General features: G+C 30.1%; 8 protein-coding genes, 1 long non-coding RNA gene, 1 other non-coding gene and 5 pseudogenes across 68 annotated transcripts; 6 read left to right on the forward strand and 9 right to left on the reverse strand.

Annotated features, from left to right (window-relative positions):
• Positions 1-28896: 28896 nt before the first annotated feature.
• Positions 28897-32703, reverse strand: LOC111311084 (amino acid transporter AVT1D-like). Its single transcript, XM_022910460.2, has 11 exons — positions 32379-32703; positions 31396-31661; positions 31013-31227; positions 30874-30897; positions 30588-30768; positions 30271-30490; positions 29994-30129; positions 29686-29851; positions 29516-29559; positions 29354-29416; positions 28897-29245 (listed from the first exon to the last, which is right to left on the reverse strand). Exons 1-11 carry the CDS (start codon positions 32564-32566, stop codon positions 29150-29152), a joined length of 1599 nt encoding a protein of 532 aa, XP_022766195.2. The 5' UTR covers positions 32567-32703; the 3' UTR covers positions 28897-29149.
• A 12690-nt stretch (positions 32704-45393) lies between these two features.
• LOC111310624 (uncharacterized) lies at positions 45394-46846 on the reverse strand (annotated as a pseudogene). The gene is made up of 3 exons (XR_016326822.1): positions 46727-46846; positions 45772-46075; positions 45394-45664 (listed from the first exon to the last, which is right to left on the reverse strand). The product of XR_016326822.1 is annotated as an uncharacterized LOC111310624 (transcript).
• Positions 45394-50020, reverse strand: LOC111311961 (E3 ubiquitin-protein ligase RDUF2 pseudogene; annotated as a pseudogene). Of its 2 annotated transcripts, none has more exons than XR_016342628.1 (4): positions 48429-50020; positions 46727-47001; positions 45772-46535; positions 45394-45664 (listed from the first exon to the last, which is right to left on the reverse strand). The product of XR_016342628.1 is annotated as an E3 ubiquitin-protein ligase RDUF2 pseudogene, transcript variant X1 (transcript). The 2 variants fall into 2 exon arrangements; XR_016342629.1 differs by having other exon boundaries at positions 46727-46806; positions 48429-49997.
• Positions 50021-55299: 5279 nt separating this feature from the next.
• Positions 55300-57710, reverse strand: LOC111311962 (uncharacterized). 2 transcript variants are annotated; one of them, XR_016342685.1, is made up of 3 exons: positions 57179-57651; positions 55953-56091; positions 55300-55718 (listed from the first exon to the last, which is right to left on the reverse strand). It is a non-coding gene; the product is annotated as an uncharacterized LOC111311962 (long non-coding RNA). The 2 variants fall into 2 exon arrangements; XR_016342684.1 differs by having other exon boundaries at positions 55953-57710.
• A 94-nt stretch (positions 57711-57804) lies between these two features.
• Positions 57805-69363, forward strand: LOC111311963 (uncharacterized). Of its 50 annotated transcripts, XM_089761724.1 has the most exons (15): positions 57810-58275; positions 58364-58651; positions 58749-58867; positions 59714-59890; positions 60521-60746; positions 60859-60913; positions 61204-64346; positions 65874-65997; positions 66280-66331; positions 66454-66504; positions 66620-66710; positions 66773-66878; positions 67619-67823; positions 67955-68023; positions 69066-69363. In XM_089761724.1, the coding sequence occupies exons 7-13, from the start codon at positions 64306-64308 to the stop codon at positions 67721-67723; spliced, it is 570 nt and encodes a 189-aa protein (XP_089617850.1). In that variant the 5' UTR covers positions 57810-58275; positions 58364-58651; positions 58749-58867; positions 59714-59890; positions 60521-60746; positions 60859-60913; positions 61204-64305; the 3' UTR covers positions 67724-67823; positions 67955-68023; positions 69066-69363. The 50 variants fall into 50 exon arrangements, 47 of the variants coding, with proteins under 47 accessions (XP_089617925.1, XP_089617896.1, XP_089617900.1 ...); XM_089761770.1 differs by adding an exon at positions 66996-67301 and having other exon boundaries at positions 57807-58651; positions 60521-64346; positions 67619-67634; positions 67772-67823; XM_089761774.1 differs by adding an exon at positions 66996-67301 and having other exon boundaries at positions 57807-58651; positions 60521-64346; positions 67622-67634; positions 67772-67823.
• LOC149520315 (small nucleolar RNA snoR86) lies at positions 58068-58200 on the forward strand. Its single transcript, XR_016326572.1, has one exon. It is a non-coding gene; the product is annotated as a small nucleolar RNA snoR86 (small nucleolar RNA).
• A 4730-nt stretch (positions 69364-74093) lies between the features above and the next one.
• LOC149520316 (oxoglutarate-dependent flavonoid 7-O-demethylase 1-like) lies at positions 74094-75700 on the reverse strand (annotated as a pseudogene).
• A 465-nt stretch (positions 75701-76165) lies between these two features.
• On the reverse strand, positions 76166-77291 carry LOC111311085 (thaumatin-like protein). Its single transcript, XM_089760689.1, has 2 exons — positions 77165-77291; positions 76166-77076 (listed from the first exon to the last, which is right to left on the reverse strand). Exons 1-2 carry the CDS (start codon positions 77226-77228, stop codon positions 76403-76405), a joined length of 738 nt encoding a protein of 245 aa, XP_089616815.1. The 5' UTR covers positions 77229-77291; the 3' UTR covers positions 76166-76402.
• A 1013-nt stretch (positions 77292-78304) lies between these two features.
• LOC149520317 (uncharacterized) lies at positions 78305-81812 on the forward strand. The gene is made up of 5 exons (XM_089742445.1): positions 78305-78692; positions 78819-78898; positions 79179-79195; positions 79794-79848; positions 81256-81812. The coding sequence occupies exons 1-5, from the start codon at positions 78514-78516 to the stop codon at positions 81450-81452; spliced, it is 528 nt and encodes a 175-aa protein (XP_089598571.1). The 5' UTR covers positions 78305-78513; the 3' UTR covers positions 81453-81812.
• A 148-nt stretch (positions 81813-81960) lies between these two features.
• LOC111311086 (light-harvesting complex-like protein OHP1, chloroplastic) lies at positions 81961-82818 on the reverse strand. The gene is made up of 3 exons (XM_022910461.2): positions 82641-82818; positions 82406-82528; positions 81961-82202 (listed from the first exon to the last, which is right to left on the reverse strand). Exons 1-3 carry the CDS (start codon positions 82782-82784, stop codon positions 82134-82136), a joined length of 336 nt encoding a protein of 111 aa, XP_022766196.1. The 5' UTR covers positions 82785-82818; the 3' UTR covers positions 81961-82133.
• A 1099-nt stretch (positions 82819-83917) lies between these two features.
• Positions 83918-85671, reverse strand: LOC111311967 (putative cyclin-D7-1). The gene is made up of 6 exons (XM_089761836.1): positions 85420-85671; positions 85214-85300; positions 84980-85078; positions 84655-84872; positions 84434-84581; positions 83918-84334 (listed from the first exon to the last, which is right to left on the reverse strand). The coding sequence occupies exons 1-6, from the start codon at positions 85669-85671 to the stop codon at positions 84092-84094; spliced, it is 1047 nt and encodes a 348-aa protein (XP_089617962.1). The 3' UTR covers positions 83918-84091.
• Positions 85672-85706: 35 nt separating this feature from the next.
• On the reverse strand, positions 85707-89101 carry LOC111311965 (uncharacterized). 5 transcript variants are annotated; one of them, XM_089761813.1, is made up of 8 exons: positions 88914-89099; positions 88675-88730; positions 88329-88472; positions 87869-87942; positions 87665-87719; positions 87535-87597; positions 87307-87434; positions 85707-86186 (listed from the first exon to the last, which is right to left on the reverse strand). In XM_089761813.1, the coding sequence occupies exons 1-8, from the start codon at positions 88957-88959 to the stop codon at positions 86162-86164; spliced, it is 591 nt and encodes a 196-aa protein (XP_089617939.1). In that variant the 5' UTR covers positions 88960-89099; the 3' UTR covers positions 85707-86161. The 5 variants fall into 5 exon arrangements, with proteins under 5 accessions (XP_089617939.1, XP_089617942.1, XP_089617936.1 ...); XM_089761816.1 differs by having other exon boundaries at positions 85707-86191; XM_089761810.1 differs by having other exon boundaries at positions 86167-86284; positions 88914-89101.
• Positions 89102-90318: 1217 nt separating this feature from the next.
• LOC111310625 (L-type lectin-domain containing receptor kinase V.9 pseudogene) lies at positions 90319-92708 on the forward strand (annotated as a pseudogene).
• A 19024-nt stretch (positions 92709-111732) lies between these two features.
• Positions 111733-114130, forward strand: LOC111311087 (L-type lectin-domain containing receptor kinase V.9-like). The gene is made up of 2 exons (XM_089760747.1): positions 111733-112559; positions 112644-114130. Exons 1-2 carry the CDS (start codon positions 111923-111925, stop codon positions 113909-113911), a joined length of 1905 nt encoding a protein of 634 aa, XP_089616873.1. The 5' UTR covers positions 111733-111922; the 3' UTR covers positions 113912-114130.
• Positions 114131-139188: 25058 nt separating this feature from the next.
• On the forward strand, positions 139189-142071 carry LOC111311968 (L-type lectin-domain containing receptor kinase IV.1 pseudogene; annotated as a pseudogene). Its single transcript, XR_016342695.1, has one exon. The product of XR_016342695.1 is annotated as an L-type lectin-domain containing receptor kinase IV.1 pseudogene (transcript).
• Positions 142072-144179: the final 2108 nt, after the last annotated feature.

The raw sequence follows: 144179 nt of genomic DNA on the forward strand, positions 1-144179 counted from the left end.
TAGATATTCCTACTACATCAGCAAAATTGTCCAACAATGTTTGTCCACGTACCAACATGGTAATAGATTTGAGCATTTAGGTATCAATGTGGTAGAAAAATTCTTTAAATATCAATGTACCAAAATTATAAAGTTCAGGGGCCAAATATGCATTTAACCTTTTAATTTTTAGTTATTTTTATATATTTATAAAAATAATAATCAATTAAAGGTTTACATTGTCTACTTAATTATTTATGTTACAATGACATTTTCTTACGTTTATTCTAATCTTACATTGCATTTAGAATTGTTATAATTCTTTCTTACCAATTTAACATCAAATAATATAAATTTTATATTGTTCTTATTTGTTTATGTTACCTATTTATTTTTTAATTATTAGTTTTTTTCTTATATATTTATAAAAACAATAATAGATTATGTTACAATAATATAGTTTTTATAGTTGTTCTTATTTTTTATTTTGTTTATATTTGTTATAAAATTTTTTTAATGTGTTACGATATTTCTTACTCATTTTATTCCAAATGATACTAATTTTACGTTACGTCTAACTTTTTTATGTTGTCAATTAGTTTTTTAATTTTAACTATTTTTCTTATATATTTACAAGAATAATAATTAATTAAAACTTTATGTTGTCAACATAACTATTGCTTTACAATAATATCTTATTATGGTTATTTTAATATTTCATTATGTTTAGAATTGTCATAACTTCTTTTTAATGTGTCACAACATTTTTTTACCTATTTTAAGTCAAATGATACTAATTTTACATTTGCTTTCACCTATTTATGTTATCAATTTATTTTTTAATTTCTAGCTATTTTCCTTTGATATTTACAAAAAAATAATTAATTAAAATTTTACATAAATAATATAATTATTTACATTACAATAATATATTATTATGGTTGTTTTTAATTTACATTAAGTTATAATTATCATAACTCTTTTTTAGTGTATTACAACAATTCATTCTCAATTTACATCAAATGATACTAATTTTATGCCAAATGTACTACCAATATGTTTTTTAATTTTTAGCTATACACAAATCAATTGGTTTAATTAGGTTAGCTATATGTTATGTATTATCAATGATTTTCACAGAACGTGATAAAATAATGTCTTAAGCAGTTACATATGTAAAACCCTTGGCACAAATAAAGGCATTACAAGTTCCATACAAATTATTTCTTAATACAATTGCTTTTATATTCACTAAAATTTTATGTTCTAATTCTTCAATACATACTAATATAAAATATTCATGTGGTATTTCCTCAGATTTTGCATGTGTAATGCATGTTCCTTTTATTTTTCCAAGCAAAGCTCTTTATATCGCAATGCCTCTTGTGTTGGCTTGGCCTTTCATAAGTGAAGAAAAAAATAAAGTATCCATAATAAAGACATTTACTATCTGTTCTTAATTCAATACATTTCCATTACAATGTCCAAGTAGAGACTTTAACTTTCTCTCGAACCATAGTAATATTATTTTGTTTGATCAAATCATTGAATCATATATTTCTCTGAAAATCTCTTTAGTGTTTATTGTCATAACGTATAAATCCGTAGAACTATCGCTAGATCTAACTTTAAGGAGTCGTAATTAATCTTTTTATTTAGGTACAATTAGCCACCTAACGAATCGATCTCATTTTAAATAACAATCCCAAGCTTGAATTAGGTGTCTTTAAAATGTTAATTCATATCTACGAAACCAGATCTAGGTTTGAGAGTATAAATTACATGTGAGAAAAGTTATAGCACCCTTACAACGTTCATCGAATGATGATTTCAGTTTGATTTCTTGTTATCTAAGCCTTTGAACATGTTTATACTTTAACCAAGTAAATTTAATATTAGAAATTGGTATTAAAGTTATTACGATCATTTGGTAGTAATTTAATATAATTTTTTCACCTCAAAAATATTCATGAAAACTTGTATCTCACTTTAAAGAGGCTCTGTCATCGAATTCATTAATATATTTTTTAAGAAATTATTTTTTTGAAATCAATTAATAAAATCCTCTAATCATTTAGTAAGATTTTATATCAATACATATCCCCTAATCGTTTGGTGAGATTTTTTTGTTTGAAGACCTTTTTTAAAAATAAAGGTCATTAAATACTCTAATAGTTTAAAAAATTTAACAGAAATTTGAATCCATCGTTTGATAGGATTGAAAAGTTATTTTTTTAAAAAAATTTATTAAATATCCCAATCGTTTGGTAAAATTTAATTTAAAATTTTTAAACTCATGAAAATCCTTTAATAATTTGGTAGAAATCATGAATTTATTATAAAAATTTATTTTAAATACGCATAAAAAAAGAAAGAGAAACAATTAAGTAACATAAATTAATATACAAATAAAAAAAAATAAATTACCAAATAAATTAGGCTATAATTGATTCCAAAGCACGTGGGCCTATATAATTATGCTTGCCCATTTCAATTTGCTGGTTGTTAGAACCAATTACGATTTGGGCTTTTTATTAGATTGGATCTTCAAATTAGGCTAATATTTTTTTTTATTTTTCTTGCTTATTCACCCTTTTTGTCTTCTTTCTTGTTTCTTTGAAACCCTAAAAAATTTTGTTGTCAAAAATTTTTATTGAATTCCTCCGTTTTGTCTTTCTTTTTAACTCTTTTTTCCAACATAGAACTCAAAAAAAAAAAAAATCTTAATTATCTAAACTCAAAACACCATAAAAGATTATAAAAAAACTCTTAATTTTTTTATTTTTTTACTCTTTCTCTCTTGATTTTTATGATTGATTCTTGATTGTTTCTAATTCATCCTAATGAGATCTTTTTGTAGGCCTCTAATCCCAATTATAATAGAAAAATAAGTTTTTGTTGTTTGAATCTCCTAATCAACTTCAACCTTGTATTTTTAAACCAAATCCACCTCTCAAACCAATTCATTTTTATAGTCTTTTTTCAATTAAAACACTTTGAATTCAACAATCCAATTAGAATTAAACCCTCTTTAAGTTTAAGCAAAACAATTCTTCCCCCTCTTTTTTTAAATAATAATAATAATAAATATAAACTAAATACAACACCAAAAATTAAAAAAAAATTCAAAGCCTAATATTAAATTGTAAATTGACCCCGGACTAGATGAGGTATTTACAGCTGTCCGTCTTTAAGTATTTTCTGTAAAACAAGAATTGTGCAAAGATATAGGCACCCATTACGTCTAGATTTGATACAAAGAAAAAATCTAGAGATTCTCATCTACAATAAAGATTCGCAATTCGTAATTGAAATTCAAAAGTTCATAACTGAAAATTTAAACATTTGCAATTTGAAATTCAAGAATTCTTAACTTAAAGTTCAGAAGTTCGTAATTAAATTCAAAGATACTCAATTGAATTTAAAGGATTGCAAAACATTCAAGGTTCTCCCAAAAGTTCAAAGATTTAAAAATAAACTAAATTCAAATATTCACAAAAGTTCAAGGTTAGTAAAAAATTCAAGATTCGTAAAAGTTTAAAAATTCACAAGAGATTCTAGATTTACAAGTGATTCAAGACTTGTAAAAATTTTCAAAGGTTCATAAAAGTTCAATATTCACAAAGATTCAAATATTTACAACATATTCAAGATTTACAAGAGATTCAAAGATTCGCAAGAGATTCTAGAATCGTAAAAATTTCAAGATTCACAAAAATTCAAAGATTCACAAGTTTCAAGATTTGCAAGTGATTCAAGATTCACAAGAGATTCAAGATTCGTAAAATTTCAAAGATTCATAAGAGATTTAAAGATTCGTAAAAGATTCAAATATTCATAAGAATTCAAAGATTCGTAAAACTTTAAAAATTCACAAAAGTTTAAAGATTCACAAGTTTCAATATTTGCAAGTGATTCAAGATTCATAAAAATTTAAGATTCAAAGATTTGTAAAAGATTCAAGATTCAAAAAGATTTAAAGATTCATAAGAGATTCAAGATTTGCAAGAGATTCAAAGATTCACAAATGTTCAAAAATTTGAAAAAATTTAAAGATTCACAAAAATTCAAAGATTCATAAAAATTCAAAGATTCGCAAGTTTCAAGATTTACAAAAATTCAATATTTGCAAAAATTTAAGATTCAAACATTTACAAGTAATTCAAAAATTTGCAATTAAAACTCTTAAAGATTCAAATCTAAGATTAAAGTTCTTATTCAAAAATCTTAGAGATTCATATCTAAGATTCAAATGTTCGCATTCAAAATTTTTTTAAGATTTTCATCAAAGATTCACATTTAAAAAGATTTTCTTAATAGTTTTAAAATCTCATCCTAATAAAACCCGGTGGACAAAGGCTTAAAAACCTTGGAAAAAAAAAGGTCATCTTATCAGAGGTTTAACAGTTTTGAAAAAAATATAAAAAGCTCCTCTTAACTAAGGCTTAACAACTTTTAAAAATATAAAAGGCTCCTTTAAATGAGGGTTAACAACCTTTTTAAATATAAAAAGCTTCTCTTAGCAAATGCTTAATAACTTTTGAAAAATATAAAATGTTCATCTCAACAGAGACTCAACAACTCTTTAAAAATATAAAAAGCTCTTCTCAATAGAGGCTTAATAACTTTGAAAAATATTAAAAGTAATTTTTATTTGAAAGGGATCAATGGTTCATTCAAACATCCAAATCGAAGATTTAAGATTCTCATCGAAAGATTTTCAAGATTTACATAATTTTTTGAGATTCACATCAAAGATTCAAAGATTCACATTTGAAATTTTCAAATCTATAATTTAATGTCTCAAGAATTTACATAAGAGATTCTTATCTTATGATGAAAAAGCTTCTTTAAATAAAGGCTATGAAACTTTAAAACTGGAAAAGCTCCTTAACGAAGGTTTACAACAAATCTTTTTCAAATTGTCACATCAATGTGGATTGTGATTCTTGGTTAGGGTTTTTTAGAAAAAAAATCATAATAGACTCAAAAGGGTAACAATAGACAAATTTCATTTTCTTGAAAGGTAAAAGAAAGATGACCATTTCTCATATCAAATATGGATACTTTTTTTGAAGACCATTTATTAAACATAGACTTGCTTGTGGATAAATCGTCATAAAGAATAACATGCTTATGAGACATCTTTTTTTTACTTTTTAATGAATGGTCAAACAATCTTCACAACTTGCTTTTGAACTTTTTTTACACAACTTGCATAACTAATCTTCATAGATCAAGTTTATTAATATGAATAAATTTCCAAAATTGAATCCCATATTATAATCATTATTGTATGAACATTCACTAGTTGGATTATGAGAATAGGTATAGAAAAGATATGGGAAGATAAAAACATATAATGGTGATTTACCTGAAAAAAGGAAATGTCCAAAAAATGCATCATATCTACCATTTTTATTAAAATGATAAAAAATAAAATGAAATTCTAATATTATAACGTATAGATCCATAGACCTACTGCTAGACATGAGTAAGAGGAGTTGCCACTAATCTTTTTGTTTAAGTGTGATTGGCTACCTGAAGCATATTCTAATCCACGAAACCAGATGTTAGGTTCGAGAGTACGATTATGCATGATAAATGTTATAGTATCCCCACAACACCCATCTAAAAGATGGTATCAGTTTGACTTTCAATTATCCAAGCCTTAAAATTGCTTTGAATTTACCAATATTTCATATCGAAAATTGATCTTAAAATTATCCTAATAGTTTAGTAGTAGTTTAAGATAATTTTCTCACCTCAAGAGTATTCATGGGGATTAATGTTCCACTCTAAAAGGCTCCATTGTCGAATTTATTAAATTATTTTGTTTCAGAAAAAAAGTAAAGTCTCCAAATAGTTTGATAGAACTTACTTTGAAACAATCCTCAAATAATTTGAAGGATAAAATTATCCTTTATTTATATATATTTTTTTAAAACTAATTTATGAAAATTTCTAATATTTTGGTAGATTCCATTTTAAAAATTAAATTCATAAAAATTCTCTAATAGTTTGGTAGAATTCACGAATTTATTTTATAGCGATTTTTATTTGAAAAAAGATTTTCTTTATTGAAAGGACTTTTTTGTTTTTATAAATATATTTTTCTAAAACTTAAAAAGATTTTTTTGTTTTTTTTTTTATTATTTTGAAAACTTATTTGAAAAGATTTTTTTTTACTTATTTGAAAAGGTTTTTTTTATATAATTATTTTTTAAATCTATTTATTTTCAAAAATAAAATAACAAAAATATTTTTTACAAAATTTTTCAAAAATAAAACCATAAAAAAATAAAAATAAAATAAGCTAAAAAATAAAATATAAATAAAATTAAAAAATATAAATAAAATGAAAAAGGGAAACCTTGTGATCAGGTTGGGTTGAAGTGTGGGTCGGTGCGCTGATCACCGGGTCAGCATGCAGATCCTAGGTTGTCCAAAAAGACGTCGTTCTAGGACAGTATATAAGCTAAGTCATAACATTTTTCCTCAAAATCCCTTATGTTCTCTCTTTAAATTGAGAAGCTCTATTTTCTCTCTAGAATTCGCCAAGAACCCATCGATAAATTTAATTGAAAACTAGAAATCTCACCAATTTATGAGAAAGTCAAAAAAATTTAACTGAAATTTGAAAAATCCACCGGTTTCTAGAAAATTGGTTGGAATGTGGTTGACAATTTCAACCGATCGCCAAAAAATTCATGTTCATCCCAAAAAACCCAAAAATTAAAAAAAAAAACCCAGATTTCCCCTAAATTTTCCTAGATTTCTTCAAAAAATCTCTAGAATCCTAAACGAACTTCCAAAAACCCAAATCCTAACCCAAAAGCTTCAAATCTAACCCAGACAAAAAGCCAAAATCCCCAAAAATGTTTTTTGCCAAAAAAAATTCCAGAACACCCACTCTTCAAAAATCAATTGTTTTTCCCCTAAAATCCATCGTTTCCCCCAAATTCATTCCCTCTATCTATTTCTTTGATCTTTAGTTCAATTTATAGGCAACCTTAGCACAAATTTAAGAAACCGACAGAATCAATCCAAGTTTGAATCCCATAATTCAATTCTACCCAAGCCTTAGTTTAGGAATCTGACTTTTGGTCCCAATTGAATTTGGTCAGTTATTCAGGCTTGATCTATCATTAAAAATATGAGATTTTGATCTGGTTGATTTAGTTTTCATTTCCATAATTCTTGCCATAAATCACAAAAGAAAGAATGGAAGAAATAAATAAATATAATAAAAATAATGATGATAATAATAATATAATAAGAATAATAAAACTATAATAATAATAATAATAATAATATTATTATTATTATTATTATTATACAATATACTAATATGATAATAACAAAAATAATGAAACATAATCCAATTGACCCTGAACATGGTTCAATCGACCCTAGACATAAATGGATGTTTACAGTTGTCTCTTTTTACACGTTCCTATCAGATAAGGACGATGCAAAAATATAAACACTTGCTTTGTTCCAACCAAAGAGTTAAATCAGTGAGTAAAATTGATCGAGATTGAACCACAAGTCTGAAGATGAAATAATCAAGATCGAGTCAAGGTTAAAAATAAATGATCGGGATAAAATCACGAGTAAAAAAATGAAACGACCAAGATAGAGTCGAGGTCGAAAATAAATTACCAAGATAAAACCACGAGTCATAAAATTTAATCTGGACTAAACCAAAATCAAGTGATCAAAACGAAATCATAAGTAAAAAATGAAGCGACCAGAACCAAGTTGAAATAAAAAATAAAAGACCAATATGAAACCATGAGTCATAAGAAATGATCTGGACTAAGCCAAGATTGACATGAGTGATCAGGATTAAATCACAAGTCAAAAAAATAAAGCTAAAAAATTTTACTATAAATTTAAAGATTCACAATTTGGACTTTCAAAATTTTGTGAGGTTTCATAACAGAAGTTGAAAGATCCCAATATTTTGAGTTTAACAAAAATTTAAGATTTGCAAAGATTTTCAAATTCACAAAGGTCTCAGGTTCACAAAGACTTTTAGATTCGCTGGAAAGAAAGATTCATAAGATTTCAAGTTTCACAAAGGTGCAAGGTTCACAAGGACTTTCAGATTCACAAGAAAAAAAATATTCATAAGATTTCAAGTTTCATAAAGGTTTTAAGTTTGTAAAGATTTTAGGTTCGCAAAGACTTTAAGATTCGCAAGAAAGAAAGATTCATGAGATTCCAAGTTTTGCAAAGGAGCAAGGTTTGCAAGGACTTTCAAAGTCACAAGAAAGACAGATTTGTAAGATTTCAAGTTTCGTAAAGGTTCTAAATTTGCGCAAATTGTAGGTTCGTAAGGACTTTCAGATTCACAAAAAAGACATATTCATAAGATTTCAAGTTTCGTAAAAGTTTTAGATTTAGAAAGATTTTCAAATTCATAAAAATGAAAGATTTGCAAGATTTTAAGATTCACAGAGGTTCTAGATTTGCAAAGATTTTAGGTTCATAGAGACTTTCAATTTCATAAGAAAGATAGATTTGCAAGATTTCAAACTTCACAAAAGGTTAAAAAAATGATCTAGATCGAGTCAAGATTGAAATGAGTGATTAGGATTAAACCACAGGTCAAGAAATAAGACAATCAGAACTAAGTCGAGGTTAAAAAAAAATGACCGAGATGAAACCATGAGTCAAGAAATGAAGCGATCAAGATAGAGTCGATGTCGAAAATGAATGATTGAGACGATGTCGTGAGTTAGGAAAATGATCTGAATTGAGCCAAGATCGAATGCGTAATAGGTGATAATGTGACGATGCAAATGCATGTCCTATTTAGGATTCAAATATAAATACAATGTCTGTAATGCTATGTCATGAAATTTTAATTATGGTGACAGAGTTTTCAAGACTCTACTAGTTTTTCTTGGCTTTTCAATATTAATAGTCTCAGAGCAGATTTTGTTAGCTGATTCATGTCATTCTTCTCACTTAGTCATAACTCATAAGTTGTGTTAACCAATTTATCAATGAATTCATCATTGGGTCACCTTATTTGCCCCATTGTAAATCATTTGTTTATGCTTCTTTCATTTATCTCATCTTGAATTTCTTTCAAAAATGGAAAACTTTTTATGAAAAATGTCATTCATTTATTTGTCATCATTTAAATCAGTGACAGATAAATACATTTTCTTGGTTCATTCAGGGAATGTCCGTTTGATGAAGGGTAAAAAAAATAGATCTTTATTATTAAAAGAACATAAGGTAAGGTTAAGAATAACTCAAAGGTGAACAAAGGCATACTGCTATGATTTATTCAAATAGGAAATTAACATATAAAATAATGGTTGTTCAGATAATTTTGAACTTAAATTTAAAATTATCCTTTAAAAAGACATTCCATTAATATCTTCAATCTTTGAGCTAATCATCATTTTCATTATGAAAACCTTCATATGAAGTTATTTTTTTTCATTTTTCATCTTTACTTAAACTGCCCTTTTGGGTTTTTAGTCCAAGTCTCCCTTTTTTCCTCTTTTTTCTTTTATAATTTTTTTAATCTTTTTTCACCTTTTTTTTTGCACATTTTTTTTTATTTTTTCCATTTCTCTTTCTTCTTTTTTTTTTTTTTTTTTATCAATGACACTTTGATCATAGCTACAAACAATCCACTAGCAAATCCGCCCTAATTCAATTCATGATTCTCCAAATCAAGTGTTCACATTCGATCAAAATAAACTTTTAAGGGACGTAATGTAGGCTAGGGTAAAGGGGGCAAAAAAAAGATAAAATAAGCTCAAATTGTATTTGAAAGGTAATTAAACTAAGGATCATTTTATCATGTGGAGTATTTTGACAGTTTGGCCCGTCATTTTTTTTTGCTCTTTTTTTTAGTGGAGCACATTGGCATTTTGGCTCATCAATTTTTTTTTCATTTTTTTTATTTTTTTATTTGTAAAAAAAACTTGATCACAAAAGGGCTTTGCCTCTAAAAATGAACAAATCCCTTAAACTTTGCCCCCCAATGTAAAGGTGATCATTGGTTAAGGTTTCTCAAAAAAAAATTTCAACAGGTTCAAATGGGGTAGCAAGGGATAATTTTTTTTTTATGAAAGGATAAAAAAAAGATGACCATTTATCATTTCGAGCATGAATACTTTCAACGAAAAATATTATTGACTGGGAGCAGACTTGTGAATAATTATAAAGATCATATATTACATCACGTTCACATTTCAATAAGCAAAACTTTCACCAGAGTTATAATTTTTTTAGCAATCCCAGTGAACCAATAATCTCAAATTTTTCAATCAAATCATCATGAATGGTATCGAATCCTGAATTGCCATCATAATTGTTTGAACCTTCATTATTTGAAATTAAAAAAAAAAGTATAGAAAAAGATATGAAAAGGCAAAAGTAAATAATAAGTATTCACACAAAAGAAGAATATCATGAAAATGCATCACCTCTATCACTTTTATTAAAATGATGAAAAATAAAATGAAATCTAAGCACATGAAAGAGATCTATATTTTGAAAAAATCTTAAAATGATAATTAGTTTCAATCAACCTTCCCAAAATCATGCCCTTGGATAATTGAGCAAAAAGTCTTAATGGATATTCAGCTCTCCTGATTCATTGAAGCTTATCAAGCCTGCTCGAAAAAAACTTTGTACCTTATGGTTAAAAGCAAAGTAGGTTTCTATAGAATGACCCACATTACCATTATGGTAATTACATGTGGCATTAATATTATACCATTTGGGATAAGGTAACTTCAATGGCTTTAGAAAGTTGAGGATACTAGGTCATTCTTGACTAATTTTAAAAATAACTTAGTATAGGTTACAAGGATATGATCAATATGAGCTCTCTCTTGATTGTCCCTGGATCTTCTAAAATTATTTGCTTGATTGTTAAACCTTGGAACTAGTGTAGTAATAGGATGAGGCCCATATGTAGCTACTTGAAAAGTTGATTAATGAGAACTTAGAGAATATTGTTTACAATTGGGAGATAAGGCTATAAAAAACTTGCACAATATTATTGGTTATTAGATAGTAAATAGGATGAACATATGGTGGATATGGAGCATAACTTTTGGATTACTGCTCTTCAAAACTCACCGCTTAGGCTTCATCTTCTTTTTTCTTAGGTATCTAACTTTCTTTAGCACTGTCGATCTTTCCTTCATTAAGCTTACCACTCTTGATGGCATTATTAATAATATCTCTTGAAATCACCGAATCAACAAAGTTTTTAGTCTTGTTTCCTATCATTTTTCATAGTATGATGACTTTAGAGTGCTTACAAACAACATTGTCATCTTTTTATTTGTTAAAAAAATTATACTTGAATAGCAACATACCGCCACCTTTGGGCATACTTCTTGAAAGACATATATGCTTTTTTCTCTATCCCTTATAATGAGAGACGACTAGGAGCCATATCTATAATGTGATGATATTGGTTAATGAAAGATCAAGTTAGATCCTTTCATGACTTAATACGACTCTTATCCAACTGGACATACTATCTTGCAGTAGATTCGATCAAGTTATCTTAAAACACATGCATGAACAACTTTTTATTGTTGGCATGAGTTATCATCTTAGATAATATATTGTGATATACGTGATAGGGTACTTGGTATCGTCATACTTCTCAAATTTTGATACTTTGAATTTTAAAAGAATCACAACATCTGGAACCAGATAAAGGTTGGTAACATCTATGGATCCTTAGAAATCAATGCCTTCTATAGCTTGTAATCTTTTCTCAATCATGCTTATAGCTTGATTGATCTTAAAGTTTTTAGGGGATACAACCATTTATAGCTTTTCTTTTTCTTTTATCTCATCTAGAGTAGATAGTTAAATGGGTTCGGCTACCTTTTCAGTGAAATTGAGATTAGTATAACTTTGGACATTCTCATGACTGGGTACATAAGTCATTCTTGAGTAGTTGTAATTTAGAAACACAACCTATTATGGTTGAAAGCTTGGGGTGGTCTGAATCTGATGTGGGCTAAAACCCTGAGAATATGCTGATTTAGTAGCTTCTTGTGAGGTATCTTTTTCTATCAATTTTTCTCTATTTACTTTTTTCAGGGCTTTTAAAATTTTGCTCAATTTTTCTTCAAGTATCTTTTGAGCCTTTTCTAACCTTTTAAGATAATTTGTACTGTTCTGCTTCATTTTTCTAGCTCTAGCTCGAGTGTAGTACTAGTGTTGTGCTATCCTTGAACCTTGATTTTTCATAATTATGATGCAAATTTAGAATGATATTTGTGGACCTATCAAATTATGCATGAGAATGAATGCAGGGATGTATGAATGCATGCATACATAATAAAAAAAGGTTAGTAAGCATAATATGCAATCTGCATGTATGTTTATAAATATGCACAAGAAGGAAAGAAATAAAAAAAAGTAAAAAAATCGATTAGTCATATCAAAAATAAAGAATAAACACTATAAAACAAGTAAAATAACAACATGATCTTAGATTTTTGGTTAACTATGAAAGGTAGAAGGATAATACTATATCTATGGCTGGACTTTTAAAGTTGACTATATGCAATTTGGGTCAATTCTAAAAGGTTCCTAAATTGTTCCTTACATCATAGTCTATCATAGACTAGTAAGGTACCAAAATCCTTACCCATCATAGGCTATAAGTAAAAAAGGTTCAATTTAAGTGAGAATATTTTGTAGGCCCATACAGAGACATGAAATCTCACGAGGGCATAGGTAATCACTCTCTCCTAAGGGTAGAGCTCAGGTGAAAAGCTTTATATTATGTACATATAAATGAATGACAAATATATACAGGTGAATAACTAACAAAATATAAATAATAAGAAAGAAAATAATCTCAAATTTATTTAAGTAAGGCTTAGATAATAAAAAATTATTTACTAGTCTGACTCTTGATGTCTAAAGTGGAGTTGTCAAACTATTATAACGTATAGATCCGTAGACCTACCGCTAGACATGGGTAAAAGGAGTCGTCACCAATTTTTTTGTTTAGGTGTGATTGGCCACCTGAAGCATACTTTAATCCACGAAACTAGATGTTAGGTTTGAGAGTCCAATTACACATAAGAAATGTTTTAACACCCCTACGACGCCCATCCAAATGATGGTATTAGTTTCACTTCCAATTATCTAACCTTTAACATTGTTTTGAATTTACCAAATATTTAATATTAAAAATTGATCTTAAAATTATCCCAATAGTTTAGTAGCAATTTAAGATAATTTTCTCACCTTAAGAGTATTCATAGAGATTAGTGTCTCACTCTAAAAGGGCTTCATTGTCAAATTTATTAAATTATTTTATTTCAAAAAAAAAAAGTAAAGTCTCCCAATAGTTTGGTAGGATTTACTTTGAAATAATCATCCAATAGTTTGGAGGATAAAATTATCTTTTATTTTTTTATTTTTTTAAACTGAATTATAGAATTTTTTAATAGTTTGGTGGATTCCATTTTAAAAATTAAATTCATGAAAATTTTCCAATAGTTTGATAGAATTCACGAATTTATTTTATAGGGATTTTTATTTGAAAATTATTTTTTTTATTGAAAGTTTTTTTTTTATAAATATATTTTTTAAAAACTTAAAAAGATTTTTTTTTAATATTTTGAAAACTTATTTGAAAAGATTTTTTTGTTTTTTTGTTTTACTTATTTGATAAGGTTTTTTTTATATAATTATTTTTCTTAAAAAAACTTATTTATTTTCAAAAATAAAATAACAAAAATAATTTTTACGAAATTTCTCAAAAATAAAACCATAAAAAAATAAAAATAAAATGAGCTAAAAAATAAAATCAAAAAATAAAAAAAAAAGGGAAACCTTGCGATTGGGTCTGATTGGAGTGCAAGTCGACACCCGAGTCATTCGATCAACGTACGGATCTTGGGTTGTCCAAAACGACGTCGTTCTGAGACAATATATAAGCCAAGTCCTAGCATTTTTTTTTAGAATCCATTATGCTCTCTCTTTAGACCGAGAAGCTTTATTTTCTCTATAGAATTCCCCAAGAACCTACTAGTAAATTCAATCAAAAACTAAAAATCTCACCAATTTCTAAGAAAAATCACATGGAAATTTAATCAAAAATTGAAAAACCCACTGATTTCTGAAAAATTGGTTGAAATGTGACTAAAAAATTCAACCAATCATCGAAAAATTCATCAAAAAATTAATGTTCATCTTAAAAAACCAAAAATTTCTTAGAAAAACCCATATTTCTCCCAAATTTTCTCAGATTTCTTCAAAAAATCTCTAGAATCATAAACGAACTTTCAGAAACCCAAAATCCTAACCTAAAAGCTTCAGATCTAACCCAAACAAAAATCCAAAATCCCAAAAAAAAAATTTTGCCAAAAAAATTCCAAAACACCCACTCTTAAAAAATCAACTGCTTTTTTCCCTAAAATCCATTGTTTTCCCCAAATTCATTTCCTCTATCTGTTTCTTTGATCTTTAGTTTAATTTATAGGAAACCTTAGTACAAATTTAGAAAACGAACAGAATCGAAAACAGAATCAATCTAGGCTTGAATCATGGAATTCGATTATGCTTGAGCCTCAGTTTAATAATCTGACTTTTAGTCCTAACTAAATTTGGTCAGTTATTCAGGCTTGATGCATCATTAAAAATATGAAAATTTGATATGGCTGATTCAGTTTTCATTTTCATAATTCTCACTAGAAATCAAAAAAAGAAAGAAAGAAGAAAGAAATAAAAATAATAAAAATAATGATGATAATAATATTATAAGAATAATAATAATAATAATAATAATAATATTAATAATAATAATAATAATAATAATAATATACGAATATGATAATAACAAAAATAATGAAACATAGTCTAATTGACCTCGAACATGGTCTGATCAACCCCGGACACAAATGGGTGTCTATACTAACATATAAAAGAAATCTTAGCATTATTCTACAAGAAATTCTAAAATAACAAGAGCTCTAAATAGCTTCAATTATGCTTATCATTGTTAAAATTATGCCCCTTGTGTGGTTAGGTAAAAGGGTTTTACCAATATTCAACCCATTTGGCTCATTAAAACTCACCAAGCCTACTCTGATCAAACTTTGCACCTTGTGCTTGAAAGTAGAGCAAGTTTTTATAGAATGTCTCACATTCCCATTGTGATAATCACAAGTGGCATTAACATCATATCATTTTGGATAGGATGGCTTCAATGGTTATAAAATAACTAAAAATATCAAGTCATTATTGATCAGTTTTGGAAATAATTTAGTGTACGTTATAGGGATAGGATTAATACGAGCTTTCTCTTAATTATTCATAGATCTTCTCAAACTACTTGCTTGGTTATTAAGTCTTGAATCTAGTGTAGTGATAAGACTAGACTCATATGTAGGTGTTTGAAAGATTAATTGGTAAGTGGGTAGGCAAACTAGATGTGACATAGGTTGGTAAGGGGCTTACAAAATTCTATTAACTGCGGGTAGTAAGCATGATAAACCAATGGTGGATATGGAGCATAGCTTTTGAACTGTTGCCCCTTAAAATTCTAGTTTGAGCTTTAACTTTCTGTTTATGCATCATTCTTTTTTTGTATTAGTGGTCTCTTTTTTCTTAAGCTTGCTACTCTTGATATCATTTTTAATAATCTTTTTTGAAATCACCATACCAATGAAGTTTTTCGTTACATTTTTTATCATCTTTTTATAATAAGATGCCTTTAGAATGCTCATAAATAGTACTATAGTTTTTTTTTAGTCAAATGTGATTGAACTTGGATAGCTATATCCCTTCACCTTTAGGCATATTTTTTGAATAATTCAGTTTTTTTTCCATGATCTACAAAAAGAGACATTTTGTAGCTAAGTTTATGATGTGTCAATACAAGGTAATGAACATCTTCACCAATTCTTTTCATAAAGTAATATAAGTCCTATCTAGTTGACATACCATCTAACAACAAAACTAGTAAAATTGTGTTAGAACACATGCATTAATAGCTTTTCATCACTAGTATAAGTAATTATCTTTTGACAGTACATAGTGACATAAGTCACTGGACATTTAGTACCATTATATTTCTCAAACTCTAGGACTTTGAACTTTGGTGGGATAATTACATTAGGAACTAAACAGAGTTTGGCCACATCCGTGGAACCATAAAAATCAATTGCCTCCATTGCTTGTAACTTTTTTTTTAGCATATTCATCTTCTTATCAATTTTTGAGTCCTCTAGAAACTCAACCATCTTCAGCTTTAATTTTTTTTCTTTGGGATCATTTAAGTTAGGGACTTAGATTGGCTCTACTACTTTTTTCAGTAAAGATGAGGTTAACAAAACTTTGGTAATGCCTCTGATTTGGTGTAGATAATATTCTCAGGTAAGTATACCATGTAAGGAATGTAAACTGCTATGGCGAAATGTCCTATGTAGATTGAGCTTGATACAGGCCATAATTAAGAAGATCAACAACATCCTATGATGTATGATCTTACGGGCTAGCGTCTTCTTCTATGGCATTCCTTTTGTTTAACTTGTTTAGAGCTTATAAAATTTTACTCAACTCCCCATCAAGTTTTTTTTGGGTATTTTCTATTTTTTTCCAAATAATTTGCATTTTTGTTGTTCCATTTGTCTAGCTTGAGCTCTAGTGTTGTATTGATGGTGGGTTGTTTAAGAAGGGTTCTTGGACAATCAAGCTATCTTTGAATCGTATGTACCATAATTAGCATGCTTATATTATTAAGTTTTTAAAAATTTTCAAAACCTAACTTATTTAAGGATCCTATATGCATGCATGAATGAATGCATTGAATGCTTGACATAACAAATTATGATGCATAAACACATTAATGTATGTAAAATAATGTATGAATGGGTAAATAAATGCATGTACTGATGTTTGTCATATTATGATGCAATGATGAATACATATATTAGTGATGCTAAATTAAAATGCAATGTTAGTGATGCTAGATTAAAATACAATACAATAAATAAAAGATAAAATAAAGCTAAAAAAGTTCACTTATATGTCCTAACTAAGGTTATATTCTAATTATTTGTAGATATGGCTCTAACTTAAGTTTAGCTTCTTATGTTTTACTACATATGATTTGAGTTAAATCTAAAGATTCACAAATTGTTCTCACATCATTGTCCATCATAGTCTAGTAAGGCACTCTAATCCTCGCCCATTATGGGTTACAAATGAAAATGGTTCAATTTGAGTGAGAATATTTTGCTAACTCATGTAAAGACAAGAAATCTCATGAAAGCATAGGTACATTACTTCCTTCTAGGGGATGGAGTCTGAGTATAAAGCTCATGTTATGCACATGCAAATGGATGACAGAATATTAAAAGCTTGAAAAATAAATCACGAAGAGAAAAAAACCTTTTTAGGGAAATTAATAGGCTTGGATAACACAAATTCATTTATTGGCTTGACTCTTGACTATCCCTAATAGAGTCACCAAACTGTCATAACATATAGATTCGTAGAGCTATCATTAGATCTGACTTTAATGAGTTGTCACCAATCTTTTTTATTTAGGTATAATTGGCTACCTAACCGAACCTATCCCATTTTAAAGAATAATCGTAAGCTTGACTTAAGTGTCTTTAAAAAGTAAATTCATCTCTATGAAATCAGACTAGGTTCGGGAGTATAGTTTTATGTGAGAAAGGTTATAACACTTTTACAATGCCTATCGAAGGATGATACCAATTTGATTCGTGTTATCTAAGCCTTTGAACATGTTTATATTTTTGTCAAATAAATTTAGTATTAGAAATTGGTTTTAAATTACTCCAATCATTTGGTAGTAATTTAAGATAATTTCTTCACCTTAGAAGTATTCATGAAGACTCATGTCTCATTTTGAAGAGGCTCCATCGTCGGATTCACTAACATATTTTTTAAGAAATCATTTTTTTGAAATCAATCAATAAAATCATCCAATCGTTTAGTAAGATTTTATATCAATACATATCCCCCAATCGTTTGGTGGGATTTTTTTCTTTGAAAACCTTTTTTAAAAATAAAAGTAATTAAATCCTCCAATAGTTTGATAAGATTTAACAGAAATATGAATCCTCCAATCATTTGGTAGGATTGAAAATTTATTTTTTTGAAAATTTATTAAGTGCTCCAATCGTTTGGTAGAACTTAATTTAAAAATTTTAAATTTATGAAAATCTTCTAATAGTTTGGTAGGAATCATGAATTTATTATAAAAATTTATTTTAAATATGCATAAAAGAATAAAGAGAAACAACTAAGTAACACAACTAGATATACAAATAAAAAAGAAAAAAATAAAAATTACTAAATAAATTAGGCTACAATCGATTCCAAAGCGTGTAAGCCTTTGTAATTGCATTTACTCACTTCGATTTGCTGGTTGTTGGAACTAATTATGATTTGGGCTTATTGTTGTATTAGATCCTCAAACTTGGTTAGTCTTCTTTTTCTTTTCTTGCTTCTTCACCCATTTTGTCTTCTTTCTTGTTTCTCTAAAACCTTAAAATATTTTACCTTCAAAACTCTTTGTTGAATGTCTTCTTTTTATGTTTCTTCTCAACCTTTTTTTCAACACAGAACTCTTAAAAGAAAATCATAATTATCTAAATTGAAAACACCAAAAAAGACTATAAAAAAAACTCTTAATTTTTCTGTTTCTTTTTTTTTTTTACTTTTTCTCTTTTGATTTTTTTATTGATTCTTAATTATTTTTAATTGATCCTAATGGGGTCTTTTTATAGGCCTCTAATCCCAATTACAATAGAAAAATGAGTTTTCTCGTTTTGAATCTTCTAATCAACTTTAACCTTAGATTTTTAATTCAAATCCACCTCTCAAACCAGTTCCCTTTTACAGTCCTTTTTTAATTAGAGCAATTTCAATTCAACAATCCAATTAGAATTAAACTCTATTTAAGTTTCAACAAAATAGTTCTTTCGCCTTTTTTTTAAAATAATTATAATAACTTTAAACTAAATACAATACCAGAAATAAAAAAATTCAAAGGCTAATTTTAAAATATAAATTGATCATGGACTAAATATAGTGTCTATATTTATTTCGACACATATTTTTTTAGGGGATTTACAGCCATTATATGGCATAGGGATTACATCCCGTACGAAACTTAATAGTATACCATGTTTAAGAATAACTAGTAATGTTGCATCTCTAACAAAACCATGACTTTTTATCATAACTTCTGCTTAAGAAAAAATTAACTAATTAAAATTTTACATTAGCAACTTAATTATTTACATTACAGTAGTTTATTTTATGATTGTTTCTACCTCTAATTATGTTTAGAATTGTTATAACTTTTTCTTAGTGTATTACAACACTTTTTACCCATTTAAAGCCAAATTATACTAATTTTACATTTTTCTCACTTTTTAACATTGCCTATTTATTTTTTAATTTTTAACTATTTCTTTTATATATTTAAAAAATAATAATTAGTTAAAATTTTATGTTGCCAACATAATTATTTATGTCATAATAATATCTTATTATGGTTGTTCTTACGTTCTATTATGTTTAGAATTGTCATAACTTTTTCTTAGTGTATTATGAAATTCTTAATCATTTTATGCTAAATGATATTGATTATATGTTTCTTCTCACTTGTTCATGTTTTCAATTTATTTTTTAATTTATAGCTATTTTTCTTATATATACAAAAACAATAATTAGTTAAAATTTTATATTGCCATCATAATTATTTATATTATAATAATATATTTTACAATTGTTCTTACTTTCCATTACGTTTAGAAATGTTATAATTCTTTCTTGGTGTATTATGACACACATTACCCATTTTACACCAAATGATACTAATTTTACATTTCTCACTTGTTTACATTAACAATCTGTTATTTTAATTTTTAGCTATTTTTCTTATATATTTACAGGAACAATAATTAATTAAAATTTTACGATGTCAACATAATTATTTGCTTTACTATAATATTTTTTTATGGTTATTTTTACTTTTCGTTATGTTTAGAATTATTATTATTATTAGAATATATTGTCAATAGTTGTATATTTAGTTATGTATAAATATACTTGTACTCTCTCATGATATAAATATATATGCTATAACCCTAAATGGGATAGGGTAGAACATTTGTTCTTTACAAATTCATTTCATGGTATTAGAATGGCCCCTTCCCTCTTTCCTCATCTTTAATTTTAATCCAAATATTTATCTTCACCTTAGATCTAAAAACAATTACTTTCTATTATTCTACTCCAACAACTTTCTTTATAATATATTATTTTTTAAACGTTCTAATGGCTTTCAACAACCAATTCTTTTTTATACCATCTTTTTCCTTCCTCAATATTTCTAACCTTATCTCCATTAAGTTGAACTCAAAAAATTTTTTGCTTTGGCGTAATCAAATAACACATTTTTTGTTATGCAATGATTTAATGGGACATGTTGATGGCACTATTGCACATCCTCCTAAAATAATAATCAAAGATAATGAAATCACATCTAATCCTGCATATATAGAGTGGGTAAAGAATGATCAATTTGTTCTCTCTTATCTGAAAGCAACATTGTTGCCAAGTGCACAAGCACAGGTCTTGGGTTTGTCATCTTTTCACTAAGTTTGGATAACTTTAGAAACTATTTTTCATCAATAATGTCAAGCAAAATTAGATATGTTGCGTGATGAGTTACAATGTTTGAGTAAAGGAATTATGTTTATTGAAGAATATCTTGCCAAGATCAAATTTATTTTTGATAATTTAGCAACCATAAGTTATCCTATCTTTGATTTAGAATTGGTCCCTCGTACTTTGAATAGACTGTCAAATACCATTGAATATCAACCACTTGCCTTTGCTATTGAAAATAGAGAGAAACATATTTTTTTTTTAATGATTTGAAAGCACCGTTATTAGTTCATGAGCAATGCTTGAAAAGAATAAAAGTATTGTCATCATAACTTATGAATGCCATTGTTAGTTCTCATGAGACAGTTATGGTAACTCACTTAAATAGTCGAGGTCAGTACTTTAATAATCCTCATTGTGATTTTAGGCATACTGGACAAATTAATCAAATGTATGATCATCGTGATTCTTAGTTTTATACTTGCATAATGTCTTAATGAGATTTTCAATCAAATAATTGAGATAACAGGATTCTCAACATGCAAACTGTGCTATAAAAGGTCAGATTTGTCATTAATTCAACCATATTACTGTAACATGTCAATACCGTTATAATAAATTTAATCACATTTTGAGCAATTTTTTTGCTGGTCTTCATTTTCTATTGCTACTTCAAATGATACTCTATTTAATGCTCAAATGGATAATGATAATGATGACTACTGGCTGGTAAATTTATGTGCTACTAGTTAAATAACTTCCAATCCATCATTGGTACATCAGTCCACTTCTTATACTAGCAATAAAGGTATTTTTATTAGTGATGGTAATTCTCTAAACATCATTCGTATTAGTGATTCTGCTATATGTCTTGGTTCTACAAAATTAGCATTGAAAAATATTCTATTGTCTCTAGAATTAAAGGAAAATTTATTGTTTATTGCTAAACTAGCTAGAGACAATGACTGTGGTTTCTATTATTTTCCTTGGAGTTTTGTTATTAAAGATCTTTGCATGAGAAAGGTACTTTTAGATAGACCAGTTAAAGGCAAGCTTTATATGATTCCTACAAGAGATGTGAAGTGATTCATTGGTGTGAGGCAATGCAACCAACAAGCTTTGTTTAGTAACAATTTTTCTTCAGTTTCTAGAATAATTTGGCATTGATGACTTGAACATCCAGCTAGCAAGATTACAACATAGTTAAAATCTAATAAGTTTATCTGTCCTAAGGATTATTTCTTTTGTAACTTAACTTATGCAACTTGTCAAATAGGAAAAAGTAAACATTTGCTTTTTGGTTTATCTACTAGGATAACTTCTAATGTTTTTGAATTAATTCATTCTGATCTTTGGCGACCATTGCTCATTGTTACTGTTACTGGTTTTTGCTATTATATTATTTTTATAGATGATTTCAATCATTATACTTGGTTTTATCCATTGAAGTGTCGTTCTAATAGTGTTATTTGTTTTGAAAATTTTAAGACTATGGTTGAAAATTAATTTGGCAACAAGATCAAATTTTTTAGTCTGATGGAGCTAATGAGCTTGTTAAGGGTGATTTTAAAAATCTTTTTTATCATTATGGTATTTCTTTTCAAATTTTTATTCACATATCCACAAATAGAATGGTTTAATAGAATGAAAACATAGACATGTTAAGGAAATGGGCCTAACTCTGTTGTTTCAAGCTTTTTTACCATGATTTCTTTAGCTTAAGGCATTTTCTACAGCTATTTATCTTATCAATCGACTTTTTATATCAGTTTTGAGTAATCATTCTCCTTTTAAGGTATTATTTAACTCTTTGCCAGACTACAATCATTTAAGAGTTTTTAGATGTGCTTGTTATCTTCATTTAGTTTCTTATTGAAAAGATAAGCTTTTTCTAAAATCTACTCATTGTGTCTTTTTAGAGTATAGTTCAGTCTATAAAGGATATCATTATTTAGACCCCTCTAATGGTCAGGTTTATATCTCATAGCATGTTGTCTTTGATGAATATTACTTTTCTTTTGCAGAACATTTTGGTTCTATAACTCCTGAGATTTTTTCTCATCCTATTGACTCTTTTACATCTTCTGAGGTTAGTTTTGAGGTATCTCTGCCAATACTTCATACTACAATTGTGTCAGAACCATTACCAAATGCTTCAATCCCAAATACAACTACTTCTAAACTTGATACAATTGTGTTGGCACCCAATGCTCAACCCTCATCTGAACCTTTCACTTCTTCTGGTTTTAGAACCATACATCCTATGGTTACACAAAGTTAATACAGTACTCAAAGGCCTAAAGTACCGTAATTGTTACATGCTACAAATTATCCATTTCTTGAGCCAAGATCTTTAAAAAAAAATGTCAAGATGAAAAATGAATTTCAACTATGAATGATGAATATTCTACTTTCATGAAAAATAATACTTGATTTTTAGTGCCTCGTAATTCATTCATGAATGGTTGTCGTTGGATCTATAAAATCAAAGAATGAGCTGATGGTACCATTGAGTGATATAAAATAAGATTAGTGGTCAAAGGCTTCATACAACTAGAAGGTATTGACTTTTACTCCACCTTTTGCCTTGTTGTTAAGGCAACCACTATTCAAATTGTTCTCTCTATTACTGTTAGTAAAGGATGGTCCATCAAGTAATTAAATGTCAAAAATGCATTTTTATATAGCGAGTTGCATTAAAAAATTTATATGGCACAAACACCAGGGTTTGTGGACCCTAATTATCCTCATCATGTTTATAAATTACATCGCTCTTTTTATGGTCTTTGCCAAGTTCCACGAGCTTGGTTTCAGAGATTTAGTTTTGCTTTTCATACCTTTGGTTTCAAAAGCAGTCAAGCAAATCTTTCTATGTTTATGTGGCATTCCTCATCTTGTATGATGATATTTTTACTTTATGTGGATGATATCATTCTCACTGACTTTTCATTAAGTGTTATTTATTCATTCATTTTACAGTTTTTTTTATAATTTTCAGTAAAAGATCTCAGTAGTCTTCATTATTTTCTTGGAATAAAGGCACATCGTACACGTAAATATTTGTTGTTGACACAAACAAAATATGTGTTGTCTCTACTTTCACATTTGGGTATGAAAAACTGCAAACCTACTTTTACTCCAATAACAGCTAGTTAGAAGCTTTCTCTATATGATAGAACTTTACTTTCAAAGCCATCACAATATTGCACCATTATTGGAGCTTTGTAATATCTTACCTTTACTAGACCTGACATTACCTATACTGTGCAACAAGTCTATCAATTTATGCATGCACCTCGTGATAATCACTTTTAGGCTATAAAACGAATCTTGAGATATCTTAAAGGAACTATCAATTGTGGTATTCAATTACTTCCTTGCATTACACCGAATTTAGTATACTATGTTGATGCTGATTGGGCTTGTTGTCTAGACACTAGACATTCTACAATAGGTTATTAAATTTTCTTAGGTTCTAATCCTGTTTTTTGGTATACTAAAAAGCAAGTTTCTATTGCTTAGTCTAGTACTAAAGTAGAGTATATGGCTCTTTCTATAACTTTTTGATATATACTTTGGATTTCTTATATATTGAATGAGTTTGGATTTCCTATTGCACTACCTTGTTTTGTATATTCTGATAATAGGTGTTACTTAACTGGTTGCCAATCTAATATCTCATGCTTGCACAAAACATATAAAAACCTCTTATCACTTTGTTCGAAACCTTGTTTGCAAGCATTTTCTTTGAGTCATTTTTGTCCATTCTCAGTCACAACTAGCTAATATATTTACCAAGGGACTTTCTTCCTCAAATTTTCATCCATTTTAAAACAAGTTCTTGTGAAAATCTCCCTAATCATTTAAGGGGGCATATTAGAATCTGTTATCAATAGTTATACATTTAGTTATATATTAATGTGCTATACTCTTTCATGATATAAATATACATGTCATAACTGTAAATGGGATAGGGCAAAACATTTATTCTTTACAGATTCATTTCAGTTATAACTCTTTCTTAATGTGTTACGACATTTGTTACCCAATTTACGCCAAATGATATTAATTTTATAATGTGCTTACTTGTTTACATTGCCAATTTATTTTTTAATTTCTAGTTATTTTCCTTAGTTATTTACAAAAAATATTAATTAAAATTTTATGTTGCTGATATAATTATTTACATTACAATAATATTTTATTATGATTGTTCTTACTTTCCATTACATTTAGAATTGTCATAATTCTTTTTAATGTATTATGTTTACATCTCTTCTAACTTGTTTACATTACCAATATATATTTTTTAATTTTTAGCTATTTTTTTATATATTTAAAAAATAATTAATTAAAATTTTAACTTGGTAACTTAATTATTTATGTTACAAGAATTTTTTTATGGTTATTCTTACATTTAATTACATTTAAAATTGTAATAGCTATTTCTTAGTGTGTTACAACATTTTTTATCTATTTTACATCAAATAATATTCATTTTCTATTTTTCTCACTTTTTTTTCGTTACCTATTTATTTTTCAATTTTTACTTACTTTCCTTATATATTTAAAAGATAATAATTAGTTAAAATTTTACATAAACAACATAATTATTTATGTTACAATAATATCTTCTTATGATTATTCTTAGCTTCTGTTATATTTAAAATTGTCATAATTTTTTCTTAATGTATTACAATATTTTTCTACCTATTTTATGTCAAATTACACTAATTTTACATTTCTTTCCACTTGTTTATGATGCCAATTTATTTTTAATTTATAGCTATTTTATTTATATATATACACACAAAAAAAAATAATAATTAATTAAAATTTAATAGTTATCATAATTATTTATGTTATAATAATATATTTTTACATTTGTTTTTAATTTTTAATACGTTTAGAATTATCATAATTCTTTCTTTTCCACTTGCTTATGATGCCAATTTATTTTTAATTTATAGCTATTTTATTTATATATATACACACACACAAAAAAATAATAATTAATTAAAATTTAATAGTTATCATAATTATTTATGTTATAATAATATATTTTTACATTTGTTCTTACTTTTTAATACGTTTAGAATTATCATAATTCTTTCTTAATGTGTTACGATACTTTTTATCTATTTTAAGTCAAATGATACGAATGTTATGTTTCCTTTTACCTATTTACGTTATCTTTTTTTTTTTTTGTTTATTAGGATTTTTTTATACATTTATAGTAATAATAATTAATTAAAATTTTATATTGTCAACTTAATTATTTATATTTTAATAATATTTTTTTATGATTATTTTTATATTTTATTATGTTTAAAATTATCGTAACTCTTTTTTTGGTGTTACGATATTTCTAACATATTCTACAATAAATGATACAAATTTTATAATTCATTTCACTAGCTTATGTTAATAAATTTTTTATTAATTTTTATTCTAAACTATCATTTCTTTTACGTTACTTTTTATCTTTAAAAGTATTTTTTAAACTATTTTCTTATATATTTATAATAAAAATAATTAATTTAAATTTTACATTATTAACTTAATTATTTATATTAAATAATTATTTTAACTCTTTTCTTACATCCAATTATATTTAAATTTTTCATAATTTGTTTTTTAACATGTTGCAATAATTCTATTTCATTTTGCATAAATAGATATAAATTTTATTATTTCTCTCATCTCTTATGTTAATAATTTTTTTATTTTAGTTTAAAATATAAATTCTTTTAAGTTAATTTTTTCTTTGAAAGAATTATGTTAATATTTTTAATTTCTTTAGAATTATTTTTTATTTTGTAATACCTTTTAATTATTTTAGAAAATACCAATTGCATTAAAATTTTTTAAAAAAAGAATACTTTTAATTATTATTTTTTATTTTTAAGTAATTTCATAAATATATAATAAAGTGAAAAATAAAAAACTATTGCATAAAGTAAAAATTATTTAAATTTTTTATATAAATTTTGTTCTAGAATCTTCAGACAATATTTTTACTCGTCTTTACTCTAAAATTTAATCAATAATTAATATTTAATTATATAAATTTAATACTTATTATTTACTAACTTATTTATAAAGTTAAAAAACTTAAACTTTTTATAAAAGTTCCCCTTAATGTGCCAACCCAGAAATAAAACCTTCGGAAAAAAAAAAAAAAAGGAAAAAAAAGTTGCCATCAATTAATTCCCAAGCTAGTTAGTTTTTTTGGTTATTGTTGTTTTTTTTTTTTTTTTTTTTTTTTTTACAGTGATCTTTTTCCAATATTTGATCAAGACTCACCATCTACTCACTAGTTCAGATATTTTTAAGGAAAAGTAACAAAAAAAGATTCTTTTTTAAGAAAATTTTGTATATTTAAACTTATACTTTGTCTGTTACTTGTTCTGATTCAGTCATTTGATTCTTGCAACTCTTAAATCATAAGGTAAATTTCCCTTTTATGAATCGTGCATTTTGGTTAAAGAACCTGATTTTCTTGTCTTGTTTGCTTATCTTTACGTCACTCATTCCTTTCTTTTCTTATTCTTGAATTGATGCTTTTATCAGATTATCTTTGGAAGGAAATGTAAACCGCATAAGTTGCTATGATTTTATCTCTATTTCCCCACCAAACTTACTCTGTTGACAGTAGTGCTATTTCTTTTATATAGAAAATATTTGAGTAAAATTTTTAATTTTTCTGATAAAAATTCAAGTGGATGTTGATTATATAAATCGAAAAGAAACTGCAGTTTGTACCGTGGTCCATGAAATTGGGACCTACTTTCTATCAATAAATTAGATCGTATTGCAGTGTTTTTGTGGCTTGTGCCTCACTGCAGGGTTGGTGGGTTCTCTTTTAAATAATAGAATACTACCGATACAAATGTACTGTACATCTAAGTAAAAGGGTAGGTGTGAATTTTTTTCTATATTTACATACAATTGCTGATGACTAAGAGAAGAAGTGATAATGAATTGATTTTAATGAAGATATGATGTTTGGGTTTTAAGGGTTCAATTTAAAAGGAGACCTCTCAATGTGATATGTCTGACATCGGAATTCATGGTGCTAAGGTCACTGTCCAATTTCTTACCATAATCAGAAACCAATTCGTGGAATGTGTAAGATACGAAAAAATTCATTAAAACACTGACTGGGACATGTAACCAAAAACGAACTTCTTGACAATCAGAACATGAATCCTGTTGGGAAGTTGTTGAAAGATATCTTTTCTACTTTCTACTAAACCTGTAAGAAAAATCAACGAGTGGACATGCTCACAGCGTGGATGAAGTTAATGCACTGATATCTAATGGATTGCAGTTCAAACCGGAAAAGGTGGATAAATTATTTGACATTCACATGCGCTAGTGTCCTAGATTCTTGAATCCAATTCCCTGCACTCAGTTAAAGACATAGCTGTCAGGAGGTAGCACATGCTGTGCTGAATTGTTTAGAAACACAGGATCGTTGGGTCAGGCTCTGGTTATGGTAACCCATTTTCCCATGTTGGATTTGGTGCTCAAAGTTCCACTTTATCTCAGTGACAATGTTTCTGTGACGCAAAAAAAGACTCGTGTTTCATTGACTGGATATCAAAATTTGGACAGGTACTACATGGTAGGTTGTCCAGGATTTCAGTACTCATGGTCTTGTCGACATAAAGAAAATGGAAAATGTACCCCCACCATTAAGCAAGAAAAAGATCTGAAAGGCAGCCTTGTCCTTTTGAATCCTCTCTCCCTCTAAGGAACTATCAAAATGAAAAAACGGCTGTTGAGGAATTTGGTGAGTATATTGTAGAATTTTGAACAATTTAGCTACTTTAATGTTCTCATGCATTTGATAATGCTTTAATAGATTCCTATGTGGCTGAATTAGATGATTTAAATCCCTATTTTGTCTTACTTCTATTTTTTTTTTTCGAACTTCAGGAAATAAACTTCCAAGTCATCTCTTCGATCAGTCTTCGAGAAATAACTATTTCTTCATGTAACATGGTGTTCTGAATAATGAGCCATCAGTTTCTGATTTAACAAATACAACATGCTGTAACACAATAGACAGGATATTTGTTGATATCAACTTCTTGAGGAAAGAATTTTATGACGCATATGCATGCTCCATTGACAAAGACCTGGCAAGTTCTCAATTAGCAAATACAAGGGCTCCCAAAAGGAAGTTGGAACTTGGAAGACCTGGCAAGCAGTGGCATGGACCCAAATATTCAAGCAGCTGCTACTTATGAGCTGACACATGAATGATTAATTAAAGATGCCCAACAATACATAAGAAATTGTATACAATTTTTGTCTTAAAGACTGTGGAACATGTATAAAAGACTCTTCACCCTGGTCATGTCTGATGCTATAAGCTAATGGAAATGTAGGTGCTAGTCACTATGGAGGGAAGTTACTCATGATTTATCTCGATCATCTAAATAAAGGCGGAAGGCAAAGGATCTCAATGGAAACCCTTTGATCAATCAAGTTGGCCAGCTATTTTTATAATTGAAGAATATGTGCCAACACAAGCAATCACCAATCCTAGAATAGCAATGCAAATGCAGACTGCTATCTGAATAGAGAACAAAAATGAAAATATTCACATTAAGGGCTGGTTACAATAAAAACAAAAATAGATTGCAAAGATATAAACTAATCTTGGAAAACAAAGAATTCTTACTTGTAACTTAGTTAATCTATCGTGAAGTATGCTGAGATAACAGGCACATGGGAAGATAATAGCCTGTCATAAAACATTAAACAGAGAAATTGGTTCAAAATACTCTTGTTATTAACTGCCTCTAAAGAGTAAATATCAGACCGATCCGAAGAGGGAACTTACAATTAGCATTGCAAGCAAAGATCCTGCCAATGCCATCAGAAAAGCTGCAGTAGAGTTAACCAATGAGCATGAAGGCAATATGTTAATCTATTTTAGACCTTATAAAGCATATTCTAAACCAAACAACAAATAATTAGAGTCATAAGTCTAAATGTTAATTCTATTTTTACCGAAGTAGGGAAATGTCATGGCAACAACTAAAGTTGAAATCACTAGAGCTGTTCTGATGAGTATTGAAACACCATAGGATCTGAACCATGTCGAAGGTGCAAGTTCTTCTAGACTCAATGCGATGGGAGTGAGCGTCAAGGCATACTTTGATATTGTTATAATAACCTGAAGCCAATAGACATATAGGCTTGAGATATTAATCCGAAATTCTATAAGCAATATTAATTGTTTGAATCAGGAGTATAATAGTGATCCAGGACTGTGCAAAAGGATGCATAGGAAACTGAATGGTGGTGTCTCAACGTACCACTGTCCAGACTGCGATTTTAGAAGCAGCAAATTTTATGGGCATGTTTAAAGTAAACTGTGCTTCAACTGAGTCACCAAATATCATAAAACCGGAGATTGCTGCCCCTGTGCACACGAACCAACAAAATATAAAGCTGGAAGAGAGGAAACAGAAGTTAAAAAAGCTTATTATTCCCAGAGACTTTGTATCAAAAGCATCAACGATTTTGATTATCTAGAGTTTGTAAATTTTTGAATAATTATAGGCATAAGCAGACAGTGAAATTTTGTGTTACCTGGCTATAAGAACAAGTGGAAAAAGTGACGGTTCTTTCATGGAAGAATATATATTTGGAAAAACTGAATGGCCAGCGTAGCAAAAACTATATATGCCAACTGAAATGGGTAGGTTTGCAAGACCCAGAACAGTTCCGCCTTTATGAAACCCGACTTGATCAAATGCCCCAACCCATAACAAGCAAAGCACCACTAAAAGTGATGCTCCAACTCCACCAACTGAACATTTAAACGGTTAAGATCATCAGTTTTAGCTTAGAACGTGGAATTATAAATGAAACAAGATATTGGGGGAAGTGGTAGGCGGACGAGAAACCTGAAAGGTATGAGAGCAAACTGAGGTCTCGGAGCCAAACAGTTGGGAGAACAATGAGAGTTCCTATGATAGCAAATATTTGATGAGCATCAAGATACATTCCAGCAAAATGGAGGCTGGTGTTTGGGAAAATAATCGACAGGTTATCGCTCATCATTATTACGTACTCCACACACGCAGCCTACAGATCAGAGGCGCTGTTCAATTTTTAGTGCAGAACATGAGATGGAACCATAATAAATAGGAAACCGTGATAGACCAACCATAAAGAAATCGTAGCACTTACATATAGTTCTGCATACAAAAGCACCTGCATTTCACAAATTAAAACCAAGTGTTAGTGTCACCATTTTAACAATTGTGATTTCCAACTAGATTGCAGCATAGGAGAACATTGGACAAATTTTTACTTATAATCAACTTACAGCTATCATTAGGCGACCAGCGACCCCAAAAGCAGCCTGTCCAATATCAGGATAAGTTTGTAAACCAGGAGAGCTTTCTAAACATCTCTTTAATAAAATCCCAGTATAACAGGCAATGAAACCAAATATCATGAGTAGTGTGAGGCTCAACCACCCTCCTTCTTTGACCGCATAAGGAGTTGTAAGGAGTCCTATGCCGGACAGAACATTGATTCCTACATAAAGAAAAACAAAGATATAAAATTGGTGGTATGCGATATAGTAACCCTCCATTTAAAAAGATTCAATTACTATAAAATTGACAAGATGGTTTTTCTCTCGTGGAGCATATACTAAAATTAAAGGTGATTGACTTAAAAATGGAAGATTACATGGTTTCTTACCATTAACAAGTGCTTGGGTAAATGAACACTGCTTCTGTGATGCTGTTGATCCATTGACAGATATTCTTTCCTGCGAAGCAGGGAGAGTAGAGGTAGGCACTTCATCTAAATTTCTTTCAGAAATGAGTGAATTACCGAGGGAAGACTCATCATCGTTGCTTTGATATATGCAAAATGATGAACTGCCTATTAATCCTGTTGCACTAGTTCCCTTTAGGAAACTAATGGATGGAGGCATAACACCTTTGAGCATATCCATTGATTCCCTGCATGAATTCAACGAATGCATGGCTATGTTTTAATAAATAGTTTTGTTGTTTCATGCAAAATCTTGACAATGTTTAACTACTGCAACCATGTTTGCTCAACTATCATATATCTGAATCTTGATTAATTAGTAGAAAGCTTAAAGAGAAACATTAAAGAATGTCTAAATATGTAAATAATTATACCAAAATTTCCCTCATTTACATCTAATAAGGATGAAAAAGCACATAAAAAATCTAAATTCAAACTGATGAGGAATAATTTGGACTTTTTTTTAACAGTCTTATATTCATTATTTGAGTAATAAATGAAATCTAAATTCACTTTCAGAATACTGTTTCCAAATAGGACACTTAACGGCTAAATGTTTGTATATATGCAGTGAATTCCATTTCAATTAACAAAGGATAATGTTGAAGTTTGACAGTACTTTTCACAAGAGTGCCTATTCAATCAAACATGTCAAATGTTATTTTTGCAAGATTTTAATCAGTATTTTCCCATGCATAACAATCCAAAATCTTATTTTCCTAATAATTTAGACCTCAAAATGCCAAAAAACTGGGTAGACATGCACCAAATGCCACCAAAAAGATGTGAAGATTATTTATATCTAAATAGTCCAATAACTAAGCACTAGCTCCAAGCATGCCAAGTTGTGAGAGGAAAAAGAGAGAAAAACGAAATCCAAAAGGCAATGAAAAAGAAAAGAAAACCTGTAACTTTGTGGCCATGATGAATGGTTTACTTCAAGGCAATTACTGGAGGAATTTCGTGATGGGAAGGTGAAATCAGATTCTGTGTCATCCTCAACGTTACTACATACCCTTTCAGCTTGATTTTCTTCATCGTCTGTTTGGAATGCATCTTCTCGATCTAAACCAAGATCCTCATCTATCTTCATATCTTCCCCTTTTCTGCTTGAATTTCTTGATTCAGAAATACCACAAAATTAACACTATATATTCAAGGCAGAACAACCCAAGAACCTCGGAGACAGAAACAGATGTTCTTCATGTCCTGGATGCCTGGAGGAGTTCTCTAAACAGGAGGTGAAACAATATATTAAACGACAAAGAAAAAGAAATAAAGAATAAAAAATAGAGTCAAACAGCAGAAGAAGGAGATATTGCTTTGGTTTCTTCTACTTTATTTATGATGAAACCCGAAGCAAACGGAGATGACAGCATGCAACCCCTGGTTTCCTTAATGCTGTAAATCTCTCTTCATACATGGGTTTGGTGTCTTGCCTGAGTGAACACGTGGCAGTTGCTTAGCTGCTTTCAAAGTTAATGACCGACTATTAATAGCAACCATGTAAGGAGATTCGAGTAGATCCGAAGTTGTGGGTATTGATATTTGTCATTTCCATAACACAATTACTTGTTCCCTCAGGTTTTGTTGTTTGCCTCTCGAGTTTTCAGAACTTGGTTTTTCCCTCTTCGATTTTTGGTTGTTTTGCTTGGGACCTAGGGAAGATTTATAAGGTGTATTTTTTGAACATTTAACCCTCATCAGATATACTAATCTGAGGCTATAATTTTTTTTTTTTATGCAATCCGTCCCAAGAAACCATGACGATCAATTCCAATTCTCCTTATTCTTAAAAAGGTTGCAAGGCTCCAAGCTGAAGTTTTCCATGCCTGGAAGATTTGATCCCGGAATTCCCTCTCCAAATTATATAGCTAGGCCTTATATTCAGCATTATCTTCTCATCTCGGAGAGCTTTATGTCAAAGTACCTTGATCAAATGCTCCTTTTTTTTGTTTTGGTGCAAACAAGTGTTTTTTATTTGAAATTAAAATGTGGATTACTTTAAATTTAAGACTCTTGTCGTAAAGGTTTTGTGTTCGTCCGACGAATTTGAAAACGAAAATAAAAGAACGAAAAATGGAGTCACCACTAATCTTTTTTTACTAGGTGCGATTGGACACCTATTAAAATTTATCATTCTAATAAGATTTTAAAATTAATTAAAATTTATTAAAAAGATAATTTCACGGTCTGTGAAACAGTCTAAGTTCAGGAGTCGATTAAGCATGAAAAAGGATTAGCATCCCTACGACGCTCGTTTAAAAATAATATCACTTAACTACGTGTTATCTTTTGATTTTGATTAAAAATAGTCTCATTCTCGGTGTTTGGAAAAAAATTTTCTTGATTTTTTTTTTTTTGGAAATTGGTTTGTTTGGTTTTATTTTAAAAAATTTATTATTCAAATTTTATTCGAGAAAAATAAATTAGAACATTTTTTATTGAAATAATTCTCAAAATACTCCAATGCGTTGGTAATATTAGAAGAACTCTTTCTTTTCTAGAGATTTCTTAGACATCCCTTTTCGGAATAGCTAAGAATCTCATTATCAGAGATCCGAATTTACTTTTTGTAAAAATTATATCATGAATGCAATGTAAATAATAACATGATGCACACATTTTATTTTTTATTTTTACAAATTTTATTAATTTTTATTATTATTCTTATTTAAAAGAAATGAAGAATAGAGGACTTTTTATTGTATTGAAGATTTTTTATAAATATTTCAATACACTGGTAATATTTAAGAAAAAATCTTCTCACCTAAGGATTTTTTAAAGCATCTCTATTCGGAATACTTTTGGAATCCCATCATCGGATAAAATTTCTTTTTTTTTCTCATTTTTTATTACCTATTTTTAATTTATTAGTTAATTATTATTATTATTATTATTATTATTATTATTATTATTATAACAAAAAAATTTATTTTATTGAAAAAAATTTTTATAAATACTCCAATACACTAGTAGTATTTTTAAAAAAATCTTCTCACCTAGAGATTTCGTAGATATCATTACTCAGAGTACCTTTAAATCTCATCGTCGGATAAAAAATTTCTTTTCTTGCATTTTTATTAATTTTTTTATTATCATTAAGTTTATTTTTTTATTTTTTAAAGTTTATTTTAAAAATTAATAGAATTAAAAAAAATTTAACTAGATATTTCATTATTTAATCTAACAAATATAAATATTTTAATATGCATAAATATTAATAAAATAATATATAAAAAAATTCAAAAAAAAATTTTTTTACCTGAATCAGACCAATCAACGATCCAATCAACACACGGTTCGATCTGGCATCAGCGATTCGATCACGTTTAGCAGTTTAGTTCCGATCCAGGTCGGGTTCAACGGTTCAGTTCCAATTCAGTCGGACCGGTCAAAAGCTGATGAAGGAAGCGGGTCACAGGTCGGGTGCACGGACCCCGGGTCGGGTCGCAGGTTGACGCGCGGATCCTGAGTGCTTAAAACGACGTCATTTTGGACGATTATTGAAACGACATTGTTTTGGCTATTGATAACTTATATAAAAGCCCAAATTCTTTTTTCGATCATTTTCTTCCCTCTCCAAAGAAAAACCCTTTCTTTTTTTTCTCTTCAGCCAAACACAGGTGGCCGGCCGGTCGCCATCACTGCCGCCGTCGTCGGCCATCGATCGCCATCATCGGTGATCGAAAAAAATTAAAATTACCTAAAATGTTCTCTTCAACCCCCTAAACACAGATTCAGCCTCATTTTCATCAAAAATAGTCTCAAATTCCTCAGATCTGCTCTTAAAGTTTCGGTCAAACCCCTCTTTTTTTTTATTCTCTCTTTTATTTTTTTGAAATTGACTCTTTTTTTTTTCTTTGTGTAAGAAGCTTCTCGGCCCTAGGTTTCTCCTTACGGGGAGGACTGTATTGAATTTTTTTTTTAGGCAAAAAGCTCCCCTTTTTTTTATAGCTTTTTTGCAGTTTCTTTCGTTCTTGTTTAGCCAGGAGCTCTATTTATAGACCTTCGATCGTACATGTGCTTGAGGGAAGGGCACAGGGCTCAGCATGGGGTGTAAGCACAAACTCCATGCCTTATTATTTTTTTGTTTTATCCAACTGAGCGGGGTAGTGGTATGGGTGGTAGGGTAAGGTGATCAGAGGGGTAGGGGGTAAGGAATGGTGAGGGATGGGTGGTAGGATATGGTAGTAGTGGTGCCAAGGAAGGCACCACTACCATCCCCCATTTTTTTCTGTTCTGTTTATTTTTTTTTTTTTTTGGTATTTTGTATTTTGGTTTTTTTTTATTTTTTATTTTTGTTTAATTTTTATTATCGTATTTAATATTTTTTTTGCTGGATAAATTTGATGTCCACTACTGCCCCTCTTTGCACATTACTGATAATCAGTAATAGGGCAAAGACAAAGACAATAATTTTATCCAGAATCTAAATGGATTTTTCTTTTCTTTTCTTTTTTTTCTCTTTTTTTTGAACATAGACTACTCAAAAAGTTTTTTTTTTTTCAAATCGAAAATGCTCCTCTCACTTGAGGCTCGATAACTTTTGAAAATTTAAAATCTGAAAAAGACTCCTCTCAGCAGATGCTCAATAACTTTAAAAATTTCATCTTGAAAAGGGTTCCTCTTAGCAGAGGCTCAACAACTTTAAAATCTCATCTGAAAAAACTCCTCTCAACAGAGGTTTAACAACTTTAAAATTTAAAATCTGAAATAGACTCCTCTCAGCAAAGGCTCAACAACTTTAAAATCTCATTTTAAAAAGGGCTCCTATCAATAAAGGCTTATCTCAGCAAAAGCTCAACAACTTTAAAAATATCATCTTGAAAAGGGCTCATCTCAGCAGAAGCTCAACGACTTTAAATATCTCATCTTGAAAATGACTTATCTCAGTAGAGGCTCAATAACTTTAAAATCTCATTTGAAAAAGCTCATATCAGTAAAGGCTCAACAACTTTAAAATCTCATCTTGAAAAGAGCTCCTCTCAACAGAGGCTCAACAACTTAAAATTTTCATCTTAAAAAAGCTCCTCTCAGTAAAGGCTCAACAACTTTAAAAATCCCATCTTAAAAAAGCTCATATCAACAGAGGCTCAACAACTTTAAAAATCTCATCTTGAAAAGCTCCTCTCAGCAGAGGCTCAACAACTTTAAAAATCTCATATGTTATTCAAATCGAGTTCTCATCTTTGAACAAGTAAATTTTTCTCTTTTGAAATCTTTTGTTTGATTAAGAAATGGAAAGTCTCTGTCCTCATTATTCATGGATGCATGTACTGAGTGCTCTAAATGCAATGCATGTAATGTAATCAGAATTATTCATTGAGGTAAAAAGGTTCTTGAAATCTCTCACTTTTTGTTTTTTTTATCAGAATTCTTAACATCTGACCATTGAATTCTTCCCTACCAATACTTTTCTTCAAAAGTCTACAACATCAATGTCTTGTCATGCTTTTCTCTTCCTTTTTCATTTGCTTTTGTCAACTTTTAAAAAATAATGCTAAGATCTTTCATGTTTGTTTTTTTTTTCATTATTTTAAGTCCAAGACTAATAAAATACGATCACACATTTCTCCTATTCGTATGGTGGTCAACAAATGAGAATAAAAAAATGGATAGGTGTTATTTTTAAAAGAAAGATAGCATATTTTATTAGACTGGTAACAAGTGCATGGTAAAGTATTTGAGTTGAAACAAAGGTACCCAAATAATGATCATAAGATAATCATGAACAAAATATTCTCAGATTTTTTTTCTAAAACTAAATTAGATGACTTCCTTGATCCTTCAGAGTTCATCAAACTACATTTGTCCCTGTATTATGGAATGATGCTTATTCTTCGAATCCAAGCCTCCTTTTTCAAGTTTTCAGCTTAGATGAGCCATTATTTTTTATTTTTTACGTTTTTTTTCTTTTTTTTTCAAGCAAAATATTTTTCACAACATCTAAGTTTATCAGAGTAGGTAAATCATTTTTGTCCATCTCTGCCAAAATTAATGCTTCACCAGAAAAGGCATTTTTCACCATATACGGGCCTTTTCAATTTGGTGTCTATTTTTTTCAATTATCATGTTGATTTGGAAGGATCTTTTTCAGTACTAAATCTCTTTCTCTAAAGCAATAGGGATAGATTTTCTTATCATGTGCTCTCATTATCTTCTTTTGATACAATTGACTATGATAAAGTGCTGTAAGTCTTTTCTCTTCAATGAGGTTCAACGGCTCGTAGCGATTTTGAACCCATTCTATTTTTTCTAACTCTACCTCCATCAGGATTCTCAGCGAGGAAATTTCCACTTTGACTGCTAGCACAGCTTCCATTCCATATAACAAAGAGAGCGGGTGACCCTAGTAGATTTTCGGACAACATTCTATAAGCATGTAAAGCAAAAAGTAACTTTTCATTTTTTTCAAGATTCTTTTGATATTCTTGTTTACAGCCTCCACTGCCCCATTCATCTTTGGATGATATGGTGTCAAATTACGGTGATGAAATTTAAACTGAGTGCAAACTTCATTTATCATTTTGCTATTCAAATTTTTGGTATTATCAAAAATAATTATCTCTGAAAGCCCATATCTGCATATTATCTCTCTTTTTATGAATTTGCATACCATAGATTGGGTCACACTAGCATATAATGCGACTTCTACCCATTTTGTGAAGTAATTAATCATCATAAAAATGAATCTATGTCCATTTAAAGCTTTTGGAGTGATGGGACCGATGACATCCATACCTCACATAGAGAATGGCCATAGAGAAGCTAAAACATGTAATGCTGTTGAATGAGTGTGGATCTTGTTAGCATAGATCTGACACTTATGGTATTTTTTGGCATAATCAATACAGTTATTCTTCATTGTCAACCAATAGTATCCAACCATCATAATTTTTCTAGCCATCATATGACCATTTATATGTGCCCCACAAACTCCATCATGCACTTCTTCAATAATCATCTTCGTTTCAGCTGCATTCACACACTTTAAGAGTACTTGATCTTGATCCCTTTTATAGAGGACGTCTCCATCAAGAAAGAAACTCAAAGCCAACCTTCTAATAGTTCTCTTATCATTTTTTGTTACATGTTCTGAGTATTGCTAGCTTTTAATGTATTGCATGATGTCATGATACCATGACTTCCCATCAACTTCTTCTTCAACACCTAAACAATGTGCTGGTTCATCCTTCACATCCAGCTTAATAGGTTGGATTTCAGTATTGTATCTATTTTAATCATTGCAACTAGAGTAGCCAGTGCATCAGTTTGGTTTTCTTCTCTAGGTAAATGCTCAAATTGAATTTCTTCGAATTGTTTAACCAACTAAGATATGTACTTATGGTACCATATTAACTTGAAATCTCTGATTTCCCATTCTCCTCATAACTGATAGATGACTAGAGCTAAATCTCCAAACACATCTAATACTTTGATTTTTTTTTAATTGCTGCTTGCAGACCCATAACACAGGCCTTATACTTAGCAACATTATTTGTGCAATTAAAATTCAATCTGGCTATGATAGGATAATAGTGTTCATCGAGGGATATTAAAATTACCCCAATATCATGACCCAAAGCATTAGCAGCTCCATCAAAATACATCCTTCAAGACCTCCTAACAGGTTCATTTCCTTCAATGGCCATGATATCTTCATAAAAAAAATCTAGTTTCATTGGCTCGTAATCTTCAACTACACGATCGATTAGAAACTCGGCTATTACACTTCCTTTAATAGCCTTTTGAGTCACATAAATAATATCATATTCTGAAAGTATAACTTGCCATCGCGCTATCTTTTCTATCAATGAAGGCTTCTTAAAGATATACTTAATAGAATCTAACTTTACTATGAGCCAAATGATATGATAAAGCATGTATTATCGGAGCCTTCAAGCTATCTAAGCCAATGCACAACACATCTTCTTTAATGGTGAATACTTAGACTTGTAATCAATGAATTTCTTGCTCAAATAGTAAATTACTCGTTCTTTCTTATCAGTTTCATCTTTTTACCCCAACACACATCCCATTGAATTTTCATGCACTGTTAAATACAAGATTAAAGGTTTTCTCGGGATTGGCAGCACCAACACAGGTGAATTTGATAAGTATTCTTTAATTTTATCAAAAGCTTCTTGGCATTCATCATTCCATTCTCCTTGATCATATTTTCTGAGAAGTTTGAAAATAGGATCGTACTTGTAGGTGAATTGAGATATGAAACGAGCAATATAGTTCAATCTCCTTAGGAAATCTCGTACTTCTTTTGGGGTACGAGAAGAAAATAAGTTTTAGATGGCTTGTATCTTATCCGGATCCATTTCGATTCCTTTTTTACTGATCACAAAGCTCAATATTTTTCTTAATTTGGCACCAAATGTACATTTAGTATGATTCAACTTCAACTGAAATCTTTTTAACCTGTCAAATAGCTTTTTGAGGTTGACTACATGATCTTCTCCTTCACGAGATTTCACAATCATATTATCCACATATACCTCTATTTTTTTATGCATCATGTCATGAAAGAGAGTCACCATTACTCTTTGATAAGTGGCACCAGTATTTTTTAACCCAAAAAGTATGACTCTGTAATAGAATATTCCTTACATTATCACAAATGTAATTTTTTTCATATCATCTTGAGTCATCTTGATCTGATTGTAGCCTGAAAAGTCATCTATAAAGGAAAATATGGAATGCCTAGTAGTATTATCCTCTAAAGTATCGATGTGAGGCAAAAAAAATTATCTTTAGGGCTTGTCCTATTCATATCTCGATAATCAACACACATTCTCAATTTTTCATCCTTCTTAAGAACTAGTATTATGTTGACTACCCATTCAAGATATTTTACCACCTTCAAAAATTCAGCATCAAATTACTTCTTCACTTTCTCTTTAATTTTCAGTAGCATCTTTGGTTTTATGCGCCTTAGCTTTTGCTGCATCGACTTACATCCTAGTTTTAAAGGCAACTTTACAATATCAGTGCTGAGTCCTGACATATCTTAGTAAGTCCACGCGAACATATCTACATATTCTCAGAGCAGCTCTTCTAGCTTCTGTCTTTCAGCTGGTAAAAAAGATATACCAACTTTAACCTATTTTTTGTTTTCACCATCTCTCAAATTCACTAATTCAATAATTTCTTGATGGGGTTCAATTAGCTTATCTTCATATTTTATTAATTTTAACAAATCAAGAGGTAGTGTGTAGTTATCTGAATCTTCCTCATTATCAAGTTCATCAACATAAATTAAGTTTTCGAAATCAAATCTGAGATTATTGCTATGATTATCTTTGTGTTCATTGTTTGGGACCCTACAAAGGGTAAGATGAAGAGAATATTAGCACACAAAAATGGAATGACAAGAAAATGATGAAAAGAGAAGAATGAAAAACAAAATGAAGATGAAAACAATAGAAAAAATACGAACGCATCTTTTAAGTCTTTTATTAAAATGACAAACATAAACACACCATAAAAGATCTCTTAATACTCGTAGAAAGTAATTAGGGATTTAAAGTTTCACAGTACATTACTCTTTCAAAGTTTTAAAGACAATAGGCAGTTCTATAACTTTTCAATTATCTAGCTCAAAATCTAGAGGATAAAGGTACATGAACAGTTTAACCCTTATAAGCTTGGCTAACTTTTTACAATAACCTGATTTTGGCTTTCGGATAAATACTTTATCTGGACATTGTAGTTTTATTCCAAGCAAAATTGAATACTCTTCAATAATTGGCACCAAATCTTCCTGATTAAAAGTGAAGCATCTATAGGATGGATCCCAAAACTGTATAGCTGTCTTGACCAGTTGTTCATCGATCACTACCGAAATGAGAGATGTAATCTACCCATACTTCTTGTAAAAACTTTTTCTTCTTTTTTTATTTAATTGACCCTAGATGGTGACTAAGTTTTTTAAATTTTTCTGTGTGAGATCTAAATGCACTTTTTCGGGTAATTCAGACATGTAACCAGTAGGCAAATAATCTTCACTCTTTTGTTGGGCTTCTTTTGACCAAACATGTACTTCATTATATAGCTCACATGGGACACTAACTAAGGATGAGTAAATTTGTAGCTCTATGGGATCCATGAAAACTTCTTAGGAGAAATATGTCCTAAAGCAAATATCTCGATGTAAAACTGTATGATATGATTAATACAAAAAAAAAAAAAAACAAAATTGAGTTAGTGTGAGGTTTGAGAAAAAAACATTTTTTTTGTTTTTTTTTTTAAGATTTTTTTGTTTGTTTTGTTTTGTTTTGTATTATACACAACTTTTATTCTTAGGTATTTTTTATAAGAAGGTGGATGAGGCTCTACCTAAGACTGGTTTCCTAAGCTTGTTACATGCTGGGTTTGGATTGACACGTGTCTAAAGGTTCTCAAATTATTCTTCACTGTAGTCCATGTTAGACTAGTAAGGTACCCCGATCCTCTCCCATTACAGGCTACGAACGAAAATCGTTCAATTCGAGTGAAAGTATTTTGCTTGCCATGACGAAGGTTATCACCTTACGAGAGCATAGGTATTTTACTTCCTCCTATAAAGGATAGAGCCCGAATATAGAGCTCATGCATGAGATGCATCGTGCCATTGTGTGCAAATATATCCTAATTTATTGAGAGTAATATATACAGAAAAATAAAACACAAGAGGCACAATAAAAGAAATTTGTGTGAATTTTTTACTTTTTATTTTCGATTTATTTTTTTTTTACCTTTTTTTTATTGAGAATGAAAAATAAAAATCTAAGAAATTGATTAAGACTGTTTAAATCAAAATTTGAGGATAACAAATAGTTAATTTTGGCCTGACTTTGAAAAATAAAAGGCAGTCCCCAGCAGAGTCGCCAAGTTGTTGTAACGATTTTGTGTCCACCCGACGAATTTGAAAACGAAAATAAAAGAACAAAAAATGGAGTCACCACTAATTTTTTTTTACTAGGACGATTGGTCACCTATTAAAATTTATCCCTTTAATAAGATTTTAAAACTAATTAAAATTTATTAAAAAAATAATTTCACGGTATGCAAAACAGTCTGAGTTCGGGAGTCGGCTACGCGTGAAAAATGATTAACACCTCCACTACGCCCGTTTAAAAACGGTACCACTTAACTACATGTTATCCTTTGATTTTGATTAAAAATATTCTCATTCTCGGTGTTTGAAAAAATAATTTTCTTGATTTTTTTTTTTTTTGGAAATTGGTTTGTTTGGTTTTATTTTAAAAAATTTATTATTCAAATTTTATTTGAGAAAAATAAATTAGAACCTTTTTTATTGAAATAATTCTCAAAATACTCCAGTACGTTAGTAATATTAGAAGAACTCTTTCTCACCTAAAGATTTCTTAGGCATCGCTTCTCGAAATACCTAAGAATCTCATCCTTAGATGTCCGAATTTACTTTTCATAAAAATTATATCATGCATGCAATGCAAATAATAACATGATGCACACATTTTATTTTTTATTTTTAGAAATTTTATTAATTATTATTATTATTCTTATTTAAAAGAAATGAAGAATAGATGAATTTTTATTGTATTGAAGATTTTTTATAAATATTCTAATACACTGGTAATATTTAAGAAAAAATCTTCTCACTTAAGGATTTCTTAAAGCATCTTTACTCATAATACTTTTGGAATCCCATCATCGAACAAAATTTCCTTTTTTCTCATTTTTTATTACCTATTTTTAATTTATTAGTTAATTTTATTATTATTATTATTATAACAAAAAAAAGGAAAATTTTTATTTTATTGAAATTTTTTTTTATAAATACTCTAATACACTAATAGTATTTTAAAAGAAATCTTTTTACCTAGAGATTTCGTAGATATAACTACTCGGAATACCTTTGAATCTCATCGTCGGATAAAAATTTTTTTTCTTGTATTTTTATTAATTTTTGTATTATCATTAAGTTTATTTTTGTATTTTTTAAAGTTTATTTTAAAAATTAATAGAATTAAAAAAAATTAACCACATATTTCATTATTTAATCTAACAAATATAAATATTTTAATATGTATAAATATTAATAAAATAATATATATAAAAAATTTTAAAAATTCAAAAAAAAAATTTTTTTACTTGAACGGACTGGTCAACGCGCAATTCGGTCCAACGGTTCAGTCACGTTCAGCGATTCAGCTTCGATCCGTGTCGGGTTCAATGGTTCGATTTCGATTCAGTCGGACCGATTAGAGGCTGATGAAAGAAATGGGTCACGGGTCGGGTGTGCGGACCCCAGGTCGAGTCGCGGGTTAACACACGGATCTTCGATGCTTAAAATGACGTCGTTTTGGGCATTTATTGAAACAACGTCGTTTTGGCTATTGATAGTTTACATAAAAGCGTAAAAATTTTTTTCGATCATTTTCTTCCTTTTCTAGAAAAAAAAAAACTCTTTCTTTTTTTTTTCTTCAGCCAAACGCAGCTGGTAGGCCGATCGCCACCTCCAGTCGTCGGTTGTCGTCGCCGGTGACTTGAAAAAATCAAAATCACCTAAAATATTTTACTCAACCCCCTAAACACAAATTTAACCTCATTTGCACCAAAAATAGTCTCAAATTCCTCAGATCTGCTCTTGAAGTTTTGGTCAAACCCCTCTTTTTTTTTTATTCTCTCTTTTGTTTTTTTGAAACTGACTCTTTTTTTTCTTTATGCAGGAAGCTTCTCGGTGCTAGGTTCCTTCCTACGGGGAGGACTGTGTTGAATTTTTTTTTCTTTTTTTAGGCAGAAAGCTTCCTTTTTTTTTTTACAACCTCCTTCCTTCTTGTTCGGCCAGAAACTCTATTTATAGAGCTCTGACCTTACATATGCTTAAAGAAATGGCACAGGGCTCGGCATGTGGTGTAAGCACGAGCCCCATGCCCTATTATTTTTTCTATTTTATCCAACTGAGCGAGGGTAATGATATGGGTGGTAAAATAAGGTGATCAGAGGGGTAAGGGGTAAGGGGTAAGGGGTAAGGTATGGTGAGGGATGGGTGGTAGGGTATGGTGGCAGTGGTGCCGGGGAAGGCACCACTGCCATCCCCCATTTTTTTTTCTGTTTTGTTTGTTTTTTTTTTTTTTTTTTTTGGTATTTTGTATTTTAATTTTTGTTTTGTATTTTATATTTTTGTTTAATTTTTATTATTTATTTAAATTTTTTTTTTGCCGGACAAATTTGATGTCCACAACTCTAATTTAGATACCATGTAATTACTTCCTCGATAATATCAAGGTTTTCTTGAGGATATAGGCTGTTCATGTTTATGGACCATTTATAAAGTTATTTGACGGGTTGCTCGAGTGTCATCTTAATTCTAAGGTTCATTTGGCAACTTATCCTACGAATAAAAGCGGCGTTACGCGCATCCGAAATCTCGGAGCATGGATTGGAAGAACTAAGAAGAGTGCCTTAAAAATGAAGATTAACAGTTGGTATTTCCCATTTTGACTTCTTACAAATATTCAATCCCAGAAAGATTTTATTTGGTTATTTGACAAGCAAGGAAGATCAAAACGTCTTTATCTACAATTGCAAGTTGTGAGTTCTATATATCAAGCCTTTCTCACAATCACAAGGAATGTTCGCTGCCAATTGGAAGCTTCTTTATTTCTTTTTTTTTTTCCTTTTTATCCTTGCAGAGCTACTTGCCCATGCTGCCAAGCATGTGAAGCATCTGGAACAATTTAAAATGACGAAAGGGTTTATTTGTGCATTTTGTATATTTTCTCTATCGAAAACAATAAAGAATTTGATCAGTTGGATGCTGCAACAAAACGGCAAAATTTCTCCCGCATTTCTCTGCCAACGTGAAACTTTCATTTCCTCGCTATAAGCTGAAATTGTTTATGAACTATAAAATTTGAAAGAAAAACAAACAAAAAATGATTAACATCAAAGGTGCTTCTATTATTATATGTATTGAGGAGATTCAAGGGCTCAAAACTTAAGTAGTAAGATAGGGGGTCTTTGGAATTTATCACTTTACAGCAGAAATTAGGATTAAAATCACAGAAGACATTCATTTGTCTATTTGATCAGTTTGCCAAGGCCATTGCAACGTGCACAGACGATTTGAGCCTGGTCCTTCCGTGCAGCATTTGCCCTCAATGCCGCTCCAGATTCACGAACAAATCCCGCACCATCACATTCAGGACAGCTGAGATAAACGCACAACATAAACATTGAATGCCATAAAACAATGATAAAAGGGCTCAAATTTAAGGCAGACACAATTAAAACAGAGGATAAAAAAAGGGTAATTACGTGTCCTTGCGGAAGAAGAAGATTGGAAAGGCAGTTCCAACCAGAGCAACAACGGCTGCACTGGCAATTAGATAGGTCGTAACATCAGCTGATACATCTCCAACTGCTGCAACTACTGTCAGGGATCTCTTTTGGTTTTTCTGGGTCTTGGTCCAGGACAAAACTGTTGACCTCTGGGGTAATGCTGCCACAACATAAGGGGAAGAGAAAGAGATTGGCTACCTAACACTGGCTACTGTTTCAGACATTCTGCATATAAAGTCCGCAAAGATGCAACAGATGCCGTCGCTGACAGATTCAATTGCTACAGTAACTTGGGAAGTAAGGGGAGAAGTGGGAGCAGATATTATACGGTGTTCTTATATCGACTGGAAAAATAAGTACGAGGTTTTAGATTGTGGATGTTAGAAGTGACACATAGCAGGTTCTGTACCAGGTTGTTGCATCCAGCATGTGTCTATGGATTTGGTTGCTACTACTGGATAAGGCCATGTCAGGACTCAAGATTCTTGTGGTTTCCTGGATAGGGATGGTCCCGACCAAAGATTTATTCATATGTGATGTCCAATTTTACCACCTTCTACCAGGCAAGAAATCCAGAAACCAGAATCAAGAGCAATCAGGCATATTACTGAACTACTTGGCATTTTCCTGTGAGAAAAAATGAACAATGCTGTACGAATCAAACGCTTGAAATGATTTGCTTCCACTCATATCTTTGGCGTTCCACCAGTAGGTGAGCCTTGTTCGCCATCCAACAGATGCTGATCAAGAAAGAAAGCAGCTTATAAAAATGGGAAGTTGGCTGAAGAGCAATTTATCATGCATCAAGTTCCTTCTCAGTTACATGATGCTTGGTAACAACAAAAGACAGGAACAGGATAGCGTCAATGTAGTAAAGATGCCTGAATAATGCATAAATGCTCCTTGATTATATGCAAATATGAAAACCAACCTCCTCAAGAGATCTATCATCTCCGCAATGGGTAAAAACCCAAATTGGCTCTTCAGTCCCCAAAACCTCTATACTACCTTCTGCAGAGACACAGCAAAGGTTAACTTTAGATATAGCCATGTCGCAAGTGTGATGCTATTCTCGAGAGAAATCCAAACAATTTAGAAGCTCAAATTGGCCTTCACATCACAGGCCTCATTTCCATAAGAAACCTCGGTAACAATTATCACAGCAGCATACCAGAGTGTCACCAACAGTAGCTGTTAGCATGTGATCTACACATTATTTAACACAGTTGAAAACAAGTTGAAATGGATTAGGTTCTGAGCACGGGTTCAGCTGTCAAATATTTCAACCTAACATGAACAAATTAAGTAAGCAACATCATTTCATCACACACATGATGTTCAAGAAATGTTGACAACATTGACACCCAGCCAGACCATAAGTTACAGTGAAGAACTGTTCATAAAAGGATTTTTCATATAGATATTAGATGGTTAAACTTTCAATCAGATTTTCGAAAATTTTACCCCAACACAATTTTTCTGGACAGAAGAACCCGGTAGATAAACAATGAGAAAGAGAACGGTGACAATAAAAATGTAATCATGAAGGCACTTCAATTGGCCTACTTGCTCGAGAATAGTAAGAAGATCATAGAAAAAACATTGTATTCATAACATGCAATGCATATAAAAGGAATGAATATGTAATTGATACATAAACATTGGAACAACTGTAATTGAAAAGTATTGGTAATGCAATAGTAATGGTAATGCAGTAGTAAAGTATATAAGCTCCACAAAACGTTCTACCATGTTCTATTTTGAAATTTAGTATGTCTGCTTTCTAAAATTTTATACAATGCTGAAGTTCCTGATTGCAGCTTTTGGTTGCCTTTCTCCAAGATAATCTCTGAGACAAAATATCAAGCATCATAAGACTACTAATTCTTACCCTTTCAAACTCTCATCTGCAGAAGAAATCAATGTCTGTTTGGAAGAAGAAAATAAATCTTGCATAAACAAGAATGTGTCTTATAAGGAAAAAGAAATGCATACTATCAGATAAAGCATCACTCTCTATTAAATATATATATATATATATATATATATATATATATATATATAAAACCCTTCTAAGGCAGAGTGTTCTTCAAGATATCAATTATTTCCACTAATTAAAGACTTCTTGTCGAAAGAAGGAAATAGGAAATAAAGGAAAACAAAGGACAGTAGGACACTTACCCACTATATCATTGTGACTGATAACAATTTAATAAAGGTATTATCTAAGCTGTCCAACCAACAAATCCATTGGACTTGTACATATGTTTCTATCCAAACCTACGTTAATGATGATGGCCCCATTGGTGCAATATCACATTTATGCAAAATAACGGGTAATTGAATGGAAAATTAAAATTTACAGATTACATCACATGGTTAAGTAATTCAAACGAAAACCAAAAATCAGTTAAGTAGACCAGTTATTGCAAGTAGAGTGGCTTCCAGTCAAGTAAATCCGAAAGTAACAACATGAACAACTCAATAATTTGTATTAAGAACAGCAAATAAACAACGAAATTCCTGATGACAAATTACATGTAAGAAAGAAGCAAGAGCATAAATTATCATGACAAAACTTACTAATTGAACATTTTTAGGCCTAACATCAATTTATATGCTAGGATTAGTACCTCAGCACCACCACTAAAGGATTATACTAATCACAATACTTTCTCCTTCTTCCACTTCTGCCTCATTGGTGCACATATCAGCTCATCAAAGCCTCTTTCTCTTTGGACAGAAGCTAAACTCGAAAAATTCTTCATTCCTTCACCGAAGTGTTGTTATTTACATCAAAGTAAAATCATACAATCTACAGACATTTCCTTCCTTGAGGAAAAGTGCAACATTTTAGTATCAGATTAAAAAAGAAAAAAAAAAGGCTAACCTAAATGAACAAAAAAAGTTCACCCATCATTCAATCCTCGAAATCCCAGTCGATATCCCTCCTAGACGACCTACCAAACACTGAACTTGATCTACTTCTCCTCGTAAACCCAGAATCTGAACGAGATGAACTCCTAAACCTTCCAAAAAACGAAACAAAACTCCGAAAAACCCGCCCTAATCCTCTACTCTCTTGTGACCTTCTCCCACTAGGAACCCATGAAATCCTTCTAGGAGCACCCGCGTTATTAAACCCACCATCCATCTCCGTGAACACAACCGGAAACTCCCTCTCCGTTGCTCTCCTCCCTCCTGTAAACCTCCCCACTGCAAACCCACCTCCTGGTAACCTCCATATGGTTAATCCCACAGCTTCTCCGTCTCTAACAGACTCGTTTTCCCCTAAGGTATTTCCGTTATTTTCCGTTGGCATTTCATGGCGGCAAACTGGACAAGAGTTTCGAATCGAAAGCCAAGGTAAAATACAATCCGAATGGTAAATATGCTCACAAGGCATTTCCCGTGCTTCAGAATCGAGCTCGAAAGGCTCTTTACAAACTGCACAGTGAGATTCCGTGCTTAAGTGGCTTCCAACGATCTTTATCACCGGCATTGATTCAATCGCCGCTTTTGAAGCCGGCGGTTGCTCGAAACGGCCAACTCCATTTACTTCTAATTGAGATAACTGATCAAGAAGCCGATCAAAACCCGAACCCATTAAAAACTCCGACATACTAGCAGGTAAGGGACGAAGTCCCGACCCGGACCCATCATCGTAATAAAGCTCGAAATTGCTGTTCCCTCTTTCGGGAACTACCGCGTCGGTTTCGGAGGTGGGACCGCGGAGGACGACGACGGGATTGAAAGGGGACCGATCGCCAGCGTTTCGTCGAGCTCGGCGAAAACGAGGAGTGGCGGTGGGGCTGGGGCTGAGAGCTGGGCTTGGTGTGTCGGAGTACATGGAGGCGACAGAAAAACGGTGGTGGATGGGAGATCGAGATGGCGTGTCGATTTCTTCGATGAATCCGCCACCGCAGTCGGGGCAGTGGATCGAATATTGGGATGATCGGACCCGGATCCGGACAAACCCGTTGCATCTGTAGCACCAATAGGCCGATCTAGGGGATTCCATCGCAAAGAAACCCTAGAAGATTTAAAGAAATTAAAACTTGAAAATTTGGATATCAGAAAAAATTTAAAACCCTAGAATTTGAGAGAGAAAGAGAGATAGAGAGGTTAAAAGGTCAAGATGGGGAGAGTAAGAGAAATAATAGAAGGGAAGGAAGGTGAGGAAGACTTAACGGTGTAAGCGCCTGGTGTTTAATTACGCGTGGGTTTCACGCTTTTAATCACTTTTTAAGTGAAACTAATTAACGAAATTTTGTTGCTTAATGGGTTGCTCAGTTAACGGCGTTAGTGAAAATTAAAAGGGAAGCGGCAGCGGAAGGCGTTAGAATTGGATGGGGGCCAGCCGGCAAGGGGACCAGGGTCCACCGATTCAGGAATTTTTAGCCGAATAATGTGGACCGGACAATGGATTTGAGCTGCCTAGAGCCTAGTAGCCCAACTTGCTAGTCATTGGCCTTTGAGAGTGTCAAATCACATTGTCCTTTTTTTTAATTCATTTTTATCATTTTCATAGCAAATAAAAAGACAGTTTAAAATTTGATTTTAGTAGAATTAATAGATTAAATTGGTTTAATTTTATTAATAGATTAATTATTAAATTAATTTTAATCGATTAAAAAATAATTTTGAAAAAAATTAATTTTTGATTAATTTAATTAAAAATAAAATTAATTAAATTAACTAAAATTTTAACCAAAATATAATAAAACTCAAATATAAAACTAAAAATACATAAAATAAATTATTCTATTTTAGAAATTAGTAAAGTTTTTAACTTAATACTTTAATATTTAATTATTTTATTAGATGATTTTATTCAATTTATTTTAAAATTTTAAATTTTAATTTAATTTAAATATATTTATTATTCAATTAGTTAAACCAATTGAACTTGATTCGAATGATTAATTTTTAAAATTAACACATTTAATTTGATTAATAAAAATGAAATAATATAGTTTGATTAATTTAATTTTAAATAATTCAATTCAAAATTAATTGAATTGATTGAATAAATATCTCATAAATAAATTATAATTCTTAAAACTAAAAAAAAAAATAAAACACTCAAAAAATACTGTAAATGCTATATTTTACATGCAAATTTCATTTAAAATTTGCACATAACACTATGAATCAACAATATTTCTTAAAGAGCATTCAATTTTTGTGAAAATTACTTTGAAAATAAAATTATATTGTGCAAATCGTTAAAAAAAAAAAAATTTGTCATCTCATACAATTTTAAAACAAAAAATTGAAAATAAAGTTATCTCGTACAAAAAATAAATTCAAATAAAATTTTAAACACTTTTAATCATACTATCAAATATAATATATATATATAGAGAGAGAGAGAGAGAGAAAGAGAATTAGATCATCAGTTACAAGGTTGAATGTGCTTAAGGCATGAGCAATTCAAGAGCATTATCAACTTTGTTTTGCCATTGGATGATGGGATTGGGATGGATACATTATTAGACATAACTATAGTTTTTGTCATTGGATTAGATGATAAGGTCAAGAAATTATTAGACATTATTATATGACTAACTAATAAAGTGTTTTCATGTCGCATTGCCCATTTTTATTGTCAATTTCTAATAATTCAATTATGGTTTAGGAAAAATAATTCGTCCAATATTTACTTAGTACATCTTTTTTATTTGGTTAACATGCACAAAACTTTTATGGAGAATCCAAGAAGGGAAAAAAGGAGCAAAGATTTTAACCCCAAGCAAAAAGACCTAGCGTTATTACAATAATAGTTCAAGCCTTTAAATCCAAATAAAAAAAATATTCAATTTAAAATTTAATGTTTTCCTATTTTTCAATTAAAGTTATCATGTTTAATTTAATTCAACTAAAAATTAAAAATTTTTAGGTTAGCTAAAAATAGAATTCCATTACGACAATGAATTGCACGTGCAATTAAATCCAATAACGGTATTAAAATTTTATTTTATTAGAAAAAAATGTTATCATTTTTTTCTTTCTCTCTCTAACACCAAACAAAACAATAAACTTAATTTTTTTCTTCTCATCTTTTTTTTTAGAAACAAAATAAAAATTAAATTTTAAGCAATTCCAATTTTCTATTCTTGTTTTTTTTTTTTTTCCTCTTTGAAAATTAAAATAAACAATAATAACAAGGAGACCACTATCATTCTTAACATGAAAATCTTAGATTGTTGAAATTATTCTTTTAAAAAAATAACAAATTTTTGTTTAAACATGCTTAACATGTTTTTTTTTTTTTTTAGGTCCATAAGATAAGAGATGTAAACGAAGAAGGTGGGTTTCGAATTCACGCCTTAAATATCTTCTTAAACCTTATTAGTTACTAGGCCAAAAAGTTAAAGACTAACAAGTTTTATTCATTTTCCCTTTAAAATGAAAATAGCCATAAATACCACTATAAAAGAAAAAAAAATCTCCTGTGATAACAATTACAGTTTTAGTTCTTTCAGTCTTTGTCGTCATAATCTTTTTGTTCTTTCTTTTATCTTCCCTTTCTTTTTCTTTTTTTTTCTTCTTCTTGCATTTATCTTCTATTGACTCTTAATCCCACCATCACTATCATCATTGTTGTCGTATCTAATGGTTCAAAGGAAGAAAAAATTGGGAATTAGAGATTTTAACGAGCAAAATGAGTGAATAAAAGATTAATTTGTTCATAATTGTTTGCTTTGGTTTATTTTTTTTCCTAATTTTTGTCCCCCTACTTCTTTCTTTTACAAATGATTTTTCTAAACCTTAGAATCCTTTTATTTCAAAAAATTGGTTTATTTTATTTTATTTTAACTAAAATACCATTTTACCCTTATCTATATCAACTTTCAATGACACATAAGTTATGAAACATCAACAATTTTGACAAGTCAAAATAAATTAATATATCTCACTCTTTTATGTAACATTTCTTTAATTTTTTTTATTTAATATGAGAACAATTGATCTCTAATTGAATCAAATTAAAGATGATAACTTCAATTGAGAAACTACTAAATGTTACATTTTAAATTGAGCATTTAGCCAAATCAAAATAACTTATTTAAGGCAATAGTAGATAGATTCAATCTAATATACGCAATATCACCTTCCACCGTCTTCTAATGAACTATCCTTCTAAAAAAAAAGAGAGCTTTTATTTGCACTAGGGTTTTTGCTTTCATACCTTTTTTTTAATCCCAAAATTATCTTTTAAGTAAAATTATTTAATTATCCTTTTCACTTTTAAAACTTTTCGAATATCTATATTTGATAAGTTATATAACTTATTAATTTTCATATTCGGTTAGTTATTAAATTATTGTAGAAAAATCCCCCTAACATTATGTTTGGATAAATATTAGTAAAAGAAAAAAAAGAAAGTTAAGGAAAGGAAAGTTTTTTAGAAGAAGGGAAAAGATAGATATATTATTGTTTAGATAACTAAAATTAATAAAGGAAAAGAAATAAAATGAATCATAACAACCATTGTTTGTTAAAAGAGTGAAAAGGAAATGAAAGGATTAATTATAACATTTTTTTTAATTATAACATTCTTTTTATAAAATAACATAAAACGATAATGTGCATTAAATAATTTTTGTTTTTATTTTTTGTTAGGGTTTTACTTTATAATAAGGTAATATCTTATTTTTTAAATATATATTTTTAGACTATGAGTTCATTAAGGGTTGTTAGAAAATTTGATATTAACTAGATTTGAAAATTAATAAAAGTTTTATTTGGAATATAAAAAATAATAAAGGTATAATAATTATTTCAAGTTTTTAAATTTTTATTTTTTCCTTTTCCTTCATTTTCTCCAATTTGAGGTAGTTAATAAAAGGGAATGTAAGGAAAAGTAAGGCAATTAATCATCCCATCCCTTCCTTTTCTGTATTTTAATTTACTTGAAATCCAAACAAAGAAAGGTAAAGAAAAGCTTTTTCATTTTCTTTCATTTCCCTTCATTTACCCTAATTCAAACACAAGTTAAATCTAAAATTTATTTGAGAGAAAAAATCTTATATATTTGAAGAATTTTCATGATATTATAAAGAAAAAAATATGATTTGTTACAAATAATTATAATTTTATTTACAAATTGATAGATAAAAGCTATAACTTCAATAAAAAGAACATCTAATTATAATAATGTAAGTCTTTGAATTTTTTTTTTTTATTTTAACAATTTAAGAGAAAAGAATCGATCGATGTTTCTAATGAAATTCTTAATGACTAAATGCTCAATTTAGAAATAAACATTTGCTTGGTTGCTCATTTCAAGACCAAACTTTTTACTTTATACAAATAAGGATTAAATGTTATCGACTTGTAACAATGTAAGATTTGTTTAAATAGAAATGTGGCTATGAAAGACACATACCGTTAGGTTTGAAAAAAAAAACAAATGAAAATGATGTGGAATTTCCTCAAATTTAAAAATTTTTTAACAATTTTTTTTTATTTTCTAATTTCTTACTTGAAAAAAATACCGAAATGATATAATTTGTCTGTAGATTTAATTAAGGTTATGTCCAAAAATTAATTTTAAAGGTAGTAGGGCAAAGCAAGAAAGAAACAATCCCAACACGAAATCTTTTTGAATTTCTTTTTTCTTTTCTCCTTTTCACTCTCTTTTTCTTTTCAATTTTCTAGCACTTATATATCATCTTAATTATTAAAAAAAAATCACAGAAATAAAGGAGTTAGGGTTTTGAAATTTTTTCAAGACTGATTAAGGCACCGTTAACTTTACCACCAAGAAGCCTAACTAGGACATCCTCAAGCATGATTGTAAACATCAGATCAAGCTCAAGCTTGTGATTTTAGAATATAAACTTACTAAACAGGGCTAAATTGATTTTGAAATCGTTAATAAGTAAAAAGTCTAATATCCAAAGCCAAAAACCTTTTCCTTAAATTTTTTATTCCTAAGGTTTTGATTAAGAAAAAAGCAAATTTACCTTGAATTATAATAACCCTAACTCTACAATAGATGAAGATGAAAAGAATCTTTGGTTGATTCAAAGTTTTGTAACTATACTTCAAGGTTGAACCCTTTTGGTTTTCAAATCTAATTGCTAGGAATGAGATTGTAGTGATTGAGTTGTTGAGTTTTTGTTAATTTGAAACTTAAAGAAATAAAAAAAATTGGAAAATGATTGAGATTTTTTTACAAAAATGAGCAAGGCAAAGGAAAGAAATTTTTTATACGAGAAATAAGTAAGGTAAAGAAAAATTTATGGATAAAGTAATTTGAGGAAAAGATTGAGATATGTTAATTTTTTTTCAAAATTATCATTTAAACTTATATTATTGTGAATATATGGACAACAATATTGCCACATCAACAAAAAATACACCATTGACTTGCCACATCAGCAAAAATGACATGTGTGCTGAATAATTTTAAAAAAAGTTATGTATTTAGTTTTAGTTTTACAAAAATCCGAGAGGCACCTAGACACCACAACATTGGAACAGAATAAGAGATGCGCAAATAAACTTCCATTTATCTTATTTTTGAGAAAGTACATAAATGAATGCTTAAATGCTCTAAAAAGATTATCCAAGAAAAAAAATGATATACAAGAAAATCAATTTGATATGAAAGACAAGATCCAAAATATTTTAATGTCATAAAGTACAACTACCCACTAGTTTGTTCACTTATCAGTGTGAGAATAATACCTAGCCATACTTATTCCATCCCCAGTAGAATACTTTCCCATCCTCTTCAAGAAATAAAAGCACAGAATCAAGTGACTAGCACAAAATGAAACATGAAGATTTTTAGAATCACATAGCAGTGGCCAAAAGATGCTGCACCAGGTAGGCATACACATAGATGGTGAGCCTGTAGTCTCTTGTACATCAGGAAGCTTGTCGGTATAAACAAACAAGAGCATTGGCTAGAAGAAAAAGAAGAACAGACAACGGTTAATTAATTAGCCAATGAATGAAAATAGCAGCACATTTACAGAACTACAATCTATAGTAGGATCTTGCATCTAGGCAAATATAAGAACCGAGATTTTTTGGATCCTATTTCTAATTAAATGAATTAAGAAGAATCATATATTCATTTCAGGGGTTTGCTTATGCAACATATTCAAAATCCAAGAGAAGGTCAAAGGAAGCATCACCTTGAAGATAGAGGGCTCAAAATCTTTCACTACTACTTTATCCATGTTAGGGTCCCCAACAAGCCCAAAAGTGTGCTCTAAAAACAGGTAAGTGGGCAGCAAGGATCAACTTATGTGCTTTAAATGTGTCATCACCAACCTGAAAATTTATATCACAACCAACTTCAGACTCTAACAAAGCTTTAAGATTCTGACCCATGTCTGATGGTGGTACAGGAACAGAACACTGTTTCAGTCCCACTCGAGGCGAGTTCTGACTACACCAACTATGCATTTCATGGTTAGGCAATCATCCTTTATATAGTCAGAAGTTTCTAAAGTTGTTCTTCTAAAGAAACACTTGTAACCCCGGAATGCACAAAAGAAGAGGTAAGGTAAATCAATACCCTATCAAAATAAGACCTAGGCATTGATCCGTATATTATTGAAATATTTACAACGGATCTGTGTGCATATATAATTTTAACATCTTATAGGACGAATACATTAGTTAATATAGAGAAACTTTGATGCTCATAAAAATAATATGCACATTTCAACAATAGTATAGATGGACATATAACATTTAAAAAAAAAAGAATAGACATTTAAAGAGAAATCAAAAGGAAATGAATGACATATCATTTCTTCTAAAAGAGCTATGTTACAGGTCACTGCTTCTAGAACCACTCTCCATTTTCATTACCTTGATTTAATATTTGGGTCTAATCCTGGGTTCTCTTTAAATTAGACTAGCAGCTTTTGTACGGTTTTTAACTTATATAAGTTGATACTTCTTGTGGCACTTTAAATATATTTCAGTGTCATGCTTAGATCCACAAAATTAAATGTAAAAACATGCCAAAAAATGTAACCTAACAGTCCTACCCATGTCCTAAAACCGCACCTGTCTACCAATTCATCAAACAAAGGCATATAGACAGTTTCATATACCCTAAACCTCAACCCTTCATTTCCGATCACAATTCACCAACATACACCCATTTAATAGCTTTAATTCCTTGTGTCTTGACGGTTAAATGCGTGCATGTTAGCTATTGAGATTTAGGAATCAAACGCTATCAGAGGCAGAGAACATAAACCCATTTAATAATTATAATATAATACAAACAACAATTACCTTATAAACTATCATATTCATTCTCTAAATACTCAAATAAAAATATTTTTAAAAAATAAAACAAAATTATGAACCAAACCCTAAATTCCAAAACTCAAATTGTTACCACATGCTCCCTCTGTACTTCAACGTATAAAGCCCACTCTCCAACGCCCGATCAAACTAACTATAAACCTTATGCTCCCCTTTCCCACTCGGGTCCACGGGGTGAGCTTGATAAGTGCTCGAACACCGGTACCTTCATTGGCCAGATCAATGAAAACCGAAACATACATCGCACTATCCTCCGGATTTTTACCATCGGGGTAAAAGTAAATCGCCCAATCGTAACCACCGACGTTAAAAACATCGCTGGCTATACATTTCCCAGGTCCCATCCCTTTCGCCAACGAGTAATCTTGGTCGTGAACTGGTGTGATCCGTTCACGTCTTGCTCACCGATCTCGGTATCGAGTCCTTGAAATCGTCCATGGTTTTCTTTTTTTTTCATCGAGTTCCTCAAAACCCTAATCCTAGAAATTTCATTTCTTAGGTGATTTTGGAGAAATTGCGAGGGTAAAATGAGAAATTTAAGAGGTTAGGGTTACTTTCTTCCATAAAATGGAGAGAGACCGTCAACAGTAAGATTAAAGGACACATCATCAATAAATAGATCTAAGGACGAAATTATGCCACGTCATTATAAATTTCAGAACTGCATAGGACAAATTTATCCTACAAAGAGTTGCTTTTGCATTTTTATTCATAAAGGAATTCACCATCAACTGATAGGTAGCATCCGTTATTTTCTATTCTCTCAACTCAGATAATCATTCCAAAGACAAAGGTTTAGATGCATCCTCCATTCCTCTGCACGTTTCAGTCTCAACCCAATTTTTACTTCAATATTTAGCAATCTCACGGGGTTCCTCCACTCCTTTTGTTTTCTACAATTTTTTTTTTTTTTTGCTCTCTGAGATACATTTTTTCATTTACATAGAAGAAGCCAATTTGCATAGCAAAAGCGTCAAAATTTTAGTGAAAAATGACGTAATTTGCATTGAAGGTTGGCAATAACATTAAGCGATTCTCCGTGCGCATCAAATATGTTTTTCGTTTTGATTGTGGCCTCGAACAAGTCGTTACATTTTTTTTGAATCAATAATTTCTTTTTAAGTAAAACAATTTTTAATTCAAATTGTAATCGTCGGTTAAGCTTCAAAGGTCAGATTTTTTTTCCTTTTTATATTTAAAAAGCCTCTATTTTCAGCCTTTCTTCTCACTATTTCAATTTTCATTCTTTGAAGTTTAGGTTATTCTTTTTTAGATTCCTTCTCGGCCTTAGGGCTTGGAATGTAGATTATTGTTGATAATATCGAGATCGGAGAAAATACTGAGGGGATGCAGCTTCCCTTGAGATTGGGTATCGAAATTAAGTTGGGAAATTAGGGTTTTGGATTTAACTAGAGAGAAACTTAATTCCTTTGAGGCTTGGAATTTTTCTCGGCCGGTGTTCAATCCAAACAAAGAAGAAGGTTTCGGAGAATTGGTTGGCGGAAGACAAATTGGAATGCGTAAAGAACTTGGAGACCTTCTGAAGGTTTGATTTCTACCACTTCTATGAATTTTATTTTAATTTTTTTGCTTCAACAATTATGCCTGATTTGGAATTTTTTTTTTTTTTTTACTTTTTCTAGTGGTAAACTGTATTCTCGTTATAGACTATGGATAACGATCTTGCATGGAAGCATATATTAAAGTTGTTGCAGCTTTTGTAAAAAATAGGAAGTTTGAATTCTTGATTTAATTAAAGTAGGTACGTGCAACGGTTTTTTTTTTTTTTTTATTTGTACTGGCATTTTCTATGTTATTAATGTTAAATTATTCTTAAATTTTCCCTCATTTTACCTAAAGAAGAGAGTAGAAAGTTTGAGAATAGAAAAGAAAAATGCAAAAGTTATGTTATAGTGTTCTTGAATTTTCCTCCACTTTACCGTAATGCTTTATATGTAAGTCATTGACTGATGTAATCAAAGAAAGTGGAGAAATTTCAATGCATCCACCATTTTCCACTCTCACTTTCGTCTCCAAATTAATTCTGTTTCTTTGGAAAATTCAATATATATTGCCTTCATTAGTTGTTCACGATTCAAATCCAATCTCACCTCCCGGAAATTAAAAAAAAATAGCCTCTTAAAATTTTTGAATCTCTGGCCCATTCATATCCCAAACCAAGTGCACCCAAAGAGCTTCTGTAGTTAATTTTTAATTATAGGATAGAAGATTTGATGTTGCAACTTAATCTAAAAAACCTTAATTCTGTCTTGCCTCAAAGAATAAAATAGACTAAAACCTTACTTCTTAGGGACCAAACGAGGACAGGACATTACCCTAGCAGAAAGACGGATGATTTTTGGTAGTGGAATATACAAAATAAATGCAATGTGTTAAAGTGCAAAATATCTTTGAAAAAGGCTGTTTTCTGTAGGCATATATGACAGATCGGGCCACTTTAATTCAGTGGATGTAATACTGATAACCAATATGCAAGTGAAACCAAACTCCATATTTACTTTCTTTCGTCTGTCTACTCTAAAAGTAGACTAAACCCTTTCAATAAGTTGTCTATATAATTATTAGTGGATCTTTACTATGGATGAAGGGTTGAGGAAGGCAGCTCAAATGGTAAAATTGATGCCTTGTAAAGCCTATCACATTTGGGGAAATTATTTTCTCCTCTGCATCAGCATATCAAAGTTTCATGGTTAAATGGCATCCTCAGTTGGTTACGCCTAACAATGTTTTCCTTCTGCAAACAATTCATTGTAGAAATTTACAGGTTAGTTTATGTTTTCTGATGAGTTGTGGAAGCTTGTGGATTCATAGGTACAACCAATAAATGAGTTAAAACGTGTTAAATCTTTTCATTAAAGCCTTTTAAGTCAATTTTATAGATATTCTTATTAAACTAAAATCTCTTTTAGCATGTTCCAAGTTCCAACCAATGGATGTTAATATTTTGAATTTTTTGATGGGATAGGATTTTTTTTAGTTATTATGGAGAAATTATTTTTTCTCTGTGGAAAATTAGTTATCATTTAATGTTTTGCTCATAGAGAGCTATTAATTTTGCATTGATGATGTCTTAAATGGAGGGCAGTTATCCAAGTGAGTACAATACCATTATACATCTTTTCTTCATGTTTAGTTTTGTCATTGGCTGTAAAAGTAGTGGGATATACACTGAACAATGTAAATTGTTTTGGTAGATTTTTTTTTTTTTCTGTTTTCAAAGGAACTTATCCAGGAGGCTACTGCATTGCTGTATGCTTTAAAACCAAAATTTTCAGAGCCTGATTTTCCACAAAAAAAGGTTTTTTTATCATTGAGTAACTAGTTTAGCTATCAAATTTTTTATTTTTTATTTTAAAATTTACTCACTTACTGCATTACATGCTTTCCTATGCAGGTTTTGGAAATCGGTCTAGTTACTTTTCTGGATCTGGCTGATGTCATTTTGGCAGACAGAATTTTCAACCTCTATGATGAAGCTCAAATTGCTTGACTTGTTTGAGTAAATTTAGAAGCATTTGCATTGTTGAAGAAAGACAACCTTTAGAAAGATGCAATGTAAATCTCCAGTGGCTGGTGATCATGAACTTGTTCGCAAGTCGCTTGTTTGCTTTATTGAAAAGGTAATCACTCATTCCAAATATGTAGAAAAGTTATATGCTGATTGATAATGGTTTATAATATGGAATTTTTCTCGCCTGTTGATCAATCCAAACTATGAAGAATCTTTTGTAGAATTGATTGGCAGAAGGCAAATGGGAATGTGTGAGGAACTTAAAGACCTTATGAGGTTTTATTTCCACCACCTTAATGAATTTTATCTAAAATTTTTTTACTTAAACAAATTGTGCATTATTTGACTTTTTTTTTTTTTACTTTTTCTAATGGTAAACTGTGTTCAGTTTATATAATATGGACGATGATCTTGCATGAAAGTGTCTATTAAAGTTGTTGTAGCTTTTGTAGAAAATGAGTTGTTTGACAAAATCTTGATTAATCAAAATAGGTAATTGCAACTTTTTTTTTTGAATTTGTGCTGGTATTTTCTATGCTATTAATGTGAGCTTTCTCCTTTAAAAGCCTATCAGATTCAGGGAGATTATTGTCTCCTCTAGATCAGCATCAAAGATTCATTATTAGATGGCATCCTCAAATTGGTTACAATGTCTTCCTTCTGCAAAAAATTACTTGTAGAAATCTGCAGGTTAGTTACTGTTTTCTGCAGCCTTTATTATTTGAGGTTTGGAAGTTTGTGGAATCATAAATACAACTGATAAACAAGTTAAAATTTGTTAAATATTTAAATTAAAGCCTTTTAAGTCAATTTTATAAATATTCTTATTAAGTTAAAATTTATTTTTAGCATTTTCCAACCAATAGATGTTAGTATTTTGAATTCTTTTGAAGGGATAGGATTTTTGTATGAAGAAACTATGTTTCTTAGAAAGATCAGTTGTCATTTAATGTTTTACTCATAGAGATCTATTAATTTTGCATTGATGATAGGGTTGTTTTCTTGTTCCTCTATTTCATGCTTTATTACTTGATACTTACACATTGAGGACAATGTGTTGTTTAAATTTAGAGGTATAGGAAAATTACTCAAAATTTGAAAATTTTTTTTGAATTTTCCTTGATTTTTGCCCTGAAATTAAGCTTAATATGTAGTAGCTTGAATTAGTGCTATGCTTTCTTTGATTAGTTCTCCATGAAGCCAATGATATGTAGTGATTGAGAATGAATATAACTTTAGGAAAAGATTGAATATGTGTGAAATATGAGATGGTACTTATGTCTAGTGAATTCTTGAATATGGTATTCATTTGTGAGTGATGCTTTTGAACATTGGATTGCATTTTTTATCTAGTGTTGATTATGTGAGCATGAGATTGTTTTTGCATTGGTTTTTAGAGTTGTGTTTCATGATTCTATAATTTGTTTTGATCATTTCTCGAGGTGAAATCCTAGAGGACATATGATTAGGGAAATGATATAGGTTATTCTTGGATCGTTTGAGCCTTTCAAGCAAACCTTGACATATTATTTCCATAATCACCCCATTGGAGCCTTATGATGTCTTTTCTTTGTTTTAAAACCACATTACAAGCCCATAGCCTTATTTTGTATATTTCGTGTCTTTTTGGTCCCTTACCTTATATATGCATTAGGACATTCATCCTCTATTTATGAGCTATGCATTATTAGGGAGGAAGGGTGGAGTTTGGACAAAGAATGGGAAAATAAAAAGAAAAAAAAAACAAAAACAAAAACAAAAGAAAAAGAAAAAGTCAATCTTACAAAAGAAAAAAAAAGAAAAAGAAAGAAAAATAAAAAGTTGTGAAAAAGAAAAGTAATAAAGTGGTGAAAAAGCAAAGAAAATAATAAAAGAAAGAAAATTTGGTACAATCAAAGTTTGGGGGGATTCTTTAACAAGCTTACCTTTCTTACCTGGGAAGCTAAACCATGGATGATCCTAGACATGTGATGCATTGTTAGGGTACTTGAGCTTAAATGACTTTTATCATATTTTGACCCGAGCCTTACACTACAAGCTTAATAAAGTCCTAAATGATCCTTGGTCCTGTGTTTATCTACATTAGTGGAGAGAGATGTGATAAGCAAACTTGTGGAGTATGAGCATGCTTTATTGATCCTTGTTATTAAAGTTTCATGTTTTGCATAACATTACTAGATTTCATGCAAGGATATGTGAGAGGTGTTGCTTGCTTGTGGAACCATAGTTAGGAATGATCTTAGCCTAGGTAGATTCTTGTATACTAGCACTTGTTCATGATTTTACTTTGGTTATATCCATTGATTAGTCTATGAGGCATTGAGAGTATAGTATGATTCTTGCTCAATCTTGTTTTGCTTGAGGACAAGCAAAAGCTTAAGTTTGGGGGTTTGATTGCACTATAATTTTAACTTTTTCATGCTTGTTTTTATGCAGTTTTCCTTACATTTTGGCTTGTTGCTTAGGATTTTTGGAAAAACATTTGTTTGTTGAATTTGTACTGGCATTTTCTATGCTATTAGTGTGAGATTTCTCTTATAAAAGCCTATCAGATTTGGAGTGATTATTTTCTCCTCTAGATCAGCATCAAAGATTCATAGTTAAATGGCATCATCAGGTTTGTTACAATGTCTTCCTTCTGCAAAAAATTCCTTGTAGAAATCTGTAGGTTAGTTACTGTTTTCTGCAGCTTTTAGTATTTGAGATTTGGAAGCTTGTGGAACCATAAGTACTACCAATAGCCAAGTTAAAATGTGTTAAATATTTAAATTAAAGCCTTTTAAGTCAATTTTATAAATATTCTTATTAAATTGAATTATGTTTTTAGCATTTTCAAACCAATAGATGTTAGTATTTTGAATTTTTTTTATGGAATAAGATTTTTGTAGTTAACATGGAGAAACCCTTTTTTATAGGAAGATCAATTATTATTTAATTGTTTACTTAGAGATCTGCTAATTTTGCATTGATGATATCTCATAAGGAGGGAGGTTGTCCAGGTGAGTACAATACCATTATACATTTTTCTTCAAGTTTAGTTATGTACATGGTCATAAAATTAGTGGGATAGACATAGAACATATGTAATTTTTTAATGGATTTTTCTTTTGTTTTCAAAAGAACTTATCAAGGAGGCTATTGCTTTGCTATAACATATCTTGAACAATACGCCACTTCAATAGAAAGATTAGCTCTTTCAGATTATATTCTCTAGAACTTTAAATATCCATCTTCTTTAGTATTTTCATTAGATGTTTGTTCTCATTGAGTTTTTCTTATATTGTTTTATGATTATTCTTGTTTGATTTACTCCCTTTTGCATATCTTTAGGTTCCTGAGGCCTTCTATTTGAGAAAGTAATTGGTAATTGTCTTAGGGTTAATTGGGGTTTAATTTTTTTGAAGATATATTTGAGGTTTTGAGTTTAAGATAAGGTTATAATGCTTGATCTGTGAGCTTGGGTTTGTTCAATCAGTAAAATGAGTTGAGAAAGTAATGGAAATTGGTCTAGTTACTTTTCTGGATCTGGCTGATGTCATTTTGGCAAATGGAATGTTCAGCCTCTATAATCAAGCTCAAATTGCTTGAGTAGATTGAGAAACATTTGCATTGTTGAAGAAAGATAACCTTTAGAAAGATGCACTGGGAATCTCTGGTGGCTGGTGATCATGAACTTGCCAGCAAGTCACTTTTTTACTTTATTGAAAAGGTAATCCCTCATTCCAAATACATAGAAAAGTTATATGCTGATTGATAATGGTTTATGATATGGAATTTTTCTCACCCGGTGATCAATCCAAACAATAAAGAATCTTTTGTAGAATTGATTGGTGGAAGGCAAATGGGAATGTGTGAGAAACTTAAAGACCTTCTGAAGGTTTTATTTCCTCCCCCTTAATGAATTTTATCTGAAATTTTTTTACTTCAACAAATTGTGCTTGATTTGACTTTTTTTTCTTTTTCTAATGGTAAACTGTGCTCTGTTTATAGAATATGGACAACAATCTCGCATGAAAGCATATACTAAAGTTGTTGTAGCTTTTGTAGAAAATGGGGAGTTTGACAAAATCTTGATTTAATCAAAATAGGTGATTGCAGCTTTTGTTTTCTTGAATTTGTCCTGATATTTTCTATGCTATTAATGTGAGCTTTCCCTTTTAAAAGCCTATCAGATTTGGGGAGATTATTTTCTCCTCTAGATCATTATCAAAGATTCATTATTAAATGGCATCCTTGAGTTGGTTACAATGTCTTCCTTCTATAAAAAATTCCTTGTAGAAATCTGTAGGTTAGTTACTGTTTTCTGGAGCTTTTAGTATTTGAGATTTGGAAGTTTGTGGAATCATAAGCACAACTGATAAGCATGTTAAAATGTGTTAAATATTTAAATCAAAGCCTTTTAAGTCAATTTTATAAATATTCTTATTAAATTAAAGTCTCTTTTTAGCATTTTCCAACCCATAAAAGTTAGTATTATGAATTTTTTCGATGATATAGGATTTCTGTATGGAGAAACTATTTTTCTTAGAAATATCAGTTGTCATTTAATGTTTTACTCATAGAGATCTATTAATTTTGCATTGATGATGTCTCAAAAGGATAGAGGTTATCCAGGTGAGTACAATGCCATTATACATCTTTTCTTCAAGTTTTGTTATGTCAATTGGTTGTAAAAGTAGTGAGATATATACAGAACAAATGTAAATTTTTAATGGATTTTTCTTTTTGTTTTCAAAGAAACTTATCGAGGAGGCTACTGCTTTGCTATACCTAATGTTGAAAGATTTGCCACTTTAAAAGAAAGATTAGCCACTTTAAAAGAAAGATTAGCTCTTTCCAGATTATATTCTCTAAAACTTTAAATATCCATCTTCTGTAGTATTTCATTAGATGGATGTTCTCATTACGTTTTTCTTATGTTGTGTTATGATTATTCTTGTTTGATTTTTTTCCCTTTTGCATATCTTTAGGTTCCTAAGGCCTTTTATTTGAGAAAGTAATGGATAATTGTCCTAGGGTTGCATTGGGGTTCAATTTATTTAGGATATATTTGAGGTTTTGAGTTTAAGTTAAGGTTATAATAGTTTAAGTGTATATTAAAGTTGTTGCAGCTTTTGTAGAAAGTAGGGAGTTTGACAAAATCTTGATTTAATCAAAATAGGTGATTGCAAGATTTTTTTTTTGAATTTGTACTGGCATTTTCTATGTTATTAATGTGAGATTTCCCTTATAAAAGCCTATCAGATTTCGAGAGATATTTTTCTCCTCTAGATCAGCATCAAAGTTTCATGGTTAAATGGCGTTCTCAGGTTGGTTACAATGTCTTCCTTCTGCAAAAATTTCATTGTAGAAATCTACAGGTTAGTTGCTGTTTTCTACAGCTTTTAGTATTTGAGATTTGGAAGCTTTGTGGAATCATAAGTACAACCAATAAACAAGTTAAAATGTGTTAAATATTTAAATTAAAGCCTTTGAAGTCAATTTTATAAATATTCTTATTCAATTAAAATATCTTTTTAGCATTTTCCAACCAATAGATATTAATATTTTGAATTTTTTTGATGGAATAGGATTTTTGTAGTTGTCATTGGAGAAACTATTTTTTTAGGAAGATAAGTTATCATTTAATTATTTTCTCATAGAGATCTACTAATTTTGCATTGATGATATCTCATAAGGAGGGAGGTTATCCAGGTGAGTACAATACCATTATTCATCCTTTCTTCAAGTTTAGTTATGTCAATGGTTGTAAAAGTAGTGGGATATACATAGAACATATTTAATTTTTTAATGGATTTTTCTTTTGTTTTCAAAAGAACTTATTGAGGAGGCTACTGCTTTGAACAATACGCCACTTCAAAAGAAACGTTAGCTCTTTTCAGATTATATTCTCTAAAACTTTAAATATCCATCTTCTTAAGTATTTCATTAGACGTTTGTTCTCTTTGAGTTTCTTATTGAGAAACATTTGCATTGTTGAAGAAAGACAACCTTTACAAAGATGGAATGGAAATATGCAGTGGCTGGTGATCGTGAACTTGCCAGCAAGTCGCTTATTTACTTTATTGAAAAGGTAATCGCTCATTCCAAATATGCAGAAAAGTTATATGCTGACTGATAATGGTTTATAATTAGGAATTTTTCTCGCCTGGTGATCAATCTAAACAAAGAAGAATCTTTTGTAGAATTGGTTGGAAGAAGGCAAATTGGAATGTGTGAGGAACTTGGAGGCCTTTACAAGGTTTGATTTCCACCACCATAATGAATTTTTTCTAAATTTTTTTTACTTCAACAAATTGTACATGATTTGACCTTTTTTTTTAATTTTTTCTAATGGTAAACTGTGTTCTCATTATAGACTATGGACAATGATCTTGCATGAAAGCGTATATTAAAGTTGTTGCAGCTTTTGTAGAAAATAAGGAGTTTGACAAAATCTTGATTTAATCAAAATAGGTGATTGCAACCATTTTTTTTTTTTTGGAATTTGTACTGGCATTTTCTATGCTATTAATGTGAGATTTCTCTTATAAAAGTCTATCAGATTTGGAGAGATTAGTTTCTCCTTTAGATCAGCATCAAAGATTCATAGTTAAATCGCGTTTATTATGGTGTCTGTTACAATGTCTTCCTTCCGCAAAAAATTCCTTGTAGAAATTTGCAGGTTAGTTACTGTTTTCTGCAGCTTTTAGTATTTGAGATTTGGAAGCTTGTGGTATCATAAGCACAACCGATAAAACAAGTTAAAATGTGTTAAATATTCAAATTAAAGCCTTTTAAGTCAAATTTATAAGTATTCTTATTGAATTAAAATCTCTTTTTAGCATTTTCCATCCAATAGATGTTAATATTTTGAATTTTTTTTATGGAATCGGATTTTTGTAGTTATCATCGAGAAACTATTTTTTTAGGAAGATCAATTATCATTTAATTATTTACTCATTGAGATTTACTAATTTTGCATTGATAATGTGTCAAAAGAAGGGAGGTTATCCAGGTGAGTACAATACCATTATACATCTTTTCTTCAAGTTTAGTTACGTCAGTGGTTGTAAAAGTAGTGGGATATACACAGAAGGTATGTAATTTTTTAATGGATTTTTCTTTTTGTTTTCAAAACATCTTATCGAGGAGGCTACTGCTTTGCTATACCATATGTTGAACAATATGCCACTTCAAAAGGAAGGTTAGCTCTTTTCAAATTATATTCTTTAAAACTTTTAAATATCCATCTTCTTTAGTATTTCATTAGATGTCTATTCTCATTGAGTTTTTCTTATATTGTGTTTTGATTTTTTCCCTTTTTCATATCTTTAGGTTCCTAAGGCCTTCCATTTGAGAAAGTAATGGATAATTGTCTTATTGCATTGGGGTTTAATTTATATGGTATATATTTTTGCTTTTGAGTTTAAGTTTAAGTTATAATATTTGATTTGTGAGCTTAGGTTTGTTAAGTATTCAAAATTTGTGTAGCTGTGTGTGTATGGGAGTTTTCTTATTGTTTTTATCTTTGTGCCATGACATATAGGTTTCTTAGGTTTCATTGGCTTGGGTTTTTTAGTGATTGATGATGTTGCTGTCAAATTTTTAATTGTGGTTGCATCTAATTTGATGAAGTTTAAGTTCAAGAATATAACTGGTAATGAAGTTTATGTTACTGATGATGTTACTGCAAGAGAAATATTTGGGTTGTGGTTTCTTCATTCTTGAGTGTGATTGGTTGTCATCTGTTTGCCACTTTGAAGTTTACCTTGCAGAATAGGAGGTATTAAAGTTTCAAATTTTCTAAGCTTGTGTGTTTGTACGGAATTTCTATGTTTGTGTGTTTGTTGGGAACTTTTGTTTTGCTGGTTTTGTTCTGCTTTTCGGTTTCTAGGTTTCATTCCCATGGCTTCTAACTCTTAATGGTTAATGTGTAATTTTTTGTTTTAGTGCTTTTGACTTGATGAAGTTTGATCTGAACTTCAATTAATATTTGATCTCTTATGCTTTAACATTCCATTTAAATTCTAGTTTAGCTTGCATTTTTTATCTTCTGTGTATAGAGTTTAGTTTTGTAAAATTTTCTTTTGAATAATCCTTGGTTTGTGGTTTTTTAATTGTGTTTGTCATTTGATAGTCTATACGGAGCTTAGTGCGAGCTTAGTTGGCTGTGTACCAAGCATGATTTGCTAGAGAAATGAATTAGAAATTATATTGTGGTATGGTCCAAATTTGTATGGCTACACTTTTGTATGCGTTGGGATTTTCTTCTTGGTTTGCTGGTCCAACTTTGTTGCATGACAAATTTTAATCGTAGGTTTAATTTCAAAAATTTAATCTAGACGAACAATGAGGTTGAGTACTTACCCTGTAACAGAGCCTCTTTCTTCTTGATTCTTGATCATGCATTTTGTTTTCTTGCGTCTTGATTATTTATGTTTTGCAGGTTTCACTCTATTTGTTGCATGATGGATTGTTTTCTTAGGATTAACTTCAGAAACTTAAATCTGGACAAGCACTGAGATGGAAGATTGTCTCTTTTTTATTGGATTCTTTCAAAATCCATGATCTTCCTTAGCAATTTTGTTGTAATGTCATGGTAACTCTAAATATCCTTCATGTTTGGCCATTCATTAGAGGTCCTAGAGCTTGTGGTGGTTCAATTGGTAAAATTAATTGGTAATACATGACTAGCTGTTGCTTCATCATATTTGGAAATGATACTTGCCTTGAATCTTCTTGTATTTGTATAAATTTTTTATGATTAGTGCACCTATTCTATTACATTGCAAATAATGAAGAGTTTGATCAATTTGCTAAATCGTAAGCATGTTTCTAATTATAACATTGTTATGCTTATTGGAAGCATTCTAACTATATGATGTGGTGGTTGTTGTTTTCTAACTCTGATACGCAATTGTTGTACATGACTTCAGAGGCAAAACTACCTCTTATCATTGGCTTTTCATTCTAGTATTTTCTTGTCAAGTTTTTGTTGCTTTGTTTTAATTTCTCTTGCTTTTTTTATCCTTCCATTTTGTGAATCTTAAGGTTCCTCACTTGCATTTATCTTTGGGGTTTTGAGTTTAAGTTGAACCATTATAATGTTTTATTTGTGAGCTTGGCTCAATTGCGTGATGGTTTATTTTGTAGCAATCCTTGAATCTTTTTGCTTTAGGATTAGTATATTATATCATGAAGATAGCTTACCGTCTTTATTTCTAAAGTAGTTGTTTTCTATATTTGACTGCATGATGGTCATGTTTAATTTAGAAAATGGATGACAATATTATTAAACATTCGTTGAATGATACATGACTTCAATAAAAGCTCTTATGTGATTAAGATTACCTCGTATTTTATCTTGGAATTAGTTTTTATTTATTATTTTTACTATTATTTTAGAATATTTAGTTATTTTTTTATCATCTTTTATTTAATATTATTTGTTAAGAGGTGATAATTTATATTTGTTTATGAGATAATAATTATGTATCTTTGTTATTTTCATTTAGAATTTTATCGAAATTGTCAGTACATTTCATATTTATTTATTTTTTATTTCATGTTGATTTTTTTTACATTGTCCATATTTTATTGGCTCTTTTTGTAATATTAGTTTTATCTTATTTATCTTGTATGTTTTATCTTGGTTCTTATTGTATTTTATCTTATTTTTTTAATCAAATCATCTTTACTTTTTATTTTATGTATTATTTTGGATTATATCAGGATATATCTGTTATCTCTTATTTAATATAATTTGTTAAGAGATAAATAATTATTTATCTTTGTTATTTTCATTAGGAACTATTATATCTATCACTATTTATTGCATTTCTTAATTTTGTTAATCATGTGGCATGGGAGGATAAGATTATATGTTTAGTTTGTTATCTTTTTTTTTTTTTTTATATGATAACTTTGTTTACTTAAAATACTTTTTCTCTTTGACTAAAATTTAAAATATTTTGTTAGGGTAATTTTTTTTTTATATAACAAGTTCGGTAATGATTTCAAAGAATTTATTTTGAATTTGGATAAAACTTATAATAAATTTTAACAAATTTTCAGGTTTCAAATTCAACTAAATATATAATTTCAAATTAGAATCAATTTTATATTGTAAATCAAAATATATTAAATAAAATAATTTTAAAATTTAAATTGGAGTTTTAATCAAAATATATTAAATAAAATAATTTTAAATTCCAAATTCAAGTTTTAAAACATAACAACGTTAAAAATTTAAACCTTTAAAAGTTTATTACAAGTTTTATTATTCAAAAATAATATATGAAATCATTTGTTATTAAAAAAGTGATTAATGTAGATTTACGATTTGTTTTAATTAATTTTAGTTTGAAATTATATATTTTGGTGAAAAACTTTGATAGAAGTAATAATTAAATTTAAATTTATTGCAAGTTTTATCCAAATTCAAAATTAATATATGAAATCATTACCAAACTATAGCTTGAACCAAAAAAAGTATTTTAAGTAAATAAAGTTATTTTAAAAAAAATAATATGACAAAAAATAAAATAAATAATGATAGATATAACAATTAATGATAAATACGTTAAAGAAAAAGAAAAATATAACAAATAAAAGAAAGAAAAAGAATATATTCGTGGAAGCTTCACGGGATTTGGAGGGAGGGCATTGGTCATCAGCCTCTCCTGTGGGCTTTTTTGCTTGAGCTTTCAAAGCTCGATAGGACTCTTACCACTGACTTGGCACTAAGGATGTGGTGGATTAATTATTTTAATTTTACTCGAGGGCACTAAGTTGAGGAAGAGCCTTGCCTTTTATTCTCTCTGAAAGGTTGAAGAAAATAGGACATGTTGAAAGACTCACCTCAATCTGTCATATTTGCAAAACAAAATCTAATTGAAAATTAGAATAAAATCGACAGATAAACACAGGGTGGATAATAAACTAGTATTTTAGTACTTAACAGTTTGTATGCATGAATTATCAACTTTCAATCATTAAGGAAGTCTATTATTGTATCTCAAGCCTCTAGCTTGTTTGTGATTAAGGGTCGATTTTAGCTTCTTAAAAAATGCCAAGGCCATTATTTATTTTTCAAACTTTTTACCTTTTTTATAGAAGAAAATAACCTTTTAACTTTTTTTTGGGCTCAATTGGCAAAAATTCTTTAGAAGGATGAGTCGTCGCATAAAACTAGTTTTTATTATGGGAGTGTTTTTTTACTGAAAAGAATTTTTTAAATAAAAAAATATATACCTAATTCTTTATAAAGAATAATAAAATCTATTATGAAAAAAATTCGGGATGAATTGAGTTATAGTTAAATTATAAGATAAAAGAAATTTTACAGCAACAAATGCAAAAAAAATCTAAGGTCAAGCACTATGAATTCCTAGTACACCCAAATCTTGTCGGAGCATAGGGGTTTGGTAATTCGATCATTGGAGGTCGGCACGACTATATGGTACCCTTTAACGAGAAAATCAAATTTGATTTTTATGGAACTGAATACAGATTGGGGCAGTCGTCAGGATTTACCTTACCCCTTAAACTCTTTATCACTTCTTTTTAGGTTATACCTAAATCATAAAAGGTGTTAAAAAGAGTGAGGTCTTCATTATCCTCGTCGTCAGTAAGCTCCGCTTTCCCTTTACCTTTCTTTCTTTGGCCCGGTGGACCTCTCAACTTGCTCAGAACTTTGAGCTTGCTCAGCACTAGAAGCGTCATTACCTGACTATTCAACTTCTGAAGTACGAACAAACTTTTAAACAAGAGCTAGGACTTTTATTATGTCAGAGGAAGAAAAAGATAAAGATGAGCTAAAAGACTCTTTGAACTTAGAAGAGCCAGAGTTAAATTTTGAGCTTGAATTATTGGATTGTTGGGAAAAAAAATGGAAATGATAATTTGGCTAGGGAGTAGTATAAGAATGGTAAGGATGGTTTGGCTAGAAGGCAAAACAAAAAAAAAAAAAAAAAAAAAGAAGGTCAAATAGAGGAGTTGAACTGACCACAGCTAATGGGACCAGTGGGTTTTGGAAGTTGAAATCAATAGCAGCCAAAAGCTGGTCTATCCCATGATTAACCCATTTCCCTTTGCTCGAGCATTGTCTTCGATCTGAGCATTGTCTTCGATCTGTTTTTGGCCCTTAACAGATATTGGATTTAATTAGTAAGCAACTTAGATGTAGTCCTTCCCGTAATGACAGAAGGGATTTGATCATCCAAATAGAAAGTCGTGTGGCTATGTTGACCTCTTTTTACATTTACTTTAAAGTTATTAAAGATGTTAAAATCAAAAGACATAACAAAAAGGAAAAGAAAAAGAAACGAACCAAAGAGTTTGAAAAGAAAATGTCATACGGGTTAATAAAGTTAGAGGTTGGTTAGATCTAGTTAGCTTGAGAGCTAAAAGATTATTTGGTGAGAATTTGGGTCCCTAAAAGACCTTATATATAGGCAAAGTACGAGATCATATGAATGCGTCAAATTGAGCCATGTCTCGTAACAGTCACCGAAGATAACCCTTATAATCTCAACTTTAATACGTTTAATCGTCATAATTTTTCTTTCACCAATAAATGTAAATTCACACGAGAGGCATATTAGACATTTTTCACTATTATGCCACATCAGCTATACACTTAATTGTACATCAAATTATATGTGATTCACTGTAAAGGAAAATTTGCAAAATGTCACATCGATCACCAATACTAGGAAATGACTCACATTGGACACTAGTACTAGGAAACAATGAATCAATTGTGAATACTTTAAGTACAACGTTGGCTATACCAATGTACATCAGTTATATCATCATAAATCGAAGTAAATATTAATATTGAGTTTAAATCGGTATTCATCACTCATCACCTAAGCCATGCGAGGTCGATACAACTGTTCAAAGAGAATTTTCAGAATCCATACCAATCAATAGCTCGATCATATCAAAGATATATTAGGTCAGTCTATTTGATAATTATCAATTTGACACCTTAAACTGCTTTGTGGGAGAATATAATGTTAGGAATATTTTTAGATACAAATAGCATTATAAACTTTTTCCTTATTAGTGTAAGTTAGCAGATAACAAAGGATAATTTGATCATTTTAGTCAAGCTGACGTGTCAGGTTAACTTAAATTTATGAGTTCACATCAGCTCAATTACCTGAACAATTTACATATAAAATTGTTAAGATTCTGACTTGTCATGTCACGAATAGATAATCAAATCACTAGCTCAACTTGAGCTTACTAAGTCATCTATAGCTTTTAAGGCTGACCTCCGATAATTTAGATCGTGTAAAAACTCTCATTTCATAAGTATAAATAATATCATTTAATATCATTCAAGTATCCTTTAAACATCAAGCTTTTATCAATTTATTTCTCTCTCCTTCCTATTTCTTTCTTAAACTAACCATTGACTTGAGTATAAGAGTATAAACGTCGGGATTACCCCCCCCCCCCCCCCAACTTTTATTGTTAATAGCTTTCTTACTTTTTCACTTATGATTTTAGGGTTTTATCCCTCGTATATAACTTGGCACCAACAAATATTTTTCTTCTTTATTGTGATATGGATACTCGGAACAATAAGAGCAGGGAAACAAACTATTGGTGAAGAATTGATCAAATCTTCGCTCGTCACAACCAGAAATAAACAGAGAGAAAACGAGATGAAAAGAAACTGAGCCACAAACTTCCAGGTTCATACTCTTGTACTTGCCGTTACGCCACATCTGACATCAAAGTACAGGTTCAAAAGTCAGCTTAAGTTTCATTTTTGCTACACACCATCCAAAGCATACTAAACAAAAGATATGTTTTATTTACCTCCATGACAACATCAAAATTCACTACTAGAGCATTTGGGATTGGATTAACCAGCAACCACTGTTTTTTATGCTGAATTTGTAATCCACACACATCATCTTCCTGCATAAGTATAGATATAGTGCTAGTGTCTGAATGTGGACTCACAACTAGTACTTGGTCTGGTTTGGAGTAAGCAGGGTAGTAGTTCACACGCTAAGCTTGCACCAATTGTTTGTGCAGTCCAAGCAAAGCATCCTTGTCCATTCCCATGATCAGAAAAATGATTGCAACAGCTCAATTGCAACTTTTCGTATTGCATTTGAATATTCTTCAATGATTTCCCTAAATGAAAGAATATTTCACTTAAGATGGAGCAAACTAGCAAGTATAGGAAAATGCCTAAAGAACACATAAAAAACAAAATGCAAGTGTTATAGTTGGTCAGATCAGCTGAATACGTACTGGAATCCTTTTGTTAACTTTGGCCAAAACTTGAGCTTCCTATGATGTGAAGGTTGAACCACAAGAATCAATGCATCTGACCAGTCCAATACCTGCTCTTCAGAAACGACATATGCATGACCGTACCCTTATTTGTCATTTCAGGGCATTGCATACTTATTCTTTTTCTTCTAGTGGAAACTCATAAAACTCAGCTGCTTCGTTCCTCATTTTCTGCAACACTTCCTTTGCCACTCCATGATTTACCACCACAAGAGATCTATTGTTACTCTATCACTACATCAGTGCTTATAGATAAATTTATTTCGTAGTTGTCCCAAAATATTTTCATTGTTGACCCTCTTTTTAAAGGGGTTTAATATTTTTCTTTAATGATAGCTGAAAGAAACCCCATTGTTGGCAAGCCAGATCCAGTTTGTTTAGTTCCTCCTCATTCCCTATTAATAATAATGACAAATCAATGACAGGAATAAGGGAAGAAAGATGTGGCGTATCAGTATCTTTTGGTCTGTCTTGTAGGTCCCTAACATATCTTTGTGGAGCCTGCAAAGGATCCTTCCTCACCAACTCTTGAACATTAGGCACTGGAATAGATGGCGCAAAAATCGGTGCCTCTTCATTCTCGGTAAATGTTTCATTTGAATCCATGTTTCGTGTGTTTAAACTGTCTTAAAAAACCATGTCACATTTTCTTCCTATATATAGCCCAGTGCTTAAGTTATCCCTTGCAAAATTTTTAACAGTTTGTTGCAGCGGATATTGCTCCTCCCTGAAAGAAAGATTCCTAATCAGGCAGAGGATAACTGAAAATTTCGTCTCATTATAATGGTTCTTAGATGGGATATTGGTTTTGTAGGGTTGTCTGTTCTATACATTTGGATCCTTTGATAAAATGAAAGCTTTCACCTTGTTATATCTGGACATTTGATAAAATTTTACTACTATTTTAGCAGTTTATTTAAGTTATCATATGGAATTTGAATTCTCTGCAACAACTCTTTTTGGGACGGCAGTGGAAAACATTCATTGCGACTAGTTGATCAGCAGAAAAGCATTGTGCCAAAATTTGTTTTTACTTATTGTCCTTTCTGTGTGCTTAATGCATGGTTACAATATGATATAGAATTCTTTTCCTAGAATATGATATATATATCTTATCATTTTCATGCTAGTTACTTGGTTATTGGAAGTTGTGGAACAGATTTTTCCCTTTGTCAGTCATTGTAGTTGTGACAATAACTGAATCATCACTTGACAAATGAGATATTCTAAAGCAAAAAATATAATACACCATGCTTAACTTTCCATCCATTTCTTTACTGACAGATCTTCATATGTAAACCTAGCAGATAATTTGTAAAGAGGAAAGCGAGAAATTAGCTGATACACATGTTTTTCAACTATTAAGTACTGGTAAAAATCATAAAAACAACCTATTGTGGTGGCATTGCTTTCTAACACTGTCATGGCACCAACCTTGGTTGTTTCATTTTTTGCCATTGCTCATTTAGGAGGGCAGAAAGTGATAACATAACGTGAAGCCCTGCATTTGTTAAGGCTGCTAGAGTCATCAAAAGCATAGCTGTAGGCCTTTGGGCAGATAGCCTTGAAGAGATGTGCAAAAAGCGTTGGCTTGCAAGTCGTTGGATTTGAATACTGCCCTGTGCAACAATATTTAGCTGATTGCATGGCCAAGCAGGCACTCTTACATCCCACTACCTTGGCTCCTTTCTTCACTTCCAATGCTGATGGACAGCAAACATTCAAATCAACTTCACATGATGCAACTCCACAGCCAATTCCACCCCCAACGGGTTTCATTGAAACTGGCAAATTAAAGCCATCAACCAAACTAACATCATAGAAATGCAATGGTGAAGAAGATGTGCCAAGAGTCATTTCTATCACGGTTGCAGGGGGTGCACCTCCTGTTCCTTCGCACTGAAGCTTTCCAGAGCAGTCACCAGTATCACAAGAACCATTCCCATCACTGTCAAAATTACAACCTTGCCTGCCCCATATCCTCCCTGACCACTTCTGTGGCACGTCAAGAACTACTTCTTCGCCACTACCAAGATGGAAGCCACCATTTTTAGGAGTGGACTGACCTGCACTGCCAAGTATCCCAGGCCAAATGCTTTCCTTGCAGTTGTTCACAAGTATGACTTGTTCCCCATCTGCAAGAAGGAAAGAAAAAAAACAAATCCTTAACATAAAGAATTAAATTTACGTACAAGAGCAAGTAAATAATATTGTACCATGTACCTGCAATGGAGGAAAATGATAACAGATAAACGAAGAGAGAAAAGAAGACCGAAGAAGTTGGCATTGTCACAAGTTTTTGAATTGGATTAAGGAGAATTTGCTCTTTGTAATGAGCTGCCAGAGAGTGAGCTTTGTGCCACAAGGATCGAATTGGACAACCACCAGCTTTTAACTTGAACGATTAGCAAGAAAAGAAAATCTCAACAGTTGCATCACTAGGCCTCTTTTGCTTTCTTTTTCAACTCTCTTTTCACTTTTTACTTTGATGATACATGGCATATATCCGTTGCTTCAAATTAGGGTTTTCTTTTTCTCTTCCTAAAACATATATTACTTCAAGATTAGACCACCGGTAGACTGAACACTTAACATTCATAAAGTTGTCTGTTAAGAATCTAATGCCATGTGATTTGAAACTAAAACAACTGAGACTTGAGACTATTCCAATATCCAAATATTGCTAAAAAAATACTTGCAAATTGCAATAATATACCCAGAAAAAACAATATGATAGCTAAAATAAAAGAGAAACGTGCAAGGGAATTATTCAGGAGATATGATTATGCCTGGCACTTTCTTAATCGTGTATTATAAGATCTTTTTTTCACTTTTGTGTCAAAAGATGGCATATTAAACCAAAATAGACAAGCTTGCTACAGTGTTTGTGATTGATAAAGCTTGTTTCAGTGTTTCTGCTTCAGATAAACAGAAAAGATAACAGGTTGTGTTGTATGGACAGAGAGAGGAACTTTTATTACTTTCTATAGGAATAGTTTCCATAGCTAGAGCAGCCATTCTTGGGATTTTGATTCTCCTTGATGGAAATTGGGAAGAATCAGATATGCTGGGATGCACAATCAATGCTAAAGTCTAAACCCATCATCCTTTTGCTCATTAATAATGATTAATCAGCTGATGAAAGATTAATTATTGCTGATCTTTGTGAATGACTGAATCTCAGTTGTAGCTTGAGAGTGAAGGTTTTCCTTTGAATTAAGCCAAGGTATCTTATCTGACAAACACCATTAAGATTTTACAAGGATATTAAGGCAACAACTAAGAAGGGATTTTAAACATAGGACCAATATGAATTTTCGTATCTGCTAAGCTTCAGTTCTAAGCCTCCAACCCACAAATTTTTTTTTTTTCATTTCCAATAACATGAAAAAACATATCATAAAAAGGGATAACTACAAAAAATACACTTTCTCTCAATTTGATACTTAAAAAAATAATATTTATAATTTTGCTGGCATTTCCAGTTCGTTAGATTTCAAGCAACTCTTAAAACCCTGCGGATTTTTTCTCTTAATTTGGGTTTTAGCAACAAAGAATAATAATCAGCAGCGATGATTCAAGCCGCATTTAAGCTATCAAGATCGGACATTGTCTTCTATCGAACCTCGCGAGTGGTACCCATCCCCAGTACTTCATCACAGCCGTTGAGATTCCTCCACGATGGAATCAACGGTCCCAGCGCCAACCCAGTTTCTGTTCAGATGATCAATTACGCTCTTTCACATGCCAGGTCCTAGAAATCAGGTTTTACAATCACCCCATTAAGCTAAAGTGCCATTTTTTTTTGAATCAACTAAACCTTCTACTTTTTTAATTGTTCTTTGGTCAAATTTTGAACTTTATTTTTAAATTTGAGTGATTGGGTTTTTGTAGATGAATCATATGCTCAAGGCATGCAGATATTGGAGAAGTGTCTTTCTACTCAGTCAACTGAAAGTGAGGATCAATTTGCTTAAAATGCTTCTTTCAATGTCTACTTTATTATATGAAAGGTATTTCTTTCTTTCTTTTTTTATTTCTTTAATTTTCTTTCCTTTTCTTTTTTTTTTTTTTTAATTTTGTTTTGATTGGGAACTGATAATGATTATGATTTTAGAGGAAGTTTTTGTTGGTGCGTAACTTTTTATTTATTTTAATGTACACAAATCTAGTGTTCTTCTGGTTCCACTTTCTAACGACTTTATTATTTACCCTGTGATTTATTGACGTCATGCAGGCTCTAATCACCCCAAGGTTGGTGTTTGTCTTAACCTGCATAGCGCTCAAGTTCTCTTCTAATTCAAGGGGTCAGAACTTCCACCTTGTATATTTAATTCTGGATCTGCTGCATCAGCATTTATTTATCTGGTTTTTGAAGTCTTGCATGATTTGGTCAATTGTAAGACACACATCTCCTTACCTTCCTTTTTATTTTAACTTTTAGGAAAGAGGTAGCATGAGGGACTGAATCTGTGGATTCTGCGTAATCCAGTGAGAAAAGAAGAAAAATTTTAAATGGATTCTGATTAGATAGGTCTGAATGGTAAAAGAGGATAATATGTAAATCTAATGCACCCTATTTACTGAAAGATTATCTCTTTTTTGTCACCTGCCCTCTGATGTATGCATGTTGTGAGTTTGCATGTATATTATGTTTGCATCTTAGCTAGAAGGTGGCCATAGACCAAGTGACATAGAGGAAGGTCACATAGCTAATCCTAGGTTGTTTAGGATTAAAATTTGGGTTGAAATGAGATAGTGATGCACTTTTGCAGGAGTTATAGTAGCCCATTCTTTTAATCTATTTAAGGGCTTAAGTGGTGTTATGTTTTTAATAATTTATGACTAGCAGGGGTTTTATAGAAGGGTAATAGAGTTTCTGAAAGCTCCACCATTGGACTCTAAAGGTTTGGAATATTAAAACATTTTTCTTGCCAGATGTTTAAGCAATTGAATAACTATTTAACCTTTTAATTGCTTAGGTGCAGAGACAAAAACTTGATATAAGGGATATTCCAGCCCTTGCAAGAGGTATGGTCAACTGTTTCACATCTTTTCGTGCATTCTTAATATTTAGCCTCGTATTCCATGTGGAGATAATAATATGAGGGTGAAATTACAAAAAACCCCCTATCGTTATCTTAGAAGGACACTAACCGCCTTGTAGTTTTAAAATACCAACATTCCCCCTTGGACCATTCACCTTGTTAGTCAAACCGTTACCCAATTTGAACCCACCACATCAGTTGATTTTTTTTCAGATAAAATTGCCATGCTCTTCTTTTTCCCATTTTCTTCATTCTCTGTATTTCATTTTTGTTTCTTCAAATCTTTGGAGTCTCTTGCTTCTTTTCCCTTCATTTTTCTTTCCTCTTCTTTTTTTAATCTATGGCTTTCTTCTCCACCCTCATGTTTCTCTCTCTTCTGTCCACACTCTCACTCTAAGCTTTTTCTTCCTAGTTCTTTTAATGGAAAATTTTAAGGCTAGTAAACTAGATGCCTTTCTTTTTTCATATAAACTTCCATTGATGCCAAGTTCTTCCAAATTTGAAGAAAATAGTTCAAGGAACTCTTGTTTTTTAATTAGATCTTGCGATCATTTCATTATTAAATTGATTTAAGTTTTTCTTCTTTAAATTAATGCCATTTAGAAACTGGACAGGTTGCCCTATGGTGCTGGGGATGGGAATTCTTGTTTTGTTGCTTGAAAATGCTTGAGAATGGAGTTGGTGATTGGGATTTTTTGGCTTTTTATATTCGTTTTGATAATTTGGATCATGTGATTGCAGATTTTGCAAATAAATATATTTTTTCTTCGTTAGTTCTAAAACAAATTAATAGTTCTTTTCTTTCTAATAATTTATGGGTTATAATTATTTTTTCTGGATTTGTATACACTGTTATATTGATAATTGACGTTGGTTTTGAGCATACACGGATGAAAATGACAAAGAAAGGGGAAAAAGAAATGAAAGAAAAAAACATAATGGCTAACGGTTTGACTATGAAAGTGGGGTTTAAGTAGGTAACAGTATGACTAACAGGGTGGATAGCCAAAGGTGGAAAGTTGGTATTTTGAAACTACAAGGGGTTTAGTATCTTTTTCAGATAATCATAGGGGGGTTTTGTATTTCACCCAATAATATGAGCATGATATGCCCTGCTTAACTTTGGCATGATGTGGCTAGCATCCAACACAAATACAGCAGCAGCATATGATATAAGTTGGGCATTCTGCGATGGCAACAAGACGTGTGTATTCGATTTCAAGGGGGTTTGAGCATGTATCTTTCCATAGTGCACTGCAGTAATCTGATTGGTTGTTTATGCAGGTGGGTATGCAGATGTACTTTGTGTTCAGCAGAACAGGAAGACTGAAGGAGAGAAAAAGAAAACATGGGCAGAAGCTGCATGTAGTAACCGTCGTATAGTACTAGCTGATGTGTTGGACATCTCAGAGCGTTCTAGTAAAGTGCCGGTTATAGATGCTAGAATTAGCCAAGTGCTGTAAACCATCCTTTGCTTGTTCTAATATGGCAGTTGAATATGCTTTGTTTATGGATCCAAAATGAAATATGAGGATTTTATCTGAGCCTCGAAACAACAATTCACCTCCTTTACATGCTGTGAGAGGAAAGTTGGATTATTCTGTAGTTTCTTCGTCTGGTTGGGTTTGTCAGGAAATCTTTCCTTGGCAATAAGTACCATTCAGCAGATCGTAGATGATGCAGTATGCAAGATATAAACGGCCGTACCTAATGCGAGACAGACCATGTGTTGTAGGATATTAAACCTCGTTGATAGTTTTATAATTTTAAAAAATAAATTGCAGTAAAAAATGATCTTCGTTCGTCTCACCGAGCAGTTTAGCCTCATTGATCATGCCTGAACTGAAATGAAATCAGTTTATAGTTTAATGTTATTTGGGGTCATTCTGCAAATTCCATGTTGTTTGAGATTGGCAGAGTAATTCATATTGCAAGCCAATCCATAACTGAGAACATTTTGAAGCTTGAACAGGAGAAAAATGACATACCCTACATATGATGGTCAAAGTGTTGCAATGTTGTTATATAGAGTATAAAGAAGTCTAGTTTCATGTTTTAAAACAAAGAGAAGGGCGCTTTTCCTGTTCCAAAACAAAGCGCCATTTTAGATTGATCTAACGTTCTTGTCTTCCTGGACTGAATCTTTACAGAGGAATATCAAGACCTTTCCCAACATCTACCCCAATAGTCTGAAGTATTCCCTTGTTTAGTATCTGCAAAACCCAAAAGCCCACAGAATTAAGCAACAACACCGTAATTCAAAAACCTCAAACTACCCTTAACTTAGCCGTAAAATCGTCAGTGACTGTAAAATTGTACCATGGGAAGTTGGTCAAAGGAAGAGAAGAGTTATAACTTATACGTGTAGCCCTCTACTCTATTGCCAATAAGTATCTGAAAATTGTAGAAACCTTACCAGTTCTACAATGAAAACCCCAATTATGCCAATCATGCAGGCCCTGGAATTCCATATCTCAGCTGTCCTCGTAAATCCAAGAAAAGGTGCATTGAATTTCGGCTCTACTTTTGGCACTTCAACCTGAAACATTGATTTTTCCCAGAAACAAATTTTCTTATGAACAAAAACCCAGCATTATTTGGCGATAAAAGATAAAGATGAAATAGCCGTGAAAGGAAAAGAAAAAACGTACACCAGCAGGAAGCTTGGCTGCTACGACCTTCAAGGAAGCTCGGTTCCTGAAGCTTGTCGAGTTATGATGATCGTTTTGGCGTTGAATTGTTAAAGGCTTGGTGGGAGGAAGAAATGATGAGGAAATGAGTGAAGAAGCAGCCATTGTTTTGAGTCTGCAACCAAAGCCAAAGTTTTCGCGTGGTAGCTGTACTTTATCTACCTCCACCTAAAAAGCAGGTGGGTCCCCCACAAAGAAGAGCTTGTGGTCGTGGTTGTCGGGCTCGGGCCTCGTTTACATACGGTTTCCAAGCAGACAGTTCATTGCGGTTCAGATAACTTATTCGTCGATGCTGTACAACATCAAATGCTACCCCAAAAATATAATTTCCGACTTTTTTTTGGGGTAAATTCGCCTTAATTCTTTTAATTTTGAGTATAATTTAAAATAAATTCATTAATTTAAAAAATGAACAACTCTTGCGTCACAATCCTTTTAATTTTACAAGACAGGTAAGTCCTTCTGATCATTTTTATAGTTATTCCATTAAAAATCTCTTGTAAATATTATTTTATTTTTAAAAAATTAATATCTTCGAATAATATTTCAAACACATGAAATAATATTGTATAATAATAATAATTATATTTATTTTTCTCAAAATATATCATATCTATTAATAATAAAAAAAAATTAGATGCAATATATAATACTTTTAGAGGGAAACTTAAGCTTATGAGTTATATAACAGATTAGTTAGGTCAACCTAATATCATATTGTAAGCAGATGAAATGTTCATAACCATGAACTTTATTACCGAGGTGACTGTCATCGGTTTCGTTTTCAAAGAGAAACGATAATGATATGACCGAGTTGATGTGACATTATATGTCAAGTCGACCTGATATATTAAGTCGACACAAATGTTTAAATTATCCTTAACTATTTGTTAAAACTCTTAATAAAAAAAAAGATCAGTATACTTTTTTGACCATTAAATATCCTCAACAACAACTTTAATAAGTCCTCATTACATGTAGATAGAAATAAAAAGAAGCCTATCACATGACATGACAAACATAAAAAGGGGATAAAAACAATGAAGCAAAACCTAAATTTTAATATTATATTAAACATTCAACTTAAAAGTAATTAATGATATATGAAAAAATTCACCTTAAATATAAAATAACTAGAAACATAATACTTTATACGTGATATCACCACTTTAATGGTGAGAGAAATTTTCAACATCATGTTGCTTTTGCATGATTTAATAGCTATATTAATTATAAATTAATGATATCAATAAATATAAATAAACTTATTATTTTCATTTATTCAATCATATATAATTAGCCATCACATAAAATTTACGTGATATTGAGAGTTGGAACGCGATTTAATAGATGAACTAAGTATAACATTATTCTATGACCAAATCATGGCTCCTCTATGGTAAAAACCATGTCTAGGATCTACTCTTGTTCTCTCTTTCATTTAGTCCACTTGATTCAGGAATATTGACATTTGAAACTGGCTTCCTGAAGAGTGAGAGATCGACTTGGCAATCATTGATTTCTATCCGCTCCATCAATAAGACCGTCAAAGGACTTAAAGGGTAGTAGTGGGACTGCTCAGAAACTTTGAAGCAGTAGAATGGATCAACCAACCATGCTTTCATTATCCTACGACACTCCATAATTTCCTCCTGCTGACTTGGAATATTTTTGTTATATCAATGGAACAGTAAACTAGAATATATAAATATATATATATATTAATAAAAACTGGTATTTTAATGTTTTTATGCCTGCTGATCTTGGTTGATGTGCTTCATAATATTGGTGAGATAGACATCATATGATGACGGAATTAAGTCTTCTAGACTACACCAAAGAGCAGATATTGCAACAACGCTGGGTGGATAATGCAGCAACTTCAAATCTGCACCATGTTTACTTTAATTTTCAATACTTCAATCTACTGTTGTAAAAAACAAAGAAAAGAAGGAATGCCTTTACCCAATATAACTCTGAGAAGGGTCTATTAACTTGGTTGATTAACTCCTGAAGGTTACATTTGAGAAAGACAATATTTGATGTAATCAGCTCTATATAGGAATAGGTTGTTGTAGAACCGAGGCGCCATTTTAAAGCTTGTAACAGCATTAGTTCCATCTGCTGGATTGTGCTTGATTGAAAAGAGTGCTCCAAGTCGTCCATATTTGACCAAAACAATAACGCTGTCAACTTGTTAATATCAACAATTTTCATATATAAACACACTGATACACAATAATTACCGTCATCCTTATCCTGAATGGCTGAATCGTTGTCAAATAATATTAACTGTTCACCTGTAGTTCATCCAAGGAAAGAAGGGAGGTCTCATTGAATTTGGTGGCAATGGATAGACATGCTATGGATAGTAACTCAACCATCCAATGTTTCCATCCCTAGAACGTTACATGTAAAAAGTAGATAATTTAATGTTTAAACTACAAAATGTTGCTGCAAAGTTGGGAGATAAAAAGACGAGTTAACAGAAGGCCACAAAAAAAAAAAAAACCAATAATTTATATGTTCCTTACATGGCACTGACTCATGGATAGGAAACGATCTAGGTAATTTGCAGCATTGAAAACGGTTCCAGTAGATAGATTTAACCAAGTACAAGTCTGAAAAAACAGAAAATGAGAGAAAACAGATAGGGATTATCATAAAACCATTTCAAATCAACAGCTAGCCAGCTTGAAGAAAACGTGAGAATTTTCTTAGGGAAATTAAGAAAAATAACCTTGATAAGCCACTGAGCCGCTCTACACCTAGCAAACACCAAATTATTAGCTTGGAGATAATCTAGATATCCAGGTTCTGGCATGTAACTGAACTCTTTCTCCAGGCATATTACAAGAGCCCGCTCAGAGTCTTTCCTTGTCGTGTAAAATGAATCATCACAGCCCTTCAAAATGCAATGTTCACGTTCATGGCTAAGGTCAGGAGTTCTAGGACTCGATAGCCATACCTCATCACAAAGCAAATTCTCCATTTTGGTACGTAAGTTTATGATTCTTCAATGATAAGGCCGCCAGGGAGATGGTTGGATAGAGAAATGGGGAGAGAGGGGAAGACATAAAAGGGAGACGTCCCTCATGAAGAGGGGTACATGCTTGTGGGATTTTTTTTTGACTCTGCAGTAACCAATTGCGTGAGCGCACGAGGATGGTTGAGCTCGTTTCATAATCGTGCAACTTAGACATTGGGAAAGAAACACTAGTTCTTTTTAATCAAGTAGTTTAGTTTTGGCACTGAGTGAGAGAAACTGCTAGAGAGAGCTCCAGGAATCACTTCACGTTTGGTTTGCCAGTTGGTCGTGGGGCCACGTTTCAACATTCAACTCAATTCGCGGTAACTGCACAGCCAGCTAATCAGAGCACGCAGCTGACTGATTTTTCCTTAAATCAACAAAAACATCTGCCGAACTGAAAATTAGCGCACCCTTCTCTTATCCAACCTGGCTTGTCTTTTCCCTTTTCCCTTTACTCCTTTACTCTTTTTCTCTTCCTGGGCTAGGCAATTTTCAAGGGGGTTATTGGGAACGTACAAAACCAATTAACCATCAAGGCCAAGCCTCGTACCATTTCAGGATGCCTAAGAGAAATCTATGATTTTGATAACAAAGTCAGATGGTATTAACTTTGTTTTTATATACACCCTATAACCACCTGCAACTTGCAAGCATTCATCAACTCATAGAACTTCATTAATTCTAGTAAAAGAACATATTCATATAGCATCACTTTTATACAAGTCAATGAACATCTCATATATAATGTTAGCTGAATTAAATTTAGCCCAAGAGAAAAATTTTTTTTTTAAAAGGTCTCTGTTTCACATTCCAAGCAATCACTACATTAAAGTTACCTTTTTTCTTGATTCCTGCCAAAAAAAAATATGAAGTAGAGGGCTGTTCTTTTTTTTTTTTTTTTTTTTATGGAATGAGTCAGCTTTTATATACGTTATTTCATACCGTACACTTGTTTTGTTAGTGAGATCATCTTTTTTTTCGCATGAATGGGTAATAAAAGAATTATAGAATGGATTGCTACCTATGCCTATATCGCAGAGAAATGAAAATTTTATTGATAAAACCTTTTCAATAGTAGCCAAATAGCCAAATATCTTATTATGAATAATTCGGATAACTTCAAGAGAAAAAGAGGCATTCCTGTTGCAACATGGCAAACTAGTGAATAAAAATGTAGTCAATCACAAAGATCACACACCTATCTGAGAAATTCAGTTTACCCTGATATATATTAAATCAACAGCCTATGTTCTTATTTACTGCAATTCATATGATGAAAAACTGAATCCTGATCTTCCTTCATTGGTGGATTTCAGCTCAAGCTTCTGAAAAGGACTGCAAGTTTATCGAGGACAATTCTGTCTATGAATTGAACAAAAAAGAGGAAGGAGAAGAACAAAAGAGAGTTGAACCTAATGCTCACAAGGCTAATTCATATAGTAAAATCTAGTTCATTGAGTATTTGAGTCTTCAACCAAAAGAGATGAAGCATTTGTCATGGTTGAAGGTTGCAGTGTTATTTGGAGAATGGGAAGAGAGTTAAGAGTAATTAAATAATTAACAAAAACATGGAACACAATGAAGAAATAAAGATACCTGCTATTAGGATCATAATAGAAGCCATTGATAGAACCATCACTACAAGAGAAGCAAACGTAGTAAAACCCAGCTATGGTTAGCCCACAGTCTGTTCCAACATTTACAAAGTATTGCTCTTTCCATCTCTGAACCAGATAAACAAAAGAAACAGAAAGTTAATACTTATTATTAGTTAACATACACGGAAATCTTAGAAATTAATGAAAATAAATAAGATCAAATTACCATAAATATGTATGGACAATTACTCAGGTCCAAAGATTTCCCACCATCAATCTCGACTTGGCTCTGAAAAGAAAAGGGCCAGATAAGTAAGCACAGTTCTGCATATGAGGCACAAGTTCTAACTCTTTACCAGGAGTGGTAAAAAAGATGGAAACTTTGTCCAATGCCTTTTATCATCCTCTGGCCTGTTAAAAGATTTATAAAACTCGTTAAAAGGGGAAATGAATAACTGTTCCCAACTTTCCACGGAAAAAAATTCTTATCATCAATTTTATGCAAAGAGGCTCCATTGTTCAAAAAATAAAATAAAAAAAGTGGGAAGAAAGAAACATACGATGCATCCCACTTGCCAGTGAAGAAAGTATAATTCTTTGTATCAACAATCTCCCCTTCCCAAAAGGTTACAACCTGAGAAACATCAAAAAGTAAAACACGAGAAGTAAGATTAAAATATACGCACTTCGTCTGGATTTCCCATATTTGTCTGGAGTCAAAAATTGCAGAAGTGATAACAACCGCTTACAATCTGAAAAGAAAAATGTATAACATCTCTTTATTACCACATGTCATATCTTGTAGGCTTTATTTAAAGTAAAACCAAATGCGCTAATGTCCCTTGTCTACATCATAATGTCTACTGATACATGAGTTTAAGAAAAAGCAAGTTTTGGCAGGTAACGTCAATTAAGAATTACAAAAGAATATGGATGAAAGAATGTATCATCAGCCAATTAGACGACAAATCCCAGACAAACATTTCAAAACTTATCCAGATGGTAAAGCATTCAACTTACTGGTGTATCGGCCATAGGAACATTTAGAGCTTCCATAGTACCGCAAAGATACCCATGTTCGAGATCGCATCCCTGTATTCGGACATTAACTCTCCAAGCTTCCTCCTTTTGTATACTAGAAACGTTTTGAGTACCAGAAAATGCCTGCAACTCAAACCATGCTGTCATATACTCGAGCACTAAAACATAGTCTATAATCTAAAACCAACTACACCAAACCAACAAAAAAAGTAAAGAAACTAAATCAAACACCACTAAAACAAAGAATTTTAAATTAATTTGTAAGAGCATTAAGAAATACAACTAAAATTTCAAAATCCCAAGAAAGGAGGAAATTTTCATTGACCTGTCCAACACTCAAAAGCGTACACGCTGGGGGTGAGGTATGTCTGGAAGTTGTACCTTCATAGTTAAACAAATATATCAAAAATAAACGCAAAAAAATAGAAACTTTACGGACCCAAATCAGAATCAAATTATAAAAAGAAAAAATTTTAAAAATTTTCAGACTTTACCAAAACCCTAATGCAATTAAGCGAAAAGGAGGGAAAAGAAAAGACGGGATTTTAAGAGAAAGCGGAAAACCTGAAACCTGAGAAGGTGCAGAGATCTCTGCGACTCTCACTGGCATTTTTTCTTAATATTCAGAAAAAATATTGATCGTCAGCTTGAAAGTTGAAACTTTGCAAGCTTATCAATGACCCGACTAGAAAATGGGTTTTGGTTTATAATTCGAGTAAAACCGACCCGTACAACATAAATTTTATTGAAACTTGATTTTTTTTTTTTTTTTTGGTTCTAGTTTAGATTTTGCTTTGAATAAAACTTCAACTTTCCATTTTAAAGGAATGAACGTCGATAATTTTAAAATTGATACTATAATGTAATAAAAAATAATTAAAAAAATACAAAATTATGTGAATTAAAATTTTAATAAAAATTTATATATAAAAGTATAAAAACTAAAAAATATGTTTTATATTTAGTCTGTGAATATAAATTATAATATTATTATTTTTTTATTTTATATATATTTGATATAAATTAAATTAGATAAAAGAATTCAAATTTTAATAGAAATATAATTTTCAATAAAAAAGGTTGTAAAGTATAAAGAAAAAAGATCAGTCAAGTATGTAATTATTTACAAATAGCTTAACACCATATTTAAATTGAAGTAAGAGGAAAGAAAAAAAAAATGAAAAGGAAACCAGAGGAAATGAAGAATCATTTTTCTTGTTTAGATATGACATAAAAAAAAAAAAAGAAAATATATGCTTAGCTTCTCTTGATTTCTCTTAATTTTTTTTATTTTTTAATTACCCCAAAATGAAGAAAATGGTAAGAAAAGAAAAAGAATAAAATTTTTAAAATATAAAATGATTATTATATCTTTATTAATTTATCTAAATTAAAAGTATGTGATTTTAAATTTTAAAATTAGATTGATAATATAAAATTTCATTTATTAATAAATTTATTGTCTTTAATTTTTTCTTTTTTTATAAATTCTATAAATTTTATTGATAATTATTTTTATATAAAAATAAAAATAAAATAAAAACATAAAATATGTTAACATAAACGTATAAATATTATAATAAAAACAAAAATTATCAAAAATTAAAAAATTAATATAATAAATCATTTCTTTTCTTTTATATTATTTAATCAAATAATAATTATTAAAATTACTTTCTTTTCATTTATTTATTTTAACTATTCAAAAACAAATAGCATATATATTATTTTCTTCCCTTTACTTTAATTTTTTTACTAATATTTATCCAAACTTAACATCAATGAACAGTAACTTTTTTGAGTCACTCCTCCTCTGCTGGGAGAATGGTATGTTTGGACTTGCTGTGCCAATTAATACTAGACACCAGGCATGGTGGAAAGGTTCGGTTGAATTTTATCAAATCAGCCAGTCAGCGAAGAATCCAATCAGTACCTGCTAACTTCGTTTATCCTGCTAGATACATTGGTCATGCCGGAGTACGTGTTAGTTCCTGATGCTGAGAAGAGGTTAAACTTATCAATTCAACAAAGAAGGCAATCAGACAGTTCCAATCATGTACCTGAGGGATTTTTTGTGTTGGTTTTTTTTTAAGTCAAAGTGGCAGCCTCAAGCAGTGAAAGTTTCATCGTCGATGGATTCAATTTAGGACTGGTGTCTGGCCCAAATAAGAGCTTAGAATTGGCTGGCTTAGCAGAAGTGAATACTGATGGTCTTTGCAGACTTACAAACAGAGCATCTTTTGAGTTTGGCCATGCTTTCTATTCTGACCAGTTTAGGTTCAAGAATTCATCAAATGCTAACGCCTCCTGTTTCTCTACCACTTTGGTGTTTGCTATGGTCGCCGAGAACTCTCGAGGCCATGGTGTGGCCTTTGTGCTCGCTCCTTCCAAGGAGTTCATATCGGGCCAAGGGGTTTCAGTTGCCCAGCATCTGGGTCTATTCAACCTTACAAATAATGGAAATCCATCCAACCATATTGTTGCCATCGAGCTTGATACGTTTGAAAACCTTGATTTTGATGATCCCAATGATAACCACGTTGGGATTGATATCAATGGCTTAACGTCAGCAAATTCTGCTTCTGCACATTTTGTTAGTGCAAGCGGTGGATTGGTTTCTGTTGATCTGGCGAACGGAAAAGAGAGACAACTTCGGGTGGAATATGATGGTACAAAGCATCAACTTAATGTTATCATATCTCAGTTTAAACGAGTAAGCCTAAACCGCTGTTGTCGATGGATATTGATTTATCACCAATCATTTTGGATCAACTGTATGTAGGTTTCTCTTCCGCCAATGGTATACAAGTAGCATCTAATTATGTTTTAGGTTGGGGCTTCCAGATAGATGGGAAAGCGGAAGATCTTGATCTCGCCAGACTTCCATCTATGTCAAGCGCAAACGTGAAGTCTAGAAAAGAAATAGCACTTGCCGTCGGATTGTCATTAGCTGTTATATTATTGGTGTCAGTTTTATTCTCTGCCATTTTTATTTTGGCGAGAAAGAAAACCACATTTACTGAATTACTTGAAGATTGGGAGGTTCAATTTGGATATAGGTTTGCTTACAAGGATTTATTCATAGCAACTAGAGGTTTCAACGAAAAGGAGGTTCTTGGACAAGGCGGTTTTGGTCAGGTTTTTAGAGGGGAATTACCTGGATCAAAAGTCCAAATTGCAGTGAAGAGAATCTTCCACAAATCTCAACAAGGAATGAAAGAATTTATTGCAGAGATTGGCACAATTGGAAGGCTGCGACATCCCAATTTAGTACGACTCCTTGGCTATCGTCGGAGTAAAGATGAGCTCCTTTTGGTCTATGATTTTATGCCAAGTGGCAGCCTTGATAAGTTCCTCTACAACAATCCAGAGGTCACTCTTAATTGGAATCAAAGATTTAACATCGTCAAACATGCAGCCTCAGCACTTGCCTACCTGCATGAAGGATGGGCAGAAGTCATCATTCACAGATATATAAAGGCCAGCAACGTGTTATTAGATGGTGACTTCAATGGAAAACTAGGTGATTTTGGGCTTGCAAGATGTAGTAATCATGCACAGGATCCTCAAACTACTCATGTAGCTGGCACCTTTGGCTACATGGCACCAGAGCTTGCTAAAACTGGAAAGGCAAGTACAAGCACCAACGTTTATGCATTTGGGGCTTTCTGCCTCGAGGCTGCTTGTGATAGGAGGCCAGTTAAGCAAAGAGCATCAGCTGAAGAAGTGCATATGGTGGATTGGGTGTTCAAATGTTAGAAGGAAGGGAATATCCTGAAGACAGTAGACCCCAAACTTGAGAATGATTACAATGTCGGGGAAATCTACGTAGTATTGAAACTTGGACTACTTTGCTCACACAAAGCGGCTATACTTAGGCCAAGAATGTCACAAATTATCTTGTACCTGAGTGGCCTAGCTTCACTCCCTGAAAATTCGGATGCAATTCTTCAGACATTAGAGTTTGTGGAAGAGTCCAGTAACTACTCTGAACCATGGACAAAAGATTCTACTACAGCATCAATTACTATCACTGAATCGTTCCTATCTAAAGGTCGTTGATTGTATTTCTATAACTGATATATGCAGAAGTAACATATTATTGCAAGCTCTACATATCAGAACTACTGAATTGATTTCATTAGACTGATTTATATGTTTTCTTTTAAAGATTATTTACAAGTTATACAAACACTATGCTTTTTTCTTTCTTCTGCTATTGTTTTTCTGCATTACAGAACTTGGTCCAACTTTTGGGGGCAAAAATATATGCTCTGACTTTGTAATTTGTTATCTTGTAATCTGACTATTGATATCAAGCCTTTCCATGCAATAAATAAGAAAAGAAAGACAGAAAGTACAAATACCTGATAATTGACAATCAAGAGGCATGCACATTCAACCTTTTCTGTTGAACTTAGTGAATTCACTCTTCAATCAGAAGTTCAATTAGCTTAGAAAGTAGAGAACACCGTTACAAAGTATACCAAATTGTTAGGGGTATTTTTTGTCCAAAGCGTAAAATAATTTTTTTTTCATATTAAAGATTGCCAGCAAATAGCAAGGGATATTTATGACTTCTGGGTTGACCTAATATGTAAGGTCGATCTGACATGTATGGTGCCACATCAACCCGGCCACCTTATCAACTTGTTGAACAGATCCCTTTTTATACTGACTTGTTACTCCTTGAGTAAACAATCTGCGTCTAAGATAGATTGACTCGCTGGGTCATCCTAACCACAAAATTGACCGTGCGCAGCCTATGCTGCCCTACAATCCCTCACCTACAGCTATAAATAGATTCATTTAGGTATTATCTAGACATCACACATACCTTTACCTTAATACTTTCTCCTTTCTATTTTCCTCTTAGTCCAACCTCTGACTTTAGCATCAAAGTGTAAACATTGGGAAAACTCTCCGCTTTTGCCTTTAGTAGTTATTTCTTCCCTTTACATTTTCAAGGTTTTACCTTACAACTCGTAGCTCGACACCAACATTTGACATGTCAAGTAAGGGCATTTAACCATTTAGCCAAGCTAAACATCATGCCACCTAGAAAAAGAGTACCTGAAGAAAGAGAACCAATTGCCAAAGCTAGAATCGAAATCCATACCAACTAACCCACTGACTGACCTGTCAATCGACCTGTGCCTATGCGAGCAGGCAATAAAGCAATTCCAAGCCTTAACTCAGCAGTCATAGTCCTTCAAGGAAATGATTCAAAGTCTCACAACCCCACAAACCTCTAATGCAACTAACTTGGTCACCTTTGGAAGACTACAGGCTGAAAGGCAACTAAACTTTGAAGATATGGAAGCCTTGTTGGCTTCATGAGAAGAAAACCCACTACCAATAGCCAGCCATTATCAAAATCACACCACGACACAAGCCACCATCCAAAAATCTAAACAAATTAACCTAGAACCCTAGCCAAACAAAGATCTAGAAGCTAGGATACAAGGCATGAAGAAGGAGTTAAAAGGAAAGGCTGTAGCATTCAAAGATGAGCTCAAGTTTTTAGAGACCTTGCCATTAACTAAGGAAATTGACAGAACAATGCCCCCAAAAGAATTCAAAATGCCGACTGTGGAAACTTATGACTATACTTATGACCTTTTTTTATCATTTAGAGCTTTATCGAACTAACATGATGATGCAAAAGGCAAATGAAGCTCTTATGTGTAAAAAACTAGCTACCATACTCAAAGGGGCAACTCAATCCTAGTACTACAGTTTAAAATTGAGGTCCATCTCGAGAAAAGCTCAGTCATGGTTTTTTGTCTTGATTTGTGATTAGCAAAAGAATAAAAAAAATTACCCTAAGCTTAATGTCGATCTACCAAAGATAGAAATGAGTTTTTAAAAGACTACGTAATGCATTTTCACATGGAAGTCCTCCAAGTGAAAGATTTAGAACAGACTACCATAGTTGCCACCCTGACTAGTAGACTGAGTATAGAAAATACCACTTAAAGCTTACATTTTTCCTAGAATTGCTGAAAACATTGGCTAATGTGTTATTTGTTGTAAAAAAAATTATATAAACTCTAAAGCTAAAATAAAAAATCTAGGTCAAAGAGGCTCATCCCCCTTCTTCCCTTGAAAAAAAAGAAAGAGAAATCTACGATCTTCCCCTAAGAGGGACATGATTAGGGTATTTTAGGGCCAACAGCCCGAGCAGGCAAAGTAACTATATAGCACTGAACACCTTTAAATAAAGGATCCTGATGCATATAAAAAGGGACCTCGAGCTTAAATGGCCAAAGCCGCTAAGGCAAAATATAAAAAAAGATCCAACAAGAAAGTTCACCTTTCACCGAGACATCAACTATAATATAGAGGATTGTGTCGATTGAAAAATGAAATAAAGAGCCTAATTAGAAAAAGTCGACAAGGCAGGTTTGTGGACCAAGCAAAGCAGGGTTAGAGCAAGTCAGATTATGAAAGGGACAATCGAAGAGAAGGGTCTGGAAAAGATCGAAAAAATAGATAAAAAGGGAACCAAGGTGAAAAAAACCAGAGAAATAAATAAGAGAAAGACAAAGGTTGAGCTGTAGATAACAGGCCCATTGTGGGCATCATTAATGTGATAGCAGGTAGAAGCTTAACCTCGACTAAAAGAAAGTTTGACCAAAGAATGATTTTAGATATTGATTTCTCGATAAAAAAAATGGAAAGATGAGTCGATTTCTTTTAACTCGAAAGATCTGAAATGGATTTAGTTCTCACATAATGATGCAATTGTTGTTACTGTTATAATGTACAACCATGTGATGAGAAAGATTCTATTTGATAAAGCTCAATCAACATGCTGTACTATGTCTTGATGTTAAAGATAGGCATAACGGAGAAGATGTTAAAGTTGTTTACCACCATTTTAATTGGCTTTAAGAATGAATAGGTATTGATAAAAGGAATTATTAAGCTGCCAATAATATTGGGTATCGAACAAAAGAGCATCACCTCAATCATTGGGTTTATAGTGGTGAATGTACCTTCAACCTTTAACATGATTTTAGGTCGACCTAGTTAGTCCGTTATGAGATTGATTGGCTTAACTTGTCATCTCAAAAACAAGTTTCTAATGTTAAATGGAGTAAAAAAAGTTAGAAGAGACCAATCTATGGCATAACAATACTATGTGACAATAATAAAAGAAAGGACTAAAAAGCAGGTCGATAGACCAACTAAAGTGGAAAAACCATATAATGAAGATATGACAAGGGCTAAATGCTTAAATCAGGATCAAACGTTTGGGTGGTTGCTCAATTCAGGATCAAACATTTTAATTCGTATAAATAAGGATCAAACATTATCAACTTGTAACAATGTAGGATTTATTTCAACAATAAAAAGGATGTGTATGTTATGCGCTATTATAATACATAAAAAGAATAAGAAACAATTGATTAGATAAATTCATGCTGATTTGGATTTTTTCTTACAATTTTGAAAAAAAAAAAGAAATGAAAAGTTTTTTAGCAAAAAAAAAATTACGTTTAACCCAAATAAAAATAAACTAAAAAGTCCCAAACCTAAAACAAATCACCCTTAACCCTAATCATCCAAATAAGTTATTTCAATTACTGATTCAATTTCATTTGTTAATTTTTGTGATGTAAACATTTTTTAAACCCTATTTTAGCCAAACCAATATTCGATTCAATCGATTACACTTCAAGAATTGATTCTTTTTAGGGTTCAATCATTTGAGCTCCAGAAATTTGGAAGGTTAGTTGTTATTTTTTTATTAAATTTGTGTAAGGTGAATAATATGTATGCATATTTTGGGTTTTATTATTTTCCATAGTTAGCTATTTTATGTTTGAGGGCTTTTTGTTGTTCTTCAAAGTTAGGCATATTCTAGTTTAGGGTTTTATGCAGTTCTATAGTCTTAGGCATATTCTGATCTATGATTTTCTATTATTGTTTTTAATTGCTCAAATTTATAGTTAATGTTTTTTGTTATTGTCCTTAATTGCTCAAATTTATATTTAAGGTTTTCTGCTATTGTTCTTAATTACTCGAAATAATAATTAGGGTTTTCTACTATTGTTCTTAATTGCTCGAAACAATAGTTAGGGTTTCCTGTTATTATTCTTAAATTGGTCAAAATTATAGTTAGAGTTTTCTGCTATTATTTTTAATTACTCAAAATTTTAGTTAGGGTTTTATGCTATTGTTCTTAATTACTTAAATTTATAGTTAAAGGTTTCTACTGTTTAGGCATATTCTGTTTAGACATAATTGTTTATATAGCTTTTTTATTCTTACCCATCACTTGGGCCTCTACTAGTGCTAGCATAAATAATCACCTATAACTGTTTTAATTTATAGCATAAGTAAAGCCAATTAATCAGCATAAAAAATAAATGTTATTTCATACGAAAAAAAAAAGCTAAGAATTCATGGCAGCTAGGATTATATATAAAGGTTAAGTATAAAAGGCAACCAAGCTTAAGTATAAGTATAATCACAACCTCACAAGAACCAACCACAAAATCACCATAACGATAACCAAACTTAAATATAAGCATAATCACAATCTCAAGTCCATTTTATAAACTATCTTGCCAAAAATATTATCAAATAATAGCATCAAGTCAATCATGTGAATTTTAATTCTAAGAACAAAATAACACAAGAAAAACATGCTAAACTTTTGAGCCAAAATGTACACAAAAAAGACCTATTGTAAAAAAAAATTGCATTTCAAAGAAAGACCTTAGTTATAACAAAGTAAAAACTTATAATATAAATTTTATAACAAAGTAAAAGATTATAATAGAAATTAGATAATAATGTAAGGGACATGCACACTTAAACTAATTGCAATTTTCATTGTCAGAAATTTAGGGTTTCTTATAACATTTATAACACAATTTTTTGCTGAAAATAATTCTTATAGCACTTATCAACTGTTGATGTTGGAATTTAGAATTTATTGTGACATAATTTAATTTTTTTGGTTTTATAGTATGAGTTTTGATTATTTTACTCCACGATTTTACTATGTTGGAGCTTTTGTTGGTAATGATCGTAATCTAATATATATAAATGAGATAGCAGAGAAAATGACAGTTAATTCTGATAAGATATCTTACTTTAAGTTGTTAGACATTTGTAATGAGGTTGGGTATATAAATATTAGTAAAATATTATATTTAAAACTTAGAAAAACACTAACTGATGGCCTGGTGGTAATAAATGATAATAAAAGCACTCTTGATATGATTAGGTATATGGTAGATCTAGGTATAGTTAATGTGTATATAGTTCATGGTATAGATGAAGCTATTTTAGCTCATGAGCTGTTAACAAGAACTAAAGTGAAAGATGTAGCTGAGGTAGTATAGAATAAAATGGTAGTAAAATCAACATGTAGCTGATGCAATAAGGAATAAAAGGGTAAAAAATCAATATATAGGTGAGGCAGTAGAGAATGAAATGATAGGAATTGAAGAGGTAGTTAAGAAAGCAAGGGTAGAGAATAAAGATGTAGCTAAGGCAGCAAAAGTAAGAATTGAAGATGATGTTGAGGCAGAGGTAGGAAATGAAGATGTGGTTAGGGCAGGAAGGGCAGCAAGGATAGAAAATGAAGATGTGGTTAAGGTAAAAGTTGAAGATGCAGCTAATAAAAATAGCAGTGAAGAAGATAACCTTCGCATGGAACCAGATTCAACCTCACCAATCAATAAAGATGTTGATGATTAATACTATAGTGAGTATTATGACTCTGATGAGTATAGTGAGCCTGTTAGTGATGAAAATGAAATGGTTGATGATACTACTAGGATGAGAAGTAAGTTCCTAATATAAAAACTCCTTACATTAAGTTAGGTTTATTGTTTGAGAATTCAAAACAATTTAAACATGTTGTGTCCTTATTGTCTATTAGAACAAATAAAGGTATCATTTGGGTAAAGAACCATAAGAATTTTGTTAAAGATAAGTATGCCACAAAACAATGTATTTGGGTAATTTATGCAAGCATATGACAAAAAGTTACAATCATTTCAAGTGAAGAGTTACAATAACAATCATGAATGCAACAAGGTTTTTAAAAACCCAAGGATGAATCAAGCTATTTTGACTGAGTTGTACACAAATAAATTTATGAAAGATCCTTTTATTAAGAATGTAAAAGTGTAGGAATTAGTTAGAAAATAATTTGATATAAAGGTGAATATTAGCATGATAATAAGGGTTAAAAAAGATGTTGCTGATAAAGTTATTACCAATTATAAGGATGAGTTTGGACTTTTATGGTATTATGCTGATGTGATTAGAGAAATTAATGAAGGTGGCACAATGAAAATGCAAGTTCATAGGCCATTACCAAGTTCTCCACCTATATTTGAAAGGTATTACATATGTTTCGAAACACTTAAAAAAGATTTAAGGAGTGGTTGTAGGCTTTTTTTGGGACTAGATGGTTGTTGGCTTAAAAGTTTGACAAATAATGAGTTACTATGTGTTGTTGGTAGAGATGAAAATCATCAAATGTTTTCAGTGGTTTAGACGTTAGTGGAAGTGGAATACACAGCTTTATGAAAATGGTTTCTTGATTTGTTGAAATCAAACCTGATGTCTTAGGGAAATGGTATAGGATAGACAATCATGATAGATCAATAAAAAGTAAATATTTATATACTAATTTAAAGTAAATTATATACTAACATTTTAACTCATTATTAATTATTTTCAGATGTATTGAATTATTGAAATCAAATTAAATTATGCACTGAATACTTTAACTAATTAAATGGTGTAGGGACTTGATAATGCAATTACAAAATTGCTTCCAAATGCTAAACATAGATTCTGTGCTAGGCATGTATATGTTAATTGGACTAAGAGGGGACAGGAGTGAAGAGATTAAAAGGGCTTTTGGACAATTGCTAAGTCTTCAACAGTCAGATAATTTGACGAAAACATGAAGAAATTGCAAGAAAAAAATGAAACTATAATTGTAGACATAATAAAAGCCCTACCTCAGCAATAGTAGATAACTTTCTTCAACACATACTCTAAATGTGAGTTGGTTGACAGCAACTTATGTGAAGCATTCAATAAGACATTGCTAGATGTAAGGAAAAATTAGTAATTTCTTTATTTGAAGACATAAGAAGTTCTCTGATGGTAAGAATTAAGAAAAAAAAAAGAAAAAATGCTCTAAGTAGAGAGATGTGGTTAGTTCTAACATTACAAAAGCGATAGAAAAAATGTAGCTATAGCATCACAATGTGTAGTTGCATTTAATGGAGATAGTGGATATGAAATAGATGTGGGTGTAGTTAGGTTCATTGTCCAAATTAATGAGAAAACATGTAGTTGTAGAATATACCAACTTTTTGGTATCCCATGTGCATATGTCATATGTGCAATTAGAGATTTAGGTGAAAATATTGAAGATTTTGTGTCTAGTTAGTATCATAAAGAGGTGTATCTACAATCTTATAGTAATTATTTACAACCTATGCCTAGGAAAAAAGATTGGGTCAAACCAAGGATAAAAGATAATGTTTTACCCCTAAAGTTCAAAAAAATGTCAAGCAAGCCCAAAACCAATAGAAAAAAGGATCATGATGAGCATAAGAAAAAGAAGCCTAACAATTCAATAAAATATGTCCAAAAAGAGCATGATAATGACAGGTAAACAATGTTATCAACCACATCCCAACAAAAAGGTTGTCTTGTGGTAAGCAATAAGGTAATTTCATTCTATTTTGTTTTTATTTATTATTATAAACATTGTACTATTATCGATCTTCTCTTGTTAAAATGCTCTAACCTATCAACTCAACTTTATTATTTTATCCATGATAGCAAGATCATCATGTATTCAGATCTAGAGACCAAAATATAGACTAAGGTGCATAAAGTACCATAGATCATATGAAAGCTGCACATGGTCCAAGCAACCATGCTACTGCTTTAGTTACTGCTTATGGTGCTTTACATTGGTTTCTACTTCTACATCTAGATTTGGTTACGTATTTACATCTGCTTCAGTTAATATCAATTATTTTGCATCTGTAATTGCAATTGAATCTACATAAACCCTAAATTCAATTTCAAATCTAGCTTCAACAAATCTAGCTTCCATTTCAATTTCTACTCTAGCTTCAGATCCACTTTTCATTCCATTTTCAACAAATGTTTCAAATCCAATCAACGTTGTTGTTTTTGTTGCAATTGAAAATGCAAAACTGAAGTCTAAAAGGCCAACAAGATCTACTGAAAGATGTTTTACAGATTAAGATGAGAGATTTTATGGGATGACTGGTGAAAAAATAAGTCACTTATCAAAGTCTAACTTTTCTACAACAACCACTAGGGAGAAAGTAATTTCAGCAAATCTCATTGAAAGTCACAATGATGAGCATACTATTGGAGTTGCCACTAGAAGCAAGACAAAAGTCTTACAAGGTTATAGATTATATACAAACTTAGAAACAGAGAGACAAATCTTAAATGTGAGTGATTTTTTACCAAACAAATGTATTTTTTTATTTTATTTCCTTAAATATTACTTATTATAACTTGATAAATATTATCCAACAGCTTGGATTGAGAAATGAGAAAGTGATAGTAATTGGGACAAGCAAAGGCAAGAAGAAAGTTGTTGAAGATGTAATTAATACTTAAGAAAATCAAGTTCTTGCTTTTAAAAGAAATAAAAGAAAACAAAAAATTTGAGAAGTTGATATTATGTTATATTGACTGTTGCTGGTAGCTACTGATGTAAACTATTTTTTTTTTGTTAATGTTGTAAGAACACTATCTAATCAGCCTTCTATTGACTTAATGTTTTTTGTCCTAAATGTTGTCTAAGAACATTTTCTGTTGACATTCATCAGATTGCTTTGTTATAAGATTACCTCTATTATCAGATTGCCTTAGATTACTTTTTAGTTACATATTACAAGTTGAATGTATTGCACTAAACCACATTTTCATAGCTAATAACATTGATTCAATTGTCATTGATATAATTAGAGTTTTAACAAACATTTACAGACCCTTATAACAATCCTAACCCACTATCAAGCATATAAGTTAAGTTTCCAAAATTTTTTAACATTGAAAAAGATTACACAAAATACAAGTATAAAAAAGAATGAGATAAGCCAATTTATTTTTCAGCTATCAACTATTAGGAAATAAATACAAGCAAAAACACCAAAGAAATACTAGTAAATTTATCAAATAATCTAGGCATCCATAAAATCTTCTACCATGATTACTATTCATCCATAAAGTCCACCTAGCTATCTTTATATTACAGTAACAAAAAATAAGTTCTCCTTCAAAGTCTCATTCTACAGTGCAACTAGTTGAAATTAATTTGTACATGTTTATTTCATAAAACACTCATCTAGAAACCCTACAATTTTAATATTTTGAAAAACAAATTTAGAAAAAATCAAAGCATAAGAAAAACCCAAATTTTATACCAACCTTGAATTTACATTACTAGATGAATTGATATTTGAAGAAGACATTATGTTCAGATGTTATTTCAATAAAAAAAAATTTTACTTTATAGTGAAAACAAGAAGAAACAAAGAGAAAACCTGAAACTGAAGTTGTCTCATGTTATTGCAAACATAAAGGATAAAAAAAAAACACCAAAAAATAGAATAAGCTTAAGAAATAGCCAAAATCTTAGCTAGACTATCGTTACACGTGGATAAGTTAATTTCATGTCATATTTCACGTTGTATTTGTCTATGATGCCTTTTACATTTAGGCAATTTAACGACGCATAACATTCACATCCTTTTTACCGTTGAAATAAATCCTACATTATTACAAGTCAATAATGTTTGATTCTTATTTGTATGAATTAAAACATTAAGTCCTAAATTGAGTAACTACCTAAATTTTTTATCTTGATTTAAGCATTTAGCCAATGATAAGGGTGAAGGTTGAAAAAATGAAAGAAGTAAAACAAGACAATCTAGGTAAAACGCAACATGAAATCAAAAAGGGCAAAGAAACATGCTTTTAAGCCACTTTAAGCTCTTAAGCTTTATAATTGTATTTGCTACAAAATTTTTGCAATTCTTGAATGATTCTACAAAAATTGAACTCTTAAGCTGGCATACACATGTCAACATAACTGAACTTTTAAGCCAGTTAAACAAAATATTAACACAATTCTACATTTTGCTCAACTCTACTTGTATACATGCTACCTTATTAATAATGCACTAACTATCACGTCAAGATTCACTTTTTTCATAGGAAATAATCCCGACCTAATAGAGCAAAAAACAATAATTGATCAAAGATCAAAAATCAAAAATCGATGACAACTAACCAAAAACAGCAAAAGACCTCATCTATGTATTGTTCTAAGAAAATAACTCTAAAAAATGTATGCAAATTAGAGTTAAACTCGACCATGAAGAGAAACTAATTCAACTTTTAAGAGATAATGCCAACTTATTTGCTTGGACCCCATATGATATGTTTGGAATAAATCACAAGGTAATGGTTCACAACTACACACTCATCTAAACATGAGGCCAATTCGGAAAAAAAATAAATCTTTACCTTAAAGAAACAAAAAGCAATAAAAAAAGAGGTCAATAAATTGCTAAAAGTAGACTTTATTAAAGAGACCTATTACATTGGTTGGATTGCCAATGTAGTATGGTAAAAAAAAAGTACAACAAAAAAATGCCTATTTTGATTATAATTAAATCAAAATATTAAAAGAAGATAAGGAAAAAAATAACATTTATAATTGAGAAATGCCTATATTATTACAAGATCATTTTGGGCTAAAAAAAAACTGAAACAACCTACCAAAAATTGGTCAACAAAGTCTAAAAAACTTAGATCGACCAAAATATGGAGGTATACATAGATGATATGATTGTTAAAAGTGGGAGCTTAGATGAACACTTAAATGACCTAGAGAAAACCTTTAACACCCTCTAAAAGTACAATATAAGATTGAATCTGAGCAAATATGCTTTTAGGGTCATGTCAAGAAAATTCTTTTACTACATGATTAATGGAAGAAGCATAGAGGCAAACCTCAAAAAGGTTTAAGCTATCCTTAATATAAAAGCACCGACCTCAATGAAATAGGTATAAATGCTAGTTGAAAAATAGTTGTCCTAAGCAGATTTATGTCTAAATTGATATATCAGTGCCTACTATTTTTTTAAAATCTTCAAGAACATCTCAAAATTTAGATGGATATCTCAATACCAAAAGGCATTCAAAGAACTCAAAAAGTTCTTTTCTTCTCCTTTGTTTAAACCGAGGCCTAATGAGACACTATATCTATACATCACCATAACTAACCTAGCAATCAATTCAACACTGGTCAGGGAAGAAGATAAAAGATGGCCAGTATATTTTGTGAGTAAGGTTTTGATAGGGTCTGAAATAAATTATACCAGAATAGAGAAACTAACTTATGTAGTTGTCACATTCACCAAAAAAATTAAACCATACTTTCAACCTCACATAATTAATGTTCTGACATACCAATCATTTTGGCAAATTTTACAAAAGTCAGAACTATTAGGAAGATTGATTAAATGGACAATGGAGCTTAATGAATATGACATGTACATACCCTTTAGGTCAGCCTTGAAATCACAGATGCTAACAGATTTTATCATTGAATGCACCTAGCTCAAATCAATGAACAGCCTAAAGTGGTCAACGAGGTAAAAAAAAAGAAATGTGAAAGCCTTTTGTTGATAGGTCGACCACTAATCAAAGAAATAGGGTCGACCTAATCCTGATCAGCACAGAAGATTTATAATTTCAATACACTTTGAAGTTTAGATTTAGAGCCTTGAATAACAAAACCGAATATGAAGCACTAATTATCATATTGATATTAGTAGTTAAGCTGAATGTAAAAAATATTATTATGTATAATGACTCCCAACTTATGGTCTGCCAAATAAATGAAGAGTTCGAAGCTCGAGAAGAATGAGTAAAAAAGTATTTAAATAAGGCATTATCTCACTTGGCTACATTTTCGAAGACAAAGGTCGAAAAAATACCAAGGTCGAAAAACTTCTTGTTGATTCACTATCCAAACTAGCCTCTGGAATAACAGTTGATAGCTTATCCCACATTCTGGTGGAAGAGCTAGTAGAAAAAAGCATTGATGAAAAATTAGTCAGTCAAATCGAAGAAAAACAGTCATAGGTAACACTAATTCGAGCTTATCTAACAAATGAAAAACTACTCGAGGATAAAATCTGAACTAAGGCTTTAATAAGGAATGTTTCTTGATACACCATGATCAATGAAAAATTGTACATAAGATCTTCCAATATACCTTACCTTAGATACATAGATAAAAAAGAGGTGAACTATGTGTTTAGAGAAATTCATGAAGGGATATATGGCAATCACCTTAGACCTCGACCATTTGCTTATAAGGTCCTCGACAAAGTTACTATTAGCCTACCATTAGGAAAGATACAATCGACCTAGGAAAAAGATGTGATAAATGCCAAAATTTTGTATATGTACAACACATTCCATCAATTGAACTAACCCTTATCATTTGTCCTTGGCTTTTCATGTAATGGACAATAGATGTCCTTGATCCTTTCATTTCGACCATGGGACATAAGAGATTATTTTTAGTGGTAGTTGACTATTTCACGAAGTGCCTTGAAGCTAAGACCCTAGCTACCACAACTAAATCTCAAGTTAAAAATTGTCTAAAAGAACATAATTTACAGATTTGATCTATCTTGATCTATAATAAAAGATAATGAGAAACATTTTGACAATCCAAGATTCAAAGAATGGTGCTCTAACCTCCACATCAACCTGAAGTTCACCTCAATTGCACATCTTTAGTCCAATGGCCAAGTCTAGGCGGCCAATATGCTAAACTAGAAGCCCTTAAGAAAATATTACATGACACTAAAGGTAAGTAGGCCTATAAGTTATCGGTTGTATTATGGGCTCTTAGGATGGCTACTAAGGTTTCTATAAGGGAAACTTTTTTCAACCTTGCTTTTGGAACAAAGGCCATCGTGCTTGTAAAGATTGGTCTTTCGAGCCTCAAAGTTAAGCTCAAATTTAGAGAGAGGAACGATGAGGCTTTCAAGACCAATCTAAACTTAGTCAAAAAATAAAGAGACATATCTCTGACTAAAATAGTGGCTTATCAACAAAGTTTCTAATTTCCACAATAAGATGGTCCGATGCAAAAACATGTAAAAATGTGACCTAGTACTAAAAAAAATAAAAGTATTAGGAGTTAATGACCAAAAGGGAAAGTTAACCTCAAACTAGAAAGGCCCTTACATAGTTAAAGAGGTCATCTATGACGCAACCTATACATTACAAGATACGAATGGTAACCTTATACCAAAGACATAAAATGTAAACAACCTTAAAATCTACTATCAATGAAAAAAATGTAGAGTCAAGCTCAGTAGAGTCAAGCTCAAATTTGTACTATGAAATTTCATAGTTGAATAAAAGTTATGATCTCGTAAACTATACTTGATATATAATGAAACCTAGAGCTCAAATATTAATAAGCTCACACTTACAAAAACTAAAGCTAAGCCTAAGATAATTAGGCATAATTTCATCTAACTTATTAACAAAGTACGAAGCCAAAGTCTTTAGCCTAAAATTGGTAAAAGATTAAACGGCATGCCAAGGTCCAAAATCAATCTTGAAGGACAGATTTAAGAATTAAAGTAACAACCACAATTCTCATCTTACATCGAGTTAAGACTTGAACAATTATGTATAATAGATTTTCAAGTTAATTTATTAAGTTATATTGATCAACTCATCTTAACGTCTTAATAAAAAACAAAGGCAAAGTTAAAACTTAGGCAAAAATATATTTTATTAACGATCTAAAAGTTGACAAAAGTTTTGTTGAGTGATTTTTACAAAATTTGAATTAACAAGAGTTTAATATAATGGTTTTCACAAAATTTGATCTAAGATCTTCATCAAAACCCGACCTCAGAGTTATAAAATATCATTAAAAATTCATCAAAAGATAAAAAACTATCAAAAAAGTAAAACCATTTTCAAGCCTCCCCTTTCTCGACTCTTCCCTTCTCAAGAATAGGAGTTAAAGGTCCACCACCACTGACCTTAGCCTCAAGCTCAACAATTACATCCCTCATGGCAACCTTAATCTTAACGTCCTAATTTTTGTCATCATCCTCTTTAACATCCTCAGCTTATGTTGGAGTTAGCTTGGACCTTATGTTGTTCAAGCTTATTTAAGACAATTATAGTTTTAACTTAGCAAATTTGAACTTCACCTTGTCCAATACCATGTCAAAGGCACCAATGACATTACCCCGAGCAAAGCTCAATCTGTAAATTATAGTACTTTTTAGACGCCATGAACTTTTTCACTACTTACTCTTTAGCTTTTCTTTCAGCCTTTAACTCTGACCTTAGCTTTTCACCTTGACCAAAGCCTCATTAAGCTTCAAATTAGCTTTCTGCTGAAAATATCCAAATGTAACCTTTTGAACAAACATATCCTTAAGATTGGTTGTGAGGTCCTTGACCTTTTCACTGAGGTCAATATTATCCTTCTTTACACGAGTAATAAAAGCTTTTAAAATCTTGTTGGCATCGATGGGAATGAAGAGGTCACAAGAGCACTTTTTAAGGTCTTGCTCAATTTTGTAATAGTATTCAAAAGGCCAATAGGCACTCAAAAGTCTCTGTCTCGAGATTTGAAAAATCAAAGTGGGAAGCTGCTTGTTGACTACAAAATAAAAACCAAACTTAAACTCAAATAAAATAAGAAAAATCATTAACAAAAAGTAAATTGAACTGGAAAACACACTGACTTTTTTTAGAAAAGGTCACCCTCATGATCTTCTTGACCATCTTAAGGTCCTTGAAGGCTTTTTTCAAGGAGTCATATTCCAAGTTAATTGTAACCCTCTTTAAGATATGTTGCAAACCTAATGTTGCAGGCCTATAGGGAAAGGCCTCACTACTCAACTTTTTCTGGCTTCTACCAACTATTTACTTATTACCCTTTTAAGGCAAAAAGAAGATCAATGTAGGTTAAGAAGCTAGAAAATCGATTATTTTAATGCCCTTTTGAAAAGGCACTGAGCTAGATAAAGCCTTTTCTATTTTTTTATGTTTAAAGGGATGAACAAAATGACCAAAATCAAAATCTCCCATCTAGGTTGAGGTATCTATAAAATAAGCTAAGTGTTAGAAAAAATTTATGAAAATGAACATTGTTTGGAGTTACCTCAGACCTACCTCAATACTTGGTTCTTTTGATAGCTTTAAGGAAGGTTAGCTTATATGCATTTATAACCAAATTCCCTTTCTTCAAAAAAATCCAATATTTTATCCTTAGCAATGACATCAAAGAACATTAGAAGGTGAACCTAGGTATCTTAAAAAAAATTAGGAACATTAGTTATTTCCTATACTGTAGCCTTCCTTTATCATCCCTCATTTCTATGCAAAAGAAGCAATTTTTAGTTTTTTATTGAACTCGAGCAATGCACAAAAATGTTTTTAGCTATTCGAGTTGTTATAAGGAACCAAGTCTTATCGTAAGGATTTTTTTTAACTATAGAGAGATGATTGGAAGAACACCTAATTTTTTACAAAGAATGATAAAAGCTACAATGTACTAAAAAAATTAAAAGTGAGTTTAGTGATAGTTAAATTATAAAAAAAAATAAGTTCAATGATAAAAAAAAACTAAAAAAACCTCAGACCGACCACTATAGATTCTTAATACACTCAAATTTGGTGATGTTATAAGAAAATGGTGACTTGATCGTCAAAAGTCAGCTCTGCTATATTATACCCTTGAAAAAGTCAAATCTAGCCTTCAAAGAACGAATGTGACACAAAAAGCACATGTTATGGTAGTCCTCGAGGTTGGTTTTACTCTTCAACCTTTATATAAGTTTTTTAGGGATTACACATATGCTATAAAAAGTGTAAAAAAAGACCTGATCTAACGCATCATCTAAAAAGACCTCTCTCTCCTCACCATCACCTTTCCATTGGCTTGGTTAGACCTATCTACCTATTTCTCACTAAACCTTGCTTACTCTTTGAAGATTTATCACTAAATGACTCATCCCTCAATGAGGTAGAAGAAGCCACCACCTGAATAAAAACTAGGTTCTTTCTTACCTTAGAAAAAAAAGGAAAAAAATGATATTCCTTAGACATAGAACCCAAAATCGACACAGAAGCTCATTGAGAAAAAATGGAAATAAAAGCTTCTGGCTAAGTAGAAAAAACAAAATAAGAAAGATAAGGGCAAGTAAAAAGAACAAAAAAAATAAAGTCAGCTAAAGAAGTCAGATTGACCTTTGATATTGGGACTGGTGGAGTTTCAAGATCATGTTTTATCATAGCAAGAAGCTCGTCTACCTTATAAAAGACCCACTTTCCCTTGGCATGAGCACCGTCTTTTCATTGCTAATTACCAACAGATATTGGATTTAACTAAAATGCAGCTTAGATATAACCCTTTCCCATAATCACAAAAGAGACTTCATCATCCGAACCTTGTTGATTGAATTGACCTCCCATTTGCTCTACCCTAAAACTCCTAAAGCTTAAATAAGAAAATATAATTAAAAAAAAAAGAAACATACAAAATTAAATGAAGATGGGAAAGTCAATTGAAATAAAATTAAGAAGTTTAAAGTCGAAAAAAATAGATCAATATGAAAGCAAGAAAATTGTAAAGTGAGAGATGAAAGCTCTATAAGGCCCTTTTATATAGCCAACTAAAGAACCAGATAAATGCTTCAAATCATGCCACATGTCTAAAGCGATCACCGAGGATGATCTTTCGCATTTGTAGCTTTTAATTTTGCTGTTTAATTTTTCCTCTCTTCATTAAATGTTATTTTTAAACAATAAAAGGATAAATTGATCATTTTACCTACCCATATCAGTCAAATAGCTAAATACGCCAGGTCAACCATGTACTAAGTCAAAAAATTAATTTCAAAAAAAAAAAAGCACAAGTCCTATGTTGTCCCAAACAACAATAAGCCATCATATCATGGTCAAACACAACACCTCTTGATATGCAAATCACATTGGCCAGCACATATAAATTTGTCTAGTCCAAGCCCTATCCACCTTAACATCTAAGACCACTCACCTTAGGGACTACAGGTCGAGCCAATTAGATGTGAATCTCAAAGCCCACGTCCATTAAGCTTTGTACCATCGAGCATAAGTCAGGTCAGTACAAACTAAAGAAAGCTAATATTACACTTAATAGTTTGATACTCATACTGCTCAACGGTGCGATAGAATGTTAAAGGTATTTTTTTATCCAAAGGGTAAAATAGTTTTTTTTTTTTACATTAAAGACTAACAACAAACAACTAAAAGCATTTATGATTTTTTGGCCAGCCTAACACATCAAGCTAATCTGACATGTATGATGTCGTGTTAACCCAACCACCTCATCAACTTGCCCAACGAATCCTTTTTTATGCTAACTTGTCACTCTCTGAGTAGACAATTTGCATCTAAGTCAAATCAGTCTGTCGGGCCATCCTAACCATAAAACTGATTGTGGACAGCCTATGCTACCCCACAATCCCTTATCTTCAACTATAAATAGAGCCATCTTGATACTATCTTAGACATCTCACATGCCTCTACCTTCATAGTTTCTCCTTTCTACTTTTCTCTTCCTCTGACTTTTGATTTGAGCATCGAAGTGCAAACATTAAAAAAACTCTTAACATTTACCTTTAATCACTTTCTTTCTACCTTTTACATTTTTAGGATTTTATCCCTTAACTTGGAGCTCCACATCAACACCAATCAATGTCATAATATTTCTAAGCTCAACTAAAAGATTGATAATTTTCATTGCGCATAAAAGTCACAATGTTTTGCATGCATTTGTCAACTATACATAGCAAAATTAGAAGAAAAAAAAATTCAAACAAATGTAGGCTTGATTTGGAGTCAATCGTGCCTACTGTTCAGTGCGATGAAACATCTTTTTTATATAAACTATCGCAAATTTTTGTTTGGATAACAAAGCTACACACGATTCAGCACGTGCTGAAAGCTCGATTGTCCACTAGTGAGAAAAAGGTGTGGTGAGCCACCACATCTTTTTTTTTGGACTCTTTATCCTTTTAATATCCTTTTATTGCTATTTTACCAAAAAAAGTTGATAATTCAATATATATATATATATATATTTAAAACATCATTTGATATATTACTATCATTTTTATTAATTTTTAATTATTTATTAAAAAAATTATTATTTGACATAATATAATTTTAGTATTTTTAAATTATTTTTATAAATGTTACATAATTAAAATTTTTTATTACATATAAATTAAATTTTTTTATTACATATAAATTTTAATCTAATGCCTTTAATGATTTTTTTTCATCAGAATTCATCTTACCACCATCATTATGTTTGCATCCAAATATATATTCTCACATTTATTTTAATTTCACTACTACAATAATTATTCTCATTTAGAATGCTATATTCAATTTTATTAGAACCAATTTCATTACACATCCAAATAGAACCATAATCAATTTCAACCTAAAAGCTAAAAATGAAATATCAAGTAATTGATATGAAATCAGGAGATCGGAGTAGCACTTGGCTTGCTGGCTACAATCTTTTAGGATTTTATTTAAGTGAAAAATGGAAGAAATTTTGTGAAGAGAAAACTTAAACTGGCATTTGGTCTTGACAAAAAATAATCAGAAAAAAAGGCTTTCTTTTAAAATAATTTCTAAATTATATTACTGAAATTATTTTTTAATTACAACAAAAATTTTGGTATTTGAACAGGAAAACATTAAACTTTAATGTGAATAATACGTCATATATTGTGTCTATTACAAAATTTACTTTGATAGATGTCTTTCTCAAAATTTACTTTTTTGATGTCTTTCTTCGACTAACTTTTAATTTTCAAAGTTGTATCTTTTCAAATGTAGAAAGGCGATCATCCAAAAAAAATAAATAAATTGAAATGTTGCTTTAATGACAGCTAAGGTTTTGAAATACTTGCTGTAACAGGGAAAGGAGATAAGTACAAATTTTGAGAATCTTCAAGGAAATTTATATTACAGACTAGTAGAAGTCTTACATTAACATAAGGTATTTTCAAAATATTGCACAATGAGGCTCAATTTTAATTTTTCTTTTTTATTTTTAACATTTTTTATAAATGAATGAAGCTTGAATTGACTGCTATCCCTTTGCAGGTTGAATCAATTAGCCTTCCGAGATTGAATATCACAAGAAAGAAAAAAGAAATCTACTCAGGATGACTTTGTACTAGGAGAATAGAACTTCAATGACTATAATGCAACAACGGGAAAAGTCTGGTCCAAATTGTCGGCCTAGAATCCAGTTTACACTGCTAATGTCTCAGTTCTTAACTCTCATACCTGTTAAGACACGTGGATCAAGCCGCAGGTGTTAGTTAGCACTTAGCATAGCTATTAAGTAAGATGAGTTTCAGTTTATCAGTTCAAAGAAAAGGACATCAATAAGGGCTCCAGCCATGTTCTTGAAGAAATTTTTGGTGTTCTTTCTTTGGATCAAATTGGCAACGTCGAGCAATCAAGGTTTCATCTTCAATGGATTCAGCCAAAACCAGAGTTTAGAACTTGGTGGTATTGCGGAATTGAGAACTGATGGTCTTTTCAGGCTTACAAACACTGCAGTTTTTCAGGTTGGCCATGTTTTCTACTCTGTCCCGTTTAAGTTCAAGAGTTCATCAAATGCTGATGCGCTCTCTTTTTCAACCAATTTCGTGTTTGCCATAGTTCCTGAGAACTCTAGAGGCCATGGTATCACCTTTGTGCTTGCTCCTTCCAAGGAGTTAGCCCAAGTTGCTTCAGGCCAACATCTGGGACTACTTAACTTTACAACTGATGGGAAATCCTCCAATCATATAGCTGCTATCGAGTTTGACACGTTCCAAAACCAGGAATTCGAGGATATTGACGACAACCATGTTGGTATTGATATTAATAGTTTAACGTCAGCCAAATCTGCTTCTGCAGGTTATGTTTATAACAAAACTGGTAAATTCATGCCTGCTGATCTTTCCTGTGGGGAACGGATACAGGTTTGGGTGGAATATGATGGTACAAAGCATCAATTGAATGTCTCTTTGTCTCCAATAATCCGCAAGAGTAAGCCAAAATTCCCTCTATTGTCTATGGATATCGATTTATCACCAATAATTTTAGAAGAAATGTATATCGGTTTCTCTTCAGCCACAGGTTTGCAAGTAGCATCTACATATATTTCTGGCTGGAGCTTCCAGATGGATGGAGTAGCTGAAGATCTTGATCTCGCCAAATTACCGTCTGTACCGAGCACGGGAAAGAAAAAATCCAGGAAGAAACAAGTAATACTAGCAGTTTCATTGTCATTGAGTGGAGTATTTTTGTTGGCATTTATATTCTCAGCCATTTTTTTCTTGGGAAGAAAGAAAGTCAGATTCACTGAGACACTTGAAGATTGGGAGGTTCAGTTCGGACCTCATAGGTTTCCTTACGGGGATCTATTTATAGCAACTGGAGGCTTCAATGAAAAGGAGCTTCTTGGACAAGGCGGTTTTGGTCAGGTTTATAGAGGAGAATTACCTGGACCAAAAGTCCAAATTGCAGTGAAAAGAATTTTCCACAAATCTCAAGATAGAATGAAAGAGTTTATTGCAGAGATTGGCACAATTGGAAGGCTGAGACATCCCAATTTAGTACGACTCCTTGGTTATTGTCGAGGTAAAGATGAGCTTCTTTTGGTCTATGATTATATGCCTAATGGCAGTCTTGACAGATTCCTATACAACAAGCCAGAAGTAACTCTCAATTGGAACCAAAGATTTAGCATAATCAAAGATGTCGCTTCTGCAGTCGCCTACCTGCATGAAGAATGGGTGGAAGTCATCATTCACAGAGATATAAAGGCCAGCAATGTGTTATTAGATGACGACCTTAAGGGAAAATTAGGTGATTTTGGGCTTGCAAGATGTAGTAAACATGCACAAGAAACAACTCATTTAGCTGGCACCTTTGGCTACATAGCACCAGAGCTTGCTAAAACTGGTAGGGCAACTACAAGCACTGATGTGTATGCATTTGGGGCTTTTTGCTTGGAGGTTGTTTGTGGTAGAAGGCCAGTCATGCCACGAGCATCAGCTGATAAGGTGCATCTTGTGGATTGGGTGTTTAAATGTTGGAATGAAGAGGATATCTTGAAAACAGCGGACCCCCAACTTGACAAGGACTCTCAAGTTGGAGAAATTGAGCTAGTTTTAAAGCTTGGATTATTTTGCTCGCATAATGTGGCAGCATTTAGGCCAAATATGTCGCAAATTATCTCATATCTGAATGGCCAAGCTTCATTCCCTGAAAATTTGGATACAATTCTTCGTACGAATGAGCCCCTGGAACAGTCCCGTGACTATTCTTTAACTTCTACAAAGGTGTCCGTAGGAACAATGGGAGTCACTGAATCATTCCTATTTGCAGGTCGTTAATTATATGTAAGTAAATGCATTTGTTGTTTTATTGAATTATAAAACTTATTTCCATCTTTGGGGCCTAAACCTCTAATCTTCTTTGATAAATGATCTTTTCATGTTACTAATCTTTCATCTGATGCAATTTAGATTAATTCAAGAAAATTTTATAGGCATAAAGCATGGACTGGTTTACTAATGTGGAAAGGTTTTTGCAACTTGTCAGACTAGATTAATTTAAGTCTTCATTCCCCTAGAATTAGGATGTATGAATGACATGGATGTTACATTTCTATGCTTTATTGAAATCTTCTTTAATGTTGTATGTATCCAAAAGAAAAAAAAACATTCTATTTTTCGGCAACTAAATCGGAGTTGATTGGCAGACAAAATAATATGGAAGAACTCTCAAAATCAAATACGGCCAAATAAATATCCCATGGATATTGTCCTATTCATTGATACTAAGAAAGAGATGGAAATGATGCTTCATGTTGGTAGAAAATAAAATAAAAGCATAAATTTTTAATATATCCTAGGAAACCAAAAAGTTTTTTTTTTTTTTTTTAAAAAAAGCTAATTAAGAAATTGTAAGAGGAATCCAACTCTAACTACTGTAAAATTCCATTTCTTATAAAAAATAAATTATTTAAATTAAGTCCTATATTTTCTGAATACGGATTCTTCTTTTACGCTCTCACCAACAAATTAATAACCACAACAGCTTAATCAAGAAAGAACTCAAGGATGCAAACAAAAAAAAAAAAAAATCCTGCAAACATTTAGAGCATTTCTTTTTTGAATTTTTAATGTCTATGCTTCCGCAATACATCTTTTAATAAAGTAATCCATAATATTAATTTTACGAATGAATTGTGAACAGTACTTTTTCTTTGGACTGTCACGTGACAGTTTCATGTTGTTTCTTTCTTTTTTTTTTACTTTTTTTTTTAAATAATAAGAAATATTTTTTTAAATTACTATTGGCTTTTCTTTTTTAAAAAAAAAATTTTTAAGATTACAAACAAATGTATCTGTAAAAATTGTATTTTTATATGTGAGATCACTTATACTATTTTTTTTATTTTTTATTTTTTATCTTTTTTATTTTTCCTTTTTAAAATAAAAAATAATTAAGATATTTTTTAGTCTTTTGAAACGCGCTTGAACGGTGTGCTGTCTACAGCCATATTTCTTTTGTTATTGCATGCCATTTTCTAGATTTTACATTTTTTCTTTTTTTCCTTTACTTTTCTTTAAAATTATTTAATAAATACTTTTAAAAATTATAAAATTATATCATTATTAAAAAAAATTTTCATGTTTGAGCCTCACTTATATAAAACTTTTTTTTGGTTTTCTTTTTTCTAACTTTTTTACTAAATCCATCTAAACATTAAATTTTAACATCCAAACATAATGTGAAATTAATTCCTTTAGAAATGATCATAATGTTCTTTTAATAACTTGACAATTGAATTATATCTATCCAAATTGACGGTAATACTTCACTTTTTATAATTAATTAAAATTACTATAATTCCTTTCTTAACACAATTACTAAAATATTTCTTACTATAATTGATCAAAATTATTATATTGTCACTACAACCATAATTATGAAAATGCTATCCTATTATCATTAGCCAAAATTACTACAATGCCTTTCTTATCACAATTATGAAAATATCTCTCATATTATAATTAGTCAAAATTATTATAATATCCTCTAATCATAATTAAAAAAATATATCTTATAATAATTACAAAAATTCCCTTCATATTATTATTATAATACCCTCTAACTACATTAAAAAAATATATCATTTTCATTACTTTATATAATGTTTCTCCAATCATAATCATGAAAGTACCCATCATATTATGATTTGTCAAAATTACTATAGTACCATCTAAGCATAATTACAAAAATAACATTTTGGTTATTTCATAACTATACATTAAATTTTAACATTCATACAATAATATGAAATTAATCCTTTTAGAAATATCATAATGCCCTTTTTAATTACTTAACAAATGAATTACATACATTCAAATTAACTATAATGCTCCTCTTTCTATAATTAACTAAAATTATTATAATGCCCTTCTTAACAAAATTATTAAATACCCTTCATATCATAATTAACCAAAATAACTATAATACCTCTACAACCATAATTATGAAATGCCTTCTTATCATCATTTGCCAAAATAACTATAACGCTCTTTTTACCATAGTTATAAAAATATCATTCATATTTTAATTTACAAAATTACTATAATACTTTCTAAGTAATTATAAAAATCCTCTCTTATCATAATTATGAAAATATCTATTATATTATAATTGGTTAAAATTAAGCTAAATGTTCCATTTAAAATTTAATGTTTAAGTGTTTTCTAAATTAAAGCTATAATTTTCAATTTGACTCAATTAGGAATTAAATATTTTTAAATGTGTTCAAAAAAGGATTACTTAACAAAACCGACTTACACACATCGTTAAATCCCTTTAACCGTTAAATTTTTATTTTCTATCAGTCAAAAATTTCATTGAACATACTAACATTCATTACTATTTTTTTATTAAATTAAATTACTACTATAAAATCTAAATTTTTTCAAATCTCTCATATTTCACGTTTCATTTTCTTTCACTAAACCTAAACACTCTTCTTTCTCTCTAGCCCAAACTAGCAATAGTTCCTCACAAACCCAAAAACTGGTGTCTAGCTGCCACTATAGCCGCCTCTTTCCGTCGCCAGCATCGGAAAGAGCCAAAAATTCATCTACTGATCCATTTTGGCTGTGTCTTTCATGTTATCTAAGTGGATTTTCTATAAAACACTTGAAATTACTTAGATCTACAAAGAAAACTTGCAATTTCAACCCCAAACATTTCATTATTCCAGTCTCATTTTTCACCACGTTTTAAACCTCCACCTTTCTTTCTTTTTCACAGTTTCAAAGTAGGCCAAACTGCTCTTGCAACCACTGGCACTACCATCTCTAATGGTATCATTTTTTTCTCCCTTTCACCACTGGAAAAACTCCTTACCTGATCCTCTCATTTCACCCTCTTCTTTTTTTTTTTTTCTTGAATTTTTTTGCCATGTACTTTGGTTTGTTGAGAATCTTTAGAATTTTATAATTTTGTGAATTTTTTTTGCTCTTGAATTTCTTCAATGTGGTTTAATGAAAAATATTTTGCTCTTAAATCCTCTTACTTTGTGGTTTAATGGAATTTTTTTTCCTCTTGAATTTTCTAACGTTGTGGTTTAATGAATCAAAATGTTTTTCACTTGCATTTTCTGACTTTGTTGTTTAGTTGAATTTCATTTTGAATTTGGTTTTGTTTTTAGTGAGAATAAGATAGCTTATGGGAGGGGGAGTTGGTTGGATAGTGGGGTGGCGTAATAGAAAAACGAGAGAAACCCAAAGAAAATTGAGAAGCTTGATGCAGAAATGAGAATTGAACAATTTGAAAAGCTTTGGGCAAAAAATCCTTAAAACCCTCTTTGATTTCATATTAATTTGGATTATTTTTAATTTTGATACAATGATTAAAAAATATGATTTTACCTCTTTTAGCTTAAAAATGAAATGTTTCACACTATTTCATCATGATTGTAAATCACTGTCGTTACAAAGTCCATTTTTGAACACATCAAAAAACATTTGATCTTTAATTAAATCAAATTAAAGTTAATAGCCTTAATTGAGAAAACGTTTAAATGTTAGATCCTAAACAAAGCATTAAGCCATAATATTATTATAATACCCCCTAATTATAATTGAAAAAATACCTTTTTTTATCGTTTCATATAATATCTCTCCAATTATAATTACGAAAAAATTATCTCATATTATGATTGGCCACAATGATGATAGTACCCTTTATGCATAATTACAAAATTTGCTTCGTAATTATGCATTAAATTTTAACAATCATACAATAATATAAAATTAATCCTTTTAAAAATAATCATAATACCCTTTTAATTACTTGACAAGTGAAATTACATGTAACAAATTGACCATATACCTTTGTTTATATAATTAACTAAAATTATTATAATACCTCTCTTAACAAAATTATTAAAATACCCATTACCATAATTTATCAAAATTACTATAATGTCCCTATAATCATAATTACAAAAATGCGCTTTTACCATCATTTGCCAAAATAAATATAATGTCACTCCTACCATAATTACGAAAAAACCCATCATATTATAATTTATCAAAATTATTATAATACATTCTAACCATAATTACGATAATCTCATTTTACTATAATTATGAAAATATCCCTTATATTATAATTTATTAAAATTATTATAATACCCTTACCTATATTATAAAAAGGCTTTTTTATTGCTTCATATAATGTTGCTCCAACTATAATTATGAAAATACCTCTTATATTATGACTAGCCAAAATTACTATAATACTTTTTAAACATAATTACGAAAATACCATTTTGATTGCTTTGTAATTATTGTAGATACCTTAATTGGTCCAGGTCCAAGCCCATTAGGCCTGGTTCAACATCCGAGTCTAAGCCCATCAAGCTTGGCTCAATAGAGTCCAAGTAGTTAGGCCCAACTGTTTATTTATTTATGGGCTTTATTTTATTTCATTTTGTTTTTATTTTTATTTTTTATTTTTGATGTTTATTTGTGATTTTTTTATTAATTTATTTTATTTTTCTTGATTTATCTTTAGTCTTTTTTATTAAGATAATAATAGGATAATAATTGAAAAAAAAAGAAAAAAATTACAAATTCTATCATGTATAAGCACTAACAGAATTACGTATGGACTCAATCAACTAGAGGCTGAGTTATGTTTAATAAAAAATTCTTCTAATTTTTGTTTTATAAATATAGCACAAAAACACATAGGAAAAGACACACAGAAAAACACATAGAAGCAAATCACAGAAACATAGCAAGCAAAAAGCAGTAAAAAAAATCAAAGATTTATGGGTTAAAAAAAAAAAAGAAATAAGGGATTTTTCTAGAAAAATCTAGAAATTTCTCAGATTTTGATGAAATTTTTCGATTTCAGTTGAATTTTTTAGTGACTTTTCTGGCGTCAGTTAAATTTTTTGGCAAGCTTCCTAGGATTCGATTGAAAATTTTTGCACTATTTGAATTTTTTGGTGAACTTCTGGTGAACCAACCCAGATTCCGACGATACTCTCCAAAATCTGATGAAGATTTACCAAAGTTTATCCAGTTCTAAAGAGAGAGGGAGAGAAAAGAAAGGGAAGAGAAAGAGGGGAAAAAGAAGATTTGAAGCAGAAAATTGAAATTCGTCCTTTATAGTGTACCGAAACGATACTATTTTCACTTTAAAAAGATTCAGGATTCACGCATTTTTCATTCAACGACCTAACTCGAGGCACAACCTGCCTTTTGACCCACATACTAGCCATTCCACAGCAACCGAGCCAAGCCACACTGAGCCGCCAAGCCATGTCCCCTCAAGCTACACTCAGTGCCTTAAGCCGAGTTATTCAACAACTATCGAGTCGAGCCATTTCTATTTTTTGGTTTTTTTATTTATTTAGTATTCTATTTATATGTTTTTAGTATTTTTGTATGATTAAATTTAAAAAAATATAAAATAAAAATATAAAATATTTTTTGAGAATATATATTAATTATCCAATGATGAAATTTTTAAAAATTTCAAATGATAAATTTTTATAAATTTTTTAAGTGAGAAATTTTTTCTAAATTCGTCCCAAATGGTGGAATAATTTATATAAAGTTTCAATAACAATAATTAATATCTATTTTTGATAAAAAAAATAAAAAAATAAAAAATAAAATTTTGGTTGAAAATATGTGACAATTATCCAATGATGAGATTCTTAGAAATTTCAAATGATAAATTCCTAAGAAATCTCTAGGTGAGAAATTTTTTTAAATTACTATAATACCCTTTAAACACAATTACGAAAATACCCTTTTGATTGCTTTGTAATTATTGTAGACACCCTAATTGATCCGGGTCCAAGCCCATTAGGCCTGGTTCAACAGGGTTTGAGTCTAAGCTCATTGAGCCTGGCTCAATAGAGTCCAAGTAGTTAGGCCCAATTGTTTATTTATTTATTTATAGGTATTATTTTATTTCATTTTGTTTTTATTTTTATTTTTATTTTTATTTTTATTTTTGATGTTTATTTCTGATTTTTTATTAATTTATTTTATTTTTCTTGATTTATTTTTAGTCTTTTTATTAAGATAATAATAGGATAATAACTGAAAAAAATACAAATTCTATCATGTATAGGCACTGACAAAATTGTATATGGACTTAATCTACTAGAGGCTGAGTTATATTTAATAAAAAATTCTTCTAATTTTTGTTTTATAAATATAGCACAAAAACACATAGGAAAAGACACACAGAAAAACATAGAAGCAAATCACAAAAACATAGCAAGCAAAAAGCAGTAAAAAAAATCAAAGATTTTTGGGTTAAAAAAAAAAGAAAGAAGGGATTTTTCTAGAAAAATCTAAAAATTTTTCAGATTTTGATGAAATTAAATGAAAGTTCAATAAAAAATAATTGTCATATTATTTTTCTTCTAAAAAAAGAAGAAAAAAGAGAAAAAAAATTTTTAAATAGGTCCAAATAGTGAAAAATTTAGAAATAAAAAGAATTTCTAAAGAGGCCTAAATGGTGAAAATTTTAAAATTTTAAAAAAGAAAATATATTCAATTTAACCCAAATGGTGGAATAATTAGATATATTTTCAACAAAAAAATATAAAATAATAATTAAACCTTTTTGTCAATGATGGAGCCTCTTCAAGAAAATAAATAAGGTTCTTGAATACTCTTGAGGTAAAAAAATATTTTTAAGAACTCTACCAGATTGATGGAAGAATATTAAAAATTATTTTCAATATTCAACATAAAAATTAAAACCATTAGAATCAAGACAGTAGGATAAATTTAAAATAAATGGTACTATCCTTTGAATGGGCATGTAGGGGTGCTATAACATTTTTCACATGTAACCGAACTCTCAAATCATGTTCTAGTTTGCAGACCTAAACCTATTCTTTTAGGGACCTTTAGTCAAGCTTAGGAGCTCGATATATTCATTAGGTGACCAATCACACCTAATAAAAAAGATTGGTGGTGACTCCATTTGTTAAGTCTAGCTATAGATTTTTGGATCTATATGTTATGACAGTTTGGCGACTCCACTCCGGACCCTATAAAGAGTCAAGCCATAACATTTCAAATTTATCCTATCCTTTGATCTAATGGTTTTAAATTGTAATTATCTATTTACTAACATTTTTCTTTTTTTGACTTTTATTTGATTTTTTGGGGTATAAAACCTATATGTTCCTTCACACACATTATCACATGCATTTGCATTACATGAGCTTTATACTCGAGCTACGTCCTTTTTAGGAGGGAGTAAAGTACCTACACTCTCATGAGATGATAATCTTCGTAATAGCTAGTGAAATACTCTTACTTAAGTTAAATCATTTTTGTTGGTAGCTTGTGATGGGTGAAGATTGAAATACCTTATTAGTCTGTGATGGACAATGATATAAAGAACAATTTGAAAACTTTTAGTGGTCAAAGTCACCTAACCCTACATATAATCAACACTTAAGAGGCTAGCTTTAAGATAAAGCCCTTTTTACCCGGTGATAGTTGTAACCCAAAGTTAGAACACAAAAAGGAACAATTCATGTGATAAATTGCTTATCTAACCATTTTGTTTATTTGGCTTTATGCATTTGCATGTCATGCATCATTTTCATTGTCATATGTAATATTATGCTTTTGCATCATTTTCATATTAGATTTCATCCATGAAAATGCACATTCCATTTATACATCAATATATCATGCATAAAGCATAGCATTTTTAATAACATAATTATGGTGCTCAAGGTTCAAGGATAGCTCCACTAAGTAAGAACCTCACTTACCAATAAAATACAAAGGCTCGAGCTAGACAGATAAAACAAGAAAATTTTAACCATTTCAAGAGGATAGAGAGAGTTTAAGAGAAGCTTGAAGGGGAATTGAACAGGATTCTAGACGCTCTGAATAAGTTAAACAAGGGGAAAATGTAGAAGAAAATACTAGCCAATAGGATCATTGATCACAATAGGTGATTAGCCCCTTGTACCCTATTGATTTTGGATCGCATCAAGCCCAGTCCACTCAGAATGCACCACCATAACAGTTTACATATCTTATAAGGTACACATACCCTGAAATGCCATCAGTTTCAAATCTGGAGCAGTATCAAAGTTATGTAAATTTTGTCTTTACTAAAAAGATAGTGGAACTAATACTAATCCCCAACTTAGATGATCCATAAGAAAAGAAAAAACTAAGGCCTAAAGAGAATGAGACTTTAAAAGTCTCAAAAGTTAAATAAAAAATGAACTTATTAGAGGAAAGGTTAGGACCGTAGAAGGCATTAATTTTTATGGCTCAGTTGCTGGGCTCTGTTTAGTCCTAAATATGGTTATTCTTCTGAAGTTTTTGGTGCCAAAGTTTGAGAAGTATGATGGTACAAAATGTTCGAAGACCCATATTATCATATATTGTCAGAAGATGGTAACCCATGCCAATAATGTGAAGTTGTTGATGCACGTTTTCTAATATAGCCTTATAGGATTTGCTGCTAGGTGATATGTCCAGCTGGATAGGATCCGCATTCGTTCTTAGAGTGATATGGCTCATGATTTCATTAATCAGTACCGATATATCATAAACTTTACCCTTGATCGCTTGTCTTTGTAAAATATAAAAAAAATGAATAAATTATTCAAAGAATATGCCTAAAGGTAGAAGGACATAGCTACTCAGGTATAACTTCCTTTGACTGAAAAAAAAAACTACAGTATTGTTTGTCAACATTTTGAAATCTCTTTATTATGAAAAGATGATATGAAATACGATAAAGAATTTCATCGACCTAGTGATCTCAGGTGAAATAATTGAGCCATTAAAATGGTAAGTTAAAGGAGTGAAAACCAAGAATGTATCAGAGAAAAAAAGATTGAAGCTCAAGCCATGAGCTTTGATAGACATTCAGGGGATATCAATCTTATCTACCATAAGGTTATTCCTTATACTATCCAACTGTGAATAATACCTGATCCTACCTATATCGACCAGCCCTATTGCCATCTTATCCATCAACATTCTAGCTCATTTTCAGTCTCCAAGCTTTCACATACAATTTTAACATTCAACATTTCGTAAGACCTCAGATTCGTTCTACTAACCTAGCAAGTGGTTTACAAGAGCAATGAACTATTCAAGAAAAGCTCATATTTGATCCAATCCTTATGATGTATAAGGAGTTATATCGAGAGCTCTATAACAACCACTTGATTGCCTTCGACCATTTGGAGCTGCTTAAGCCACCCTATCCTAATTGGTATGATATTATAGTCCACTGTGACTACCACTATGGAATTACCGATCATTTCACGGAGAATTACACTTTCCTAAAGCATAAGATGCAATGATTAATCAAGGATAGAATGATAAGCTTTGATCAAAGAGGGGCAGCAACACCTAATGTTAATGGTAATCCATTGCCCAATCACAATGTCAATACTTCAAGAGAATACCAAGAATGAGTGTGACTGAAAAAGGCTTGGTTAGCTTCAATGAATCAGGAGGGTAAAATGTCAATAAAAATCTTTCACCTGATTACACAAGAGCATAATTTTGAAGAATGATGTTAAGGTTGATTGGAAGTTGTTTATTATTTTTAGATTTCTTTTAGAGTAATGTTAGGATTTCTTTTATGCTATGGATTTTTTTTGTTATCATTTTAATAAAAGGCAAGGATAATTCATTTCATTACCTTTTCTCTTTTATTCAACCATTGTTTCATGTTTTGTTACATTTCATAACTTTTCATTCCCATTCTCAAATTTCAGATGGTGAATATTTAGACAATGATAACAATAATTCTTGGATTTAATATTGAGAACTCATTCACATTGATATGAGGAGACTATTTAAGCAAAAGAAGCTAGCTACTAGTAGATATAGAATAGATATGTCTCAAAGATATGCTACTAGTAGATATAGAATAGATATGTCTCAAAGATATGCAATCTTTTATAAAGATCCATGAGCTTATTTTTGTTCAATAAATGATCTTTAAAGAAAACATTCACATTTGAGATGAAAAATGATCATCTTTCTTTTACCATTCAAAAAATCATTCATTACTACCTCTTTGAGCCTATTATGATTTCTTTTTCTAAAGAACCCTAACCAAGGATTACCCTCCACACTGGAGAATAATTTAAAAAAAAAAAAAAGAGGTAAAAAATCATAAATGGTCTCAAATAGAAAGAAAAACAAAACAAAAAAAAAATGGATACCACAAATAATTTAGGGTAAAGTAATGAAAGTCTTTTTGTGAGGAATGAGATGAAAAAAGGAAAAAAATAGTGAAATGAAGTGGAATGGGGTAAAATGTCAAGTTGTATCAAATGATGAGAAATGATTCTTTGGTTTTGAACCCTTTAAACACATATTTTTAGCCTATTTTATCTATTTCTTTCATGATCCCTCACAATGGCCTACATTACAACCTTTAAAAGTCCATTTGGATTAAGTGTGAACACTCAAATTGAATGATCATATGTTGGGCTAAGGCACACTTGTATGGAGCAATGAAATTATGCAATGTTCTTGTGTTCTAGAGATTGACATGTTAGAAATATCACTAATGGATGAAAAAAATAAAAAAAATAAATAAATAAAAAATGAAAATGAAAGAAAAGAAAAACTCAAATTGAAAACCCGAAAAGGCAATTTAGGTAAAAAATCTCTGAGTTAAGAGTTCAATAGACAGTTGACATGGATGAAAGATCAAAGACATATGAAGATCTCTTGAAGCAGAGAAAAAGTTCAGTGAGCTTAAAATGATCTCGAAAGTCAATGGAATGTGTTTTTAAGAAAGAATTCTGGATTAATGTTAAAAATTATCTAAGTATTCATTATTTAGACATTGAGATACCATTCAATAGCATCCCTGTTGATATGTTTTGAATTCGTTCCTTTGTCCTTTTATTTTTGTACTTACTTCTCATTAATTACCCTTCTGCCAATTTACCTTGTGCTTTCTTATTGTAATATCCCTAGAATAAATTTAAAAAATGTCTGATTGCATTATAGTTAACAAAAATTAAAATGATAATGAATGAATGAATATCTGCTTAAAAGATTCTTGCATTCTTTTAAAAAGAAATCTAGGATGATAGGGGGTAAAAAAAGTAGACAGTTAAAAAGATGACTTGAAAAGACACATGGTGTGACCAAGTAATGAATGTGATGATGGATTGATCGACATAATGATGAGGATTAGTGGAAGAAATTCATTTTGGAATGGCTAGTGTTGAGAAGCTTGTCCATAGTGATCAAGTGATGAACGTAATATGGATCAGATAACAGAATTCATTCTGGAATGTTTAACGCTAAGAAGCCTGTGAATGATGAAGAATATAACCTAAATCAATTAACAAAATTTATTTTGAGATTGCTAATACTAAGAAGCTTGTAAGTTATGATTAAATGATATGAGACAATGGATGAAATTTGTTTTGAAATTGCTAATGCTAAAAGGCTTATGAATTACAATCAAGTATCAATTAAAGAAACTTATTCTAAATGGTTAGTGCTGAGAAGTTGGAAAAGAAAGATGAGGGATGGTGGAGTCTTGAAAATCATATTACCATAATTAATTAGAATTTCATGACATGGACATCTTCATTACATGCATTACATTTACATTGTTGTTTAGACAATATTTGAAACTTTAGTTTGGTTATGCATTTGCATTATGCAGTAAACATTTGAATCATGGTTGAGAATATGGCATTGTGAGAATCTAGATTATTATATTTGCATCATTAAGAAAACATTTGCATCATTGATAATGACATTCATTACATACAAAGTTTTGACTTTGGTAAAAGTTTGAAAGTCCTCTAGAAAGAAAATTTTGAATATTTTGATGACGTCTTTTAAGACAAGATTATGAATCTTTAAATGAGAATCTTTGAGATCTCAAATGAGAATCTTTGAATTTTTTAAATGAGAATTTTTAAAAAAAATTCAAATAAGAACCTTTGAGATTTTAGATGTGAAATTCTAAGATTTATTGCATGTGAGCCTTTGAACTTGAATGAGAAGCTTTAAACTTTTGGATGTGAATCTCCAAAATTCAAACAAAAAATCTTAAACTTTTTGAATGTGAACCCCAAATTTGTCAAATGTGAACCTTTGAACTCGAATGAGAAGCTTTGAACTTTTGGTTGTGAATCTCCAAAGTTCAAACCAAAAAGCTTAAACTTTTTGGATGTGAACCCCAAATTTGTCAAATATGAACATTTGAACTCGAATTAGAAGCTTTGAACTTTTGGATATGAATCTTCAAAATTCGAATGAGAATCTTTAAATGTTGGATGATAGTCTTTCAATTTGCAAATGCAAATCTTAAGATCTTGTAAATTTGAATTCTTATGAAATTAAAATTTTGAGAATCAAATTTCAGTGAATTTTTACGAAACTAAAAGGTTCTTGCGAATTTGAACCTTTAAATTTTGAACTTAAATTATGAATTTTTGAATTTTCATTACATTAGACATGATCTATGACTCCTCTAGACATGATTGTCGATGAGCTTTTATTTTTTAAAATTGTTGTGCCTCTACTTAAATGAGCCTTTTATTTTTTAAAATTATTATGCCTCTACTTAGAGGAGCCTTTTATTTTTCAAAGTTATTGTACCTCTGCTTAGATGAGCCCTTTATTTTTCAAAGTTGTTGTGCCTCTGCTTAGAAAAACTTTTTATTTTTTAAAGTCGTTGTGCCTTAACTTAGAGGAGCCTTTTATTTTTCAAAGTCATTGAGCCTCTGCTTAGAAGTCCATTTTATTTTTCTAAGTTGTTGAGCTTCTACTTAGAGGAGCCTTTATTTTTTCAAAGTTGTGAACCTCTGTTTAAAGGAGTTTTGTGTCATTCAACAAGTTTGAGTATCCGATTTAAAAAAAAAACCAAAAAAATGAATGTGATGGGATGATCTTATGCAGGGTGTCTACATCTTTGCATAATTCTTATTGCACAGAAAATGCGTAAAGAGGGGTAACTATAGATACCCCAATTAGTTCAGGTCCAAACCCATTGGGACTAGTTCAACAGGGTCCGAGCTTAAGCCTATCGGGCCAGGCTCAATGGAGTCCAAATAGTTAGGCCCAACTGTTTATTTATTTATTTATTTATGGGTATTATTTTATTTTTATTTTTATTTTTATTTTTGATGTTTAACTGTGATTTTTTTATTATTTTATTTTATTTTTCTTAATTTATCTTTAGTCTTTTTATTAAAATAATAATAGGATAATAGCTGAAAAAAAAAAGAGGAAACAATACAAATTCTACCGTGTATAGGCACTAGCAGAATTGCATATGGACTCAATCTATTGGAGGCTGAGTTATGTTTAATCAAAAATTCTTTTGATTTTTTTCTATAAATATAGCAAAGAAACACATAGGAAAAGTCACACTAAAAAACACACAGAAGCAAATCATAGAAACATAGCAAATAAAAAGCAGTCAAAAAATTTTCTAAGATTTTTGTGTTTAGAAAAAAAATAGGAGATTTTTTTGAAAAAATCTAGAAAATTCTTAGATTTTGGTAAAAGTTTTTGGCACAAGTTGAATTTTTCGTTGACTTTTTTGGTGTCAATTGAATTTTTAGACAGGCTTCTCAGAATTCGGTTAAAGATTCTGACACTATTTGAATTTTTTTATGAATTTTCGGTAAACCAACCTAGATTTTGATGACACTTTCTAGAATCTGACAAAAATTCAATCGGAGTTCATCCAATTCTAAAGAGAAAGAGAGAGAAAAAAAAAAAGAAGAGAGAGAGGGGGAAAGGGAGATCAAAAGCAGAAAGCTAAAATTTGGCCTTTATAATGAACCAAAACGACATCATTTTCGTTCTAAGAAAACTCAGGTTTCACGTATTTTTCATTTGAGTGACCCAACTCGAAGCGTAACCCACATTTTGACCCACTTACTAGCCATTCCGCAGCAACCGAGCCAAGCCGCACTGAGCCACCGAACCATGTCCCCCCAAGCCATATTTTGTGCCTTAAGCCGAGTTGTTCAACAATCGTCGAGCATAGCCGTTTCTATTTTTTTCGTATTTTGATTTATTTAGTATTGTCTTTATATGTTTTTAGTATTTTTGCATGATTAAATTTAGAAAAAAATATAAAATATAAAATATTCTTTTAGAATAAATATTAATTATCCAATAATGAAATTTTTAGAAATTTCAAATGGCAAATTTCTATAAATTTTTTAGGTGAGAAAGTTTTTCTTCTCAAATTGTGAAATAATTTAGATAAAGTTTCAATAACAATAATTAATATTTATTTTCGATAAAAAAAAGAAAAAATAAAAAATAAAATTTTAGTTGAAAATATGTAATAATTATCCGATGATGAAATTTTTAAAAATTTCAAATGGTAAATTTTTAAAAAATCTCTAGGTGAGAGATTTCTTTAAATTAATCCCAAATTGTAGAAGAATTTAAATGAAAGTTTAATAAAAAATAATTGTTATATTATTTTTCTTTCAAAAAAAAGAAAAAAGAGAAAAAAAATATCTAAATAGGCCCAAATTGTGAAAAATTTAGAAATAAAAAAAAATAAAAAAAATTCTAAATAGGCCCAAATGGTGAAAATTTTAAAAATTTCAAAAATGAAAATATTTTTAAATTGACGCAAATGGTGAAAAATTTATAAATAAAAAGAATTTCTAAATAGGCCTAAATGGTGAAAAATTTAGAAATTCAAAAAAGAAAATATTTTTAATTTAGCCCAAGTTATAGAATAATTAGATATATTTTCAACAAAAAAAATAAAAATAATAATAATTAAACATTTTTTCCAACGACGAAGCCTCTTTAAGAAAAAAAATGAGATTTTTGAATACTCTTGAGGTGAAAAAATATTTTTAAAAACTTTGTCAAATTGATAAAAGAATCTTAAAAACTATTTCTAATATTCAACATAAAAATTAAAACCATTAGAATCATGACATTAGGATAAATTTAAAATAAATGGTACTATCCTTTGGATGGACATGTGAGAGTGTTATAACCTTCTTTACATATAGTCAAACTCTCAAATCCTATTATGGTTTGTAGACCCAAACATATTCTTTTAGGGACCCTTAATCAAGCTTAGGAGCTCTTTAAGAGGATAAATTCATTAGGTGACCAATCACACCTAGTAAAAAAGATTGGTGATGACTCTATTTGTTAAGTCTAACTATAGATTTTTGGATCTATACGTTATGACAATTACGCATTGAATTTTAACATTCATACAATAATATGAAACTAATCATTTTCAAAATAATCATAATGCTCTTTTAATTACTTTACAATTGAATTACATGCACCTAAATTGATTGTAATGCCTCTTTTTCAATAATTAACTAAAATTACTATGATGCCTTCTTAATTACTAAAATACCCCTCTTACCATAATTGACTAAAGTTACCATAATGCCCCTATAACCATAATTATGAAAATGCTTTCCTACCATATTATGAAAATACCTCTCATATTACAATTTGTCAAAATTCTTATAATACTCTCTTATCATAATTACAAAAATAACCCTTTTATTATTTCTAACTGCAATTACAAAAGTTATCCTTTTGATTGTTTTATGTAATGCCTTTCCTATCATAATTATGAAAATGCATCTCATATTATAATTGATCAAATTTACTATAATACCTTCTAAGCGTTATTACGAAAATACCTTTTTTATGCTTCATAATTACGCATCAAATTTTAATATTCATATAATAATATGAAATTAATGCCTTTAGAAATAATCATAATGCCTTTTTAATTACTTAACAACTAAATTACATTCATCCAAATTGATTGCAATGCCCTTCTTTCTATGATTAACTAAAATGATTATAATGCCTCTCTTAACATATAACTAAAATACCCCTCTTACCATAATTGGTCAAAGTAAATATAATGCCCCTACTACTATAATTATGAAAATGCACTCCTAACATTATTTGTCAAAATTACTATAATGTCCCTCCTATTATAATTACGAAAATGCCTTTATATTTTAATTTATTAAAATTATTATAATACCATTTTACCATAATTACGAAAATAACTTTTTATTGTTTCATAATTACATATTAAATTTTAACATCTATGTAATTATATGAAAGTGATCCCCTTAAAAATTATCATAATACGCTTCTAATTACTTAATAATTGAATGACACGCATCCATATCAATTATAAAGCCCTTCATTTTATAATTAACTAAAATTACTATAATACTCGTCTTAATATAATTACTAAAATACCTCTTTTATCATAATTGGCTAAAGTTACTTTAATGCTCCTGCAACTATAATTACATAAATGCTTTTCTACCATTATTGGACAAAATTACTATAATATTCCTTCTACCATATTAAAATTATTAGTTTTTTTTCCTTAAAAAATTAAGTTGAACGGGTGACAATATTGTAGGCTTTAATTCTTTGTGTAAGTGAGTTTGAATTTGATAATTGATCGATGTTGGAAATAAGAAAATATTATATTAGTAGGTTGGATTGTCATATATGTATTATTGAGTTTTGATTTAATTTATACAATTTTTTTAAAGTAGTTACTCTTATTTAAAATAAAAATCGATACTTATTCAATTGCAATTGAGTAACATAGTTCGAACATTTGTTTTTTTATTTGTTTTCAAATGATTATATTTTTCAAAAAAATTAAAAAACCAACAAAGTACTAAAAAAAAATTTTGTTATTAATTAAAAAATTATACAATTTATAATTTATCAAAATAAAAAAAATTGTAACTAGGCAAAGCCGAATAGTTCTTCTAGTTCATTCTATAAATTTTGCTAATGTACTTTTCACAGTTCTTGTCATAAGAGATGCCACGTGATGTTGGCTCATTTTTCATTTATTTTTACTTTTTTGCCAATTTTTTATATTTAATAAATATTTTTTTAAAATTTTTATTTTTTAAAAATACATCTCATTTTATATCAAGTTTTTTTTACAATTTTTTATTCTCAAGATTTAAAATTTTTTTTTATGGATTTAACTGGATACTGACAATACATTATGTGTATGCTTTATTTTTATATATTTAAAATTATTTTTTAAAATTTTAAATTTTCTTATCTCTTCAACCTGATGCCAAATGTATGCTACGTGAAATTATTTTCTTCCTTTTTTTTTTCTTTTTTTTTATCATTTTTCTATGTACTTTTTCTTTCTTTTCTCCTTTTTAAATATTTATAAATTTTTACAATGTTTTAACTTTTTTAATGTTACGTCCATTTGATATTATTGACTAAAAATTATTTTTATTTCTTTTTATTTTATGTTTTTTATATTTGATAATTATTTAAGAAAATGATATTAAGGAAAGCTCATCATTACTAATAACACGTGGCAAATCAATTTCTCTTTTTTATTTATTTTGCTTTTTGTCTTTTTTTTATTTATTTTTTTTTCTTTCTTTATTTTTTGTTTTCTAATTATATAATTTTATTGAAAAAGGTAATAAAAGTGTACACGTGGCACTCTATTTCGTTGTTTTTTGCCTTTTCAATTTTTTATCTTTTATATTTTAATTGGACAATTTACAATAAAAGAAATCGATAAATCATTTTTTTAAGAAAAATATTAATAGAGGTATGGATAGCAAAACAACCTATATCTAGGTTTTGATTCATTCAAATCCAATAAGTGTGTTTTTTTACTTGGGATCGAATCAATTTTTTTTTACAATCGAGGTTAAGTCATAAGTATGTTTCTAGTGTATTTTATTTTACCTTAACTATATATATTAAATTATATTTTTTATTATTTATTTAATTATATATATGTGTTATATTAATAAGATATTATTTAATATTTTAATTTAATAAAAATAATATATTTATCTATAATTAATATGTAATCCATCTACTTATCCATCCATTATATAAATTAGAATATGCGCGCGCGTTACTGTAAGTCAAATTTTTTTTTATTTTATCATCAATATTTATCATATTTTTTAGAAAAATTTATCTAATTAAAAAAAAATTTTAAAAAGGGAATGACATGTGACTAACTTAGTTGCTGTTTTTGCTCATAAAATTTATCTAATCAAAAAATCAAAATTTAAAAATCAAAATATAGAAAAAAATAAAATGGAAAAACTAAAAAAAAAAAACTAAAAAGTAAGAAAATTAAAAAAAAAAATCTTATAGAGGGTGTTACATTGACACCCAATATTGAGCTTAAAATACTAATTTAATTTCTTAAATTAAAGTTAAAAAATAATTTTTTAATATAATATATATGTATAAAATTAAATAAATTATAAAATATATACATTAATACATACCTCAAAATTGGTCAAAACAAAGCACCATTAATATGCTTATGACTTAATATGGTTTCTTTTTAAAAAAAAACCTCAACCCGTCTCAATTCAACCTTGATTTAAAAAAAGTCAATCATTGGATTAAAATCAATCAAATATGGATTGTTTTGGCATCACTATCAATTGACACCTTTAGTTGCAAAATTTATCTAATTAATAAAAATTAAAAAAATAGAATGAAAAAAGATAAATGGTGCCACGTGAACACCTTTATTTGGTTTTTTATAAAATGATTTTAATAAAAAAAAAAAAAAGGAAAAGGAAAAAAAACAAAAAATAAAAAACATAAAAGAAAGAAAAGAAAGTTCATTGGGGTACTATATGGATATCCCAAATTAATGGGAACCCATTAGATACAAATTGTTTTAACATTCCTATCCATCTTTTTTTTATCTTTTTACAAAATTTGTTTAATTAGAAACAAAAAAGCTGAAATGAAAAAAAATTTGGGTGCCACGTAGATACATAAATTATTTTTTCATAAAATTTATCTAAATTAAAAATAAAAACAAAAAAAGTTGAAAAAAAAAACTTAAAAAACATAAAGTGGCACATTGAGACCTTAAATTAGATCTAATAATTTAAAACACGACACAATGACATAACAAAAATATGATACGAAAATATGACACAAATGTGACACAGTTTAAAATTGTAGCAATAACTATATATAGGTTTAATAAAATAAAAAATATATATTTCATATTTTCGTATCAACACAAATTGTGATACATAATTTTTGTGTAAAACATGATAGGAATTCATGAATTTTAATATTTTATATAATACAAATACACAAATTGCTAGGTCTACCTCCAATGAAGATTAAACAAAAGGTAAAAATGAGTAAAATTTATATAATTAATGGATGGACAGATTGCATCTTAATTATGTATAAATAAGAAATTTTTATCAAATTAAAATATTAAATAATAATTTTATTAATATAATATAACATAATACAATATAATATAATGTAATGTAATGTAATATATAATTTAATATATATAGTGAAGGTAAGACGAAAAAGTATAAACCTGCCTCCAACTTGATATTTGATTTTTGGTAAAAAGCCTTGATTTTATCTTAAATAAAAAAATGCACCTACTAGAACTAAATGAATCGTAAGCCATTGTATATATATATTATTTTGTTAAGCATACATAAATTGACATTTAATAAAAATTGTTTATCGATTTTTTTTTGTTGTTAATTATTTGGGAAAAAAAAACCAAAAAGGCAAAAAAATGAAATAGAGTGCTACTTTTACACATTTGTTATTTTTTTCCAAAAAAAAAATTATCTAATTAGAAAACAAAGAAATTAAAAGAAGCAAAAAATTTAGAAAAATAAAAAGAAAGGATAAAAGAAAAAGATAAAAAAAAATAAAAATAGAAGAAAGTTAGGTTACCACGTGACATTTGCAATAACGAACTTTTCTTCTAAAATTTATATAATAGATTTATATATTCTGTTTTTATTTTAATTTACTTTTTCTTTATCTTTTATCATTTTTATATTAATATTTTTTAGATGTTTTTTATTTTTTTAGGACCAATTTGATATTGTTAATTAGAAATATATATATATTTTTCTTATACGCTAAAACAAAAAAAAAAGGTTATAAAAAGATAAAAATCAAATCAAATTGCTATATTGACACCTCTGTTAATATTTTTTTTCCAAAATTATCTATTCACATGAAAAAAATAATAAAAAAATATTTTTAATCAATAATATCAAGTGGGTGTGGTAAAAAAAGTTAAAAATGATTATTAAACATTTAAAAAAATAAAAAAAATATACATGAGATTCAAGCAATAAAAGCAAAATGTTTTGGAAAAAAAAAGAAAAAATAGATTTTATTAAAATTATTTAAATATGAGTTTTATGAAAAAATAAGAATGATTAAATATGTAAAAAAATATAGAAAATGGGTTCCATTAAAAATTGGGTCTTATAACATAAAAATTTAAAAATATTATTAAAATACATAAAAATAAAAGAAAAAATTTATGGACCCTCTATATAAAAACAAAAAAATGAAAAAAAAAAAAACACTCTAAAAATTTTAAAAAGTAAAAAACCTAAAAGAAAAATGAAAGTGGGTCTTACTAAAATCAAAAGTGGTCCTATAACATAAAAATTAATTAAAATATATAAAAACAAAAAACTAATATGGATCCAAATAAAAATTTACAAAAGATATCATATACAACCCCGAGACAAAACAATAAAAAATAAAAATAAAAAAGAGGTAATGATAGTTAATAAAAAGTTCAAAAAATAAAAGAAAAAGCAGCAAAAGACACATGGCACTAAAAGCATCCATACATTTGCAGTATTTATATTATTAATTTGACTTATTTTGACTTTTGTTTGATCCTCATTCAAGGTCTTAACAAGCTATCTTATGTTTTTTCATTTTTCATTTTTTGCTTGTTTTAATTATTTTTGTTTTTAATTTGCTTAAATTTTATGGAAAAAAACCTATGTAAATGACCATTTGACACCTCAATTTGCTTTTTATCCTTTTTTTTAATTAAATAAATTTTGTAACGAAAGTAACCGATGAATAGGAATGACAAAACAATTCATATTCGACTAATCTTGACTTAATTGGGATGTTCATATAGTGCCCCAATATGCTTTCTTTTCCTTTTTCATTTTTTTTGTTTTATTTTCATTTTTTCATTTTGTGTTCTTTTATTAAAGTAATTTTATGATAAAAAAACAATAAAGGTTATTGATGTGGCATACCATTTGGCTTTTTTTTTTCTCTTTTCATTTTTTATGTATTTTTTAATTAGATGAATTTTTCAATGAAAGGTGTTAATTAATAGAAATGCCCAAACAATCTATATTCGACGAGTTTCAATCTCAATATAATAAAAGACAATTCTTAAAATTGGGATTCACTTTAGACATGTCAAGTTTTTTGAAGACAAACAGGCTCAAATCATAAACATATTTAGGATGCTTTGTCCTTACCTATTTCGAGAGATATATATATATATATATAGTATACATTTTATTATTTATTTAATTTTATACATATACGTATTATATTGATAAAGTTTTTTTAACTTAATTTAATAAATTAATATTTTATGCTCAAATTAGATTTCAATATGGCACCTAAACGTATTTAAAGTGTTTTGTCCTAACCCATTTCTATATGTATATATTATTTATTTATTTAATGTTATGCATATATATATATTATATTAATAATTTTTTTTACCTTAATTTAATAAATTAATATTTTAAACTCAATATTGGATTTCAATATGGCACTTTCTATAAGCTTTTTTCTTTATTTTTATCATTTTTTGTTTTTCCCCATTTTTATTTTTTTGTTTTCTTTTATCTTTTTTATTTTGATATTTATTTGTTATTGGATAAATTTTATGAAAAAAACAGATCAATTAAGCTATCCATGTGTCACTTTGTTTTATTTTTATTTTTATTTTTATTTATTTTCTTATATTTAATACATATTTTTTGAAAGATTTTTTTTTTAAAGGTGAACTCACTTTATATATATCAAGCTTTCTTTCTTTTTACCTTTTTTTTTTAATTTATTTTTTAGTGGAACCCATTTGATATTAAGGGTATGCCACATGTTTATTTTTTTCTATTATTTTTTATTTTATATATTTAAAAAATATTTTTGAGGTTTTAATTTTTTTTTTGTCTTGCCAACTTTATACCAATAGTATGCCACATGTCAAGTTATTTTCTTCATTTTATGTGGGACCATTTAATATTATTGATTAAAAAAATTATTTTTCTTTTTTTTGAATTTGATAATTTTTTAAGTAAAGGATATCAAGCTAAGTTCATCATTACTAATGTCAAATGACAACTCGATTTTTATCATTTTTTACTTTTTTTTCTTTTCTTTTTTATTGTGTTATGTTTTTTCTTCCTTTTATTTTTTTAATTAAATAATTTTGTTAGTCAATCTCATAGTTACAGGATGTAAGACTTAGTTTGTTATTTTCGTTGTAATTAGATAATTGTTGAAAAAACCAATAAATGTGTATGCATGTCACTTTATTTCATTTTTTTTGCCTTTTTTATATATTTTTTTTATTTTTTATTTTTTAATCAGATAATTTAGAACAAAAAATCGATAAACAAAATTTTTGAAAAATGAAAATGGAGGTATGGATAACAAAACGACTGGTAAATGATGGGTTTCAATTCATCCAAATCTTATAGGTGTTTGGGATTGAATTAAGGTTTTTTTTTTCTTTTGAAAATCAATATCGAGTCAGTGACAGGTTTATGAGTTTCCACCTTGCCCTGTCTATATTTAAATTATATTTGTAATTAATTATTTAATTTTATATTTTTATATATATTATATTAATAAATATATAATTTAATATCTCAATTAAAAGATACTATATTTATCCATAATTAAGATATAATTCATCCATCCACTATGTAAATTTGAGTCATTTTAATTTTTGTTTGACCTTCATTTAAAGTTTCGATGTGCTACTTTAATTTTTTTTTATTTTTCTTTTTTTGCTCTTTCTTTCAATTTTATTTTTAATTTAAATAAAATTTTGTGAAAATACCTCTGTAGGTGTCTACGTAGTACCTCCATTGCTCTTTTTTTAATTAAATAAATTTTATAACAAAATTAGCCAATGGATATAAAGGGTAAAACAATTTGTAGTATCTCAATTGAGATGTCCATATAGTACTTCAATGAGCTTTCTTTTTTTTTTTTCACTTTTTTTTCTTTTTTATTAAAATAATTTTGTAAAAAAAAACTCAATGAAAGTGTCGATATAGCGCCCAGTTTGCCTTTTTTTTTCTTTTTTTTTGTATTTTTTAATTAAATAAATTTTACAACGAAATATATCAATTGATAGGATACAAAAATAATATGTTTCCAACGAGCTTTGATTCATTTCCATTTTGATAAGAGGTGATTTTTTAAAATCAAGATTGATTTGAGATGGGTTGAGTTTTTTAATGAAAAACGAGCTCGAGTCGAAAGCGTATTTATGATGTTTGTCTTAACCATTTCGAAGTATATAAAACAATATATATTTTCTTATTTATTTAATTTTATACATATACATGTATTATATTAATAAAGTTATTTTTTTTTAATTTAATAAATTAATATTTTAAACTCAAAATGAGATGTTGGTGTGGCACTTTTTGTGAGCTCTTAATTTTTTTTTCTCATTTTTATGTTTTTTTTCATTTTTCTTCATTTTTTTTCTCTTTCACTTTTTTTTGTTTTGTTTTGGTTTTAGTATATATTTTTATTGGATAAATTTTATTAAAAAAATAGGCCTTTTTTTCCCTTTTTTAATTTTTTGTTTCCTTTTTTTTAGTTTTTTTGTTTTCCCTTTTCTCAATTTTTTTTTTGATATTTATTTTCTTATTAGATAAATTGTATAAAAAAAGCTAATTAAAGCATCTACATATCATTCTTATTTTTTTTACTTTTCGTTTTTTTATTTTTAATTAGATAAATTTTATAAAAATTTTACAAATAAAATAAAAAACTTTTTAATCTGCGGCAATGTTTGAACATTTTTCTAATAATACAAATTAAGACAAATTTCGAATAGACAAAAAAGGATGGAGAAAAGTTGGGGGACTAAATATGGACAACTTCAGAAATTTTCAAGATTAGGCTTGTTTGAATATTGGTTTTATTGACCCAACATTAATATGAAATTAAATTGCAGAACTGCCCAAAAGTATTGGACTTACATATGAAGATGAATGAGATCAAACCAGATTGAATTGGAAGAAAAGCTTCGTACCAATCTAATTTCGTGAAAATCATTATGAATTTTTGTTATGATTTAATTACAATTATAAACTTAATCTTTTAAAAATTTTAATTTATTATTAATTTCACAATCCATTCATTCATTATTTTAAAAATATATATATATATATATATATATAATTTCATTCCAACTTACTATCTTCAAGCCCCAACAATGACATCATGTCAACGAATTCAAAGCTTCACAAAATATTTTTTGGTGACAAAAGCTTCAGAAATTTTAACTTATAATAAGCAAATGATATCAACTCTGGAAAGCAAAGGTCAAGGACCATTTTCAATGCACATACAATCATTAATCAAGATAGGAAAAAGATTTTTGTGCCTAAAATTTAGGAAATCAAATGAGAAAAAAAGGAAAAGCTTTGTTTAATGGTTGCTAAAATTAAGGTTGAAATAAAATTTTTCTTTATAACTTTTCAAAAATTAAAAAGTTAATGGAGTTTTGGTTTAGTGATAAAAGAAGATTTTAAAATTTTAAGATTTTAAGTTTAAATTTCATTATGTATGAATTTATTATCTATTTAAGTTTTATTTTGTTAATTTATTATTCAATGATTATAATTTAACTATAATATAATGAGATAAATTTACTTATATTAATATAAAATTAAAAAGTGTTATATCTTTTTAATCATTAATTTTAACAGAGTTAAGATATGAGAGAGTTAAATAAAAAAATGAATTAATCTCATTTTATAAATTTATTAAATTAATAATTAAAAAATAATTTTTTTTTGTATAAATTGATCTTTTTATATATATAATAGTTGATTATATAAATGTAATAGTTAATTATAATTATAATTTTTCAAAAATAATTTTAAAATAATTTTTTTTATTAACCCCACTTAATAGCATAAATAAAATATTTCAATTTTCTACATTAGTAGTATCGTTGCTTTTGCCTCAAGTTTTCCTGCTGATACTGCTATTAACAATTGTTAAAAAACAATTCAATTTAAAACTCAACGACAGACGAAAAAGGAAAGCAACCAAGCCTCGACCATGTCGATCACAGGGGTTGAAAAAACCCCTTTTTCTTGGAAACTTCAATGGTTCACTTGATTGCACGTGGGCCGATGTCAGTGAGTCTCAATGGTCTTTGAAATTTTAGTGGGGAACTGGCTTCGAATCCGGTGGTCCTCTCCCCACTTCTTATTGTATGACTGCAACTTCAAAGGCAAGGATCAAGTTTTTTTTTCTAAATGTAAAGGTCAAGCTTCCTTTTTGGCGGCTACTGTCTTTTTACGATGGTAACAGTTCAAGCACTTGAACGGCTGATGGGTGAGAGATTCTATGAACGTTCGTACTGATCTCTAGCACTATTAGAAGATCAAGAAATAAAAAACAAAGGCAAAGAAAAACAAAGACAGAGAACGAGATAAGGCAAGCAGACTTGGCCATGTGTTTCAGATTGGCAATTCTGCTAACTCTTCTGATAAACTTTGCAACAGCCGCCGCCGATGTTGATTTCATCTACAATGGATTCCGGTCGGCTAATCTAAGCCTTGATGGCATCGCAGAATTCACTTCCAATGGAATCCTAAAGCTAACCAATGAAACCAGGCAACAAAAAGGTCATGCTTTCTACCCTCAGCTTGTAAACTTCAAGAACCCAACCAACGGTTCAGTTTTTTCCTTCTCTACCACCTTTGTCTTCGCTATTGTTTCTGAATACCCAACTCTCAGCGGTCACGGTATCGCTTTCGTGATTACAGCCTCCAGAGGCCTCCTTGGAGTTCTTCCAAGCCAGTATTTCGGACTTTTCAATGAGTCCAACAATGGCAATGCTACGAATCATGTTGTTGCTATAGAACTCGATACGATACAAAATAACGAGTTTGCTGATATCAATGACAATCATGTCGGGATTGATATTAATGGGATGAAGTCTGATACATCTTTTCCTTCTGGATATTATGAGGATCAGAGCCATCAGTTTACAAACCTGACCCTGATCAGTGGGCAACGGATGCAAGTTTGGGTCGAATACCATGGTTTAGAGAAGAGAACAGATGTTACTTTAGCTCCATTTAATGTTCCTAAACCCAAGACTCCACTTTTATCTTTGTCTCGTGATCTTTCTTCAATTGTTAACAAGGAGATGTATGTTGGTTTTTCATCGTCAACTGGTTCTGTTCTCACATCTCATTATGTTTTGGGTTGGAGCTTTAAGATTAATGGTCAGGCGCAAGAGCTTACCTTGTCTCAACTTCCCAAGCTTCCTCGGTCAGGACCAAGGAAAAGAACAAGACTTTTGACAATCGGGCTGCCTTTGATTTTAGTGAGTTTGGTTTTGGCAGCGGTTTCAGGTGTAGTTTATTTCATAAGAAGGAAGAGAAAGTTTTCTGAAGTTGTTGAGGATTGGGAGCTTGAGTATGGGCCTCATAGATTCAAGTATAAAGATCTATACATTGCCACAAAAGGATTCAAAGACAAGGAGCTATTAGGTGCTGGTGGATTTGGTAGGGTCTATAAGGGAATTCTACCAACCAATAAACTTGAGGTTGCAGTAAAAAGAGTCTCACATGAATCGAGGCAAGGGATGAAGGAATTTGTAGCAGAAATTGTGAGTATTGGTCGTCTCCGTCACCGGAATTTAGTTCAACTCTTGGGATATTGCCGGCGTAAAAATGAGCTACTTTTGGTCTATGACTACATGCCTAATGGAAGTCTAGATAAGTACTTGTATGACCAGCCAAAGGTCACCCTAAATTGGAGACAAAGATTCAAAGTCATGAAAGGTGTAGCATCAGGATTGTTTTATTTACATGAAGAATGGGAGCAGGTTGTGATTCACAGAGATGTTAAGGCTAGCAATGTTTTGCTAGATGGTGAACTAAATGGAAGATTGGGAGATTTTGGCCTTGCTAGATTATATGATCATGGAACGGATCCACAAACAACTCATGTTGTGGGAACTCTTGGTTATCTTGCTCCAGAGCATACTCGAACTGGGAAAGCCTCACCATGTACCGATGTGTTTGCTTTTGGGGCATTTTTGCTTGAAGTTGCCTGTGGAAGAAGGCCAATAGAAGCACAATCTCAAACAGAAGATATAATTTTGGTTGACTGGGTGTATTCTTGTTGGTACAAAGGTGATATTCTTGAGGCAAAGGATCCAAATTTGGGTATAGATTATGTAGCAGAGGAAGTTGAGTTGGTCTTAAAACTTGGATTGATCTGCTCTCAGTCAGCTCCTGAAGCAAGGCCAACCATGCGCCACGTTGTTCAATTTTTAGAACGAGATATTCCTTTTCCAGAAATATCATCACTTAGTCTCTCTTCCAGTGGCCTAACATTTGCACATCGAGAAGGCTTTGATGATTTTGCCATGTCATATACATCTCCAATTTACAAGGGATTCTCCCATTCATCTTCTGTGGCTGAGTCTCTACTTTCAGGAGGTCGATGATTGTAAACTTTTCTCAAAGTTTTTAACAAATATGAATGCTTTGTTTCATATAGATGTTAACAGACAATGAACTTCTTTTTTTCCACTTGGCCATTGAAATTAGAAATTTGAGGCAAAGGTTCATTCTTTACTTTATATTATTATACTCCTGCACGTAGTATTTGTACATTTGTATCTTTTTGGGTGTTGATTTTTCAACCCACCCTAAACAGTAACACTCTTCCTCATCCATGGCCGCGTGGCAGGTGAGGGGGTTGCTTGTAAGAAGTCATGCAATTGCGAAACGTGAATTCGACCTGTATCAACTTGATTTTAATACAGTCAAGGAGTCCAAAATGTCTGCTGTGGATCCTGATTTCTATTTTCAGTAGCTTTCTCAATACCAATAATGATGTTGTATTTGTTAATGCCATAAATCCCATTAATCGTATTGGCTGTGCCTTAAAAAATTGGGTAATCCAATCCACAAACGCTATTATTGCAAGTTGGGAAGTCAAAGCATGAGCTGGTCAGAATATTTTGTACAACCATGTCTCACATATGTTTAGTATTTTCTCAGATAATAAATAAATTACTTTTTGAAGGGTTTGGAGGAGTTAGGTACCCGTCATCACCCTATTCTAGTGGGTGATTCGTGATTAAGGACAAGTGCGTGGAATTTGAAATTTCAAGATAATTTAAGGCACTATTACAATCTACAAGTCTGAAAATTTGTTACTTAGGCTCCAATCGGTAGAAAATATTTTCGAAATATAATTTTTATATTTTAAAATATTTATTTAATAAAAAATTAATTAATCAATAAAAAATAAGATTATTTTTTAAAATTATCTTACAAATTTAAAAATGAAAAAAATATTTTTTGAAAATAATTATTTATGAGTAGAATTATTTATCAATATTTTTTAATATAATTTTATTTATAAGTAATATTATATTAATAAATAAATAAAATTATATTAAATATAATATATTAATAAAGATTATATTAATAAATAGTATTATAATAAATTAATAAATAATATAAAGAATAATAAATACTTATATTTTAAGTATTTTTTATATTAACATAATATTTTAATATTAAATATTATTATTAAAATATAATTATTTTTAAATATTAATAATTTTAATAATAAATAATTTCAATATAATTTAATAATAAATAATTTTTAATATTTTAATAGTTATATTAATGTTATTTAAAATTATTAATTTTTTCAAAAATAATCAAATAAAAAATTTTTTTCTTAACTTATCTAAATAATAAAAAATTTCTTTTAATTTAAAAATGTAAATATTTTTTAAAAATTATTTTTTAAAAATTAATTTTTGAAAAAAAAAAAAAAAAAAAGATTGAAAGAACGTAGGTTGTAACTTGTGTCTAAATTCACTCAATGTCGGCTGTAATGAGACAGACAGAAGATTATTTAGCGTGCAAAAAACTTTTGTGACATTTTTAACCCTTTCGAAATCTTTCTTTCAATTGAGGAAGGTATTTTGATCTGTATTTGATGAATTTTAATTTGATTTAATTTTTTTTATTAAATTTGTTTTTAAATTAGGTATTGATCGGGTGAGATTGGATGATAAAAGAAAAAATCAAAATTAGAGTAAGGTTTTAAGTAAACTTAACTTGATATATATAAAAAATTATTTTTTAATTAATTAATTTTATATTTATACATATATTTATTTAATTTTATATTTATATTAAAAATAATATTTTATTATTTTTGAGTCGAATTAAATTAAATATAATTTTATATAATATTAAATTTAAATATAAAAAAATTTTAAAAATTAAATTAAATTGAATCAAATCAAATGAACAAAAATCCATCCAATTCGAGCAATTGCCATTCATGACTTTCAACTGTGAAAATTTATTTTTTATCATATAATAGTCATTGTTATATATTAGGTGTATTTTTCATGCTTTTAAAGCCACGCTATAAGATTTGTCGTGATTCAAGTTCCTCTGATCTACAACTCTATTAACTTGGATGTCTGCCCCGAACGACTAGTGGGATTTGGTTTCGATACTATATCTCTACCGTCCAGTGTCTACACCTGCAAACATGACTTTTATCACGATTCTACGTATACCCATTGTTCGGAGGAGGGGAAAAGTCGCATGACAGTGATTGCTAATTTGGGCCTTTGAAGGCTAACACTATTGAAAATTTGAAACAAAGGCCCAATAATATGAATTAAAGATGGTAGAATCAACTCAGTCCAAAGCTCAGCCTCAGCTTGGAAGTCCAAAAGTGATTAAATTCACAGGTTGAAGGTTCATACTTTTTGGCCATTGTCCTTACATTCCAAGGCTGAATCCTAAATTTTATGAGTCAATGTTAACAAGCCAATCCAGCAGGAAAGAGGCATTCTTGAAGTGCATGATAATTATAAAATTCAATGCTAACTTGTAAGTATAACTTTAAATCTAAAAAATTATATATGAACATTAGAATA

This window comes from Durio zibethinus, chromosome 1 (assembly GCF_047325235.1).
Source record: "Durio zibethinus cultivar Kanyao isolate XHJ-2024 chromosome 1, ASM4732523v1, whole genome shotgun sequence".
NCBI classification, from domain to species: domain Eukaryota; kingdom Viridiplantae; phylum Streptophyta; class Magnoliopsida; order Malvales; family Malvaceae; genus Durio; species Durio zibethinus.

Bases quoted from the DNA above. Each gene is read 5' to 3' on its own strand.
- LOC111311084 (XM_022910460.2), bottom strand. From the start codon at position 32,566: ATGAAGATAGATGAGGATCTTGGTTTAGATCGAGAAGATGCATTCCAA. The intron at 31,228-31,395 runs GTAAGAAACCAT...TTCTTTATGTAG, and splicing joins TACCCAAGCACTTGTTAATG to GAATCAATGTTCTGTCCGGC. The intron at 29,560-29,685 runs GTAAAAATAGAA...ACTCTACTGCAG, and splicing joins CATGACATTTCCCTACTTCG to CTTTTCTGATGGCATTGGCA.
- LOC111311963 (XM_089761686.1), top strand. From the start codon at position 64,306: ATGAACTTGCCAGCAAGTCACTTTTTTACTTTATTGAAAAG. The intron at 64,347-65,873 runs GTAATCCCTCAT...CCCTTATAAAAG, and splicing joins TTTTTTACTTTATTGAAAAG to CCTATCAGATTTCGAGAGAT. The intron at 66,879-67,618 runs GTTTGATTTCCA...ATGTGTCAAAAG, and splicing joins AACTTGGAGGCCTTTACAAG to AAGGGAGGTTATCCAGGTGA.
- LOC111311085 (XM_089760689.1), bottom strand. From the start codon at position 77,228: ATGCCAACTTCTTCGGTCTTCTTTTCTCTCTTCGTTTATCTGTTATCA. The intron at 77,077-77,164 runs GTACATGGTACA...TCCTTCTTGCAG, and splicing joins ATCATTTTCCTCCATTGCAG to ATGGGGAACAAGTCATACTT.
- LOC149520317 (XM_089742445.1), top strand. From the start codon at position 78,514: ATGATTCAAGCCGCATTTAAGCTATCAAGATCGGACATTGTCTTCTAT. The intron at 78,693-78,818 runs GTCCTAGAAATC...TTTAAATTTGAG, and splicing joins TACGCTCTTTCACATGCCAG to TGATTGGGTTTTTGTAGATG. The intron at 79,849-81,255 runs GTTTGGAATATT...CTGCAGTAATCT, and splicing joins TCCACCATTGGACTCTAAAG to GATTGGTTGTTTATGCAGGT.
- LOC111311086 (XM_022910461.2), bottom strand. From the start codon at position 82,784: ATGGCTGCTTCTTCACTCATTTCCTCATCATTTCTTCCTCCCACCAAG. The intron at 82,529-82,640 runs GTACGTTTTTTC...TCAATGTTTCAG, and splicing joins CAGCCAAGCTTCCTGCTGGT to GTTGAAGTGCCAAAAGTAGA. The intron at 82,203-82,405 runs GTAAGGTTTCTA...TGGGTTTTGCAG, and splicing joins GGGTTTTCATTGTAGAACTG to ATACTAAACAAGGGAATACT.
- LOC111311967 (XM_089761836.1), bottom strand. From the start codon at position 85,671: ATGGAGAATTTGCTTTGTGATGAGGTATGGCTATCGAGTCCTAGAACT. The intron at 85,301-85,419 runs GTTATTTTTCTT...CTGTTTTTTCAG, and splicing joins CGGCTCAGTGGCTTATCAAG to ACTTGTACTTGGTTAAATCT. The intron at 84,873-84,979 runs GTGAACAGTTAA...GATATTAACAAG, and splicing joins TTTCCTTGGATGAACTACAG to TTGACAGCGTTATTGTTTTG.
- LOC111311965 (XM_022911844.2), bottom strand. From the start codon at position 88,959: ATGCCAGTGAGAGTCGCAGAGATCTCTGCACCTTCTCAGGTTTCAG. The intron at 87,598-87,664 runs GTAAAGAGTTAG...TTTTCTTTTCAG, and splicing joins CATCTTTTTTACCACTCCTG to AGCCAAGTCGAGATTGATGG. The intron at 87,435-87,534 runs GTAATTTGATCT...TATCTGGTTCAG, and splicing joins ATTGTCCATACATATTTATG to AGATGGAAAGAGCAATACTT.
- LOC111311087 (XM_089760747.1), top strand. From the start codon at position 111,923: ATGTTCTTGAAGAAATTTTTGGTGTTCTTTCTTTGGATCAAATTGGCA. The intron at 112,560-112,643 runs GTAAGCCAAAAT...GTTTCTCTTCAG, and splicing joins GTCTCCAATAATCCGCAAGA to CCACAGGTTTGCAAGTAGCA.